General features: G+C 42.5%; 1 long non-coding RNA gene across 1 annotated transcript; it reads left to right on the forward strand.

Annotated features, from left to right (window-relative positions):
* The first annotated feature begins 44351 nt into the window (after positions 1-44351).
* LOC142826695 (uncharacterized) lies at positions 44352-98296 on the forward strand. Its single transcript, XR_012900898.2, has 3 exons — positions 44352-44476; positions 44652-44718; positions 97594-98296. It is a non-coding gene; the product is annotated as an uncharacterized LOC142826695 (long non-coding RNA).
* Positions 98297-144179: the final 45883 nt, after the last annotated feature.

Here is a 144179-nt window from a genome sequence, read left to right on the forward strand (position 1 = left end):
GTGATTTGAGTGCCTCTATTTGAAAGTGTCTCAAGCTGAGAATCCAAAAAGGGCTTGATTTTCAGAAAGTGTTGAGCATCCGCCTTTTGAAAGATAGGCCCATTTAAGATGGCTTATGTCCGACACCAAAAATTGAGAATTTTGGTCATTAATATCTTGTTAGATGTCTTTTTTAATCCTGTTCCTTGCCTTATTATAAGGACGCCTCTACAGGCCTTGCCAAGTCCAAATGCGGCAACTGCCCATGGCCTTTAAATTGTTGCCAGAACCCCTGGTGGCACTGAGGGCTGCTTGGGGGAGGGTATTTCCAGATCTGCTCCTTCCACCCAAAGCCCTGCACCTTCCAGGGGCACAGCCACCCCCTCCTTTGTCCCCCGGCCTTGCCTGGAGGCCCAGTGAGTCTGTCAGCCCCACTACACCTCTATGTTCTGTGTATAAATGTGATTAACTCTTTTCCATTGTATATGCTGCAGTCATGAGACTGAATATATCCTATAACCATGATGCTGAAGGTAGAGTGCACTTAAAGATAATTTAGATGTGGCCCCAAAACTAAATTAATACTTTGCCTCAGTTTTCAATAAGGATGATAATATTAAATATGGGTATGAGGGCAGGATGGCTGGTGGAAATGAGTATACAGGCAGTCCCCGGGTTACGTACAAGATAGGGACTGTAGGTTTGTTCTTAAGTTGAATCTGTATGTAAGTCGGAACTGGCGTCCAGATTCAGCCGCTGCTGAATCTGGACGCCAGTTCTGACTTACATACAGATTCAACTTAAGAACCCCAGGCATCCCCAAGTCAGCTGCTGCTGAAACTGATCAGCAGCTGATTCCAGGAATCAGACCAGGGGGACGGGGAGCAAAGCGGCAGAACACGCGGGCAGCGGACAGCCCAGACACATCTGGGCTGTCAGCTGACCGTGTGCTCCGCGGCTTGGCTCTGCTTTGCTCTGCTTTGCCCCCCCCCCCCGTCCCCTTGGTCTGCAGACCAGGGAGACGGGGGGGGGAAAGCAGAGCAAAGCAGAGCCAAGCCGCGGAGCACGTGTCCTGTCCGCTGCCCGCGTGTTCTGCCGCTTTGCTTCCTCTCCCTGGTCTGCTGGAGACCAGGGAGAGGAAGGGCCCCGTTCGTAACTGCGGATCCGACGTAAGTCAGATCCGCGTAACTCGGGGACTGCCTGTATGTAAATGAAAATTAACATATCTGAGTTGGAATGCATAAAGAACTTAATGTGCTCAGTTTGGGGGCACCCTATAATTTCCATCCCATAATGTGTGTAAGCAGGGTCTGAATGACTACTTGCAATGCAGCCAGCTGAAAGGGGAGAGCAGCTCTAGGTGTGGTTATGCTCATGCAAATTGTTTAGCCCTGCAAAATTAACTGTTGATATGTAAATACAGATCATGCTGGAATGGGGAAGGAATCTGGGGTGTGGTTATGTAAATCCAATTCAGCCAGGCCTGATGGATGATGATTTGTTGGAATGGAATGTAGTGTATTGTAACTAATTTGGCTGTTGTGGAGTCACAAACCATGCTACCCCTAAAAGTAGGAACTGTAAAATGACACCAGTGCTTGCAGGAGAGACACTGTCATTGTAAAGGGTCTCAGATGAACAAGCCTTCCCCCTTCCAGATTTGAGTGGAGTGAGTTGGGGGAGAGGAGAGGGAAAGGGCAGTGAGGTAGCTAGCTACATGCCTACCAGGCATGAGCTGTAAGGCTGGTTCAACCTATCTCCGTTCCCCCTGTTGTAAGGATAGACCTAAAGCAGACTCCATAAGGAGTCTTTTTGTTCTTCCAGTAGAAGATGGAATCTTTTGGACAATCTAGGTGGTGGCTAAGAGCTGAAATCACTAAAAGCTGAAGTTGCTAGTTTGGCCTGGAGCCAGACCCAACATGACCAGTAGGCTCAGCGGAGTGGCTGGCAAAAGCAGGGCGGCCAGCAGGGAGGCCAGCAGAAGCAAGTGGTCAGCGGGGCAGCTGGCAGGAGCAAGTGGGCCACAGGAGCAGTAAGGTGGTCTTACCTCTGACTCAATGAGTGGAGTCATCAGGGTGAGATGTCTGGGTCCGCACTGACTGGACTGATCTGTAAGTGGGGCATCTGAAGTAGGGTACAGAGAGAGTTTGGGCACATGAATGGGACTCTTACATTGTTGGACGAGTGAGCCTGAGAGGCAAAGGACATTGCTCAATCCATTTGAGCTGGGACAGTTACTCATGGGGCGTTATGAACTCTGGTTGTGGTATTTTCCCAAGCTAATGCTGTATGACTTCTCTCCCTCTTTCATTAAAAGTTTCTTTTCTATGCTCAGACTCTGTGCTTGCGAGTGGGGAAGCATTGCCTCTCATAGGCGCCCAGGGGTGTGTGAATTTCCCAGGCTACTGAGTAGGGACTCGAGCCGTTTCTATGTGAGATGAAAAGGAACCCCTAGATATTGAACCTGGCTCTGACTGCTGCCAGTGCTAATAATTGAAAGTGAAATAATTGGCATATGAGATTGCTCAGTTAGTGGGAAGGATTATTAATACATCTATCTATTTGGGGGCAGTACAGTATGAAGAAGAGTTAATGTCATACCTGTATTTAAGAAAAGGGGAAGAAGTGATCCAGACAATTTCAGACAAGTTAGTCTGACCTCAATAGAATGGAAGTCTTTATAATTTGTGAAGGAAAGAATAATTAAATTCACTTAAGTAAACAGAAAAGGGGATACAATATAGCATTGCTTTACCCAACAGTATAAAAATATATTGTTCCAGATTAACCTGACTTATGTGAACTCATTTTTCAGATAAGGAAAATGACGTATATCGAAATAGATTTCATTATAACATTTGACATGGTACTACATGAAACATTAATTAAATTAGAGAAGATGGGGAATAATATTGTAAGTTGGGTAAGGAACTGGACAAAGGGGAAAAGGGAGTCAGTTGTGCATATTGGTGAACAATCACACTGGAAAAAGATTACTAGTGGAATTCCTCAAGAAAAGACAAATCTTATTTAATGATTTGTGCACAAAAAGTAGGAGCATGTTAATGTAACTTGCTGATAACCCAAAGCTGTGAGCCCTTGACAATACAGAGTAGGATCAGAATATTATAGAGGAAGATCGGAAGGCTGGAATAATGGCAATGGGTATGAAATTCAACAGTACAAAGTACAAGGTCATGCACTTAAGATCTAATAAGATTTTCTTCTGTAAGCTTTAGGCTAGTAAGTTGGAACAAAAGAGGAGAAAAGAAATCTGGGTGCATTGGTTGATTGAAGTGTGACTATCTGACCCAAATGCATCATGTTGCAAAAAAGATCAATGCAGTCTCAGATGTATCAAGTGAGGCATTTCCAGCAGAGATGGGTATGTCTACACTATAGATTTTTTTCAGAAAAACTTATTTATTTTCATTCCACTGTCTAAGAGTTGCTAGATCCATTTTTCTTTCATGCAGTACAATAAAGCTGTTTGGAAGCTGAGAACATGCACATTAATTTCAAACACAAGTGAATCTGTCCAGCTTATTTATAAACCCCTCTGGAAGGAGACCCATAGAAAAATAGTAGCACAACTTCAGTGATAGTTCTATATAGTGATAGGCAAAATATGGTCAGGAAATGTTCATAGACATCTAGTTAAATTCTGTGTTCATGGACTTTCTTGTTCACTTTGAACTTTCATTCTAATGGAGTGTCTTTGCACAGTATTTTGGGGAATGGCTATTCTTTGCACAAATGCTCATTTCAGTAGTGGTGAAATTTATTCCTGTGAAGAGAATTAGTCCCAGCCTAGGAAAATTTACTATCTAACCATGAAAGCTCATGATACTAGAGGGTACGTTTACACTGCATGGCTATTTCGAAAAAGGCTATTCTGGAATAGTTATTCCAAAATAGCTTATTTCAAAATTGCATATCTACACTGTATGGCTACTCCTCTGAGACCATCTATCTTTTTTTTCTATGTTAGTACAGCATCTATTAAGCTACATCTACACAGCGAAGCTGTTTCGGGTTACCTCCAGTATCCCCAAATAGCTATTCTGCGTCTTAAAAGCTAGCCCCTTATATTGAAATATAATGGGCTCACTACTCCAACATCCTTGTAAGCCTCATTGCATGAAGGATAAGGGATGTTTTGGAATAGCACCTTACTTTGAAATTTGGCCCTGTGAAGACAGTGCCAAATTTCTAATAAGCTATTTTGAAATAACATTGAATAAGCTACACAACTGATACAGTGCAATTTGCATAGCTTATTTCAAGGTGAGCCAAGCTATGTAGACGTACCCTAAGAGTCCTGTCCTCTAGATGCCAATGTAATTAATAAATAAAAATTATAGTGTGTGTCTGTTAATAAGCCCCACGTAGGCCCATGTATTATATAAATCCCTTACTAACAATGTCTGTCTGCACAGAAGAAAATTTCATTCCATGCATTTATTTTGCTCCCATTAAAGTTAGTGTTATAGCTCCCAGGGCATGTCTACACTAAGAAATTATTTCAAAATAATGTACTTTGAAGTAAAAACTCCTGAAATAATTATTTTGAAATAAGATTACTCCCCCAGGAAAGCAGGAGCTGATGTTTTGAAATAACTAGCCCCTTATTTTGAAATATCAGGCTTGGTAGTATGAATGCTCTGCTTGTTGTTTCAAAATAAGGGGAGTTTTTTCAAAATGACTCCCTAAGTAGAGCAGGGCCCAGTGACTCCAGGACTGGTCACCATTTGACACCGGAAGTGCTTCTTCCCAATGTATAGATATCTAAGCAACCAATCTTGGAACAGAAGCAATGCTTTTGACTTAAGTGACCATTCATACACTACAATTAATGAATAATGAAGAGTGAAAAGTTATGCATTGGTGTTTGTATGTTACATGTCTCCCTCTGTGCGTCCTGAACAGAAGACATGAATGTGTCACAGCTCCCAACTACAGGGGTTGGCTCTTTTGCTCAAGCTGTAGCAGCTCACATTTTTTTAGCATTGAAGACCCCAGGTTCAATCTTCAGTGTATTGGCTGAGGATGATAACCAAACTACGGCCAAAGTGGATAGTTTGTAAATAGCCTATAGGTCAAAATATGTTTGCAGAAATAAAGTTTTCAATTTGTATTTTAAAATAATGAGCAAATCAAATGAATAAATTTGTAGACATTTGTCTGTTCACCCACATAATTCATGCAGAGAAAAAAAGGGCTCATTTTAGCAGATAAATGGTTTGCTTGGCATATTTTGCCAATCCATGTGCATATAGAATGGCTGGAAAAACTCACATGAATGAGTTAATAGTTTCCATGACCACTGTTCCATCCTGTCTATTTTCAGTGTAGGTTTAGCCTTTGAGTGCTGTTATCTTGAGTCACCACTTGGTTCCGGTCTGAACTAGCCCCTTGTGACATCAGAGGAGGCAGTCTGAAGGGTCTCTTGTGATTCTCCATATCATCTAGCACTCTGTCTGTAGCTTTGTTTTTACCCATTCAGAGATATCAGCTACATGTTTCCATCCATTACTGCCTCCACTTATTTTACTAACACTACCAAGTACTTCAACTTCTATATTGTGTATTCTTAAAGAAACAGAAGTGATTTCTCATTGGTAGTACTTTGCTATGTTATGACAATACAAACTTATTGGACTAGAACTGAACATATCAAATATAGTCATGGTCCTTTTGTAAGTTTTGTATTTGTTTGAAAGTACTAACAGGCAGTATTACACTGGGAAAGTCAGTGCTATTGCTAATGTTGTTGTAGTCTTTTGTCTAGGGGATCTTTGCATACTTTGGTGTTTTCCTGACTTTTTTGCAGTATATGTACTTAGTGGCTAGAGGTCAGTATTCCTGGATCCTGTGCCTAGCTCTTGCATATCTTGCTAGGTGACTTTGGGCAAGTGACTATGGCCAACACTTTCAAACTCTAATTCACTAGGTCAGTTTGCTGACTAATCCACTAGGTCAGGTTACCCACTGATTTTTGGTGCTGTAGATTTTAGAGGAACTTGACATCTCTGAAAATTGGAACCAATGTGCATGAGTTGGACATCCAAGTGGTCAGGATCCCTAAGGGTACTTTTGGAAAAGACAGGCCTTATCTTTTCTGTGCATCAGATTACTCACCTGTAACATGGATGCCGTCTTTACCAATCACCATCATGGGGGGCCTTCTTAGAATGAATTGTTTAATTAAATCTAAATCAATTCCCTGCCATTTCCAGGGCACTGAGACCTCAGTCTCACTTGTCTTTGTCAGAGACAAACAATAGTTCAGTCCACTGAACACTGTAATCATTCAGACTAATTCTGGTTGTAGGGCTCGGTGTGGGTATGTCTACACAGCAGGGCTAAAGTCGAATTAAGCTACGCAACTTCAGCGACATCAATTGTGTAGCTAAAGTTGAAATAGCTTAATTCAGCTTTTGGTGCTGTCTATGCATCAGGAAGTCAAAGAACACTCGTCCCTCAACTTTTATTATTCCTTGTGAAATGAGGGTTACCATTCCTTGTGAAATGAGGGTTACCATAAGTCGGAGGAAGAAGTCCTCCACTTTGACATTATTTTGCAATAAAGGCTTGTATTGTAGACGTGCTTTTTGTTGTTTCAGAATAATGCCAGTTATTCTGAAATAATGCTGCTTTGTAGGCATAGCCTGTGTGAATGATGTTGCCTTGGATCTACAGGAGAGCAGATGAGAGAATCCTGAGGTTCCCTTTGGCCTTAAACTCTGTGTCTTTACTAAGGAACCATGGAACGCTAAGGAAAGGTATTACCAGACAACATACAGTACAATATGTCTAGGGTCCTATCAAATTCTCAGTCCATTTTGGTCAACTTCAGTCATAGGATTTTTAAAATAATAAATTTCATGATTTCAGCTATTTCAGTGTTGTAACTGCAGGGATTCTGCCCCAAAAACAAGTTGTGGGAAGGTCACAAGGTTATTGTGGTATAGCTACGATTATTTCTGTGCTGCTGTTGCAGCAGTGCTGCCTTCAGAATTGAGTAGCTGGAAAGAGGCGGCTGCTGGCTAAGATTCTCTAAAAGCGGAGCCACCACCATATTTCATAGCTATGAAATTGGTATGGCCCTAAGTATATCAGTGCAGAGTACAGGGTTGCTATGAATGCATACAATCCAGAGAGCTCAGGGCCTAGCTTGAGGACGGAGGATACAAAGGAGTCATTTATGACTCTCTGAGCTTGGGGCTGGTTCTATGGTGATGCTTTCCCTAGTATAGTTTAGAGCAATCCGGCAATGATGCCCTAGAGTGTTTGTAACACCTGAGGAATGATTAATAGAGGGACACCCATGTTCCTGTCATGTCCCTTTGCCCCTGAAAAGTTATCCCTTGCATTAGGATTCAGAGGGGCATGATAAAGGAAGTAATTTAGCAACCCTTTGACATGAGAATTCTTCTCACACTAAGGAAACACTCCACTGGCCTGAAGAGCCTGTTAATTCTTCTTTGAGATAGGGAGACAAGTACAAGTTCCTAGGCCATTGAACTCTGTACTCTTCATCTTAGGTCAGCTTTTCCAGCAGGGGTGCAGTGAACATATTGCAGTCTTTCCCTCAAATTACAATGAGCAAATATTTCAATACTACACTGCCATGGAGAAAAACTAATGAATAAATTCTCAGAGGGGTAGCTGGGTTAGTCAGTAACTTTAAAAATGAGTAGTCCTGCGACATCTTAGAGGCTAACCAAAATATATAGCAGGAGTACTCAACACGCGGCCCATGAGTCACATGCAGTCTGCAACCCATTTGCTTGTGAACCATGATACGGTTTGAATTTGTGGGGCTCAACACACGGTCCACGGGTGGGAGCCAAAACAAAAAAGTAGTGAATGTAATGGTCTTCTTTTGATATGAATTTTAGTAGTTAAATTCCTGGACTGTCATTGCTCATTGAAAGTGCTGTCCTGGGGTGGAAATCAGGTAAATATTGCATTTTATTAATATCAGCAGAACTGACTTAAATGGGGCGTGCGTGTTGTGTAGTCTTGCCGTAATCTTTTTATTCATGCTCATCAGTGTCAACGAAGCTGTTTGAATGGATTTGCATATAGATTTGCATGTATATGCAACCACACTTAAGTTGTGGCCCTCAGCATGTGCTTTGAATATCATTGTGGCCCTTGGAGCTTCCAAAGTTGAGTAGCCCTAATATATAGGATCATGAGCTTTCATGGACAAAACCTGCTTCATCAGATGAATTGGAGTTATAGAGAAACTGTTCATTTTCTTTTGGAAGCAAATGTGTTAAATATCACAAGGGAATTTTGTGGGGAGGATAATCAATTGTTTTCTGTTTGTGTGGCTGTTTGATTTGATCTGGGATTAACTGACAGACTTTGAAAAGATTGTCATGGGTTGGATGTTCTATAGAGGATTTAAATAAATGGAACACATAAAATGTTTTTTCTTTATCTGTATGATTCACATTTGGCACATGGTGGTGTTTGATTCATAGCATGTACTCAGGATAAACAGATTCAAGAGACAGTCCAGTAAGCTCTTCCAGGATGTCCCCCCTCATATCCAGAGCTGTGGAATTCTGCGGAATGTTGAATAGCTCAACAGTCTCTTTGGAAAAGGGACCCACTTCTAATTGGGTTTGTGCTTGTGGGTTTATTTGTGAGGTGTGTGAATGACCAAATATCAAAACTAATGTTCAGAAATAGTATTGGGTCAATAGATACAGTAGAAGTTTGTCTGTGGGCTTGTTTCACTGGCCTTCGTATCAACTTTGCACCACTGCTGTGATGCAAAACAGCAATGCCTCGATGTCCCAGACAAGGCTCATTGAGCTGGGTATGGTACACACACATCATCACTATCCTAAAGTCAAAATAAGCAAGATAGACAAAAGATGGAAAGGGGACAGAGATTAAGGAGCTTGACCAAGGTCATAAGGAGGTAAATAACAAAACTGGGAGTAGAAAGTGAAGTTACTCACCTTGGTGCAGAAACTGTTGTTCTTTGAGATGTGTGTCCCCGTGGGTGCTCCACTATAGGTGCTGGGCTTGCCCCAGCACTGCAGGATGGAGATGTTAAAAGCTGTACCTGAACGGACTGCGCATGCGCGGCAGGGCGTCTCGCGGCGTTCACCATCTCCCACGCTGCACAATCCGGTCCCAACCAGTTCCTCTGACCTGCCTCAGGATCTGCAATAAAGAGAAACAGACTCCGAAGCATGGAGGCGAGTAGGTACTGGAGCACCCATGGGGGGGACACCTCTTGAAGAATGACAGTTACTGCAGTGAGGTGAGTAACTTTGCTTTCTTCGAGTGATGTCCCCATGGGTGCCCCACTGTAAGTGACTGAGTAGCAGTACCCACCTGTGGAAAAGAAGGTGGGATTCGGAGACTACTATCTATTAATGGAGGAAAGAACAGCAGATGCCACGGAAGTATCCGGAAGCCACCTGCAGTGAATAGCATAGTGTTTGGCAAATGTGTCCTGAGAAGCCCAAGTGGCTGCTCTACAAATATCAGAAAGAGGGATCCCCTTTAGAAAGGCAGTAGAGGTAGCTACTGCCCTCGTTGAGTGGGCCCTAGGGCACTGTGGAAGTGGCACATTTTGTGCAGTATAACTTTGGGTGATGCAGGAAACAATGTTGGAAATACATTGTGAAGATAAGGGCTCCCCTTTAGAATGTTCAGCAAGGGAGATTGTTAATCTGTCTGTTTTCTTAAGAGTTTTTGTGCATTCTATGTAAAAGGCTAGAACCCTACAAATGTCAAGTGTGTGCAAGAGTGCCTCACATGGTGATGCGTGAGGTTTCAGGAAGAAAGCAGGTAGCTCCACTGGTTCATTAAGGTGACATTCCAAAGACACCTTAAGGATGAATGCTGGGTGATGCCTGAGGATCTCTCTGTTGAAGATGGTATATGGAGGTACTGCCATAAGAGCTGAAATCTCACTCGCTCGTCGCGCAGAGGTGATGACTATGAGGGAGACCAATTTCATGAGAGTCTGAAGAGAAATCATAGCTAGAGGCTCAAAGGGTGGTGCTGTAAGAGCCCACAGGCCGGAGGGCAAGACTCAGTACCGAAAGTGATCTGTACCGACAATCATAGAAATTTCCTGTGGGCGGGATGAATTGTTATGTGAAAATAAGTGTCCTTGAGGTTGAGAGCAGCAAACCAATCACCCCACTCCAGAGTGGGGAGTATGGAGGCCAAGGTCACCATCTTGCAGCGTTGTTTGTGGAGGTATTTGTTTAGCTGTCAGAGGTCCAATATAGGTCTCCATCCACTAGTTTTCTTTTGAATCAGAAAGTAGCGGGAGTAGAACCCTCTCCTTTGGAATTGAGGAGGAACCTTTTCTATGGCACCAATATGAAGTAGGTAAGTAATCTCGGTGCGTAGTAAGTCCTCGTGAGATGGGTCCCTGAAAAGGGATGGAGATGGTGGGTTTGTGGGAGGTAGAGATAGGAATGGGATGGCATATCCTGACGGGGTTATTTCCAGAACCCATCTGTTGGTGGGAATGTTGAGCCATTGATGGCAGGAATGTTGAGCCACTGATGGCAGGAAGGCCTCAGCTGGTGGTGAAACATATGGAGGTTTGGTGGGGTTGTCTGCCTGCTCGCGACCAACACGTCAAATGTGCTGCTTGTTACCCGATTGACTTTGCGCATGGTTGGCTGGATTTCTACATCTCAGGTCTTTGACGTTGTGGTTGATGTGGTTGATCAAATTGTCATGGCAACTGCTGCCACTGCTGTCTGGTGTGAAAGTAATCATAACATCTTTGAAATGGAGTATAACGTCGTCTTCTGAATGGTGGGGTGTATATTCCTAGTGATCTAAGTGTTCCAGAGTCTGTACTGGAATGTAGCACAGACTCTGTCTGTTCACTGAATAATTTGTCTTTATCAAAGGGTAAGTCCTCTACTTCTGTTTGTAACTTTCTAGGAACTCCAGCTGACTGTAGGAAAGAGGCCCTTCTCATAACCACAGCAGTAGCAGTGGTTCGAGCTGCAGTGTCGGCAACCTTCATCGTCCTTTGTAGACTTGATCACGTAGATGCGTAACCCTCCTGGATGATGGATTTAAGGAGCAGCCTTTTGGACTCTGGCAGTGCTTCCATTAATGGAGTCAATTTAATATAATTGTCAAAATTATGGTTGGATAGGTGAGCAAGGTAATTCGCTATCCTTAGGAGTAGAGTCGAAGAAGTATAGACCTTTTTACCAAATCAAGTCTTCACCTCCTTGTCTGATGCATTAGTTTTATATTGAGGTGCCTTTACCCTTTGGTGGACTGCATCAACCACAAGGGAGTTGGGTTGTGGGTGAGAAAACAAGAACTCGGAGCCCTGGGGGGGGGGGGGGGAGACAAAGTATTTATCGACATGCTTGTTAGTTGGGAGGGCCGAAGCAGGTATCTGCCACAATTCATTGGCCATCTCTAATATCGCTTCATCCAGAGGTTTAGCTAGTTTTGTGCTCTGGGTTGTTTGTAAATTTAACAGGTGATTCTGTTTTTCTTTAATTTCTTGTAATTGTATTTGTTGTGATGCCGCAACTCTTTTAAAAAGGTTTTGAAATTGCCTCGCATCTGGTGGAGAAACATCCCCAGGTATAACAGCCTCATTGGGTGAGGAAGACTGATCCATTGGGGGATACCTCCAGTGGCGCTGCATCCTCCATATTCAATTGCATCTCTCCCTGGTCAGAAGGGAGGATGGGTGGGACGTGGATCTTGTTCTGAGAATGTAGGAGCTGAGAGTGCCTGAAGGATGAATATCTCGTTGTGGATCTCGGTGGGGATGTGGGCAAATAGTGGGAATGATGGTAACGAGGTAAGTAGTCCCTGAGAGGTCGATAATAGTCATAGAGGTCTCGATGATGGTATGAGGACCGTGATGGAGAGCACCTATAGGGGAGGTAGCTGGGATAATTATGTCTAGAATAGGATCTCAGAGAATGAAGTGATGGAGAATAAGATTGCGTCTCCATCACCTCTTCATAGACAGAGAAACGAGAGTCTCTTCTGGCTGCCCTTACAGGCGTTAGGCTACCATCATCATTCCTATCTGGTGCTGCATATCTCTGGGAAAGCCATGGAGATCTCCTTCAAGGTGGTGATGGTGGAGAGAGAGATGGAGCCGGTGAGAATGCTAAAGGGGGCGATGGCGGGGATGGGCTACGGAGATGGTGAGTCTTTGCCCGCGCTTTAGCTGATGCTGATGTCTCCAGCACCAAGGGGAGGGGGGCGAGATGTGTGGTAATAAGGCCAAGACAGTGCATCTCATGTCCGTTTTGCATCATGGCCGTGTGCCGATGGTGTCAGTCAGTGCCACGGAGGAGTTAGTGGCTCACTGTTCCATGCTGTAGACGGTGCCATGTGGTCTCACACTGGGGCTGGTTCCATGAGCTCCCGTGCTGATGTGTGGCTTGTTTGCTCCCATGCCTGAGTTGGGGCCGAGTCTAGCTCCAGTGCCGGAGGGGCTCTGGTCAGTGCCAACTGTCTGCGGTTCCATCGCTGCGGACGGTGCTGATGGCTGCGGCACCGAAACTGTCGGTGCCGCTGTTGTGGAAGCAGCAACTAAATGGCCCAATGTTCCACCCAATTCTGCCCTTTTGGGAATGTTAGAGGACGGTCCAGCACTGCTGGAGGAAGCGGCTGACTTCGCAGCCCTTGACATCTCAGGGCAAGCCTAGCTCAGGAGTGATCTGGCTGGAGATGGCTTGGACTTTGGGGGTGCCCAAGTTGGGAAGGAGGCACTCCTTTTGTGGCTGACTTGTGCTTGGCAGTGAGGATGATCCCTGGGGCTGAAGGGCCCTGTCAAATTAAATCATCCTCAGCTGCATTTCAGTCGCAGCAAGTCCTGGCCGTTAGCTTAGAGCAATGCACTCATTTCTGCAGCACATGGCTCTCTCCCAGGCAGCAGATACACGCCTCATGGCCGTCTTAGGCTGGCATGGCGTCGTGGCATAGGGAGCATTTTTTTGAAACCTGGGGACCAAGGCATTTTAGCAGAGAATGAAAAACTTTTCTTCGGGGTGTAGTGTGTTTTTGTTGTTTGTTAAACTATATATACAACAATGTGTAAGAGGAACAGAAACTTAGCCGTAGAAGAGTTCGAATGAGGTATTATGAAGGTGGTGTTTTTTGTTTTGTTCTCAAAAAACAAACAAACAAAACCAGGAACAGGTAAGTTGAAGAATTTAACAGTTTTGTGTCAGAGTGGATGACGAGGAGAGAAGATCTTGTCCACCTGCAGCCTGAGGCAGTTGAAGAGGAACTGGTTAGGACCAGACCGTGCAGCACAGGAGACTGCGAATGCTACGAGATGCCCTGTCACGCATGCGCTGTCCGGTTGGGTGCAGCTTTGAACATCTGTCTTGCAGTGCCAGGGCAAGCCCAGCACCTACAGTGGAGCACCCACAGGCACATCACTCGAACTCCTCTTCCTGAGTCTGAAGCTAGTGCTCTAGCTATTGGATCATGTTGCTTCTTTCTGGAAAGGATTCCAGCTTTGATTGTGACACTTTAGACTCATGGCTATGTTAGCGATAGCTCTTAAGTGGGATAATTTTGGGTTGGGGGATGGGGGCGGGGGAGAGTAGTAACTGCAGTTTATAGATTTCTCTTTATCAAAAGTTACCTCCCATTTTTACCAATGTACTTACTCTTGATAACTAGGCCTGTTGTGTTGAACATATTCCTTCCAAAAAGACTAATTTATTATCCCTCTCCTCTGGCCACAGGAGATATTCTGCTCCATATGGCAAGATTTCAACCTATTGTCTCAGCCAGCTACCTCTTTAGAGACTACTTGATTAAAGTGCCAGTTCCTAAGGAATTAGAAGAAATCTGCACTGACTTGGGCAATAATTCAAAAAAAAAAAGTTTTACTGTGTTTGTCTGCCACTTTTCTATTCGCCCATGACAATGATAAATCGAATGCAAATGGGCCATGGTTTGAAAAACAAATTGCACAATTGCTAGCAAGATGCATGGACTTTAGTTTTGCAGCAAGAGTCATGCCTTGAATACAGTGCCCTTTCTAGCTAATAAATGCCCAGGGCTCGACAAATAGTGTAATCTACTAGCCCGTGGCGAATAGATTACACCCCGGAAGAGCCGCCGCAGATCGTTCTGCGCATGCACATGCACAGAGCACAGAACCGCGCGGCTGGCCAGCAGGGCTCACCACCGCTCAGCAAGCCCTGCAAATGCTGTTATGTGCTGGTGATTCGGTGGGCTAAAAAGAATTGGCAGAAATAAGGGAAAAGAGAACAGGGCTTATGTTAACCCATTGGAAGTTCTTGCACTTATTATACTTGGTGCTTCATTACATCTCTAACATACAGAACAGTGAAGACTGATATTGCTGCCAATATAAATAACTAGCTAGGAATAGATGCAGAAAAAACAGCTGCTGTTCAAGATCTGGAAAAATCAGACCTATGTACTGTCTCAGAATCATTGGGCTATAAGGGATAGCAAGAGTCAACAGGTCTAACCCTCTGCCATGGTGTGGGATCTGTTGTCGGCAAAATATCTTTGCCTGCAGCATACAAATGCAAGGAGATCTTGTTTTCTTCTGTCCCAAATTTGACTCTTTGCTGGCTTTTTCTTACTGATGCTTAAGACCTTCCTGTTCTTGTCTTGGTCTCCTTGTCTATACTACTCTGTTCCTTTGTGCACTGATCTGTTGGCAGACAGCAGAATGAGACTGGTTGGAATGCTAGTTTCTGGGCTGGTCTGCTGAACAGCCCTGTAGAGATCAGCATTCTAGATTATTTTTTTTCACTCTCTTAGTAGCACACTGGTGTCAGCAGCATGGCAGGGGAGTGTGATGAAAGAAGGAATGCCATCCTGCACAGGTAACTCTATGCTACCGAACTGACAGCAAAAGAAACCAATAAAAGCCCTTTTCTGGTGTAATCCTTCTGCCAGATGGAATCAGCAGCAGCCAGGGCTGGGTTCAATATCTAGGGGTTCCCTTCCATCCATTCAACACAGAACAGGCTCAAGCCCCCACTTAGTAATGGAGGAAATGCACACACCTCCCCAGGGCACCTCTGAGAAGCAGTGCACCGCCATTCGCAAACAGAGTCTGAGTGTAGAACAGAAACTTTTAAGAAAAAGGAAGGTGGTAACTTGGCATTAATTTGGAAACACCACTAACTGGGTCATAAACCATGAATAAAAGTCCCACCTCAAGTAGGTTGGGCAGTGTCCTTTTCCTGTCAGATTCTTAAGTCCAGCAATCTAAATCTCCCTTGTCCTTCTCTGCACCCCATTCATTATTGCTATCCATAGTCAATGCAGACCTGGAGTTCAGAGGTGCACCAGCAGAATTTACCTTGCATCCTAGATGAGGGGAGATAAAGAGGCATCTTTTGTTCTGCTGGTCACACACCACCCATCAGTTCAGTGCTCTCTGCCAGCCACTAGTTACACCTCTCCAGTGTCTCCCTAGGCCATGCAGGAACCCACCCCACCACCTTATTGTCAGGCCACCCCTTATACCTCCTGTCATGGGGCTGCCTGGATTTTGGGTTGTCCTACCCCAACCACACCTGGGGGAAGGTAGGACTTGAACCCATCACCCTGTCCTCCCCAGGAAGGGGGGGGGGTCCCGTAAGCCACACAGGGCCCTGCCCCACCGCTTTGTCCTGATGGCTACTTGGTGCGCCACCATCCTGCTGGCTTCTCATCACATCTCCACTGCTGCCCTGTTGCCTGTCAGTTGCCATCCACCTCTTGGTTGAGACTTCTGCCCATCAGTCTCAAATGATTTTGGATCTCAGTGATTTCAACTCTTAGCAAGCAGGATAGAAGAAACACAGCTCTACTATAATTAATGTAAGAGATTCTCAACAATGCCTATTCAGCTCTGTTCTCTGAACAATAAAGGGACCAGGTCAATCTAGCCCAGGTAGGGGAGGGTATGTAGTCTCCTGATAGGAATAACCTTCTTTCAACCCTTCTTAATCTCATAGGCTATGTCTACACTGCGATATACTAATGTATAAGTTGCAATCTCAGTAGCATATTTCCTGCTGTTTCTTTTTGTGCAAGAGGTTTTTGCGCAAAAAGAAGCAGTGTGGACCCCCCCCCCCCCCCCCCCCCCCCCCCCCCCCACAAAATCCCCATTTTGTGCAAGATCCTTATGCCTGTCCTGGAGACATAGATGTTGTTGGACACAAATTAAGTTTATTACAATGAGCAAAACACCACCCCAACTGCTGAATATCTAACAAATCTAAGCAAAGCAAGGAACAAACTGCACCCCATCCAAAGTCTCTGTCCCTTTCTAGCTACCTGATGGGAAACATTCCTTTAGATCCATCTTATACTGTTTGTCCTGGGACTAATCACATCTTTTTTTGTTTTTGGTGATGGTAGGTTTTGTTTTTTTTTTGTAAATGTTTTTCCTCTATGAAGACTTCTGCAGAGCAAAACTTACAGGCCAACGTTTCTAAGCATGGCACATCATTGTGTAAACTAATAATATTTTCACTGAGGTTTTTGCTCGCAATCCCTTTGCACATCAATAGGAGATCTTGCACAAATAGAATCTGGCTGTCCACATACATTCTTATGTGGTTATACACAAACACTTGTTTCAAATGAGTACAGTAATTTATAGCACATATGAAATGAAATTGTGACCCCTTAAAAATCCAACCCATTGTTTCTATCATGCCTTTACAGTGACAGATACTTATTGGGTCCTAAAGTCTCTTCCAGTTTCTTTTCATTAGGTGGCAACACAGAATGGACAACTTTTTAAAAACTATTTCCCTATCTGATCTGGGAGCTGCCTACTTAAAACACTTCTTATTTTCCTTGGTTCATTCTGCAATCAAGCTATTGCCTCCATATTTAAAAGTAAGGCTCAACCATTGGAACTCCTTGATCCAAGTATCCTGGACTTGTTAGCTATTAAAAGATGCCACAAGACCCATTCATTTTGTTGGGGAGGATGGGAGCATAGTGGGTTGGAACCTTTGAAATACATTTTCAACTGTATACGTTTTTGTTGCTATGATGATTGAATTTGAAAAACTCGATTCCTCTTTTATTGTATGATTTATGATTAAAGTGACCAAAGACTGGAATTGTGTGTGTACATTCATCTATTTGAGAGAGAAAATTAATACCTCAAAAATCCTTTCTTGATATTTTTTTTTCTCTACACTTCCTCCTCACATTATTTGATGCTGTGATAGAGTTTGAACTGTATCTTTTGGCATCATTGTTCCCAGCAAAAGCCAGACAGGGGAAAAACCCCAAAACAGTAGAAAATTATTTTGAGTAACATGAGCGCCAGAATTTAAGAATCTTCAGCCATCCTAAAACTTTTACAAAATTTTTCCTTACTTTTTTTTTCTTTCCTGACATATGGATTTGGTCCCTTAGGTAAAATGCCTTTAAAACTATTTAATGCATTATTTCCACCAATAAAAATGGAAACATGTCACACACATGAAAAGGAAAATAGAAAAGAAAAACAAAGTGCTGTGGCAAAGGTTCCAAACTCTCTGATGATCCATGTTAGTGTCAATATGATTCCATGTGGTAATATTTTCAGTTTAATTTTTTTAAATAATCAAAGAAATTCAACATAAAACCTCCTGCATTAAAATAACATTATTAAAGTTGCAAAGGCAAACCCTCAAAAGTTCAGAGATGCCAAAATTAAGGTGGCACGTGAAACTGTATTTCAGCTCTTTGTACCTATGCATTATGATACAGTCTTTAATTATGTGATCATATACTATTTTTTCCATAGAACCCCTACTTCATTCAGTACCTTTTTCAAGTTTAAGAGTTGGTGTGACACAACTGCCACCACTACTTGGCACCTGATTGATAGGGATGCCAGGGACTTCACTAGAGCTAGGAACACTATCTTTAGATTAAGTTTAGTTTAAGTATGGTGGCAGAGGGAAGCTTCCATGGGATTATGTGTATGGTGTATGTACTGGAGATTGGCTTTAAACTCTAGAGCTGTTACAATTGTTCTTTTGAACCAACTACACACACACGCCCTATCCTAAAAACACACATGAATAAATGTAGCAAGAAAGAGCAGTGAGAGAGATAAAAAGCTGAAGCTCCCATTGATTTCAGTGGGATCAGACTTTCAGCCTTATGGTCTTATGCTTGTAGCTGGGGTTGCATAGCAATTTAATTCTTCAAGCTCTGATGTAAACAAAAAATAAATACCGGTAATTAAAAAAAAAAAAAGGCTGCACCATCTCTTTGTGCAGATTTATCTCCTTCACCTTCCTCTCCCATATGAACATGTTTCTCCCAGGCTCATCCAATCATTCCCTCTTACACAGCAACCCACAAAGCATTCACATCTTTAAGCACTTTGGCCAGTATTCCAGACTGCTATCTCCTAATCCTTAGTTACAAGCTTCTGTACACATACACACTTCATGAAACACAGCCGTACTCGAGATAAAAGTACTCTTAAAGCACTTCCTTTCCTGTTAGTGCTCTTTTGTGTGTGTGTGTGTGGGAGGGCGAGGGCGGGACAGGGCAGGGGAAGGATAGGACCCTTTCTAGTGACTGAATATTCCTTCTTAAATCCATCAGTTAGTGAAGGAAGTGGGGGTAGAGAGCTGTTATAGTATTTATCTTCTGCCAAAAATGATTCAAGACCGTGTGCATATGTTATCTTACTGTAACCACAGAAACAGTAGGCCCAGATACAGCCAGCTCACTTTCAGTTTCTGATAAGCCAGCACTCCTCCTCCCACACCCCATTTCCCCCACTTTGTGTGGTGACCATTGCATGATTGGTGAACGGCACATACTATCTGTACGTCTGTAAATGCTGATATATATATATATATATATATATATATATATATATATATATATATGATGGCTATTTTACACACATTTTAGAAAAGAATTTCACATAAATTTTGATCTGCTCTGGTATTTGCTTAAATTGTGAGATCTTTGATGCAAGGTATTGTCATCTTTTGTGTCTGTCAGCTCTGAAGACAATGCAGACATTAATAAATGATGAGACACGGAGTAAGTTTGCCTCTCGTATTCACGGTGCATCTAAGGCTGTGTCTAGACGACATGCCTCCGTCGACGGAGGCATGTAGATTAGACAGATAGGCAAAGGGAAATGAAGCGGCAATTTAAATAATCGCGGCTTCATTTAAATTTACATGGCTGCCACACTGAGCTGACAAACAGCTGATCAGCTATTTGTCAGCTCAGCGCGCTAGTCTAGACGCTCCCCTGCCGACATCAAAGCCCTTTGTCGGCAGCCCCGTTATTACTCGTTGGATGAGGTTTACTCGGGTTGTCCACAAAGGGCTTTGATGTCGGCAGGGGAGCGTCCAGACTAGCGCGCTGAGCCGACAAACAGCTGCTCAGCTGTTTGTTGGCTCAGCGCGGCAGCCATGTAAATTTAAATGAAGCCGCGATTATTTAAATCGCCGCTTCATTTCCCTTTTTCGAATACACAAATCTACATGCCTCCGTCGACGGAGGCATGTAGTTTAGACATACCCTAAGTGACTGGTTCAAATGCTTGTTTACTAATCACTGGAGCTGGTCTTACTGTAGGAAATTGGAAGGGAAATTATTCTGATTTTTTTTTTCATTGTGAATTTTCGATAAATGTGATCAAATATAGAAACTTTTGAACAGCTCTTGTAATAATTTTTTTTAAGCCATTTTGTCTCAGATTGTAGGGACTTCCCAACATGGAGTGATATCTTTTAGAATACAGCACATGCTGTGATAGTAAGACATGGCATGTTTATCTTAAGCACAGATTGTTACACTTAACTTTGAATTTCCTTTCTTTTGCTTGTTTGTTACACACACACACACACACACACACACACACACACACACACACACACACACACACACACACAAAGCTCTGCTCTGCTCTGCTCTTTAATATCCCCTCCTTATGAAAGACATATGCATAAGCCACATCATGATTCTTGAATGCATCTGGATACATCCTAAATGCTACTCCAGGAACTAAATTGTAATTCATGGGAATAACTATTGACTTTACATTATTGTAAATATACTTTGCATAGACAATGACAGTTCCACACTTTGCATGATATTCTCTAGTGCCTCCTAACTAAAGGTAATCACTTGTAAGCTTTAAAAACACAAATCTGTATGTGTTGTCTGTAATGCTATAAAATCTGGCAAAATAAGAACTAACATAACTGTAAACTTATGCGCAAAAAGCATGTTTTTATTTGAATTCAAAACTTCATAGAATATAAAACACTACCTTGTCTCAGTTTTGAGAGATACATACAAGGGTTGTGTTACGGGTGAATGTGTGTATGTTGCCTACACTGTAAGCTCTGTTCTGTATTTGTACAATATCTGGCATGGTTCATAGATTTGAAGGTCAGAAGTTACCATTATGATCATCTAGTCTGACCACCTGTGAAGCAAAGGCCATAGACCTTCTCCAGTATAATTACTTTGGGGACCTAGCCCATAATGTGGACTAGGGGCTCCTAAACACTATTGAAACATAAATAATAATCTCTGCTTTAGGTCCAGTGCTGTGCCTCCTAAGAATGTGTTTCTCTAACTTTTTTGAATGATGATGCTGTGGGGAGCATATGTGTACTGCATATAAAACTGGGAAAAAAAAGGGTGTAAGAGTACTCACAGATATCAGTGAGATGACTGTTCCTGCTTCTTCCCGCAGTCTGTATATCTTTAGGGTGGTTATGGTCAAAAGTGAAATAGGGGTGGGGACGTGCCCCATACAGATCGCTGCCTTCCGTTTTTCCCTGCGTCAAGAAGTGTTGTGGCTCCTTGGCAAGCTGCTGCTCGCTTGGGGTACAGCTACACTAGTTCGTTAGTTCGAGCTAGCTAGGGTAATGAGGGCAAGCGGAGTTGCAAATGAAGCCGAGATTTAAATATCCCGGGCTTCATTTGCATGTTCCCGGGCGCCACCATTTTTAAATCCCCCTTTGTCCAAACTCCATGCCCACGGCTACACGCTGCATGGACTGGGTAGTTCGAATTAGAGATCCTAATTCGAACTACCGTTACTCCTCACTCCATGGGCTTCATTTGCATCTCTGCTTGCCCTCATTACCCTACCTAGCTAGAATTAACGAGCTAGTGTAGACATACCCTTGTGGAGCAAATGGCTATGAGGCAACTCCTTTGGATGACAAGGGAAGAGCTCTCTTCTGCAGTGATGCTGCAATTTTTGGTTGTGCCCCCTAGCCCTAGTTTGACAACCTCTGGTGCTCCTTTCCCGAGCCTGTGGAGGGCACAGAAGCATGTTTGGGGGAGTAAGTGATGATGGCAGACAGCTCAGCACAGCACTGCATGCTGGGGCAGGGAGAGGAAGGATCAGCCCCCAACTCATCTCAGAAGCTACGCAGCAGATGTGTGGACCAGGGATGTTAATTTCAGGTAATTGATTAATCAAATAGTCGATGAAAATTAATCGACTGTTTGATTAGTCGATAAGGCGCATCTGCCTTTGAAGTGTTGCTACATTTCAAAGGGGAAAGTGCTGCGGGGAGCACGGGGACAGCGGGGCAGTACTCCACGCTGACCCTGGGCTCCATGCGGTGCTGCCACTTTGAAACACCACGGGGAGCCCAGCACCAGGCTGCAGGTGGAGTTTCAAAGTGGCAGTGCTATGTGGAGCTCAGGGTCTGGCCCCAGGCTCCACACAGCACTGCCGCTTTGAAGTGCCCCTCCTCTTCTCCCTACTCTTGCTGCCTCTTTTTGATAGAGGCAGCAAGCGAAGGGAAGGGGAGGGGAGGAAGTGACTAGTTGACTAACCTATTAATTAGTCATTCACATTCACATTCCTAATTTGCGGACATCCTGTGCAGTCTCTAAGGACTCCCTGTGGTCCATGGACCCCAGTTTGAGAACCACTGTTCTAAGAAATGAAGCATACAAGGGGTCTCACTTTTGTTACAGAACTGCTGCAAGGCCCTTTGCTAAAATGAAGTGATCCTGGGGGCGGCTGTGACTCATGGACGTGTCTTCACAGATGCTTCTCAGCTGAATCGCTGTAGTACTGAGTACTACGATTATTTTCTTCCACCTCTGATAAGCCTCCTTCTGGCAGGCTGTGCTAATAGGCCCTGCTGTAGGAGGTTATCATGAGGACAGACTGCATAGAACTGCCTATATCAGCTCTGTTCCTACAATGCAGACATTTTCCATCAGTTCTTTGGAGATCATTTATTGCCCTCATATGGCACCGGAGTGTATACTTAGCCCACAGAGGGTTCCAGAATTAAATCCTCACTTTATTAGTGCCTAAAAATTGGGGAGACCCTGCCCTTATCTACCATGTCCAGGGTTGAATACCAAAGCCAGAAAGAACAGGACTGACATAAAACTTTAAATTCCCCCACGGAAGAGGACATCCATAGAGGGAATGAATCAGGGTTTCCATAATTCCAGATTTGCCCAGAATCTAGGAGAATTATGAATCCCACCTCTCAGTTTCTATTTGTTTCCCACTCAGATCTGGCCTCTTACAATGGCATCTTTGTACTCATACAGATCTCTATTCATCAGTATGAGTAAAGGGTTCACTACCCAAAGCTTAATGAGTAAAATTGACCATGGAAATGGTTATGGTGCCAATTTGTTTTCCCTGCATTCTGAGACAGAAGAACTTTGAAATGTTTTCATGGCATTTGTTATAATTACAGTCTTTGGGAAACTTCTTCCTACATGCAGGATCTCCATTTACTGTTAACTTTATTACAAAAATAAGTATATTTGCTGTGAGAAGCATTTTCTCTCCCCCCTTCTTTGATAGAGATCATAGAATCCTAGAATAATAGAGATGGAAGAGATCTCAGCAGGTCATGAAGTCCAGCTCCCTGCCCAAGGCAGGACCAATCCCAACTAAGTCAACCCAGCCAGAGCTTTGTCAAGCTGAGACTTAAAAACCTCTGGGGATGGAGATTCTACCACCTCCCTAAATAACCCATTCCAGTACTTCACCACTCTCAGGGTATGTCTACACTACAGAATTAGTTCGAACTAACTTAGTTCGTATTAGTTAATTCGAACTAAGTTAGTTCGAACTAACGGACGTTAGTTCGAATTAACTTTCATAGGTGCTACACTAGTGCTCCGCTAGTTCGAATTTAAATCGAACTAGCGGAGGGCTTAGTTCGAACTAGGTAAACCTCATTTTACGAGGGCTAACGCCTAGTTCGAACTAGCTAGTTCGAACTGTGTGTCCGGGGTGCCCCGCTTGCAAACCAGTCCTGGCTTGGAGTGCCCGGAGTGCCCACACTGGGCACATCACACCACTCGGCCATCAGACCGGCTGCACTTGCCGCAGGCTGCCATCTGGGGCGAGGGAGCAATTGGGGGGCTGCAGGAGAGCTTCCACCCCCAGAAGCCCGCAGAGCCAGCCCAGTCCTCCCCATCGGGGGCTCGTACCCCATTCCTCCCTCACCTCCTTCCACTTACCCTTCCCTAGCCCCCCTTCCTATTGATGTACAAAATAAAGATAACGTTTCTTCCAAAATTGACTCTGTCTTTATTGAACAAAACTGGGGGAGACTAGGAAAAGGAGGTGGGAGAGGGGAAGAGAAAGGCTGGAAGAGGGGAGGGCAACTAACATGATCAGGGGTTGGGAACAGGTCCCAGATGAAGAAAGGCTACAGAGACTGGGACTGTTCAGCTTAGAAAAGAGGAGACGGAGAGGGGACAGGATAGAGGTCTCTAAAAGCAGGGGTTGGGTGGAGAGGTGCATTCAGAAAAGTTCTACATGAGTTCCCATAAAGAAGGACTAGAGGACACCAAAGGAAAGGAATGGGTAGCAGGCTTGAAACTAGTAAGAGAAAGTTGTTCTTGTTGACAAAGCAAATAGTTAACCTGTGGAACTCCTTGCTGCAGGAGGCTGTGAAGGCTAGAACTGGAACAGAGTTTAAAGGGAAGTGAGATCAAGTCATGGAGGTTGGGTCCATGGAGTAGTCTTAGCCAGAGGGTAGGAGTGGTGTCCCTGGCCAAAGTTTGTGGAAGGCTGGAGAGGGATGGCACGAGACAAATGTCTTGGTCACTGTCTTCGGTCCATCCCCTCCAGGGTCCCTAGTGTTGGCCGCTGTCGGTAGACAGGCTACTGGGCTAGATGGACCTTTGGTCTGACCCAGTACGGCCATTGTAAGCTCAGGGCTCAGGGTCGGAGGGTCTCAGTGGACCCCCTTGATTTTCATGCACACCTGCTCCTGGGTGGCCAGGCTGGCAGCTTTCCTGCCCTAGCCGGCCACTTTCCTGTGCCTAGTGCGGAGATCGTGGACGAGGTCCACGATGTCTGCACTAGCCCAGGAAGGTGCCCGCCTCTTGCGGTCCCGGGCAAGCTCCCGGGAGCCGCCAGCCTGGTCCCGGGAAGAGGGGGAGGGCTGGGAGACATCGGGTGGGTGGCTCTGTGCCGTTCCAGGTGCAGGGTCTGCTGGCTGGGTGCTGGCAGGCTTGCACCTGGCACGGGCATCGTAGCCAGCCCGTGCCTCTTTAAGGGGTCCGGGACTGGGAGGGGGGCAATAGAGTTTCCCTGGTGTTGGCCAGAGTGGTCACCAGGGAAACCTGGGGAGGGCTAGCCTCCCACTAGTTCGAATTAAGGGGCTACACACCCCTTAATTCGAACTAGCTAGTTCGAACTAGGCTTAATCCTCATAAAATGAGGTTTTCCTAGTTCGAACTAAACGCTCCGCTAGTTCGATTTAAATTCGAACTAGCGGAGCGCTAGTGTAGCGCCTATGAATGTTAGTTCGAACTAACGTCCGTTAGTTCGAACTAACATTGTAGTGTAGACATACCCTCATAGTGAAATAGTTTTTCCTAATATCCAACCTAGACCTCCCCCACTATATCTTGAGACCATTGCTTCTTGTTCTGCCATCCGTCACTACTGTGAACAGCCTTTCTCCATCCTCTTTGGAACCTCCCTTTAGGAAGTTGAAGGCTGCTATCAAATCCCCCCTCACTTTTCCCTTCTGCAGACTAAAGAAACCCAAATCCCTCAGCCTCTCCTCATAGGTCATGTGCTCCAGCCCCCTAATCATTTTGGTCGCCCTCCGCTGGACCCTCTCCTATGCATCCACATCCTTTCTATAGTGGAGGGCCCAGAACTGGATACAATACTCCAGATGTGGCCTCACCAGAGATGAATAAAGGGTAATAATCACTTCTCTAGATCTGCTGGCAATGCTCCTCGTAATGCAACCTAATATGCCATTTGCCTTTCTGGCTACAAGGGCACACTGTTGACTCATATCCACCTTCTCATCCACTGTAATCCCCAGGTCCTTTTCTGCAGAACTGCTACTTAGCCAGTTGGTCCTCAGCCTGTAACAATGCTTGGGATTCTTCCATCCCAAGTACCGAACTCTACACTTGTCTTTGTTGAACCTCATCAGATTTCTTGTGGCCCAATTCTCTAATCTATCTAGGTCACTCTGGACCCTATCCCTGCCCTCCAGCGTATCTACCTCTCCCCCAGCTTAGTGTCATCTGCAAACTTGCTGAGAATGCAATCCATCCCCTCATCCAGATCATTAATAAGGATGTTGATTAATAAAGAAGTGCCTAGAATGGCACTTCTCTTCCTCTCACTGCTTTTCTTTCTTGTCCCACTTCTGTTAACAGGAAAAATAAATATTCAATATATTATTTTACAGGTCATGCTGCTATTATGCCATTAAACCAGAGAGAATGGGTTAGTATTTATGGACCTATTTGATTCCAACCAACTATGAGATGCAGCAGAAGGAAATACATACTAGATCTCTCTGAACCCTCTCCCCAAAAGGAATTCCCTTGATTTCCAGGCACTCCCCATGTAATGCTATGTGTTAGTAGCTAGCAGGATAAGACAACTGAAATGCCATAGAATATAACCATACTAAGAATAATGAGACTGGAAAACTCGTTCTGTAATACTATTATAACATCATTGGTAGATCTGCTAGTCAAATTGCACTTTGCCCTGTGGTGTAAAATCTCTGTGAGCCGCAAAGGTTTTTCACCACAGTGGCATTGGGGGCACTGTGATTGATAATGTTTGGTGACATTAACATCCATGTGGCTAATGAATCTTCTGGATCAGCTCAGGATTTTATGGCTACCACAATGGTTAGAGGGCTATCCTAGGTCGACTGACCTAACTCTTCATCTAATGCTTACGTTGATACCGGAAGTGAAGCAGTTAGAAATGTAGTCTGTCATGAACCAATCATTACTTTATATCATTTGATGGTGGAATGCAACTAATCTGTCAGGCTACATTTACACTATAAAGAAAAGTTGGGAAAAGATACACAAATTGTAGTTCCTGTCTACACAGGGCCAAATGTTGGAATCCCCCCCCCTTTTTTTTGGGAACATCCCTTCTTCCTCATAGAATGAGGTTTACAGGGATGCCAAAAAAAGCATCCACTTTTTCCAATTTTTTTTTTTTTTTGGAAAAGCAGACACATTATTTGGACGCAACAGAGATCTGCAGTGTAGACATAGCTTCAATGAGGTACCATTCTGACAATCCACCTTTAAGGGAATATGAAACCAGAGCATTTTGGAAAACCCCGAGAGGTGGTTTTGTCCCTCTCATATGACAGAATTCTCTTTCTTGGTGGAACTTACAATCTTTCAGTCTTAACTCTTGATGGGATGACCACTATGTGTCCTCTTGTCTGGATTTGACCTCATAACTCAATTTAGTTTACTGGTCACCTGTGATGAACGTGGAGGAAAGATGTTTTTAATCCTGTGTTTATACAGCACCTGACACAATGGGGTCCTGGTCCATGAATTGAGCTTTTAGGTGCTACCATGATACAAATCAATAATTGGCAAAGAAGATAAGAATGCTAGCTGGTGGCAGAAGTCTCTTGCTGAATCTAAGTAGGTGCACCAGCAATTTTTTTAAAAATTCCAAATTTGTGGCTGTGCAAGAGACAAAGAAAAAGCTCCACTTCCACCAAGTCTTACTCAATAGATGTTTCCAAGATGTGGACAGTTTGGCTATTTCATGCAGCCTTTATTTGGTGTCTGATTCAAGTTCTTCCCCATGCCAAGAAATTTCTCCTCAGCCCCCATTATCCTTCCAGACCTAAACCTTTCTGCTGAAAATAAAAATTCCTTAAGAACTCACAATGTGTCTGGAATCCAGAGGCACAAGTTGAGAATATTTTGGTGCTTCTGGCAGTTAGCAACAATCCAACATTTTTTCCTGGTTACTGGGTACTGAATCATTTCTGTAAGAGAAAGTGTAAGAGCCTGTGCCAAGTATGTTCGGAAGGAAAGTTAGAGGGAATCTTGGCTGAACTTCAGCAGAAAAATATTTTGACATAACATGGAATGAAACAGGCAGTTTAAATTAATCAGTATGCATAAAACTGGACTAACTAAAAGCTATGACTCGTTTAAAGGTAATGACATGCACTATAATGACTTTCACTCATTTGTGTTTAATCGTCCAATTGGAAATCTCTTCTACATCTTTATACATTTTTCACTAAGAACACAAAGGCTGCTAATGTTTAAAGCAGGTTTTGCCTCTTGTGTGAAGGGGACAACATTACAAAACTGGAGAAAGATATACATATATCTGCCTAACCATTGTCTGAATAAAAAATATTTAACAATGAGAGCAGCCCATCATTATATATTGGATATTTAGAATATAATTCCTCATATAATAGAATGTACAGTAGTGACAACAATATGAAACATCTATGCCAAGCTCCATATTTTGTGAAAATTGATTCTATTAAAGCAGTAGGGGGAACCTTTTTGGGTCGGGGGCCTCTGACCCACAGAAAAATCAGTGGGGGGCTGCACAAGTGAGAAGCAAAAAAAACCAAATACTAACCCTCATTGACGTGGCCCCCAACTGAGAAAGAGAAGGGCACTCCCCACATTCCCCTTGCACACCAGAGTCTAGGGGGGCTTAGGCTAGTAGTGGATTGCCAGTGCAGGCTCTCCAATGCTGAGGGGGAGCCCTGAGCCTTGGGGGCCAGATCCAGGCAAGGTTCCCCACCCCTGCGTTAAAGGCACATTGAAATCTCTTCAGCAGAAACTATCCATGGCCAGCATTGCCGTCCAAATCATTGGCAATTACAGAACTTGAATCTGTAGAAGTCTTGTCTGACCTGTTGTGCAGAAAGCCCCTCCTGATGTGGAAGTTCTTACATTTCTAGGAGCAAGGGAAGAAATATGCTTGTCACAAATAGCTCTCCTGAGTTGGCCTCCCAAATTTATATCCAGTTGATCAACATTCATTTCCCTGAGGATAAATCTCTCTGTTCCTGCATGTGGGGGCATCCAGGCGTCTTCCAGGGCAGGGTTAAAATCAAGAAAACCAAGCCAAAATTTATTGATATCCTTTTAAAAACAGTGGTGTTCCTGAATCCAAATGATCTGTGATTAAGCTGCGCAGGGTTACTATCTGGCCAGTTTAGTAACCATACCTCAGAGGCTGTGGAAGGAGTTGTCTAACGATGCTACCTTTGATTTAGCCTAAAGCTGATGGGCCATGCGGGCTGTTCCGGAGTTGGGTGAAAAAAATCAGCAGCAGGCTTCCCACATTGCTTCTCTCCAATCCATGTAAGTGCAGCTGCTGAAATCCTCTTCCTAAGTAATCGTTCTGACCACAGCATTCCCTTTCATCTTTTCAGTAGCTTTCCTGGCTCCATTGCTGCAATTTCAGGCAACTTGCCCTTGTTTTACATAACTTTACATCTATCTATCTATCTATCTGTCTATCTGTCTCAGGTCTTACGTCATTTGTCATACACATACCCCCTCACCCCCAAGCTTCCCACCCAGCTAGTAATGACAGCCAAATTCTCTTACCTCTTCTCATTTGCTCCCCTATAACTATCTCCAGATCATTTTTTCTGTGCCATACCTTATTCATAGAAAATACTCTCATGCTTGCTCTCCAGGCTCCTTCCCCAACCCTCTGCACATTCAGATCCTCATTTTAGATGCTGTCCTCACAAAATGTCCTCCAGAAGTGATTTGAGTAAGACATTTTTAAGGCACATATTCTATGTACAGCGTTTTATCGCAATCTACAACAGACCAGTCAAACTTGTCCGGTCATGCTGTGAAGATATCTTTGCTGAGTAACCATGTGATCCTATTCCCATGCCTTTTTCTTTCTCTCTTCCTTCCTCATCTCGTTATTTCGTTTGTCCTTTCATTGTGTTCTGTGATGGCTCTATGTGTCAGGGGTCATGTGCAATTTTTCTGCGCTGTGGGGTACCTGGAACAGCATTGGGCACCTTGAGGTCATAACAAATAAAAATAATTGGTGGCGATAAGTCTGTTATTCAGGAAGAGAGAAGTCAAATTTATGGCAAGAAAGGCCTTTCTATTTCCTTCACTAGAAAACATCACACAGGACAATAACAAGAGGACTCCAGGTTCCAGAGCTGTCCATTTGACTGCTTCTGAGAATGCTACATTCACTTTAAAAAACCTCCACTCAACCACAGAAACTAGTTATTTAATCTGGAATTAGCCTCGTTAAGCCAGGAATTCCTATTTATTGTGTGGTTATTTCTTTGTAGAATCAAATTCTTGTTCTCGCTAATGGTGGTTGAGGTTCATAGAGTCACAGCTATTATAAGCTTCATATTACTGCAGGGTTGACCTATCAAAAAAACTGATAAGCATTATAGCACATTTCAGTGGATGAAAATCCACTGCACAACATCATGTCTTTTTTACCCTAATTGTTTCAAACCATTTGGACAGCCCACTTAAAGGATCTCATTATAGTGACGACAACATTGTCTGAGGGGTTGCCAGCTAAACATTCTTTGGCCTCCATCTTGATGACTATTGCCAAGGTGAGATTACAAAAGAGCAGACGGTCTATAGCCTACTTATGCTGATTGTACTATAATGAGGTGCAAATATATACTGGGTAGACAACGGTTATCACAGGGCTGATGTGTTTAAGATTTTGCATCAGTCTCCCAGCATATGAAATCAACCTGACTTCCTGTGTTGTTCTTCAAGTATCTTCCACCATTTATTGTAAGTGCTGTAGTTCTCTGTGATAGTTACAACCAACTGCTGATGCATTGCTTCCTGTTCATTTTCTATAGGTTTTTAAATTTTTTTGCCTCTACAGGCACAATCACACAACTGCAACTTTTTCTTTCCCCTTATTTTTCTCTACCTGGCTTAGGTAATTACATGGCTTCCATTACTGGGTGTCTGCAAACACTGACTTTATTTATCCTCCCATCTCTTCTGTAAATGGGAAAGTGCTGTTATTTCAATTTTAAAGATGAGGAAATGAGGCACGGAGAGTAAAAGGAGCTGTTTATTAAAGGTATTTAGGTACCTAAAGATGTACATAGGCCGTGGTGTGGTAATTGGGCCAACGGATTTACCCTAATCATGAGCTCAGCTGTAAAAGTATGTGAAAATTCACAGGATGTCACAATCTCCTGTCATTACAAATGTGGATGGGAAAAGGTATGAAATGGACAAAGACTGGCTCAGTATAAACAAAACACTCAAGGACCATGTTAAAGTCATCATGCCTGGTAAAGAGGAACATGTGGGTCCACAAATTAATGAACCAAAACGGGTGTGTTGGATATTAAGCCTTATTGGTGGACAAAATAATGAGGGTATGGACTATTATACCAAGCACTCCATTTTTGGTTCCTTAAGGAAGGAAATTTGAAGGATAAAAATGAGCTGCTATCATGACTTTCGCCATCATGGCTGTGACTCCCACTGTCTCCGGGGGCCCTGGGTCTTTGTCCTATTCTAGAGAAATGTTCTGGTCAGTCTTCACCAGAGAGAGAGAGATCCAGTTGACATCATCATCTTCACTGGCTCCAGATAAATCCATAATACTACCTGGAACAAAATAGGATTGGACTTTAACATCAAGTTCAACCCATCTCAATTAACTTCTTTTTTCCCAAAAGGACCATTATAATCTTTGATACAATCTAACAGACTGTCAGTTTTTTCCTTCTCCAAATCCTTCCATTTTAGGAAGGGGAACAAGGGCTGTTGTAAAAATGAAAGTCCTACTTAATACTTTTTACTTCAGATGCTATACCTGTTTTTCCTTCTTTTCTTTATCTTTAATAAAAGGTTGAAAGGATTGCTAATGGTGCACTTGCCCTGGCCCTAAGCAGGCTTAAGTCTCTGTATAACAAAACCCAAATATTGTTTAGCACTTTTTCATGTTGGACAGTGATTGGATTATGTTAACACCTTTGGTCCATTTCTTTCAGCTAAATTAATACAAGCGCAGCTGGTGGGATCTTCAAAGGCACCTGGACTCCTAGCTCCCAAATGAAGCAACCATCTTCTCTGCAGCTGTACTATAGATGATGCAATTGCAATTAATGCATAGGACTTTCCATCTTCGGTATAGGTTAGACAGAATAGTTATTTAATTATAACAGCAACTCTTTGAAGCAGATACTGAAAGAGATTGGCCCTGCTCCCCTTGTGCACCAGCCAGAAGATCTGGGATTTTTGACATTGACTTCAATGGGGCCAGGATTACATCCTAGATGTGCAGTAAAGGACCAGGATGCAGAAACCTAAGGAGTGGTGTGCACACACATTCTCCCAGCATCAGTCTGAGGGTGATCATGCCACCCTCACAGGCTCTGTCTGCGCTCGGAGCTAGGGGGTGTAATTCCCAGCTCCAGGAGATAGCACACTAAAGACAGTAGTGAGTCTGCAGTCATGTGGGAAATGCTGGAGGCAACATGGGTGAGCCATACCAAGTATGTAACTTGAGTGGGTCACTGCAGACAACATGGCTCTGGGAAGAAGGATAAAGGATTTTGAGGAGCAAGTTGTTTTCTTGCTCATTCTCCTTGTTGAAGAAAAAGGCCCATTAAATTGTGGAGGAATTGTGGTTGCAGACCTTTGCTTCTCATTTTTGGGTTACCAAATTTAGGCACTTAGCATCTGTTTTGTAGCAGTGCTGAAAACCTATAGTCAGATTAAAGCTATTGAACAACAAGTGTTCCTGATATCTGAAATTCAAGTAATATAGCACTCAAGTTGGACATTCAGAATTATTGCAAGTTTTGAGAGTTTTGGCTCAGTGTCTTCTCTGATTGAGTATACACTGGTGTCTCACTCTCTCTGAGGTCATGTCTACACTACGCAGAAGATTGACGCTGCCACAATTGATCTTCTTCTAGGGTTGGATTCAGCGGGTCTAGTGAAGGCCAGCTAATTTGAACTGAGAGGGCTCTTCTATTGATGACGGGTAGTTCTGGATTGGTTCCTGAGTTAGAGTTATTATGGTGCGGTGTATAGTTGCTGGGACTATACACTGCACCATAATAACTCTAACTCAGGAACCAATCCATGCAAAAAACCTCGGTGCCAACTCTGCCCACCTATATACACCAGCAACACCATCACAGGACCTAACCAGATCAGCCATACCATCACTGGTTCATTTTCCTGCTCATCTACTAACGTAATATATATCATCATGTGCCAACAATGCCCCTCTGCTATATTCATCGGCCAAACTGGACAGTCCCTGCGTAAAAGAATAAATGGACACAAATCAGATATTAGGAATGGCAATATACAAAAACCTGTAGGGGAACACTTCAGTCTCCCTGGACACACAATTGCAGATCTAAAGGTAGCCATCCTGCAGCAAAAAAACTTCAGGACCAGACTTCAAAGAGAAACTGCTGAGCTACAGTTCATCTTCAAGTTTGACACAATCAACTCAGGATTAAACAAAGACAGTGAATGGCTAGCTAATTACAAAAGCAGCTTCTCCTCTCTTGGTATTCACATCTTCAGATCAGCTACTAGAAATGGGCCTCATCCTCCCTGATTGGATCCACCTCGTAATCTCTAGCCTGATCCTGGCCTGCATATTTATACCTTCCTTTGGAAATTTCCACTACATGCATCTGTCAAAGTGGGTCTTTGCCCACGAAAGCTTATGCTCCAACACTTCGGCTAGTCTATAAGGTGCCACAGAACTTCTCACCGCTTTTGCAGATTCAGACTAACACAGCTACCCCTCTGATACTTGACACATTTACATGGTATTTGCAGTGACTTTGTAAGACACTCATGAAAGGCACACGTTTATGAAAAACATGTCACTTGCAATCACTGTTATACTTGAAAGGCCAATGAAAATTTCCTTAAAGTAGTTCTGGAGAAAATATTTTTGCAGAAATTAAGTGAATATTGGGAACGTACAATATTTGGACTTAAATCTATGTCAGATCTCCAATTTTGGCATCTACTTTATAGCTTCAAAGAGGGGAAAAATCAAATAATTTATCTCCTTATAGTTCTGTGTTGGCTCATTAGCCTGACAAAAATATTTTTTCACTTAGAATCTATTTAGAATCCTGACACATGATTCTGTTTTCGGCACTTCCCACACACACGTTCTAAAGAACAAAACAACATTGGGCAGTGTGGGAACAAACTGAGAGGCAGGAATGTCATTTTAGCAGTTTGGAAAACTGAGTTCCAGAGATTTGCGCCAAGTTAGGCAGCCAGTCCGTGAAAGGACGAAGATAAAACACAGGTTTATGAAGTCCTAGGTTAGTGATCTATCCAGATGAATTTTCTATGGGAAATTAAATTGAAAAGGGTAACCTTGGACAAGTCTCTTCACCTCTGTGTGGGCTCAGTTTCTGTATCTCTAAAGGAGAATAATGATACAAACTCCTTTGTAAAGTGTTTTGAAGTCAACAAGCGAAAAATACCATAGTAGAGTGAGGTGGCATTGAGTGCTGAGCTGGCATTGAGTGCTGAGCTATTGTGCATTTGAGAAATGCTCTAACTACAGTAGTCAAGCTCTAGTTCAAGTGCTTAGGAGTGTGACAATTAGTGCTTGAGATGTGAAGTATTTAAAAAGGAGGACTATGATCAATTGTCAGGGATTAATCATTCTCTATGTCCATTGAAAGTAGGACAAGAAGTAATGGATTTAATCTAAAGCAAAGATTCGATATTAAGATAAACTTTCTACCTGGAACAGGCTTCCAAGGGAGGTTATGGAATCCCCCAAACTGAAGGTTTTAAGAACAGGCTGGGCAAACATTAGGCAAACTGTGGTTATTCAATACTGCCTCACCACAGGGGACTTGATTACAGGGCCTCTCAAAGGCTCTTTGAGCCCTACACTTCTATGAGTCTAAATAATTACTGTAAATTACACTTTACCCTTTTATGACTATCAAATTCTCCTACATGCTTTTCATGAGTAGGTCTCAAAGTGCTTTAGAAAGGAGGTCAGTATCCTCTGCATTTTACAGATGGAGAAACTGAGGCACAAGGAATTAACATAGCCTGTCTAAACTCATCCAGCAAACAAATGGCAGAGTTTTAAATAGAACACAGGTCTTCTTACTCCCATATCAGTGCCTTATGAACTGGGAAACAGAGCGAGAGACATACAGGTAGGCAGAGAGACAGATCTTCTTGCTTACTACCTTGAGCTATGAATAGATAATGGTTATCTTTAGTTCCAGATCCAGACTTGCTAAGCAGGATGGGCCAGGTTATGGGTATATCTATATTACAGAAAAGATCAAAGCTGCCACTGTTGATCTTCCTGGATTCGACTTAGTGGGTCTAGTAAAGACACGCTAATTCAAACTGAGAGGGGTAGTGTGATCAGTGCTGGTAGTCCTGCTTCCACGAGGAGTAAGGGAAGTCGAAAGGAGAACACTCTGCCTTCAACTTCCTGCAGTGTGGACAGTGCCAAAAGTCGAGTTAAGGTACTTCAACTTCAGCTACTCAATTAACATAGCTGAAGTTGCATATCTTAATTCGACCTTATCCCGTGGTGTAGAAATACCCTTGGATACCTTTATTTACAATAAGTCAAATCTTTTCTACAAAAAGTTCTATTCACTGCAGTGAAGTTTCTCTTGAATTAAAGGGGTAATGTAGAGGATAATGGGTACAGTAACGTGCAGCTCAGAATCAAGGTAAAATATCACATATCAGGAAACAATTGGAACAGAAAAGCCTGACTCTGGTGTCTCATCACTTACACCCTATTACTACAAGTGTAGTTTTTTAAACTATCTAATATATTTATTGGCTAACTAAACAAATAGAGTAATTCTCTTTGTGAGAGAGTAATGCAAATATTATGTATTTGAGATGCTCTATGGGAAAATAGTACTTAGGAGCAACAGAACAATTTTCATCTTTCCAGTGCTTTCCAGGCATTGGTTATGGAATCTGCATTAGCTTCTCTTGTTTTAAGGGAGTAATTTATGAACAAAGATTAAGAGCTGTGAATATGCTACATTTTGCAGAATGGCTACCAAAGCAGCTTTGATAATTGTTTATAAGTATTGAAAGAATATAACTACAAAGATGGGAAATAGTTACTTAGGATGCTATTTGCAGTACGTACGCCTAGAAATAAAGGGATTAAATGGAACAAAGGAAAACTGAACCTCCATGAAAGGAAACATTCTTTACAGTAGGTTCAATCAGAGTGTAGAATAATCATCTGAAGGACTACACTGTTTGAGTCACTGACAATGAGATTGAAGAAAGCAGAACAGACTTTAATTTGGAGAGGGATGATTTAAAGACTTTTTTCCATCTGTGATTTCTGTGACTATATAGTTATTATCAATGATTAATCATCTTTCTCAGAAGTATCTACATATATGGTCTGATTGTACAAGTAATATACAATCAGACTTCTAGAACATACTTTAATGTGCTTAATTTGGAGAGAGGGCACCTTATTAAAGCCTTAATCTCATCTAACATGGGATCTTCATTGTTCCAGATAGGAATGTAAAAATATCCAGTATATGTATGAAGTGCGTTTTTTATTTTCCTTGCTGCTGGTTAATCTGCAAATTCATCAGTTCTTTCCCTAGAATTGAAAAGAGAAAGTCTAATTGTAGATAGAGTACTAACATAGGAACAAGTTACATGGAGGGCTGGCTGACAAATTTATATCAAAGCTGGATAATTTGACAGAAATCTTTTTTTGTGTGTGTGTGTTCATCAAAATTCTTCATGGATGAAACCCCCATTTTTAGTTAAAGGAACGGGGAAGGATAAAAGGAAGGATATTTACTACAGCAATAGGAAAGCTAAATACATATTATAAAGCTAAAACATTTGGTACAAAGACTAATGGTTGAAGAGTGTTCTGTAATACAGTAAAGTTGGGTGTTCAAGGATGAAACCAGTAAACCAAATCAAATATAATACACATTTTGTGCAACATGCTTTCCCCTTCCTCTTTTGTTTGTGTCATCTGTTTAGATTAGAAGTAATTTAGGGCAGTGATCTAACCTATTACATGAACGTAAAGCACCATGGACACTTTAAATAATAAGCTACATACAAAACAATTATGCAAGAAGAACATTATTAAGATTGTAAAGTAATAAAATTTCCTCCATTCATCATAATTTTTTATATATTTTGTCTATGACTAATCAAGAGAGTCTTTAATTATAGAACCACATACTATTTCGTCCCCACGCCACACATGGGATCTCAGCTGTTCCATACTACACCCTTTGCATAAGGCCTGTGATGGAGTGTACATACCCCACACAGGGCAACAGGGGGTTAAGAAATTATTTGGGGTTCAGCCAGCATTGCTCCCCTCCCCCACAACTGCAGAAAATGCTCCATCTGCTGGAGGAATTAAAAGACATGGAAACAGCTAATTAGGGTTGTGGCGCTGGAGGTGAACTAACCTACAGAGGGAAACCTAGCATTCTGATGCAGCTGCCCAAAGGAGCCCTCCCTGGAGAAAGGGAGGACCCATCGCTGGGACAATCTGAGAGGGAAGTATCCTGTGGAACTTGGATGTTAACCTCCCTTGCTTATTGTCGTTTGGGATTCCACAGCAGGGGAAAGCTTTGGGTTAAGCTGGATGAGAGAAAGAAACCCAAGGAAGGCAGTAATAAACAGAATTAGTTGCCAGACTGCAGGTGGGCCAAAGAGCCATGGGTCAGAGCCTGGTGGAGAGGGAGGGCCCAGGCTCTTCTCCCCACATCTCCCTTGGCAGTCAGGAGTTGCAGCTGTGACCACAAGACCATGCTCCCCAAGAAAGAACTGTTACAGGCCTGTATAAACTCTCAGTAACAGATGAGCTCATGGCAGTTGGATACTTCTAGCTATGTCTGCTCTTTTCTGGTCAGTGGTTCCAGGGACAGACCTAGGAATCAAAGGCTATATCTACACTACTAGGTTATTTTGAAATAAATTATGATTTTGAAATAGCATGTCCACTCTACAGGGAAGCCTCAAAATTAGTCCAGGCAGGCTCCCTTAATGTGGATGCTCTATCTCGACTTAGAGCCCCAGAAAGCATTGGGGAGTAATTAATTTGAATCACTCTGGGGAGTAGTTATTGCAAAATAACAGCAGCTGAGCACCCACACTAACCCTATTTCAAAATAGCAGTTTCAAAAAAGACATTATTCCTCGTAGAATGAGGGGTTATTATTTTGCAATAATAAGCATATTATTGCAAAATAATTTTGAAATGATTTTAGAATAATGGGCTTGCTGTGTGGACGCTCACCTCTATAACTCTATAGTGTAGACATGCTCAGAGTTATTTGTGTGCTCACATAGTAGCACAGAGCTCCCTCAGTTCTGTTTAGACCATACAATCTGATAATAGGGGTTGCCATTGCTTTAATCTGTTTAATGTAATTAGCTATTTTTTAAAAAACAAAACCAAAACCAGAAGAAATGAATTAACATGGCTTGTATTTAATCTCTAATTATTTGCTCTGGAAAATGTGTGATCAGAGTTTCATAAAAAAAAAGCAAACCTATTAGTCATAGGTTTACACCAAATAAAGGCCTAATCAAAAACGCATTGAAATCAGTTTTCATTTTCCATTTACTTCAAAGGAATTAGGATCATGTTCTCAATACATGTACCTTATTATAAAATGATAGGATCTTATTTTCAAATCAGGCTTCCTGGGCGGGCGGGGAGGGATTTTGCACCCACATTGGAGAACAAGATCAAATTTAGTGGAGTTGTAGGTCCACATGCAAAAAATGGAGAGCAGTTTTGAAAAGCAGAGTAATTGTAGCTGTATTTTTTATATTAAAGTCAACTAAAGAGTGAGCTTTCCAAATTTTCTTCTCTTTCATCTGAGCCATTTTGCCTTCCCAGAGAGGTTGAGCAAATTGCAGATTGCAGTAAGAAAATGATATAAAAACCTGGGTTATATTCTTAAGTGGTGTAAAATAACTTCTGTTGACTTCACTGGTGCTAGACCCATTAACAGAAGCTGAAGATCTGGCCCAGTGTTTCCAATTTTTCTTCTGCTTTGAAACCACATGCGCTCCCAAAGGTGTTTGGTGGAATATCTAGACAACTTACCACTCATTAAAACAAATGTAACGACTGTAAATAGTATCTTCATTTTGTCACATTACCACTTTTCATAGGAGCAGTTAGTAAAAAAAAAAAAAGTTTTCTGATTTTCTTTTTTCTTGACTATAACATCTCATCAGTTTATGGTCATGTCGGTTTCAACCACAAGGATATCTCATCATGCTCACCGGGCTGCAATTCTATGATGAATTCTGATGAAAGCAGCTTCTCAGAGGGATTGAATGTATCCTGCAACTATTTATTGATCCACGGTGATGAGACATTTTTCTGGCTAGACAGAAGAATCTGTGTTTTTGCTTGTGTCTTTCAGCTCAGGAGGGAAGAATTTCAGAACATACTGCTTGCTGCTTTAAAAGCAATGTTGGAGCAGAGATCTGAATTTGGAAGATTATATAATCAGGATTTAAAACTTCTGATGGGTTAATGGGGATTCTCTCATATCTTTAGCTAAGTAATAAAAGTGCTTGTAAAGCTCACTTTAGAAGCACTTTTCTCTCTTTATTCCATGGTTTCTTTAAAGTTTTTCTTTCCTTGGAAGACCATTCATTCAGTCTGGGATGAAGTTAACCACCTGATATCTGGAGTTGCAGTTTCACAACATTCCTTGTTTGTTTGATCCAGATGCAATAGTGTTTAGTGCAATTGTGGGACTTCTTAATACCAAAAGGCTAGAATCCTATTTAGAGATTTTTCTTAGCAAAAGCATCTAGATTTTTTGTAAGCACGGCAATGTTAAGTCACTTTTTGTTAAATAAAACTATATTCAGTACATTATGAGCATTCCTTTATGGGTAAACCTTTGAGGGCAGCCTATATTGATTATGATCCAATTACTATGAAAGGCCGTTTACATATGTAATTTTGAAAGGCTTTCTAAAGTCAGTAGAGAGAAGATTTGGCTTGTAGTACATATTGCACTTCAAAAGTATATTGGTGCTGTGGGGCCAAGGCAAGTTCCCTGACTGCTCTGGCTCTGTGCTGGTCCCAGAAGTGGCTGGCATGTCCATTCCCTATGCGGAGGGCTGAGTAGCATTGCACAGTGCACTCTGCCTATGCCTGTGCTTGCAGGCCCCACATCCATGGTTCCTATTGGTCACAGTTCCCGTAAAATGGCAGAGTCTGCACTGGGGGCAGGGGCAGTGCATGGCGGTTCCCTGGTCGCCCCTGCACCTAAGACCACAGGGAAAGGCTCAGAGTTTCCAGCCCTCGGCACAAAGATTTGACATAGGCTGGATAAAAGGAAGCTTCAGGCCAGATCCAGCCCATGAGCCACAGATTCTCCATCCTGATATCTAGGGTTTCAAAATCTCGGGACAGTGTTGACCTCAATACACAATTTGCACTGTCTTTGCGGCCCATGGAAGAAGAAGAATCCATTCCCGGGATATTCAATGGTAAAGGAGTTAAATTAAAAACAAAATTAAAGGGGGCTCACACCCATTTCACAGCAAATTTCCTGACTCTGTTGTTTTGACTTTATTAAATCAAAACTTAAACAAGTTTCATCCAAGAGAGGCTAAGGCAGCGGTGGCAACTTTGTTTAATCTTTAAATGACTCTAGGAACTTCCCAATCTTCTACCTCAAAGTTTGTTTTTTTTAGTGAAGTGTTTGGACTTCTGACCATTAAAATCATTTTAGATTGGAGTCAGGGATAAGATGCTGGACAGCTCATCAAGTGATTCATTCCAAAAATAATGCCTGTCTCTGTGATGAGTATAATAAAGCCTCTGTGTGCAATTATGAGACATATAATATGTTTTCCATGACTTCTCGCTTTAGCTGTGTATTATCATAACCTCTGTTAGCCTGTTACAGCAACCAAGCCCTGAAACCTTGAAACCAAGGCTACAACTTATTGTTTAAGAGTAGATTAAGAGGCGGCATTGGTGTCCTAGCATCCTGTCTCAAATGAGACCACATCTTTTCATCGCAACAGAAAAAACACTGCTTTTGTGAGGAAGAAAATAAGGCATTGTTTTTTGTTCCAGTTCAATGATGTTTTATGCCAAAAAGAAGAGAAAACACCTAACTTTGACCACGGATAGTGAAATATAGAAGCAGAATTTAAATTTGTCCATACATAGACTGAGAAGGCTCAAAGTGGTAGCTGTGTTAATCTTTAAAAACGAGTAGCCCTCTGGCACTTTAGAGACTAACAAAAATATATATGGAATCATGAGCTTTCATGGGTAAAACGCACTTCATCAGATGAGTTAGAGTGGAAATAACAGAAACCAAGATATACATAACAGTAAAAGAAGTACCTGTCAGTTGTGGGACCCATGTTTATGCAGCTAATTAAGTGGTTTACATGTGTCCCATTCAAAGCTTTTGATGTGAAAATGTGGATGTTAAAGGCAGGAGAAACTGGCAGGAGAAAAGGTTATACAGGCAGTCCCCGGGTTACGTACAAGATAGGGACTGTAGGTTTGTTCTTAAGTTGAATCTGTATGTAAGTTGGAACTGGCATCCAGATTCAGCCGCTGCTGAAACTGATCAGTTTCAACAGCGGCTGAATCTGGACACCAGTTCCGACTTACATACAGATTCAACTTGAGAACCCCAGGCGTTCCCAAGTCAGCTGCTGCTGAAACTGATCAGCAGCTGATTCCAGGAAGCCCGGGGCAGAGCAACTCTGCCTCGGGCTTCCTGTAGTCAGCCGCTGGTCAGTTTCAGCAGCAGCTGACTTGGGGACGCCTGGGGCAGAGCAGCTCGGGTGCTGCTGGGTTGGTCCAGTAGCGCGGCCGCTCCTCGGCGCTACTGGACTAACCCAGCAGCACCCCAGCTGCTCTGCCCCAGGTGTCCTGATTCAGCCGCTGCTGAAACTGATCAGCAGCAGCTGAATCAGGACTCCTGGGGCAGAGCAGCTGGGGTGCTGCCGGGTTGGTCCAGTAGCGCCAAGGAGCGGTGCTGTGGGACCAACCGGCAGCGCCCCACCTGCTCTACCACAGGCCCCGGGCTTTGGTCCATGTCTCCCTGGTCTGCTGGGGGGGGGGGGCACTAGCTGCGTCCCCTCTCCCCAGCAGACCAGGGAGCCGCGGAGCAAAGCGGCGGAGGACCCAGGCCGGACCGCGGCGCTTCCAGATCAGACTACGGAGACGGGGAGTAGCTTTTCTCGCCCTGGAGGAGGCGGGCGGCGGGACCAGGCGTCCCGCCGCTCCAGTCTTCCGGAGCGAGAAAATCCCCGTTCGTAACTGCGGATCCGACATAAGTCGGATCCGCGTAACTCGGGGACTGCCTGTACATAGAGAACAAGCCAGGTTAAAAATAAAGGCCACGACTGTGAAAAGCGACTAGTGACTTTTGAATACCTCATTTTATGGGTGCCCAAGTTGAATAACCTTTAAAGTGGTCTGATTTTCAGAAAATGCTGGGCATCTACCTTCTCAAAATCATACTTAAAGGTCTCTCAGAATGGGCACCTGAAAACGGAGGGATCCAGCGTCACTAGTCCCTTTTGAAGGTCTTCCTGTTCTCCCAGAAAGATAATGACAGAGGTATAGAACCTCACAGCAGGCTGTCCTTATCTCTGGAGCATCAGGAGTCCTCTTTCCCACTTACAGAGACAGGGATGGCATCAAGGTTTCCCTTACTAGTGTGAGGTGCATTTATTTTGTGTGAGGAACACAAGCTCACTCATCTCTTCCTGCCATAAACAGAGTACTGTGTAGGGTAGTGTTGACGGGGGAGAGGGGGCAACAGTAGTAGAGTTTGGAGTTATCATCAAAAGATCTACCCAACGTCACAATCAGATTGCTCTCCCTATCCCTCAGGGCATGACATCACAGCTTCTTCTGGAGTGTGCCACCTTCTGGAGTGTCTGGAGTGTGAAGCTGACCCATAGCAGATCAGGTACGATACACATTAAAACATTCTCATCAGCTTCTATTTATTGTTACCACTGATATCTCCCATTTTAAGTTTCAGGGGAAATTCTGTTTATTATTATTTTTATTATAGCATCTGAGAGGGTCAGTCACTGGCCCGGATCCCATTTTCTTTGGTGCTGGACAAGCAAAAAATGAAAGGACAATTCCTTCCACATGGGTCTAACAATCTAAGTATAAGGTAAGAGTCAGCAGATGACCACACACACATTTGAGGGGAAGGGAAGTGAGCAGATACAAGGAAACAATGAGACAATAGTGGTGATAGATGGCAGTCACAGCATACCAAGAGCCTATGTTCATGGTTTTTGTAGACAAAGGAAAGTTTTGAGGAGGGAACTGAAGGTGGCTAATGAGGTAGTTTTGTACATGTTTTATGAAGAACATTTCCCAAGCACAAAGGGCAGCATGGGAAGAAAGCATGAAGGTGCTTGTTTGAAAACTTTACAAATGCATGATTGAGACTGAATCATGAGCTGATCAGGACAAGTATTAACAGCTTGACAGTGAATGAGAGAAACTTTGGTAAATGCAAATGCCATTGCATTGTAATTATTCACAAATGCTGAGTATCATAAATGGATTTTTTTCTTTGGTTGCATGTTTCCAACATGTTTTTTCATCAAATGTTTCATTCATTATGAATTATTTTCATTGGGCCTAATCCGACTTTCTTTTACTCACTCCCTCGGGCCAAACTTTATCACAGTCAATGGACCAAATCCTGATCCAATGGAGTTCATTGGGAGTTTTCCATTAATTTTACTGAGATACTATCAGGGCAGGGTGAAGGCTTTTAAACATTGTTTTACAGTTATGTTATTAGGCTTCTCTGTTGCTAGGATCACAGCTGCTGCTGCATTCTTTTATCAACATTGGTGCCTCCAGCAGTCAATTCACAAAAGCCTATTGAAATACAAGTATAGTTCATAGCTTCCACATAACGAGAATTGCATTTCACTTTCTGAACTTTCAAATGCTGAGCTGAACAAGATGGGTGGAATTTGTCATTACTCTATTATGAAAACAGAATGGAAACTGTCTGACATTTTCTGACACCTGGTTCTTAACTGCTTACAAAGACTAGATATTGTCGTCCAGATTATGGCTGCCATCAGGAAGCTTAGAAGGGCCACGCAAGTAATCCTTCCCTTGAGGGAGGTCACAGTGCAAAATGGGTCTGACTCTCATTAAAACTAAAGAATTTCATGAAATAGTTTTTAGCTACATTAGTAAATTGTTACATGAACTCTCTGTGATTGAGTCCAACTTTCCTCTTGTTTCTCCTTCGTCATCTTCCTGTCCATCTTCCATAGGTTGTACTAGTTCTTATGTTATGAAGAATGTTTTTATTGGGAAGTTGTGTGAAGTAACTTGGCAAATACTTCTATGACCGAGGAGAGACACTTTACCTCCATGCATAAGAAACTCTTGTAAGATGCCAATCTCCTTCCCCCTCAAAAAAAAAACCCCCAGCTTTCTGACCAAACAAGTATTTTTTTTAATGAGCTTCATTATTCTTAATTTGGCCATCCACTTATGAGTTACCCCAGGGTGTAAATAAACACTGCAAGAATTCACAGTAGCCATATTATGCAACATGTACGAGAATATGTACAGAGTTTATAGCCAACTGGAATAATTTTCATTTCACCAACTGCTGATTCTTTGCAACTGAAAATGAGCTTTGGCCAGGTCAATGCTATTATAAGAGGGGAAGGCAACAGAGAAAATGTACCAGTGAAAATTCAAACTTTCTTCCAGCCAAGGTGTTACTATTTCATACATAATAACACTATCCTATGATTAAATTAAGCTGAGAATTTGAAACTCTTAATTTCAATTAAAAATATTCTAACAAAAGGCCTGGAAGATGGATAGATTTAGGGGATTCCCAATGCAATAAGGAGGCATTTACTTGTGGTTACTCTTTCAAATCCAGCCCAGACTGAGTGGCTGAAAGTCCTTATTAATCTAAAATCTACTGGGAGGTTTATGGGAAATGGGCACCCGATCTCAGCCCAATTATTTGCTTGTTAGCAGTGTCCAGCCTGGGAAGCTGGAGGCGGCTGCCCATCTGTTGCAGTAGCTGGAGGACAACGGAAAAATGAATGGGACACAAAGAATGGAACAAATACCTCGTTTTTTCCATGGTGATCCCTCTGTACCAACTTCCAGGTATGACCGTGAGGCATGTGGAAAAGTTTGAAATCACTGTCTATAGTGTAAAGACTAAGAGGGAGACACCCTGGCTGCTCCAGGGTTACCACTACAAGACCTTTCTCCACTCCGGGCTAGTCAAATCTCACAAGTTTTTCGTGAACTTCAGTGATAATTCTCCTTCCTCTTTCAGAGCTGTCCAGAAATTTTAAAAAGCAACAAAGCGCTCTACTGTTCCACTGTTTATGGTGACCTGAAAAGTAAGTTCAGGTATTTACAATAACGTTAATCACTCAGCGGCTGGTGAAGATCAGGTACGCCCACACGCAATCACCTCCCAATGTAACAATATGCCGTTTTCTCATTTCTGCTCACTGGAGAAAGCTTTCACCTCTAAGAAGCCCATGGGATGGGAGGAGTGAGCCTTCTGGGATGATATTACTACTCCATAAATATTGTACAAGATTAGTTAAAGTCAGCTCCAGTTTATGCAATCACCATCATGTCACCAAGCATGTAAATCCAACACTGTCTGTTTCTCTAAACAATATGGAAGGAAAGAGAGCTCAGTCCTTTCTCTGAAACTGTATACCTATGAGAATGCAGGCCACAGACCTAGCCCTTAACAGCTTTGCCCCTTAAGGCTGAGATATAGTCACACAGTCTGGGGTCAGTGCTAGAGAAATTATGAGTCTGACAGGTTTATTGCTGGTTATGGATTGTACAAACAGTTCTGAAAGATTATCACTTTGTGTTGAGGGTTTGATTCCTCTATCAGAGAGAAAACAGTTTAAGGTTAAAATAAAGTATCCAGTTAATAGTATCGTCACTATGGCAGAAATAATACTGTACACTAGGTCTGAAAAAGCATCCGTACTGAGGGTGGATGGTCAGAAACAGAAGGACAGGCAGAGCTTAGATTATTTGGACTGAAGGAACAAAGCCACTGATGGCAGTGGGAGAAAGGGAAAATATATAAGAACATTAGGGAAAGAGGGGGGTTTAAGAATGGGTCTCATGCTACAAGTATGGAAGTGACTAGGCAAATATTTTGTGGGATCGTTCATAGATTACTTAGTATTTATGATTAGAGGGGATCATTAGATTATCCAGTATGATCTCTTGCATAACACATTTCTCCCAGATACCCCTATATTGATCCCAATGAGGTTAAGTGTACCAAGGTATTTCAGTCCTCAGGAGTCTAAAGTATTCTGTGATACAAACAAAGAATATAAGAGACCAAAGTGTCACCAATTTACTTATGTTCTGTCTGATCTATTCAGTTAGCATTGGACAACACAAAGCCTCCCTCATTGCCACAATACGATACAGTTGTTAAATCAGGGGCAGGTATGAGAATTTGAGTGGTGACACTGCTTCTACTGGCAAAAAAGGTGTTATACTAGCAGGGAGGTATAATGGAGGTTACACTAGGGCTTCTGGATGTACAGAAAGTCACATCCATAAATAGAACAATGCGGCTTGTGATGTTATATCAGCAAAAATTTCCCATGTAGATATGGGCTTTAGTGAAAAGTTCATTCATAGGGTGAACATCTGGCTCAATAGCAAAATGCCCATGAACTCCTTTCGATTTTGAGCTCTAAAGCATACATCTACACGGGAATGAAAGACCCACAGTTTGAAATAACTAAATTCAAAATAAAAACTCCTGAAATAATAATTTTGAAATAAACTTATTCTCCAAGGAAAGCAAGAGTACAAATTTTGAAATAACCAGCCTGTTATTTCGAAATAACAGGATTGGCAATGTGGCTGCACCGTTTATTATTTCAAAATAAGGGGGGTTAGTTCGAAATAATTCTTTAGTGTAGACTTGGGCCCAGGCTCACAGGGCTTGGCTGCAGGGCTAAAAATGGCTGTGTAGACATTCAGGTTCAGGCTGGAGCCTGAGCTCTTAGACCTTGCCCCTCACAGGTCCCCAAGCTCAGACTTCAGCCTTGGCTAGAAAATCGACAGGACAATTTTCAGCCCCCTGAGCCTGGGTGAACACGCCTGGATCAACTAGTTGGGGTGCCTGTAGACCTAACCTAAGTGATACAATTTTTGCTTCTTGGCACAAGCCATTTTGGAATTCTTGAAAATATAATAATGTAATATATTGTTAAGGGTTCCATTCATAGCAATGTATTGTCTTTCTTTAAAATTAAATACTTGTGAAAAAACTGAATATACATAAAATAATGTAGGCTAGACATGAAAAATTAGGTCACCTAGGTTATTTATCTGTTCCGTACAGTATCCTACTCCAATTTCAATTAGATTTCACAAGGCCACTGAAGTTCATTTAGATTCCATACTGTACATGATTCTTCTTCATGAAGAGCCCACTGCTTATATTCTGCATCTGAGTCACAAGGATAACAAGGAAGTTGAGTCATTTGCATATATAGAGTGCACCTGGAACAGAGTTATAGATAAAATGTAGCTATAGGTATGAGAGAGCTAATTTTCAGCATGTAAAGTAGTTAAAATTTGCAGCAGCTGTAAAAATGTGCAAAATTTTATTTGCCATTACTATTCTGATTGTTGAGATGTTGCTGTCTGATAAGAACTGTATTTAGTACATAAATCTTGGGGAATTTAAAATTGTGTTTTGTAACTTATTGTCATATAGCATTATGACTGAAGAGGTACTGATTTCATTTCAATGGCATTAGGGCCTACTTCTTTAGCACCAGTTGCTATTCCAGCTATATTTTGATTGAAATATTCCTCTCAAATAACTGTCAGCAACAGAAATCTTTCTGAAATTAAATAGTTGAATGTTTTTGATCAGATTGGTAACACTTCAGTGGAACAGCATCAGGCCCTAAATACATTGTTTAGGATCAGACACTTGGAACTCATAGAATTCTTTTATTTAGATTTGGACATAGCAACATGAAGACAGAAGCAATAGTTGTCTTCACGTAAACTCTATAGACAGTAAATGATGGACATTTTATATCCATACAGATTTTTATAGTGATAGATGCTAAAGAACATAAAAAAACTGGGTCATTAGAACCTGTAGTGAGATTTCATGCAATTGTATTGTTTCAAATTGTAAATTTTATTTTGCATCTGAAACAATGACACACGCAGAGTCTCAGACTTTAAGTGGTACCAGAACTGTTTGCTTGGAGAAACTCGGATGTCTTGTCGCCAGCATTATCTATGGGAGATCTTTTAAAACAGTATCTTTGGCCTTTTGACTTTTAAAAAAAGGAAAAGGGTTTCTGAGGTTTTTTTATGTAATACAGCATATCAAAGATTATGAAAAACTAAGCCAAATTCTTACTTTAAAAATGAATAATTTTGCAACATTTTGGAATTTTTTTCTTTACCTTGAAGATGCCTGCTGCCAGGGACCAAATCGGTATTTGAGCATAATGTGAGCCATAGTTTGTAAATCCTGAAACAGATTGCCTGATTTGAAGTGGCTATTTCATTGTCACATGTATTGTTTAATTATTATTTTTATTCTTAAACTAAATACGTCTAATAAATCTGAGTTAATGCACATAAACAATGAACAGACTTAAACCCCCTATTCTGTCCATGTTGTACTCCTGGGGGAATGCTGCACAATGCAGATTCTGCAGAAGGTAATATGCATGCACAATTTTCTGTTTGCTGAGATATAGGCTGCAAAGCTGCTGACTGCCACTTGGGACTACTGGACCTAGTAGAGCCCACCCTGCAAATAGAAGACGAGGCATGTGTGTGAGAGACAGAGACAAGGTGTGTGTGTCTGTGTGTGTGTGTGGCTGCGTCTAGACTGGCAAGATTTTCCACAAATGCTTTTAATGGAAATCCATTAAAAGCATTTGTGGAAAAGAGTGTCTAGATTGGCACGGATGCTTTTGCACAAAAGCACTTTTTGCGGAAAAGCGTCCGTGCCAATCTAGATGCGGTTTTGCGCAAGAAAGCCCCGATCGCCATTTTCGTCATCGGGGCTTTTTTGCGCAAAACGGTTCTCAGCTGTCTACACTGGCCCTCTTGCACAAAAGCATTTGCGCAAGAGGGCTTTTTCCTGAATGGGAGAGTCATTGTATTTGCGGAAGAACACTGACTATCTTACATTAGATCGTCAGTGTTCTTGCACAAATTCAAAGTGGCCAGTGTAGACAGCTGGCAAGTTTTTCCGCAAAAGCAATTGCTTTTGCGGAAAAACTTGCCAGTCTAGATGCAGCCAGTATGTATGTGTGTAACTGAAGGGTTCCCATGCAGGAGAATTGGAGCAACCTTGGGACCCAGCATCAGGCTGTTTCTTCCTTTGGATCCCTTACAATTGCCAACTCTGACTGAAGCTATTCTGGGAAATTTTTCCCCAACATGATGTAATGTCAATTTCTTAAAACATCCTATTAAAATCTCCAGGATTAATTTCAAGTGTCATGAGGAAATCAAAGCTGATTCCAGGAGACTCCAGGCCAAAGCTGGAGGATTGGCAACACTAGGATCCTGAGACTCTGGGGGGTAGACTGTGTGAGAGTTTGGTTGGGGGTCGGCCATGTAGATGTTGCAGGGCATGGCTGGGCTGTGGGTGTAGAGGGTCTGAGTGTCTGGGTTAGGGGGTTGGCCCCACACCTAGTCTGGGCAGATGGCACGGCTGGGTTCTGAGTGGGAGGAGGTGTCTGACCACTTCCTCAGCTGGGCTGTAAGGGAGCAGAAAACAGGAACTGGGGTATTGTAGGGAATTCTTTAATTTTATTCCAGGGGAATTTTTTTGTGTGCGCCTGTATCATTATAGACATACTTGCTGATGAGTATTTTGAAATAAATTAGCAAAATAATCGAAACAGGTCCGATTGTATAATGTTCTTTTGAGAAAATAACATTTTCAGAAATTTGCAAAATTTTAAAATATTATGAGCAGCATTTTTTATTTTTTGTCACAGAAGTCCTCCTGGAGTAATATCAGGCCTGATTTGCTCCTTACACCTCATGTAGTCTTTGAGTAAGAGTCAATGAAGTTAAATGTTAGCCCAAGTTCCAGTGGATCAGTTTATGATGCTCTTTAGGAGCTATCATTGTAAATCAGTGGGGATATAAAATTTCCATTATTTACAGTTGATAGATTTTACATGAAGACAGCTCTAGCTTTTGTCTTCATGTTGTGATATCCAATGCAGTCAATGAAGTAGTGAAGACCAGGACTTTACAGGGTTCAAAAAATAACTAGATAAACTCATTCCTCAATCATCTCCTGTGTTTTAGGGAACACTGCAGAAAGTGTACACGAAGCCTTATTTGAACCATACTGTTATAACTGCATATACAAAATCACTTTCTCCAATCTCCATATAAAATACAAGCTTTGTTATGTGGCATTCATGGGGTATGGGGGTTTCCAATTAATCAGATGTGCTGGTTATTTTAACTTTACACTGATGGTTCATGAATTTTTCACTGTACGCTAGCCATAGTTGTAGGATGGGTTAGATAATATCCGATAATGGTATTATATGTAGAAGCACAACACGAACAAACTTTACTGCTGCACATTTACAAACTTGACTTCTGCAAGCACCAGAAAATGTTGAAAAATTATGCCAGATGGCAATTGGAATTTTTCTGGTTAATTGAAGGATGTATTGCCATCTATGACAGATGCTAGTTAACTGAGTTTTCTTGATATTAAAGTGCCGGATTATACAGCTTGTACTGTAACTCAAAATGAGTTTAGAATTACAGTAGAGGAATGTCAGAAAAAAAATCTCATTTTCCTTTAACTTTCAACCCATTTTTTTTAAAAATTAAACTTTTTTATAAAGTTCTGAAAGAATTAGATACATATTTTGTACGTTCTGTTTTTAAAATACCAGAATTTTAAGCACCAAAATACTTTAAGAAAGGTTATTTCTATAACTTTTTTTGTCAACAATGAAAAAGAATATTTACCAGTTTTATAAGCTAAAACAGTTGAGATAGTTTCAATCAGACTTAGATACATTTAGATAGCCAAACCCACACTCAGAAACTTTTAGCTTCACTTATCGCTAGCTCAGTAAAAACCAATATAAACCTGTTATTGACTTTGCTAGTGTAATAAATCAAGTAATGTGACATAACAGAGTAAATGTTTTATTTTTTGTTCATAGTTTCTGTAGCTACATGTCTAAGCTAAAATGAGCAGTAAGTTGTATACAATACTAGATTCATCCCTAGCTATAATTGAAGTTCTTTGTTTTTTTTCTGTTTAAGAAAAGTTACAGCGGTCAGATCTTTCTGTGGCCTCAAAGTTTAAAGAGAATTTTTCTATACAATGAGAATATAATGAGGAGAAGAGAACAGGGATTAAGGAGGATAAAATTCAAACACTGATGTGGCCAGCACAGATATTGCACAGATTTAAAATGTCCTTGGAGATGAATGAAATTGTATGGAAAACGTATGTGAAATTACAATTTTCTTTTCCCAAGGAAGTAACAGACGTTTTTAATTTTTTTCCAACCCCTGATGATTAAAAAGAAAAGTTTTTTTAAAAAGTGAATGAATTTCAGCTAGATGTACATTGTATCCAGTGTTGTTTAGGACTATGAAAAAACACTCCAGACTCTGATATGTGAGTCATATATCCAACATTTTGTCTCCACACTAATTTTTGTAGTTGCTATAGGAGTTTCTCTTCAAGATGTTTGTATCCTTCATCAACCTGAATGCCAAGGTTGATACACATTTGAATGAGAAACACCATTTGGTATAAATTAAAGATACTTGTATATCAAAATTATTCTATTAGCAAATTTTTCATTACTATTGGTGCAAAGTCACATGAGCACACAGTGGGTATCAGAAATAAGTATTGTGAGAAACAATTCTCTCATTTTTCAAGAACATTTACTCGTGTGTTTACTTCCTTTCAGCATGTTTTAGTCTTCACTGTGGGCTTGTCTTGACTTGAAAAATACTATGACGGGTCAGGACACCTTCCCTTCACGTGCCTAGATCCCACTGAGCCTTCTTTTCTTGACAGCCTGGGCACCTTGTAACTCTATCTTGCTATGCCCAGCTGTTCAGCCTCTGCTTAAGTACAGATACAGGGACAGGGCAGGGAAACACCCCTAAGGCAGCTCAGTGTAGGTACGTCTACACAGCAGCGGTATTTCAGAATAACTGATGTTATTCCGAAATAACAAAGAGCGCATCTACACTGCAAGCCATTATTTCCCCAGTTCATTCTTAGTTTTTTCCAGCAGACATTTTGGGTAGGGTAAGTAGAGAGCACTGATGGCCTGATTATGTCACTTCCCAACCTTCAATAGACATTTAGTAGTACTGTAGCACCTTAGGGTATGTCTACACTAGGAAATCATTTCAAAATAATAACTCCCCAAATACTATTTCGAAATAGCATGTCCACACTACAGGGAAGCCTAGAAATTAGTCAGAGGCAGGCTCCCATAGCACAGTCTATACAGCAGCGTTTAAATTAAAATAATCTATGCAAATTGAGCCATGTCAATTGCATAGATTATTTCAAAATAGGGATTGTCTACACAGCACTAATTTCAAAATAGAGCACTCTTCCTCTGACTTTTCTTACTCCTCATACAATAAGGGTTACAGAAGTTGGAGTAAGAAGTCCTCCAGCTTGAAAGTATTTCAACATTATTTCAAAATAGTCTGTGTCTACACAGCAGGCAGTTAAGTTATTTCAAAATATCACTTGTTATTTTGAGATAATGTTGCTGTGTAGACATACCCATAGCATGAGGACATGCTACCTCAATTTTGGAACCCCAGAAAGCACGGGAGAGTAATTACTTTGAATTACTCTGGGGAATAATTATTTCAAAATAGCAGCAGTGCAGCATCCACACTACCGCTATTTTGAAATAACCAGGGCTCGACAATTATAGCCCGGCACGGCGCCACAGCGCGATCAGCACATGCGCAGTGTGGTCTGCGCATGCGCAGTGTGCTGAACCGTGTGGCTGGCAAGTGGGGCTTGCTGCGTCTTGGCGAGCCCTGGAAATAACTATTTTGAAATAAGCATTATTCCTTGTGGAAAGCAGGAGTTCTTATTTCAAAATAACCAGCCTTTTATCATATATATAGTAGCCCAGTGTCTGTGAGTCTGTAACACTGAAATGCTGGCTGTTCCCTCTGGGGGGCGCTGTTGCCTGAAATGCTAGCTGTTCCCTCTGGGCGGCCTGTGCTGCATGGGGAGTGTGGGGCCCAAAAGGCTGCTTGCGCCACTTGGTCTCCTGCGGTGGCCCAGCGGAGCAGTGCAGAAGTCAGCTGAGTGCCACGGCAGAAGGGGAAGGGGGGGTGGGGCGGTGACGTACATGCCCAGGAGATGGGGCCTGGCCATGTACATCACCGCTTTGCCCCCTTTCGCCTCCTGCCGTGGAGCTCAGCTGATTTCTGCGCTGTTCAGCCGGATCGCCACAGGGAAGCCCGAACGGCTGCTTGCTGCCTCGTGGTGGCCCGGCTGAGAGGTGCAGAAGTCAGCCGAGTGCCACGGCAGGAGGCGAAGGGGGGGCAGGGCGGTGACGTGCGGCATGACAGCGGCTCCAGGCCCTGCCCCCTGGCCGTGAACGTTACTGCCCCCCTTCGCCTCCCACCATGGTGCTCTGCTGACTTCTGCACCTCTCAGCCAGGCCGCTGCATGGGAGCAAGTGGTGCAAGCGATCGTTTGGACTCCGTGGTCCCCCGAGTGAGAGGCAGGAGGGGGAAGAGAAGAGAAAGAGAGAGATGGAGAGAGAAGAAGGAGGTGGAGGAAAGCTGAGAGAGAGAGAGGAGGAGGGGGAGGAGAGGGGAAGAGAGACCGGAGGCTCAGGAGAGAAAACCAATGTGGAGGACAGACCTGAATATCCCGTCTTATGATGGACTAATTGGCTAGTTTTGAAATAATGGGCTTGGTATTGTGGATGCTCCGTGTGTTATTTTGAAATAAGGAGAGTTATTTTGAAATAACTTCCTAGTGTAGACCAGGACACAGAGACTAACAAAAATATTGTAAATATATTATCATGAGCTCTCATGGGCAAAACCCACATAGGTTTTGCAAAAGGCAGGAATCTTTTGTGTTCAATCTAAGCTTTCCGTTTGCTCTTGTGAAAAGAATACCACATCCAAGATGGATCCCAGCATTAGGCGACATGGTCACATGTCTCCGCAAGGCCCCTGTCTCCATATTTCATAGGCTGACCCACATGTCGGCAGGCAGGTTAAGCTCCATTTTCTTTTGCTAATCGGCCATCACAGCCCTGAAGTGTAAACAGTAGGAGGGTCACAAAGGAGTGAGTATACAATCACAGATACACAGGTCAATATTCCTAATGTGATCTTTGCAGTTAGCATAAGTCGTGTGCCATACCAGGTATTGGTTTACGAGTGAAGTATATTGTGGTCAGAGTTTCCCCATAGTTAGCTGACACAATAATGAATATAACTTGTCTTGTCTATACCAACTGCAATGTTCTGAACAACAATTATGTTAGTTAAAACAACTCAGGGCTGTGGTCTAGCTCGCTGCAATATTCTAATTAAGACAAGCCTTTACCTGTGAGACTGAACATATCCCTAAATCATTGAAATTAGACAATTCTTACCCTATTAGATAATTTCCTTCATTCTCATGCCTAATCAAGATTTTAATCTAGAATATATACATAAAATCTTTGTGCAATCTAATTTCATATGACTGAAGCCATCCATCACTTCCCTCTGAACTATTTCTCATAGACTGCATAGCAAAATCTTCTGACATTTTCCTTTGTTCAGTCTCATGCCATTACTTTCACCTATACCATCCGCAGCAGTGCCTTTCATACCTTGATATTAAATCCTTCAAACACTGTCCTTGAACAGTCTCACACGCTGTGTCTAGACTACGGAGGTTTTCCAGCATATTGGAGGTATCTTGGAAAAACTCTGCTGTGTCCAGGGAACACCTCTGCTCTTCCGACATTTTTTGTGGAAGAGCAGATGCGCTCCATTGGAAGGCCTGTTTTCCTCATGCCACGAGGAAGAAGGGCTCTTCCGAAAGAGGAGGTTTTTCCGAAATTTAGCCCAGCGTAGATGGACCAAATTTCAGAAAAGCCTCTTATGACAAAACTATAGGAAAAAGGTACGCAAATTGTGCTCCACAATTTGCGTACCTTTTTCCAATAAAAAGTGGCAGTGTAGACATAGCCACAGTCTTCTGGGTTGTCAGTTAATCAAGCATAAGTCCCAACATCACTTTTGTTTCTCTTTTCTGACTTCCAGTTCATTAGTCTATTTCTAGTCTTGAAAAGCCCCTGGGTGAGTACAATATTCCAGTTTCTTTCCACAGTGTTTTGTGATGAGATGCCTCTGTGTCAAAAGCCACACATCACAAGGGTTGCTTTGGCTATGAAATTACACTGTATGTTCCTATCCCCCTTAGTGCACACTATCCTCCCTACTGCTATTTTTTGTGTCTGTGTTTCAGATTAGTTGTCACCAGATGGAGTAGCATGCATTTATTCGGGTGAAATTCATTTTGTTTTCTTTATTGATACTTTTAGTAGAGCTGCCTTGAACTGTTTTATTGGTTTCACTGGCAATTTTTACAGGAAAGTTTCACAGCTCCAGGATTGGGAGGAAGAGTGTAGACATGGGTCCACACAAACCAGAATAACTTGCTGGTTAGGATATACTCACCTAAGGCACTCACGTAGGCTTTGTCTGCATTTGTAAGTTTAAAGTGCAGCTGTGTCAGCACTTTAATGGGGCAGTGTGGTCATGCAGCAATGCTTGGAGAGAGCTCTCCCAGTTCCTTTGGTAAACGACCTGCACCAGGCAAGCAGCTAACAGTGCTGAGAGCACAGTTTGCAGTACTGGGAGCCTGTTTACACTGGCACTTGACAAAATTCTAACTTGAGACATTTGGTGTTGGGAGGCATTTTTTCACACCCACGAGAAAGTTACAGTGCAGTGAAGTGACAGTGTATACAAGCCCTTCGATGGAGCAGGAATTAGGACCTGGTTCTCCCTGATGAGTGCCTTAAGGCTAGGATGAGGTCTTACTTGGCTTTGCTTTTGTGAATTTTTTTTTAAAGATCTCAGTTTTGTTCTACATGAGAACAAAAACAAATTTTGAAAACTCAGTTTTTTTCATAAAACAGAACTGTTGGTTTCCAGCCAGCCATGATTGCTAATCTCCGTTGGTTCCTTTATTATTTCTCTGCCTGCATTGGTGTTTGCAAATTTTTAACATCTGTAAACAAAACCAATGTACTACAATTCCTCTATACTGTTATTAAAAATGGTAAATGAAACTGGCCTAACATTAATTCAGGCAGAGAATTTTGAAACTCAGTTTAAATATATTAGGGGTTTTGGGTATGATTAATTCTTTATAAACATTGAGGACCATATACGGCATTGTTTCAGTGCTTGTGTAAGACAATATGCAGACAATATAGTTACCAATGGTGTAAAGCAGAATAGAATTTGGGCCAAATTTGTTAGGTTTCACTTATCCTATAGGCTTATTCTCTGGGCCCTTATTCTGTGATGTTCTAGGTACCTTTCAATAATTGCGTTGGAACTGGACAGTTGTACACTATGGCCTGATTTTTTAAAGTCATTTAGATGCCTGAAAATACAGAAAGGGACCTCACAATATTTACAAATATCTAACTGTAATTGATTTAAATGAGAGGTAGGTACCTACACATATTTGAAAAGCAAGGTGCTTTACTTGTGATGAAAACTTACGGAGATTTTTCTGAGATTTCCTTTTTTTTGCAAAAAATGCAGATAAAGCAACATACAAACATTTAATAAATTAGTGTTAGTTTTATTGAATTGTTAATTCTGGAGAAAAAATAAACAACAAATCCAAATATTAAAAATAAAGTCAAAATGATTAATTTTGGCATTCTCAGGTACAATGTTTCAATTTCAGTTCAAAATGACTTAGAGTACGTCTACACTGCATCTACACTGGCCCCTTCTTTGGAAGAGGCATGCTAATTTAGAACTTTGGAATAGGGAAATCCGCGGGGGATTTAAATATCCCCCACGGGATTTAAATAAACATGGCCGCCGCTTTTTTCCGGCTTGGGGAAAAGCCGGAAAAGAGCGTCCAGACTGGCGCGATCCTCCGGAATAAAGCCCTATTCCGGAGGATCTCTTATTCCTACTTGAAAGTAGGAATCTCTTACTTGAAAGTAGGAATAAGAGATCCTCCGGAATAGGGCTTTATTCTGGAGGATCGCGCCAGTCTGGACGCTCTTTTCCGGCTTTTCCCCAAGCCGGAAAAAAAGCGGCGGCCATGTTTATTTAAATCCCGCGGGAGATATTTAAATCCCCCGCGGATTTCCCTATTCTGACTTGCCTGCTTTGCATTCCTCTTCCAGAGAAGGGGTCAGTCTAGACGTAGCCCCCGGCTATTTCGGGATATTGGAGGTATCCCAAAATAGCTACCCTGTGTTTACACAAGCCTCCCATTATTTAAAACTATTTTACGAAATTACAAGCACACTATTCACCATCCCGTTTAACCTCGTTGCACAAGGGATAAGGAATGGCTCGAAATAGTGTGTTATTTCAAAATTTGGCTCTGTGTAGATGTGCCAAATTTCAAAATAGATTTGAAATAAGATACGCAATTTGCGTAGCGCTAATTGCATATCTTACTTTGAGATTAGTTTCAAAGGGCATGTCTACATTGCACACTTATTTCAGAATAAGCCATTCCAGAAGAAAAACTCCGAAACAGCTTATTTAGAAATAGCGCGTCTCCACAGCAAATGATGAGGCTCAAGCTTAAAGGAACCCCTCTGTACAGTTGTGTCTCAGGTTCTTCACCTTTGCATACCTCATTGACGGATAGCAAAGCCTTTTCTCTGCTTGCTGTCGTTGCCCTTGCAGACACCACAGAACTCCAGCCATGGAGCTGGAGCAACACCCTAGCATTCGAGGACTCTTGTAGGTTGTGCTGCACCTCCTGCAGGTCTTTCTGTGGGTCGCCTTCCATGCCCTGCAGGAACAGAACCCCCGCTTATAGTGGGGCAATTCCTCATTTCTCTAGGGATACTGCTCATGCAGCATGACCCTACCTGCCCACCCTTGCACACCATGCACTGCTGCTTCTGGCATCTGGACACCAGTTCCGACTGGTAGGACCGGATTGTTATGGAGTGGTGAGGTGACCAGCAATGGCTCTAGAAATTCTGCATGCAGGAGGACACCTTTCAGGAGCTGCATGAGTGGCTCGCTCCTGCCCTCAAGTGACAGGACACACACATGAGACCTGCCATCCCCCTCCAGAAGTGTGTCACCATCGCCATTTGGAAGCTTGCCATGCTCCATCGGGCGTGGGAAAGTCGACTGTCAGGGCCATGCTGATGCAGGTATAACTCTTACTATTGTCCCAGGAGGGTGGAGAAGCACTGAAATAGGGCTCCCTAGGGAAGTGGGGTGGTGGTAGTGGAAGCCCCCTTCCTGGGAGGTTTTTCAGTCCCGGCTTCACAAAGCCCTGACAGGAATGGGGTCATCAAGGGGTTTCTCCTGGTGTGTGGAGGGGGGATGGTGGGCTTATGGACCTCTTGAGGGCCCTGGCACTGCTGTGATTCTCTGTTTGTTTGTCTCCTCCCACAGGTGGTGCGGGTCATCAACACTGTCCTGCTGTTCAGGATCATCAACTTGGGTGACCTGGACCCTATCATTGCCGGCTTTGCCACCATTGGCTTCCCCAACTGCGGGGGGGAGGGGAGATTATTGACAGCACCCACATATCCCCATCCAGGCCCCCATCCACTGGGCAGCCGAATTCATTAACTGCATGTGGTACTTTTCAATGGTCTTGCAGGCCATCATGGACCATCGTGGGCAGTTCACAGACATCTGTAGCGGGTGGCTGGGGAAGGTGCATGATGCCCACATCTTCCGCAACTCCAGCCTCTACCAGTAGCTGCACACCAGCACTTTTCCCCCGACTTCACCAGCAGGGTGAGGGATGTGGACATGCCAGTCTATATTGTGGGGGATGCTCTCCTGGCTAATGAAGCAGTACAGTGGACACCTGGACCAAAGCAAGGGACGCTTCAATACCAGGCTCAGCAGGACCCTCATTGTGGTAGAAAGCACCTTCAGGTGTTTGAAGGGGAGGTTTCGCTGCCTCCTCAGCTGGATGTCAGGGAGCAGAACATCTCCCAAGCGGTGGCTGTGTGTTGTGTCCTTGCAGGGGGGAGATATTTCTCCCAGGGTGGAGGACAGAGACTGAACAGGTTGGCAGGGCTTCTGAGCAGCCATGCACAGCTGCCATCTGGCAAGCCCATCAGAGGGCTGTGAACATCCTGGAGGTGTTGAGGGACAGTTTCACATGAGGACCCCAGTGACACTCTCCCCTGGGCCTTCCCACAAGTGTCCTGTGCATTGCCCTTCCTTGCCTTTCCTCTCACTCTTTTCCTCTCCCTTCCCCTGCTCCCTTACAGAGACAATAAATCTCACTGGGTTTTTTTTGCAAAAAATAAACTCTTTGTTTTTATTTGGGGTCAATGGTAACTGGGGAGGGGCTGGGGAAAGAGCCTTGGAGGGGGAATGAGGGACTTAGAAGAGGAGAGAGGGGAGATGAGAACCTTGGACAGGGAAGGAAGGATTTGGGAGGGGGAAGAGGGTAGAGGAGAGGCTCAGGACTAGAGCTGGGAATGGTGCCTGGCTCTGGTGGTCCCACGGCCTTATGTACGGGGCCCTCAGCAGCCATGAGACGGGGGGCTTAGAGGGAGAAGCAGGAGTTGCAGAAGCTGGGGAAGGAGCAGCAGAAGGAGCCGCAGCGGACGTGGGCACCACAGTGGCAATCACTGCCTATAGAGCAGAGCAGATGTGCCATCCCTGCTCCCTCATCTCCTGCCCGGTCTCGTGGAACAGCTGCAGGTCCTCCTCCGTTCTGAAGTCCGTGTGCAATAGCACAAGGATCTTCTGTAGCTCATGAACCCACATGCACAGGCTGCTGTGTGATCCCCAGGCTGAGAGAGGCCATATTATGCCTCAGCCCCTCACCACCTGCCACCTTCACCCATGTGTGTGTGTGTGTAGGGAATGAAATGGAACTCACCTGATAGGCCTTCCCCAACTTCTGATGATGCCTGGAAGACATCCAGGGCCTGGGGTACTGGCTTCAGGGACTGACCCACCCCCCAGGATGTGGTGGAGCTGGGCATAATATGGGCAGGCCTGTGGTACCACCCCAGAGCAGGAGCTGCACTCCCTGGTCCTGGCATAGGGCTGCCTCATTTTTTCAGGAGTATGGGTTCTTTCAAAAAAGGGCATTTTTTTTTTCAAAAGAACCCCATCTAGACTGCGGGTTCCTTTTAGAAAAACCCTTTTTCGAAAAAGTGCTCTCGCACGATTATGCAAATGAAGCATGAGATTTGTAAATCTGCACTTCATTTGAATTTTCTATCGGCTTCATTTACATTCCTCTTTCAAAAGAGAAATGTAGATTAGACGTGCCCTTTTATATGTAACATTTCTTCCATTATTTAATAAGGACTGAAGTTAGATTGACCAGGAGTTATATGCCAGGATTTGCTCTTATTCTCCTCCTTATTTTTTGCTCAGTCCTAGTGTGGGGATGATAATTGCAAACTGTTGGCTTTTTCACCACCAGCTGGGTTCTGATTTGATGTTTTCTGGCCTACCAGATGGAAATAGCAAGGACATTTATTTTTAGGGCTTTATTGATTGATAAAAATTAAATATATGTAAGTGATCAGATTTGTTTCCCAACCTGTTCTCAAACATAGTTCAGAAATTTGAACAGTTCAAGTTCACCCCTTTTCTTGGGTTTTGATTTGATAACACAGAACAGAACAATAAGATAAAGTTGTTCTCCAAGCTTGGCGGTTTCTAGGTTTTCTCCCACTGGACTGTTCAGACTACATCCTTGATCCTCTGATTATATCTTTAGATTTCAGACTCACTGGATCAGCAGAATCCACTTAATATTCCCCAGCAGAATAAAAACGTCTAACAATGAAGTGTTTCAGGCAAATACTGCAAGCCCGTTGCTCATATTTAAAATACATAAACGTTACCTGTATTGGACAGGAAGAATATCATCTTTATCATCTGAGATTACATGGTCATTTGAACATTTTATAGTGAGTACTCAATGTTTAAAAAAACTATTTTATTTTTCTCTATTGAAATTCTAATGTGATGAAAGGAAGACACCCCTTCACATGATACCTCACAAACAAGGAGTGCTAACACAAGCAAACATTTACACACTGAACATGTTTAATTCAATACATGCAAAAAAAGTATTCCGCGAGTTGTAGAAAAAGTAGGAAGAACTGGGTTGTTGGGCATGGAGATTAGCAGAGGGAGACTTGTTGAGGGGGGCCCTGAGAAGTCACCTTTCAAATATTTTGGTCGGATCATCTTTACGATGAAAAAACAAAGTGAAGAACTTCCAAGAGGCTATAGCTACTTAAGAGTATAAGAGAACATTTATGTTTGTAATACTCATGTAACTCTGATAGCATTGCCAGACCATCGATAATTTCAGTTTATTTAGCCTGACCACATTTGTGAGCTCCAGAAGGGCATTAGTCCATTAAACATCGCTCAGCTTATCTGAGAGAAACAGAAAAAGAGAGGATAATTTTCTTGTGTGTTCATGGTGGCTCTCAACAGCTACCCATTATTATAATTATCTAAGTTTGTTAGTTGATTGTTATCTCCCCATTAACAATTAAAATCCATATTGTATTTAAGTAAAGTCTAATGGTGGCCTCTAACGATATAAATTGGATTTTAAAGCATTCCAACACGTACCTTTAAATTGCTCCAGGAGAGACACGCTGAACACTCTTGGCAGCAGTGCGGGCAGTCTATGGGAGACATGATGTTCTCTGGACAGTGATGAGGGATTCCTACCCACAGCCTCACCCCTGCTGGCCGAGGCTCTGCCTCATCCAGGGTTGCAGAGAAGGGCTCCTCTTCCTTGTCCAGGAGCCCGGCAAGGCTGTTGGCCCTCCATAGTCCACACATCTGCTCTGCCCATTCCCTACTCACTGTACGTGAAAGGGGAGTGCAGCCCCAACTTCTTCACTTCTGCCACAGTAGAGTAAGGGTATCACAATTGGACCCTGAATATTTTCTGTTTTATTTATTCACATTTTTAAATAGCCAATCTGGGGTCCTGTTTTTGGTTTCCCCATGGCCCCCAGATACTTGTTTAATCTTGCTGATGGCTTGTGAGCACTCCACATTTGAAAAAAAAACATTATTTTGTTTTAACATGATCATAACAGGCTGCTTTCCCCAAGCTTCCTCAGCTGTAATAATAATTGGGAATGATTAAGAATACTACAGTGACAGCCTCAAAAAATGAACACCACAGCGTCTAAATGTTGTAGCTGCTGATTCTTCATCCTTTGTGATTTGACGTTCCACCTCCCACTCTGGGCCAGTTCCTTTCGATAAATGAAAGCAACGCTTAGGCAGTGATTTATGCCAATTGCAGGATGAACGTGACAATGCAGGACTGCATGTAAAAGTGACTTCCAAACAATCTTACACATGATAGACTGCCAATTTGAGAGTGAAAAACGGTCAGTTTTCAGGCCCCTAAAACCACAGAGATGTGAAATTCAGGGTGTTTCTTTAAAGGTATTATATAGTTCACAAATAGGGTGTGTCTAGATTGGCATGATTTTGCGCAAAATCTTGCCACCTGTCTACACTGGCCGCGAGTATTTGCGCAAGAACACTGACTTTGTAATGTACAAAATCAGTGGTTCTTGAGCAAATACTCCAATGCTCCCGCTCAGGGATAAGCCCTCTTGCACATGTATTCTTGCGCAAGAGAGCCAGTGTAGACAGCCACGTTAATTTCTTGCGCAAGAAAGCCCGATGGCTAAAATGGCCATTGAAGTTTTCTTGCACAAGAGAGTGTCAACACTGGCATGGATGCTTTTGCGAAAAGCAAACCTTTTGCGCAAAGGCACATGCCAGTATAGATGCTCTCTTGCACAAATACCTTTAATGGAAAAAATACCGTTAAAAGTATTTACCAAAATCATGCCAGTCTAGATGCAGCCATAATATATTTTACGGGCCTGTTATTGAGGAATGGTCTGGGGAGGAATGGGTTAAAGCGCCTTTCAGCTTGTGGATATGCATTCAAATCTAGCCCAGGGTTGGAGGTGACTTAAAGTGTTTCCCAACTGACAGCTATTCATTGACCTACAGCATGTCAGTTATGTTGGTGGTCTTGGTCCAGTGGCTAATGAGCAAATGTTCATGTCACACACATACAAACACTCTCTGCACATCCCCATTGGAAATGGTCCTAACAGGTATCCTTACTGACAACCTAAGCGAAGGGATACTGGGAATTATTTGGCAACTCTCAGGAGTAAAGAGTGACTGTGAAAATAAGGAATAAAAATGAACATAGCTGGGAACTGGACAATGTTATTTCATTCGAATGTCAGCCATCCAGGTTTGTCTCGTTAGACTCTGATTTCACCCTAAAGATCATCTAATTGTTTATTAAATGACCTTGGTGTTCCTGCCCCTGTAACCCTGTCTGGCAGGCCACTGCACACATTTATTATTCTGAATGAAAATGTGCTTTCCAACATCTGTTCTGTGTTTGTTTTCCTTTAATTTCCTCTAACTCCCTCTCCATCCCTGATCTCTCATCTGTGCTGGTCTGAACAGAGTAATATGGGCTGATGTTAATACAAGACTGTTTATCTTGGCTTTACCCCTGCTATGGTGCAAGATTCTCACCTCTCTGTGCCCAGCCAGCAAAGTGGACAAATGGAAAGGGGGAGGGACCAGTCTATGCATCTGCCGCCTCACTGCCCCTTTTGGGGGAAATGCACCCCAAAGCAACAGCTTAATACCCTGCACAGAGTCATGACTCTGTTATCCCTAGTGTGGGCATGGGGAGGGTAGTGTTGGCAGAGGCTTCTTTTTCCCACACCAACCCTGCACACCAGTGTAAGGGTCTAGGGCAATCCAGGTCATATTGTCCGGTGTGTGTAATCCCAAACAGGGATCCCGAAGCACACTTCCTGGTTTGGATCACCTATTGAGTGGAGTAACGCACCGGCGAGATCATGCTAACGAAGCATGGGATATTTAAATCCCCGCTTCATTAGAAATTTTGGTCGTCTATATTTGCATCCCTAGCTCGAACTAGGGAGCTAGTGTAGATGTACCCTATGAAATCCACTGAGAATTTTGCTATTGCCAATCTACTTTTCATGGAAGATTCTCAGCTATCATGGGGATAGGTGACAAAAACCATCTCTGTCTCCCCCTCCTCACAAGAAAGATAGGGTTCCTATTTACAACAGCTAAGGACATTTTGCACCTGAAGATTCTCCAGTGCTCCTTTCCCCAGTGTCTGGATGGCAGCTTTATTTTGAATGGCCTCCTGCATGATAAGCTATAGCCACTTTAAACTCTAAACATTATAAATTGTTCATGTCTGGTTCTGAGTGCTGACACTTTTTAAAGCTATACTTTGGTATCCTTTTCTATTCATGCTCCCAGTATTAGGTAGACGCCAGTAATGTGGGTTAACTGAATCATATTAGTATTTTATTACTCGTTAAAAACCCCATGCAACTAGTCTCTTATTAGAAAATCCGTGAACTGCTACTTAGCTACTGTTACAACTTAGGTTGGTTGCTTTGAATACATGAAATTAAATTGATGGCTTCCTTTGTCTTTTCTTTTTTCAAGTTTACTTGTTGGGGACAATCCTGAGTTCAGATTGCAGGTGTGCATTGCTGAGTCCCTTGTTAACCTAGAAATGGTGCCTGTGCATGCATGCATTGTAGACGTTTTATAAGATATGAACTGATGCACCACACTGAGTTTATATATTATATTATTTTATGGTTCTGTGACCATAATTGAAGGTACAGTGGACTTGTTGAAATACGTAGCCCCACCAAAATTTTCTGAACATATGTTTTAGGCTCTCACTATACACTAGCTTTGAAAAGAGTCAATTTTCAGCATCATAAAGACACTTCAAGTCTACTGTTTCTCAAAGGTCCCTTTCAAATCCTTGAATGTTCATTTACTTTTTTCAATGTTAAATTTTATTTGCCACATGGCAGCTCAGTCATAGAGCAAAGCCAACTCCATTTCTTGCTCCCTAATTTCATTAATCAGTTAATATAACCCACATACAGTTTCCAATCTGTCTCAGTCACTTATATAGATTAAAAACAGCCAAAGTACAAGCAAAGGACCATTGTGGGGAGAATTCCCCACATCTGGGTGGCTTGTCTTGCAAGAAATTGCTTTTTACCTTGTTTTTTTGTAGTCATTGCATTCTCCATTTGCATGTCTATAGATTCTTAGATATTTAAAGCCAGAAGGGATTCATCTGACCTCCTCTATAATATAAGCCACATCATTTCTCCCAGTTACTCCTGACTTGAACCCAATATATTGAGCTGGTCTATTCCAGTTTTTTTCCCTCTTACCAGAAAAGTCTTATGAGGTTATTATACATTAATCTCAGTAGGATTCCCATAAAATGCCTACACAAAGCTCCACAGTTTTCAGGCCTTTTTATTGTCATAAAATTTGAAACTTACAAGTATCAGAACATATATGTAAATATGAGCACTTAACTTCTGTGAGTTTTCTTTTCAAAGCCCCGTGCTAACATTAATTAATTGATCCTCATATCTCACAATGTGTGTGAGCATGTAGGATCAATGTATTTCTGTTTTTGCATGTGGTTGATGATATCTCCATTTTTATAGATGGAGAAGAAAAGTTTAAGGAGTAATACCCACATCCTCATAAGTATTTATGCACCTCTCTCTCACTGATTCCAATGGGAGGCCTAAATTTCTGTGATCTGGACCTAAATTTTCAAGCTTGGGTGCCAAAAACTGATGCATAAAATGCCTGATTTTCCTAGTTTGCCATATAACATTCTTTTAATATTAAACCCAATCTACATAATAAGATTCCAATATCATAACTCGGTCTATATCTCACTCTGAAACATAGGCTGTCCATTGAGTCAATGTGAAGTAAGGAGGACTTTTTGGGTATAGAGTATAACCCTCATCACAGTGATTCATATTTTGTTAATCAATTTTTAAAATCTCAGCCATTTTGACTTTACAAATTACTCTTGTGTGTACAGCCAAAGTAAGGAATATATGTATGCCATGCCAAGAGTCCTAGACAATTGCAGTAACAAAGGTAACTCAACCAGTCATTTTCTTACTCTACAGCTAATTTGCATGCAACAATTTCATTGGTTGTATGATGACCATACAAAACGGTGATCACTCAGTGGTTACTTGGCTACACTGTCACACCCATACAATAACATGGACCTTCAGCCAATAGGCTGCATCTAGACTGGCAAGTTTTTCTGCAAAAGCAGATGCTTTTGCGGAAAAACTTGCCAGCTGTCTACACTGGCCGCTTGAATTTGCACAAGAACACTGATGATCTAATGTAAGATTGTCAGTGTTCTTGTGCAAATACTATGCTGCTCCCATTCGGGAAAAAGCCCTCTTGGCAAATGTATTTGTGCAAGAGGGCCAGTGTAGACAGCTAAAAACTGTTTTGCGCAAAAAAGCCCCTATGGCGAAAATGGCGATCTGGGCTTTCTTGCACAAAACCGCGTCTAGATTGGCATGGACGCTTTTCCGCAAAAAGTGCCAATCTAGATGCTCTTTTCTGCAAATGCTTTTAATAGAAAAACTTTTCCGTTAAAAGCATTTGCGGAAAATCATGCCAGTCTAGATGCAGCCAATAGTGTTTCATTTAATACACCAAAGGGGTGTTATTGGCCTGACTTCTCTTCTACCAGAATAAATTAGGACAACTCTATTAGAATTAGCATAATCACATTGGTATAAAACTAGTGTGGAAAACATTAGAATCAGATCTTCAAAAATTGAAAGTGAAACCATGACTCCATTAAAGCCAATGGGAAAACTCCAATTGATTTCAATGGCACCCGGATTTCATCCTAAAAGAATGCTGATTTGTATTTGCTCAGTTCCAAAATATTTAGAAGCTTTTTTCCAAAGATTTTAGTTTATAAAGTGCTGAGGGTATAATAGATGATATTTTAATTTGGGTTAGGGATCTCAAAGAACACAGTAAAGGATTTAGGGAATTTTTACAGAACAGCATGAGAAAACAACTCATTCCAGCAAAAGTGAGAAAAGAAACACTTGCTATAATATATAAGACTCAGTTGCATGTAACAACATGTAAACAAAAGGCAAGTGAGTTTTTGTTTCCAGCCTGGGGTGAGTACTCAGGTATTAGACATAAATCAGTGTGATATGTATGATCCCTCCTCAAAAGCAAACAAAAGAATCAATATGAGTTTGTGAATTCCCACGCAGATCATGGCAAAAGATAAAAAGGGGGGATTTTAATTTGATGAAGAAACCTACAGGTATTTACTGGTTAGTGCTGTCACTTAATGGAAACTTCAAACCCAACAAAAACAAGCAATGAAAAGATGGTTATCTTTATTACATTAATTCATAGTATGTAAGGAATAGAATACAAGAGGTTCTGGTTGCTGAAAATTGACCCTAGAATTTTAATAAATTGCTTAGATCTACCAGTTTGAGTCCAGATACCTTACTTGCAGGTTAGCAAGATATTTTGAGAAACCTATTTATACAGTGAAAAACTCACATGAAGTCCTTGGAACAGAAACAGTCTTTTTCTCTTTGTACAGTATCTGCCTAACACAATTTTGTTTAGACTCTACTGTAGTACATACAATTATAATGGAATAATTATTATCATATATAGATTTGTTGGACATTAGAGATGCACCTATCAGGAGGCAGCCATCCATCCAAGTAGACTTTGCTTCCCACAAAACATGAGTGAGGTGGGAATTAAAGTTCTTAAAACTCTGAAGGTCTCTGGGAATTGCAGGACTGGGGATGTCCATAGACACAGGAACTGCTCATATGGACATGGACACTTGAAAGCCATTTGAATCTCTCCTAAATTCCTGCCCAAATGCTCATCTTACAGGGACACTGTTCTCAACACTTTTCAGCACCTCTGAGAGAACAACATCTGTTTCAAACCCTAAATCCAAGGGTATGAGAACATCACAGATGGAAGGGTAATTTCCAGCTCAAGTAGAACCACACATGCTAACTTTGATCAAGCTAGAGCACTTCAATTGGCAGTGTAGTTAAGGCGGTATGGACAATGGCCTGGGCTAGTCACCTGGGTACATATCTCAAGTCTCAGACAGGGTTGTATTTGGACAATTAGATTGTGCCATCACCTGCACCATTGTGGCTAATCTGATATTTTTAGAGTGCTAGCTTGATCCAAGCCACTGTGTGCACATCTACTTGAACTGAACTTGCACCTCTGACTGTAGTGCAGACATAGCCAAAGGGTTCTCTTTTAATTACATCATCCATTTTAAAAAGCTACCTTGCTGTGTAATGCAGTACTAATTAAGGTTGACTGGCTGTTCTGAAAAATTACACCCTTTTTACGTTTAACAACCAGTGTTCCAGAAATCAGTAATCGGAGCCTCATCAGAACAAAACTGATGAGATCACTTCATTACCAGCCTCATTTATTCCACCTCTTTCATGGTCAGAAATTCACCATGAGCTGTTTATTAATAGATGTCCCCAGAAGCAGGTGAAATAAAATAACTTAGCAGTGACGAGACTTACACATTCTATTACTGGAGATTACGAAGTGAGAATGTCATACAGGGATATTGCCACTTTGACATCTCTAAATCAGATGTGATCAGAGAGGAAGAATGGTGCAGGGATTAATAAATTTAGGTTCAAATCCCACAGGCTTCCTGTATGGCCACTTAATCTCTGTATCCAGTCCCCCCATCTGTAAAATGGGAAGAACAGCATTGCCCTACCTCACTAGGATTTTAGGGAGTGTAATCCTTCTGCCAGGTGGAATCATCAACCACCAGGGCTGGGTCCAATATTGAGGGGTTCCTTTCCATTGATCCAACACAGAACCAGCTCAAGCCTCCACCCAGTAACCTGAGAAAGTTGCATACTATCCCGAAGCACCTCTGAGAAGTGGTACTTCCCCACTCACAGAGTTATTAAAACTTTTTTTTCTACACTAAAAAAGGAGGAAAGTAACTGAGCATTAATTTGGGAAAACACCACAAACAGGATTCATAAACATAAACATGAACATAAACATAAACATGAATAAAAGACCCACCCCAACTAGGTCCTCTCCACTCAGGTTCCTAAGTCCAGCACCCCAAAAGTTCCCTTCACATGCCCAATCCTTCTCTGAACCCCACTCACAGTTGCTGTCATTGGTCAGTGTAGACCCAGAGCTCAGAGGTGCAGCTGGCTGAGTTCACCTCCCATCCTGGGTGGAGAGGGGGAGTAAAGACGCACCTTATTCATTCAAGTGTTCAGACCCTTGTACTGTGCTTCTGTCTGACAGCCGCACTGCTGACCATTCGCTGGCCACTTCCACCAGGCAGCTGATAACTGCTCCCACCGCACCCTGCCAACCACTGGCTCACTACTCTCACCATTCCTCTCCACCAGCCATCCAATTGGCCAGTCATCATGCTTCTTTGCCATCACCCTGCTGGCCACTAGTTACACTTCTTCATCTCACAAGTCACTCATACTTTAGCTGACTGTCAGTCACCATCTGCTGCCACCTGCCTATCAGCTGTGACGGCTACACATCAGTCTCACTACACGAAAAATGGATGCTGCCGTGGTCAATCTTCTGGCATTTGATTTAGGGGGTTTAGTGATGAATCGCTAAATCAAACTCAAAGGTGCCCCTCTCGGTGCCAGTACTCCTGCTCCTCACGAGCAGGATTGTGCGGAAACACAATCAGGGCCAGCCCACAACATTTTGGCACCTGAGGCAGGGAGCTCAAATGACACCCCCATGCCCCCTCACTTGGGCAAAAAATTGGAAAGGTCTCAATTCTGCCTTCTTCCTGTTCTACTTCTCTCGTGGTATTGCTCTGCTACCTACATATGCACCAGAAGTAGACAATTTTCTACACTCTGGGTCCTAGTGGTGCGCCGCTCCCCCTCTCCCCACCCCAGTCTGGTACCTGATGCGGCTGCCTCAGTTCGCCTCATGGTAAGGCCAGCCCTGACCACAATGTAAGATACGTTGACTCCGGCTATGAAATTAATATACCTGGAGTTACATATCTTAATTTGACCTTCTGCTGTAGTATAGACTAGGCCTTAGTGATGTCCAGCTCTGGGCAGAAACACAGTCTTGCCACAAGTTGGTGCAAATCTCAGTGATTTCCAAGGCAGGGCACAAACACAGTTCCACCACTACCGATTTCAGTTCCTACTGAGCAACTTAAAATAACAAAACAAACTCCTAATGAAGCCTATTTAGCTCTATTCTTTGAACAGTGGGGAGAAACAGGTTGAACTAGTCTTACAGATGACTCTTGCTGTGGGTGTGCAAACTGATAACAAACTGGGAGACTTGTCCACTACCCCTACAGGCCTCTGACGTTTGAGCCCTTGTCTCATGGAGGTTCCTTTAACTGAGAGTGACTCCCTGATTTTGCACAGGTTAGGCATAGTCCTGCTTTTCTGTATTCCCACTATAATTACAACATTAGTAACCATGTTTCATTAGCCCTGTATTCTGAGGTGCTCAGATACCCCAGCTGTGATAGTAAGTAGATGAAATACTCTGATGAAGAGTTGAAATTATATAAAAGTAAGGCAAAGAATTGTTGCACTTGGAAGATTTCTTTGATTTTGAGGGTTCTACTGGTTTGAGAAAGATCTCCTGTACCTAAAATGAGGAGAACCATATTGCTTCTCAGTAAAATGCAGTCTGCCCCAAGATACTTCCAGCTAACACAGGTTAAGGAACACTAGTTTCTATAGCCAATGGCACACCAAAAAGTGATGTGGCTAGTATCACACACAATCACCTTTGATGTCCTTAGCTCAGGTACCCATTTTGTGGCCAGGTGAACTGAAGGCAGATTTACAGCATAAGATTAAGTGAGACTTGAATACAACGCACAACCTGTGGAACTCCTTGCTGAGGATGTTGTGAAATGCAGGACTTTAACAGGGTTCAGAAAACCTAGATAAATTCATGGAGGATAGGCCCGTCAATGGCTATGAGCAAGGTTGTGCAGGAACGGTGTCCTTAGCCTCTGTTTGTCAGAAGCTGGGAATGGGTGACAGAGAATGGATCCCTTGATGATTGCCTCTTCTGTTCATTCCCTCTGGGGAACCAGGCATCAGCCACTATCAAAGCACATTATACTGGGCTAGATGGGCTTTTGGTCTGACCCAGTATGGCCATTCTTATATTCCTGTATTGAACGCATAACTTACGGGATTGCAGGTAAGCACCTTAACCACTTGGTCACTACACCTCAGTAATCCCATCATCTTGATATAAAAAATGTACAGGAGAAACATTTTCTGCTAAATAAATTCATGTTGTTTTTAACTGAAGAACTGAATACCAAATACTGTGCAGTGTTTGGCCAGTGCAGAGAACATTAGATGATACTCCCATATATCTGATGTTTTACTGCAGCAGGATGTTAATAATGAAAACCAAAACCAAGAGTTAGCCAGCTTCAAAGACTCACAAAACATATGAACCAGATACCACTTCCCCTACTCCATTTTACTGATAAAACTAGTTAATATCATATCATGAGCTATGATCTACTTAGTTCTCTACAGAATTTGAAAAGTAATTTCAGGCAGGGATCCAGGCAGCCATAGAGCTGAATAGCCAAGGAACAGAGCAGCTGGAAGCTGGAGAGCTGGCTGGTTTCAAGCTCAGGAGAACCAGGCAGCCTGCTGTCAGTGTGTCCGACAGCTGGTAGGGTGGATGGCCACCTGATTCTATGGAAAAATTTGACAGAACTAACACATTCCCATGGAATATTTCAGTTCCATCAAATCTTCGCTTCTGAACAGAAAACTTCCACCAGAAAAATTCCATGCTGATCAACTCCTAAGTCATGTAGGTGCTTTGGAAAATGTTACCCTTTGTCCCTTTGAGTGATTACAATGAAACTCCTCTCTCACCCTTATTTGTAATGGTCCTAGAAGCCTTTGCAATCTATATAGTGTAATATAAAACTAATTTTAGACTAAAAATGGGCTGCTTGGTTTCTGATTTGAGCTACTGTGAGGCTAAAACTTCATGTGAAAACTCAAACAGTCAGAGTTGTTTTTGAAAAGGATCAAAATAATGTAATGCTCTTGGTTAGATTAATTCCTTAGGGTCTTCAGTAAATCAAGTAAAAGGTCTTTCAGCCAATTATTAAGAGGCTGCTCTTTGAAGGTATTGCTATAGTGCCTATAAATCTGCAAATACATTTATTGGAAAGTCAAATACCACTTTAATCGGCTATCAAGTAAAATCAATTCTGAATCCAGAAGAGCAACCTCACATTCCCAAAAGGATTTCTTCTGTCTCATCTTTATCTTTTCTATCTCTTAGAGGGGGAAAAAAATCAAGGTTGTTCTTATTCCCAGAATATATTTTATCCAATATGTCCAAGATTTCTCATTTGTGTGTCAAATCAGCAAAGCTAGGGAGGATAATGAGATACAGGATAGTTAGAAACCCGACTTCTCCACCAGGCCTGAGATATGCTTGGCACAGAAATAAAGATGAAGTTATTCCCTGGAAGAGAAAATGGCTGCCTTTATAGCTACTGTGACGTTTCACCAGCCAACATCAGTTCCCAACTTGGTGTTAGAATGTGCCTGCTTGTCATTGGGCTTGATTCTGCTGTCAGCAACACCAATGTAAATTAGAAATAGCCAATAAAGTCAAGTGAGTTATCTGGGTGTAAAATTGGTGTGAGTTCACATTAAAGCTCCTTAGACTGTGGAAGAGATATAACTGGGGAAAAGAGTGGTGGTGCATGGAATTTTTCCAATAATGGGCACAATTTATGGTCTACAGGTTTTTTAAAAAGCCACCCATCTTTATTTCCTTAGATATTCATAGACTTCAATGCCAGAAAGGATAATGGGGAGGATCTGGTCTGACCTCCTGTGTAACACAGGCCATAAAGTTTCACCATGTGATTCCTGTATCATGCCCATAACCATGAGCAGTGGGTACAAGAGGCAAAGGGAGGCAGCGACTTCCTTGGGTCTTAGCACTCAACCTCTCCCCTCTTCTTATCTCTACTCTGAGCCAGCAGGCTCCCATAGCAGGCTATTTGCAGCCTGGGTGAGAGTCTCTCCTCTCCCCCACGCCCCTGTAGTGGATCTATCATCTTAAATGTGAAAAGCCTTCCAGCTTGCCAGACCTATTAGCAGAACACTGAACCCATCAAAGAGCTATTAAGTGGTAATACAGCCATTTAACGAGCATGTGCCAACCCCGCAATATGTACTGTCAGTTTCTGAATGTACTGTATGCTAGTATAACCTTCCCACCCCTCAACATCTGGCAGGGAGGGATGGGGAGGAGGGGGAACAGAGCATGAATCACCAGATCCATGGCACTCTGAAAGCTCTGGGCGGGTGGAGAAAGGAGGTAAGTAGGTAAGTGTGGCGCTCCAGTGCCCCAGTATGTGAGAGGCATGCGGGAAGGGGGCAGAGAGGAGGCGCATGGGCTGCAAGTAGAACCCCAAAGGACCATGGGCTGCAGATTACCAGCCACTGGCAATCATTCTTCCCAATGAGAAGAAAGAGGGCCACTGATGAAGCCCAATAGTCTTGGTTGCCCATTGCTGCTTTTGGCTATCAGCCAGTTCCTGGGGTCTGTACTCCAGCAGACACCTTGCTGTATAGGTTGGCCCTGTATGATCTAGCGCAAACAGGAATTATTTCAGGAAAGTTCTATGGTCTTGGTTAGATAGGAGGTCAGATCAGAAGGATCACAAAATGTTCCTTTCGGCTTCACACTCTACGAATCTAGGCCATGAAGAAGTAATGAAACAGCCAACATTTTTGGAGACTAACCAATTGGTCATATTGTAATTCAAATATCCTTGGCAACCAACTATTTTCTCTGCAAATAGAGAGATGTTCTCTGGTCATTTGTTTCCATGTTCTCATCTCTACTTGGAAAATGTCTAGAGTGCTTTTAAGGACTTGATCTGGAAAGGTGCAGAGAACCTGCAGTTCTTACTGATGTCAGGGAGAGGCAAATGACAGCTCTCAAAATCAGACCCAGATCCTAAATCCTTGTCCTTTTTAATACTCTCACCAAAACATTGTATTAATTCCGCTCATAAGACTTTGTGCTCCAGGTCAAACTTGATCCTAGAAGTGGGAATCTCCATGTCTAAATCTTTAATCCGTACTTAGCTTTTGGCATTTAATTGTTCCACCCCGGAGTCAAGACACATATGGTAAGTGTCAGCCACTGCACTTCCTTTATGACTCACATACAATGTCTGGGGCTTGTCACAAATAAACTTTCTGCAGAAGATTAATGTTAAATAAAGGCAGATTTTACTGATAACTGGTAGCAGTGTTCTGAGTCATTTTAGATAGTCTCACTGCTCATGGTATCCATTAGGCTTTAGCTGCTAGTGGTGTTTCCATACTGGTCCCTGATATCCTCCTTAGAGTAGGAACTTTTTCCCAGCATGACTTTCTGGAAGCTGGTCCTTTAAATATAGCAGAGAGGTAGCAGCCACCATTTTAAAACTGACTGAGGCTCACTCTCCCTCCATCTTTTCCAGCTGGTAGGTACTCTTTAACTCCTGTTACATTGTCTTTTTTTATTCCTGGAGAGATTGCACATTTCATAATCATATGCTTGCCCTGCATTTGATGCTATGTGAGATACAAAGGAAAGGACTGATATCCCTACCCTGTGGTCTTTGTGCTCAAGTACAGGGATGAATCAGACCCAAAAGGACTACTTCTCTCCCTCTGTGTAACTATGTAGAAGTTTTGTTATTTATTTCAATGAACTATTGAAGTGGATATAAAAAAAGGTATAATTCTTGCCTTACACAGTTTATAATCTAATGGCCCAACTGCTCTGTGAATACAACTTTGATTTTGTAGCCAGTTTGTGACACTCCCCTCTGTCCTGGTTACAATAGTACAGTTGAGTTGTAGGAAGCTCAGTAGTATTGTTTTGCAAGATAGTCAATTGCCAGCCAAGCTTGTGTGTCCACACCCATCATGTTGCCTAATTATGTTTGTAGCTGTCCAGTATGGGAAGATCTGCCTCAGCAGAGGAGAGAAGGCCAAATGGCACATGTGCACAATAGGAATGGTAGTACAATGGAATGTCCTACTACAAAATGAACTGGAAGGAAGGCGAAGCTGGAATGTTTATGGGGGTCTATTTATGCTGAAAATAAATTTAATGAACACTTTACAAGAAGATAAGTCTGGAAATTTTGCAAAAACAAAAGATGCCCTAGTTACTGACAGTCTGGTTGTATGTGGATGCAAGCCATGGTTAAGTCAAGTATGCAACTAAGAGTTTGTATGCTTGATTAAAAGTCATAATGAAAGCCGGGCCCATAGGACAGAGTATATACTGGGAGACTCAGAGGTACTTGAATTTTGCATAGATTCAAATTCCATGCTTCCTTTTGAGACTTTTCTTCTAGGTTACTTGGGTTTAGATTCTGCCCTCCTCACTTGAATGACTATTTTGTTCCTCAAGCAATCGCACTGAAAACAGTGGGACAACACTCAGAATCAAGTACTACTCAGTAGATGAGTGGTAGAATTAGGCCTTCAGTTTTTCTTTTCTTCTCTTGCAGTTTTATTTGGTGGTGCTGTAATGAACTTTAGGTGAGAGACATAGCACTGTTTAAAGCCGGGCGTGTTGCAGACAACATCTTCTCCATTTACCAGTATTACAGAACTGTAAGATCCCCTGATAATCCAATCTTGAAATTCACACCAGCTGTCCTATTAAATAAGAACAAGAGAAACCTACTATTTTATGGCATTTTATCATTCCTCCCTTCAAGATTAACACAATCTCAACTGCCCTTAATTGTTTCAGAGGATTTGCAACACACACTTTCCTCTCACAGCTCACTCTCCACAGTAAACAGCTGATCCTCCTCTTAATTGGATATAGTTTCAGATAATTAAATTAATATTTTATTGAGAAGCTTGTTTAGTCTTTGTAGATAAGTATGTTACAAAACATATCTGACAGCACTGAGTAATGGCCAGATGAAAAATATAAACACAGTACAGTAAACATAACACACACAAGTAATGATACTTTTTTCATGAATTCAATACCGATGCCTTCATGAGAAGAAATGAAAAATGCCTGGCATTGTTTTTATTTAGTTAAACTTGATTACTTTGGAATCCTGGTGTAATATGTTGTGTTTTTGTTTTCATCGCAATCAAACAGTTTGCTGAAAAAAGGATTTTTTTTGTTTCCCAGTTGTTCACTCTGAGGACAAACAAAACTAGTACAAAGCAGAGGGACTTTTGGTAATAAGGAGTCATATAGTAGGATCTACTACTGTAAACAAAATGAAACTCACCCATTCTGTTGGTATCTTGCCTTTCAATTTTATTTTCAATTAAAATAAGTAAACTGTATAGCTAACATCCTGGTTTACTTTCTAATTAGCAACTGATTTCCCCCCCCTTTTTTCCCCCCACAAAGGAAAATAGTCAACCTTTACAACTAGTGCAGCTGGTTTGCCCAGTCCCCCTCAGATATGTCTTAAAGGGGAAATACCCCCAACCCTGAAAGATATTGCTGCACAAAATAATCTCATCACCTCATTCTCTCTCACATGTAGCATTGTAAATCAGGAATAACTCCCCTGCCTTCAGCATTTATACTGATATTAAAGTCCCGGGCTGTGGTAAGCAAATAGGAAATCTGGCTCTCAGAACATAGGAATATGAAAATTAGATACTCGGAGGCTGCGTCTAGATTGGCAAGTTTTTCTTCAAAAGCATCTGCTTTTGCGGAAAAACTTGCTAGCTGTCTATACTGGCCGCTTGAATTTCCGCAAGTACACTGATGATCTCATGTAAGATTGTCAGTGTTCTTGCAGAAATGCTATGCTGCTCCTGTTTGGGCAAAAGCCTTCTTGCGCAAATGCTTTTGTGTAAGAGGACCAGTGTAGACAACGCAGTATTGTTTTGCGCAAAAAAGCCCCGATCGCGAAAAGGCTTTCTTGCGCAAAACCGCATCTAGATTGGCAGGGATGCTTTTCCACAAAAAGTGCTTTTGCAGAAAAGCGTCCATGCTAATCTAGATTCTCTTTTCTGCAAATGCTTTAACGGAAAAACTTTTCCGTTAAAAGCATTTGCGGAAAATCATGCCAGTCTAGATGTAGCCAGAGGGTCTGGTGTAAGTAGAATTCTGCAGAATTTATGCTGTTGCAAATGAGATCAGATCAGAATCTAACTCACAGTGAGCTATTTATATTTCAGACCTGGCATAGTTGGTACACCTTTCTTAGCTATTCTAATAATGGGCGCACATGCGCGTGCACACACACACACTTTTCACCTTCCTCCAAGTGAGAAGCCAAAACACAAAACTAAAACAAAGCCTCCCTGCTCACCTGCTCCCAGTGTGGGAAGCAAATACATACGTACATACATACATAAAAGAAAATCCACCCACACTCCCTTTCACATTTACTTCTGCACAAGCAGCATGCTCTAGCCCCATGGGGCAGTGGGGAGGAGGTGTTACCTAGGCTCTGGGCTTCTGGCCTGAGGCACGGAAACTTGTTGTGGGCTGGATCAAATTAAGTTGGGGGCTGGATCTGGCCTGAGGGGTGAAGTTTCCCCACCCTTGCCCTAAACAAAAAAATAAACCAACCAGCCATACTTTTAAAAAGGATCCTATAGTGATTTGTAAGAAAAACCTCAGACAAAGTTGGAAGACACAACTATGGCTCTACTTTTGAAAGGCATTGAGCTCTCTCATCTCCCTCAGAGAAAACAAATCCATCAACTAGGATGAAAGCTCTAAATCTTATTTTTCTGACAACGCCCTCATTTCTACTCTATCCCATCTGTGGTTCAGAGGAAAAGGGGATCTTCACACATCCACTGCCAGAGAGTCTTCCTACGAGGTCCCTAGGATTTTAGCAACCAGCTGTGTTAGCCCTTTGGCTCCAACTCCGAGGAATTCCTTAATAGAGCTAAAGTACGAAGGGGCTGAGTCATTGGAGGCAGATTAGTGCACCCAACAATGCAGTCAGTGAGAGGTGACCAGCGAGGGGCCAAGGACAGTTTCCTACCCAGTTCAAGATAACCACAGAAGTTATCCTCCTTGTCTATTCTAAGAGGGAGGAGGTGGAAAGGAAAGGAAAGGAAAGGAAAGGAAAGGAAAGGAAAGGAAAGGAAGCACAAAGCAATGGACTGAAATGGAAGGATTATAGAGCAAAGAGTAGAACAGGAGATAAGAAGATTGTGGTGGGGCCCAGGATTTTTTAATATCCACGATTCATGATACAATCACAAGAGTTGGCAACACTGTTTTACTGGCATGAATAAGTATAACCATGTGTGTGTTTGCAGAAGTATTTGGGTCTTAGCCTTCAATATCAAACAGCATGGATAGGTATCATAAGAAAAACACCATCAAAGGAATAAATCCCAGTACATTTACTGTCTGACATTGGACTAATGATTCTTTATGCATCTATATAAGTGGATGAATATATATTTGCATATATACATCTATTTATACCTCTTTAGATTTATAGACATCTGTTATGCATCTACAACTAATAGCTTCTAGATATTGAAATGCCCATAAAACACACATACTGTACCTAAATATTTATCACATATACTTAGCCTGCATCTTTCTTTCTGTTCAATAACTCTGAGCATTTCCTCATAGCTCCAGTTAGTTGGGTGTTGTGCATATTAGAGCCAAATGCAGGGACTGGTTGAAACAAGGTAAAAATATTTAAAGCAATATTCTGCTTCTAAAAGAAGACAATGATTGAAGAATTTCTAAACAAAGATTGGTGTGGGTGTGTATTTAAGGAGTAGCTTTCTACTTACTAGGATGATTCTACACGTGAATGTTGTGTTACAATTTTGCTTATATTCAGTCTGTGAGGTGCATTGCAGAGTCCAGTGCAATATGCTCCAGAGGGCACTGTGGCGGGGGTGGGGAGAGTGTGTGATCCAGTCACTGTGGAAAACTGGCTGCCCGGTCCCGCCCTTTCTGCCCGAGACCCTGCCTCTAACGGGAGCACGAAGCTGCATCCCCCCACCTTGTGCAGGGGCTCGGTGAGTCTGTCAGCTTGCATAGCCAACCCCCTTCTGAAACATATCATATGGGAGTTGCCTAAGATGGCAAAATATCCAGTGCGGAGTATGCTCACTAAGGATACATCCAAACTACACACTTCCTTTGGCAACAAGTGGAGAACCTACATGAGCAGGATGTGGGTATGTACCATACGGGGGGGGGGGGGGGGGGAAGGGGGGCACAATCTAAAGCAGAGGACATGTGACCTCATATGTCTCCTTTGCCCAAATGACCACTCTACCCTGTGCCCAGCCCAGGGCTGCTGCACTCTTCCAGCCCCACAAGAGTTACCTGTGAGGTGCATGGGGCTCTGTTCTTCTCCCACTGCACCTTCTGCCTCTGGCACATTCAGCCACTCTTCCTCACAGCTGGGCCCACAGGGCGAGCTATGTGTACCTACTTCTCATGTGGCTGTGAGGAAAATGACCTTATGCCAAAAACTCAAATATTTTTAGTTCACAGTTGACTAAATCTTGCAATCTTTACGCAGACTGCCAATAACTTCAGCAGGCTTTTTTCCCATATAAAGACTCCTACCTTTTCCCTGATGTAAACTTACATCCTTTCGCTTTGGAGCGGGAGGGAGGAGAAACAAAACAAAACAAAAAAGCAAAACAAAACATGTAAATTATCTGAAAGTTACCAAAAGCCATAAAGGTGCCATAACTTAAGGAAATTAACAAGCACAGTCCTGAATGCATCGTATATTTTCTGGGGATTGTTCCATAATCTTTTATTACTTGGACTGTTAATATGAAGCATGAGAATTGTTCCTTATAAATTTGTCTCATTGTGCTGCTTATTTGGCCATCTGAACTAACCATCTTCCTTGGATCATCATAATCACCAGCAGCTAGCAACCAATTGTGACATTAGAAACAGAACTGTTATTTCAGACTGAAAATAAACAGAAGCAAACATATTTATTTCAGTGAAGTTATAAAATGCACACTGTCCAAGATGTCTTTGGATACTTATATGTTTGTATTATATCATGTGTGCTGATTACATCCTTTTTTAAAGGGAAAAGGGCATTTCCCAAGACAAAACAATTGAGCATGGTCACCCCCAGCCCTGTTTGGAGTAGGTTCCATTGTCATCTAAGGATGCAGAGGATGGATGTAGAGACACCAGGTCACCCTCCATCTTAGAAAATGGGTTTCTGTACTTTGGGGTCAGACCAGAGAGAGGAATCTTGCACCACAGGGCAGCTTCTGGCTTCAGTATTATGTAAAATACTGGAATAAAAGTAATACCATTGTTATATATGAGTTCTTGTTGCCATGACTCCCATCTCATGCTAGCTAGGCTACCCTTGAGTATACTTTTTTTTTTCACTTTTCGTGCATGATACTACTTCCCGAAGCAGCTGTACCAGACTTCTTGTGGCAAGAGTATAAATAATGACTTGTTTTCAGGAAAAGAGACATGAAACAAAGGCAAAAATATAAGCACAAACTTGAAACCAATCAACAAAACAAGGAGTCCTATAGACTTTGTGACAAAGAATAAATAAATAAAATGACAACATGGGAGAATTCAGCTTCCAAGTTTCCTAGCTAGCCTATGGCTGTATTAGCCTTTTAGTTTAGACAATGTGGTCCTTTGTGTTCCCTTTCCCACGCAAGAGAAGCTGTACCACTAGACACAAAAGAACGGATCCATCTCTTATTGAAAACAATGGAAGCAGTACTCTAACCCAGGCAGTCATTCCCCATTTTGCATGTGTGCAATTGCTCCTTCCTAAGTGGAGTCCTTTGCCTTTGTCCCTTTTGAATTTCATCCTATTTACTTCAAATCATTTCTCTAGTTTGTCCAGATCATTTTCAATTTTGATCCCGTCATACAAAGCACTTGCAAGCCCTCCCAGCTTGGTATTGGCTGCAAACTTTATCAATTTACTCTCTATGCCTCTACCTAAACTATTGAACAAGACCAGATCCGAGACTGATCCCTATGGGACCCTACTCAATATGCCCTTCCAGTTTGACTGTGAACCATCAAAGTAACAAAACTTGTAGATGGTATCATGAGGTTTTGTGAAGAAGTGGGTTGTGACTATGAAAGCTCATGATACCATCTACATCAGTGTTTCTTAAACTGTGTTCTGTGGCAAAAAATCCTTGGTGTTCCTCTTAAAAAAATTGTTTGGTGTTTCTCGGTCTTAAAAAGTTTAAGAAACGCTGATCTACATGTTTTGTTAGTCTCTAAGAGTATGTTTAGACTACATGGCTCCATCGACGGAGCCATGTAGTTTAGACGTACCCTAAGGTGCTACCAAACTGTTTGTTGTAAAGCTTGTGAATCATAAATTATTATTCCCTGGGAATAATTTTCCAACCACCTTATAGTAATTCCATCGAGGTTATACTTCCTTAGTTTGTTTTTGAGGAGGACCTGTGAGACGGTATTAAAAACCTTATTAAAATTTTCCTCCCTATACATGAGGCTTTTCTCCCTATCCATGAGGCTTGTTATACTGTCAATGGAAGCTAGTAGGTTGTTGGATATTATTCAATTAATTCTTGACAAACCTATACCGACTGTTACTTATCACTGTGATGGGGTCCCCAGTGTGCGACCTGGACTGTGGGGTGGCTGAGTCCTCTGTGCCACCAACCTGGGGCATCTTTCCCACTATGTGATGCTGTGTCAAACTACAGGCAGACACTGCACTTCCATGGATATCCATAGGCAAGGAAACACCCAACTGAGTTACATGAATGATCTCCCAGCCACTTGTAAACCATCAATAGGGAGGCTTCAATCAACTTCCTCTAGCTCTTCAGCCTTGCACCCCAGAATTGTATCATCTTGCACTTGTCCAAAGCCTGGCCAGAGTGAGCTCATTAGCCAGCCCACCTTTCCTCAATGTGTGAAGGATGCACACTACAGGTTGGACCTCCCTGGTCCAGCACTCTTGGGACCTGACTGGTCCTTGAGTATTCCAAAATGTATTTCCTCGGGCTTTCATTTTCACTTGTATTCACTACTAAACTTTCTGGTGAAAACTGAAACAAAAAAATTGTTTAGCACTTCTGCCATTTCCACATTTTCAATTGTGGTTTTCACTCCCTCATTGAGTAACAGCCCTATCCTGTACTTGGTCGTTTTCTTGCTTCTAATATATTTGTTATCCCTCATATCTCTAGCTAGTTTAATCTCATTTTGTGCCTTGACCTTTGTACTTTTGCTCCTACATACACTTGTGGTGTTTGCTTATATTCACCCTTTGTAAAATGACCTAACTTCTACTTTTTGTGGGACTCCTTTTCTGAGTTTCAGATCATTGAAGATCTCCTGATTAAGCCATTGCTTAGACTCATGAATTCTATCCATTCATGATAACTTTTATCCAAGCTGCTATGCACTTTCAAATTCTCAACCAGTTACTCCCTATTTGTCAAAATCAAATCAAGCATAGCCTCTCCCCTAATAGTTTTGTCCACCTTCTGAAATTAAAAAATATGTATGTTTCCAGTACACTCCAGGAACTTTTTGGATAATCTGTGCCCTACTGTGCTATTTTCCCAACAGACATCTGGGTAGCTGAAATCCTCAATCATTGCCAAGTCCTGTATTTTGGAAGATTTTGTCATTTTTTAAAAAAAAGCCATATCCATTTCTTCTTCCTAGGTAGGTGGTCTGTAGTAAAATGTTACCATAATATCCTTGTTTGCCCTTTTTATCATTAGTCAGAAACTTTCTACTAATCTGCCTCCTATTTCCATTTCAACATCAGTCCAAGTGTACACATCTTTGATATACCTGGCAACACCACCTCCCCTTTTTCCCTGCCTATCCTTCTGGAGTAAGTTGTATACTTCTATACCAATATACAAGTCATGTTTATTATTCCCACCAAATCTTTGGTGTCAGTAGTCATAGTTGTATTTATACACCAGCATTTCTAGTTCTTCCTGCTTATTTCCCATACTTTTCACATTAGTATGTAGACATTTAAAATGCTGATTTGATTTCCCCCTATGTCCCCTCTTGTTTCTCCCCTATCCCTACTATAATGGCCCATGCTTTCCCCAGATTCTGATCCTGATCTCCAAATTTTTATTTGCATGTAGTTTAAAAAGCCTCTGACCAGGTCTACACTGGCAAAGAAAATCATTGTAAGATGTGCAATTCCAACTACAACAATTGCATAGATGGAGTTGATGTACCTTATATCAATTTTCTGGGGTGGGCTCGCAGAAAGGTTGATGGGAGAAAGTCTCCCATTAACTTCCCTTACTCCTCACAACTGAGGGAAGTACCGGGGGTGTCCTCCGCATTCAATTTACCGAGTCTTTACTAGACCCACAAAATCAAGCCCTAGAAGATCGATCACCAGACTGTTGATCCTCCTGTAAGTACAGACAAGTCTTCCCCGTTGTTCTGTTAGGAACTCAAACCTATGTAACCACTATAGCACTTGCTTTGTAAGCAGCAGTAAGATTTGTGTTTATTAAAGTAATTTCATGGTCAGCATTTGTTTCAGCAATTCTGAAAGGATCTTTTCATTTCATCCATCATCTGCTTGGAATCAAGTCAAGTTGCTTTAAATCTTTCTAGTTTTGTTGACAGTTTATGTAAGTACTAGCTCTGTTATGAAATATAAACTTAACATTCATCACTCATCAGATACAGTTTCATTTTCATCCAGGCAGCTTTCTCTGGCTTTCTCTTCATTGCACTTTACTTCATTCTCCTGCATGCACATGTCCTTCTTTTACACTATAGGCCAGAGTTAGGACACTCACCTGAACTGTGGGAGACCTGAGCACTTGACATCAGGTGCCACACAGCTTTGGTGAGTATCCCAATCAAGGTCTCTCATTCCCACCTGCTCAAGTTGTGGGGGTCAGAGGCATGCTGATAAGAGAGCTGTGTAAAGCAGATCATTTATCTTGCTTGCTCTGTGATAGTAACTCCCTCTGTCAAGTTGCAAATACATTATTGTTGCAATTATGAATCTGCTTAGAGGGCAAATCTGAAGTAAACTTTGTGCCATTCATTTATTTTTTTCTTAAATGAAGCTATTACTGAAATTTGCCAGAGTCAAGTATTCTGAAATGCTTGCACACAATGCTAAACATTAATAAACTGGAATTATGATATGTAGTATGAGTGGTGTGTAGGAAAGGCCAGGTAAGGCTAGGCTTCCCCAAACAGCCCTGCATGACCCTGCTTATGCTTTGAACCCAGACTCCCTCTTGTTTACTAGTGCTCTGTGGCTCTTCTCCTCTGGTACGGGCCCTGGGATGGTAGTTGGAGCTCACCTGTGGCCAGGGACTCCAGGTGGCAGGAGCAAGTGCTTGTCCAGCATCCGTGGGGTTCCGGGATTGGGGCCTGCACTACCCAGTGCTCTATGCTGGAGGTTCTCGGGTAGCCCAGGGCTGGGGTGGGGATGTGCAGGCTGGTGGCCATAGGGGTGGTTCTGGTGGGGGTAGTTGGTAGAAGGGGCGGGCCAGGCCACTTATAGTTAGCATAATAGTTAGCATTTATCGAATATTCTATTTGAAGTATTGTTGTAGCTCTGTTGGTCCCAGAACAGACAAGCTGAGGCAATATCTTTTACTGACCATCTTCAACCGATGCAAAACTTACAGACATATCTTCACTGAGATGATGATCAAGTCTCCTACAACACATCTTTCAAGATTCATAGTCCCACACGTGCTTACCCCAACATGGGGCATACCTCATCCAATGCATCAAATGCTGCAAAAACAACAACGTGGACAAAATCAGTTGATATGCTCTCAACTGAACTCACAGAATAATAGTAAAAACCAAAAACGCCATATTACAAAGTGATGACGATAGATCTGATCTGTCGATATTTGGCCTCAAAGGGAACTTGCATAACACCTTCAAAAGATGAGCCTAGCGCTAAGATTCATTTCTGTATTTGGCTATGCCTAGACTAGAAATACTTTGGGGGCACAGCTGTAGCACTGCACTGTATCCTTGTAGCACTTTAACAGAAACACTGTCTAAACCAGGGTGTGGCAAAATTTGTCCCTGGAGCTGGATCTAGCCCATGGACCACCCTGCCAGGACCCTCAGGCACACAGCTGCCGTCGTTTAAAACACAGTCAATGTGACTCTGTTCTGCGAGAAGGGGGAGGCTTTGTGTGATCTCCCCACCCACAGCCCAATCCTCAGCTCTTATTAGCTGTAAACAACTGGTGAATTGGAACTGACCCCAGCCAGTCTCTCATCTCCTATTGGTTGGAAACAATCAGCCAATAGGAGCTGAGAGATTGGTCTGGGGGATGGAGGCAGTGTAAGCCTCTGCCCCTCCCGGAGCCTAGAGCCACATGGAGGGAGCAGCCTGCAATTTCAAGAGGTCTGGGGCTGTAGCAAGCAAGGAGCCCAGCCTGCCTTGGGAGTGCTGCAGGACTCCTGGCCAGGAGACACTTAGGTAAGCGCCTCCCAGACCGAGCCTGCCTTTGGCACTACAACTCCTCCTGCACCCCAACTCCCTCCCCCAGATCGCCATCCAAACCCTTTGCACCATGTGCCCCAGGTTACAACTCCCTCCCAGACTATACCCCTCCCCCAGGCCAGAAACCTTTCATGCATCCAAATACCCTCCCAGACCCTGCACCCCATTTGCCTGCCCTCAGTTACACCCAAGCCCTCTGCAGTCTACACCCCCTTTTTCCCTTCTCCCAGGTCATAATGCTAGCTCTCTGTAAAAGCCAAGTCAACACATTCTCTGCAGTGATGATGATTAAAAATCAGAGTATTAACGCTATTTAATAAAACTCAGTTCAAGCATATAAACGTTAAACACAGTTTATGATCAGGTTATTATCTGTGTTAAAACAATGTGCTGACCAGTATTCCCTCTAATTTTTTACATCTGTGTGTGGAATAAATCTTGTATGTGCACTGAGGTATGTGCAGATGTGCACCACCAATAGAAACACATGCTGTCAGTTGAGGGCACTCAGCTAATTAGCTGGGCGGTTTTTGAATCTCTCTTGGGTGGCCAAGTGCTCAGCTTATAGGGAACACTGGTGCTGACTCTCGTGAGAAAATTCTTATGGGAAACACAATCATGGGTCATACAGTAGAAGATCACCCAAGAAAAGCATAATGTCTGTCAAGAAACTTGACAGCAATTCATGGACAGAGTAGCTGAAGACACCCACATTTATATAAAAGGCATGTCTCCTATGAATTGGGGCATGTCAAATAAAATGTTGCAAAAGTAACAAACCTGTAAGGAAGCCTTATTGTGAATATTTTCCTGCAAAGGAATATTCTTCTAAATAATTGATGCACACTTTAATACAATTATCCATAGGCAGTAAGCTCTATGCATTAAAATTACAACAGTGGGACAGTATAGAAAAGCTATGTCTACACTACAGAGTTTTTTCAGAAAAATTGCCATTTTCCCAAAAGCACTTATGTCCACACTGCAATCATGTTCTTTCGAAAAAATTGAAAGAACAGAGTGTTTTTTTCCAACATTGGAAAATCTCTTTCTACGAGGAAAATGCCTTTTTCTGAAAGAGCTCTTTCGCGAAAAGGCGTGTGTGGACAGAGAAGAGGGAGTTCTTTTGAAAGAAGAGAAAAAACCACAGGTGCCCTGGTGGCCACTCTGTCCATAGTAATCACAGCTTAAATGCAAGATAAAGTCCATTAAGTGTGGACGCTATCTTTCAAAAAAGCAGATCACTTTTTCGATGTACTTCGGTAGTATAGGCGTTCTCTTTCAGAAGAAGTATTTTCAGAAGATCTCTTCCGGAAAAGGTTCTTCCAAAAAAAGGCCTGTAGTCTAGACGTAGCCAAAGTAATAGAATTATACAACAAAGCCACTTTTTCTGTATTAATATGCTGTAATGTCCAACTGTACAGTGTGCATGGAGCTCACATGTGAATCATGCTGCACAGTTTATATAGGGTGCACTGACTACAGTTTACAACTGGTGATCCCTGCTCTGTGCCAAGTCTTCCTAGTTCCCAAGACCTGAGGGTTCGAAACCTCTCATCTATCTTAATCACAAGCAAATTAGGGTATGCCTACATGCGCTAGTTCGCGCTAGGGTGGTAATGTAGTCAACCAGAGTTGCAAATGAAGCCCGGGATTTGAACCAGAGTTGGCCAATAGGAATGTAGGTAGGAATTTCAACCTGGGACAAAGGAATTTTTGTTTTTCCCTGGGCAGTTCCCTCCAGCTACTGAAGGAGATAGACATGTCCCTCTCTCCAAGAAACAATTCTTCACTCTTCTGTAAGTAGGGTAAAGTTTAGCTAAATCTGTTTGATGGTGTTGTTTTATGGTTTGGGAAATGGGATCTGATGTCTGTGTACTCTTAAAAATATTTTGGCTTCCCTTTGTAACTAAGTTCTAGACCCATGGTGGAATTTCTCCATGAGTATTACTTTTCCATCTAGTCATTATGCTTGCAACAGGAACATTGTGGTGATAATAAAAGTTCTTTCTCTTTCCTTTTTATTAACCTGGTATTGGTTAATGATTGTGTCCTGGTTTGTACTTTAGGGGTGAGATTTCCAAGTGATCTCTCCCCTGATTTTTGTATCAATACTTCGGTGGTGGCAGCAGAGTTTTTATCCCCAAAATCTAGGTTAAGATTTTGGGGGGAAGTTTTATATCAAAGCCTGGTAGACAAAGTTTTGGGATACTTTTGCTGGCCCCCACTTCTGCATTTTTCGTGCCAGAGAGGGGAAGGAGCCATGACATGGTGGCACAGGTGGGGTTATTTTGAAAACCCAGGATTTTTAAAAGTACACAGACATCAGACCCCATTTCCCAAACCATAAAACAATAAAACCGAAGGGATTTATCTAAACTTTACCCCACTTACAGATGAATGAAGAATTGTTTCTTGGAGAGAGAGACATGTCTGTCTCCTTCGGTAGCTGGAGGGAACTGACCACGGAAAAAGAAGAGGGAAAAACAAAAATTCCTTTGTCCCAGTTTGAAATTCCTACTTGCATTCCTATTGGCCAACTCTACCTGAGTTAGGTATAGTTAACCTCTTAGTTCCCAGGATGCTGGCCATTTCTCATGATCATGACAACATCTCTCAGGGGGTATGTCTACACTACCCCGCTAGTTCGAACTAGCAGGGTAATGTATGCATACCGAACGTGCAAATGAAGCCCGGGATTTGAATTTCCCGGGCTTCATTTGCATAAGCGGGGAGCCGCCATTTTTAAATCCCCGCTGCTTCGAACCCCGTGCAGCGCGGCTACATGGGGCTCGAACTAGGTAGTTCGGACTAGGGTGCCTATTCCGAACTACCGGTACACCTCATTTCACGAGGAGTAACGGTAGTTCGGAATAGGAACCTAGTCTGAACTACCTAGTTCGAGCCCCGTGTAGCCGCGCTGCACGGGGTTCGAAGCAGCGGGGATTTAAAAATGGCGGCTCCCCGCTTATGCAAATGAAGCCCGGGAAATTCAAATCCCGGGCTTCATTTGCAAGTGCGGTATGCCTACATTACCCTCCTAATTCGAACTAGGAGGGTAGTGTAGACATACCCGGGGTTAGAAAGGCAAAGGCCTGGGGTCTCGGGAGATGTTAGGGGTGACAGCCATGATGTGAAGCTCAATTCAGTAGCTGATTGGTGCTGCAGCTTTCTGTTCTTCCTCCCCCTCTGTACTTTCTGGACTCACCAATTTTGGTTCCTTAATTTCCAGTTCTACAGCTTCTTTTACTAAGCATGATTTGAACATAGTCCTTGAATTATATTAGCATGGACTAACTTTGTTAGCATTTGTTAAGAGATTATTCTAACATTTGATGAATGTTCATATACTTCTTAGAATAGAGCTTACAATTAGAGTAAATCTGTAGGCCCAAATAACCCACTGCAATAGGGAGACAGCAATTAGGATGGTGTCTTGTGATATCTCTTAGTCCCAAACTTCTTCCCAGGATGCTCCTGAGACCACACAACAGCTCATTGCCCCTTGCTCCGGGCTCCTGGCAAAGCCACAAATGAGCCCACAATGCATACATAGTTCTGGCTTGGAGCACTGTGTAAGAGAATGGAAATGCCACTGGGAAGACAACTAGACAAAATAAAATTGACTCCTCATAAGGCAATGATCAATTTCCTCAAGAAATATTCAGAACATGACTTAGTGCCAAGGCTTAGTTAGTCCAAGGTTCTCATGACCTCATTTTGGGTGTCCATTCTAACACTTTCCTAAACAATTAACTTTAGGAAAAACAAATATGGGCATAGACACATTCAAATCATTGTCTTTATATATTGCTAGCTAGGGAGTCTGCTGTGAAAACAGATGTTTGTATGTTTTGTTAATATCATTTTTCAAACAGACTTACTAGCCCAGACGTTTCCACAAATTTGCTAGCTACCTGGGAGGCTGTGAAAAGTGATATTAACTAACATACAAATACCACTTTTCACAGCAGACTTGCTAATCAATCTGCTGTGTAGCCTGCACTATTAGGCTATGTCTGCACAGCAGCATGATTTTGGAATAACTGGCATTATTCTGAAATAACACAGTCTACATCTACACGCAAGCAGTTATTTCAACATAATGTCGAGCTGGAGGACTCCTTACTCTGACTCCTGTAACCCTCATTGTACGAGGAGTAAGGGAAGTTGGGAGAAGAGGGCTCTTTATCAAAATAAGTGCTGTATAGATCGCTTATTTCAGCTTTTGGCGCTATTTCGACTTCAGCCACGCAATTAGCGTAGCTCAAGTTGTGTAGCTTATTTTAAGTTTAGTCCATGCCCTTAGATGCCGGGAGCTGAACTCGGACACAAAGTAAGAACTGGATGGAGGAAGTGAGGGAGGCAGCATAGGGCCATTGGTGGTGGTGAGCCCCACTGCCCTGGGATGGTGGATCATTGTGCCCCACATTTCTCCAGTGGTAGCACAAGATGCTGACCCTTACTGGACGCCCTAACAACCAGCACCAAAGCAGCACATCCAGGAACAACATGGAGGGGAGAGGCCACTGCTTTGTCTCCTCACTCCATCCCAGAAGCTCTTTTGGTCACAAGAAAAGCCACTGTTGGCCACATTTGAGAAACATTGATTTAGTCTACCTAGTGTACTTTCTCTAGCCTATGTATATGAAGGAAGCAGGACTGTCAAGGAACTCTAGCTAAAACCCAAGAAGTGTGAAAGAAGATCACATCCACAAACACTATTTGAATTAAAAGCCAATTTGAAGCCAGCACACCTTACCCAGACATTCTTTGGGAACCAGGCGCACAGACAAAGCAGGAGACAACAGAATGGCCATACAGCTGAGAAAACTGCTCTCTTTGGGTGAACGTTTACTACACAGAATAGACCAAATACTTGTGTACATATTTTAGAATGCTGTGTCTTGTTTAGAATGTAGTGGTTAGCAGCAAGTCTTTGCCAGTAGCCACATTGTATGGCCAAGTACAGAAGTGAAACAATGTAATTAAAGCTGGTCAGGAATTTTTTGATGCCACATTTTTTTTTTAAGGTTGAGAAATGCTGATTATTTGAATTTGAAATATTTCCGATCAAACACTTTTTATGTCAAGGATGAAATTTCTCACCAAAATGAGAGTGAGATCCTAGAATTGCTAATAGCCCACTGGTGCACAATTGATGTGGGAAACCTCTGTCCCAGCTCTGGTCAGCCAGATTCACATCAGGAACATACATTTGGTTTCGCATCCCAATATGTGCTCTAGCCACTGGGCTATTGGTTATTTTGGGTGCCCTCTCTCTCTTTTGTTGTTGTTGTTTGTTGTTGTGGTTCCACATTGGCACAAAAAACAAATTCTAAAATCTTGAAGCTTTTCGCAACTTGAAAGTCTTGTTTTCTGGGAAGTCAAACTTTAATTAGTTCATGGTAAGGTAAACAATCACTTCTGTGTTAAAGAATGCAGGGCAAATAGCTTCAGTTTGATTTGCATGTAACTGCAAAAATCATGCATGGCTATTCACTTGAAGGGGGAGGAGAAAATTTTGAAGCACAGGCTCCTTGGAATAACAAGAACCAATGTAAAGGTTTGTATTTTCCTAAGAAGTGGTACAGATAATCTATAAGCAGTTGAAGAGGGGTGGGGAAGCGGGGAAAAGAAGAAGAGACATCCTTTATTGGCCTGAAGATGTCCATTAACATCTGTATGAAATCACAAATTGGTGAAAAACTTCCAGGGCTTTGTAATAATTTTTTGAATACCATGAATGTTTAGTATTTGTATTGAGAGAGTTCCCAAACAGGATGAGGACTGTGCTGTAAAGGGTTAAATTTAAGTGACACCTTTAAACTTGCTACTCTCCTGCAGGACACACTACATCATCACACTCATAGGGCCAGGTTGATTCTTATACTTGGGCAGGTACCACCATAGGAAAGTGGCAAGAATCTTTTCTATTTAGGAACAGCCAGGACTTGCTGTGGCCCATAGCGCAAGCTAAGGTGGCCCATGTTTCAGTGACCCCTACAGCTTGTACTGGGACACAGACTTGCATAGGTCAGCTCTTTTCATTAGAGTAAGCGGCACCAAAATTTGTCAGGGCTGTAGGAAAGATCTTTACTGAGCAGTCAGTGTCATGTACAAAGAGCCTTGTGGGCCTGGCAATAGCATGGCCCCAGCTTCTGTAACTCAGACCCAGATATCACGCTGAACTAGGTCCTTCCTGAAACCTGATACTTTCTCCATTTCTACTCATACTACAAATCCTGGAGGGTAACCCCTCCTTCTTCTGGTCTGTACCAGAATGTTCCCTGCATAATCAATGTTGTTTAGTACCAGATACATCAGAGGAAGTAGCAAGAAACCTGAAGTAGAGTTATGGGGTAACCTGTCTCTAAAGAGTTTCCTCCCAGTCTCTGTTAGAGATTAGCTTAGTCCCTGACACATTCCTTCCATAGCCCCTTTTTCTGTTTTAAATCAATCCTTAACTTTGGATGTTCTCATAATCCATATAATGTTCAATACTTTCTTTTCAAACTTGCTGAATTTTGTATTTCTTGTGGCAGTGAGTTCCACAAGCTAAGTATAGAGAAAGTTGTTCTTACTGTATTTACGCCTCTTCACAGAAGGGAAAGGAGGAAGAGTGCTCAATCAAACCAGTCTTTTACTCTATATCTAAGGGTATGTCTACACTACCACCCTAGTTCGAACCAGGGTGGTAATGTAGGCAACCGGAATTGCAAATGAAGTCCGGGATTTGAATTTCCCAGGCTTCATTTGCATCTCGCCGGGCGCCGCCATTTTTAAATGTCCATTAGTTCGGACTCCGTGCCACGCGGCTACACGTGAAACGAGGAGTAACGGTAGTTCGGAATAGGAAGCCTAGTCCGAACTACCTAGTCCGTGCCGCGTGTAGCCGCACGGCACGGAGTCCGCACTAGCGGACATTTAAAAATGGCAGCGCCCGGCGAGATGCAAATGAAGCCCGGGAAATTCAAATCCCAGGGCTTCATTTGCAACTCCGGTTGCCTACGTTACCACCCTAGTTCGAACTAGGGTGGTAGTGTAGACATACCCAAAGATAGTTCCATCTCTGCTGCCGATTTTTTTTTTAATTTAAAGTGTGTACTTTTTATTTTGTAGCAGTCACATAATGTGCCTTCTAAAATATCAGTAGGGCAGTAAACAAAACCAGAGGAGTCTGAAAAAATACTGTCCAGTTGCATTCGTTTTTGTTTTTAAAAAGCTAAAAATATTTAAAATTCTGTCTGCACTGGATGCCGATAAGTAGCCTCATACCGTCAACACCTCATTCTGTGCCAGCTTCCTGTTCGCTTGTTTGTTATTATTTGGTTTCCTGTTACATGCAGTGCGTCGGGGGGGAGGGGGAGATTTGTTTTTACATGATCAATTTACAGCTTTGTTTTTAGTTCCATGAAATATTGATGTTGGATGCATTAGAAATCCTTATCCTTGAAGGAAGTCTGTTATGTTTCCATTGGTGGTTAGTCACATCTTTGTCTCCGCTGGATGGAAAAATTTCCTATCACTTTGACTTTAAAATTACTGAGATCTATTTGTTCTTCCATAGAGCAGCTGGAGGCTTCACCTTCCCAAGTGCAGTATTTTCACTAATGTCAAGTCATGATCACTGCAACTGAATAAGAATTGTGGATAGCCTATTATTTAGAAAGGGTTGGAAAATGAATCTAGTTTTCATGAATGAGCAAAAGAGGAGGTTTTTCAATTTTGTCACAATTTTTAAGTTTTCTTCAAAAAACTCAGCAGCCAAATATTGGGTTATTTTTGGTCTTCAGCAACTAAAATAAAACTTTTTTAGTCTTCTGAAACTGAAAACCAATAATTTTCAAGTAGAAAGTAACAGTTTTCAATATTGTAATGTACACTTGAAAATATTAGAAAAACAAAGTTTCCTGAAAAAACCTAATAGCAAATGGCTATCTTACTCATTAGTTATAATTATTCATTGTTATGGTGGCACCTGCTGAGGTTGGACCACCCTTATGCTAGGCACTGTATGTACATTATATGAAAGCCTGAAATCTTACAGGCTAAATAGAGAAGACTGATTAATCATGGGACAGAAAAATAATTTGCTCAAGGTCATACAGCAGAGCCAGGTCTCTTAAGTTCCAGTCTTGTGACCTTTCCATTAGGACATGCAGCTTCTCATGTGGCACTGTGGCTACCTGTGAAAGTTAGCCACAGTCAATAAGTAGCACTCATCAGATAAGCCCTCATCTCTAACACCATCACAGTGGATTTTGATCTAGAAATATGAAACTGTTTATTTCCAGCAATGCTGACTGAAGTTGCCCCCAAACCAACTGGTTCCAACACAGGCTATGTAAGTTACCCACAGCAAGAGGGGTGAAGGACACACAATAGATAGGGTACAAATGGATGGGATAAGGACCAAGCAAGGGGGTGACTTGCTTTGAATGTCTTAGTGCTTTTAGTCAGTTTGCATTAGATTCTTCATAGCTTTAGTGTTGGTTTATTGTTATTTAATTATGCTTTAAAAAGTCACAGCCTGTCGAGCAGATGTGTTACTGGCTGCAAGATTGCAGAATAACTGCTGAGTGCCCATCTTACTCTCCAGTTGTTACATAAGAGGAAAGCCAAACAAATGCCTCACAGACGTGTTGGCTTCGAGTGTTAAAAAAAATAACAAAATTATGGGTATTTTTTTTGGTGTGATTTCTTAGAAGGCAAGTCACCATGCTGTAAAATAAGCAGATCTGTTACTGATATTTATGAACAAAGATGCTGACAGACTCTCAAGCTAGCATGTTGGTTGCCATTCTTTTTACAAAGACTATTGAAGGTTGCTGTACATGTTTGTTGCTATGTATGAAGAAAACAAATAGCAGCCAAGTTGTTTGCTTGCACAGTAATATGCAATACAGCAAAACCTGTGTTATCCGGCATGCTCGGGGATTAGGGCGTTCTGGTTATCTAAAAATTCTGGTTCTGAGGGTCCCATCAACCTAGGAAAAACCAATGGACAATAATAGTAAAACTCAAGTTTTTAATATTGGTAGTTTTGTAGTGTGAGGCAGTTGGGCTCACATTTCTATTTGTAGTTAAAGATGATTAGTATGTCTTAAATAAAATATTGTTAAGCCAATCATGGTAAACCAAGCCAGGCCTGTGTGCCTGAAGATGTGACAATAATGTGGCTGGGGCAATGCCAGTTAACAAAGTTTTCTGGTTAACAGACTGCCGGATAACAAAAGTTTCACTCTGAAAGGAAAGTAGGGCTGTTGATGGCTGTGATTGCAAGGATACGTTTTTTTGAGTGGACACATCTTTCAGGCTGTTATATAATCACCATACCATGATCCTTTTTGGAGCAGTTTCAGACTTAATGTGAAGACAATTGGGTTAATTTAAACTACAGCAATCCCCAGATTTTCAGTCAGTGCCCATTTTCATCCTGAGCATATGTTTTTTTCCCCCCTAGATTGCAGAACAAAAAGGAAAAAAATAATTTTTTTTTGAATGGTAACAGATTTCCATTGTAGATTTCCATTTTCCATAGAAATTGTAGTTCTCTATTTCCCTCCCTGGTCCATGAGTGAATAAGTGTCTATTTTAAATGTCTGTCTTCCTTAAATGAAATATAGCTTGATTCTGATCATTCACTTTCAGCAGCTATACTCAGTTGTAACTGCATTGACTTCATATTGGCTACAGGTCAAGTTCCACACTGACCTGAATGGAATTATTCTGAATTTTCACCAGTGAAGAGCTTGAACTTCGAAAGACCAGAAGAGTCAAAAATCCCTAAAGTTGCATAGATAGATGGTGTTTGTTGTGCATTCTGATCTGATATTAAAATAAAATACTTCACAACCATCCCATTAATAGTCAAGGTACTTTAAAGTGATTAAAATATCATTTTCAGGTACTTTAAATAGCACTGTTTAGTGTGCATTGACAAGACTTTGCTAGAATACTCACAGCTGAAAAACATCTTGACAGTTTTAGCAGATTTCTGTAAAGATAAAATCAGGGTGTCCACTGTCAGAAGTAAAATGGAAGCCATACTGGTGCTATATTCAGGCCCTGCCCTGCAATCCTTACCCTGACGACTATTCTACTGACAGCACACTCATCATGTGAGTGAAGGCAACAGGACAGGAGGTAACGTGGCAAACAAACAAACAAAAAAAAAACTGGGAACAAATGTGCTGCATATGAAGGCTTATTGTGCAACAAAAGTTTCCATATAGTTCTAATATTTACAGAAAGTTCTGAAACATCCTTTGCCTTTCTTCTGGTATTCAGGGAGCTGGCAGGAGAGCACAGTATAACCAACCAATGAGTCATCAATATATTGCAATAGGCATTGTTTAGGCATTTTAACTACCTGTCTTTTAAAATGCAATTCCTAGCTGTTCCATAATGAAGGAATAGCTTCAACATCAAGACCATTCTGTAGAAGCCCTTTCCCCACTTGTGGGATTGATGTTCTTGGCATGAAAGGACAACCTGGTAAATGTAAATGATATGTGAGAAATTCTGTTGGCAGGCTGACCCGCTGCGACCACAATGATGATATATTGTGAAATCCAAATGAAAAGCTCATTAAATGAGGGGAAAGCTTTGCTTAAACGCTAGGCAGCATCTAGGAAACCACACACCAATTGGAGGGAGAAGAGAATGTTCTATTGATTCCTTGAAACGATTCAGCCTGTTGCTTGCGTGGGCACTCAGGGCATTTTTGTCATAGTATCTTCTGTCGTCTTCATTTCAATTATGCTAAAAAATGTCCTGATTGTTATTTTACAAGGGCAAAGATTAACACATGGAGAAAAATTCTGGGAGAAAGAGAAGGGTTCAGGGAGCCCCCTCTCTATCTTTATTTAGTGCCTCTCTACACTAGAAACTATATAGGTAAAGTTAAATAAGCACTCCTCCTTATGGTAGAAACAGTTATAGTAGATTAAATATGTTTATGCCAGTATAAATTATTCCTGTGTAAGGCCATGTCTACACTAGGAAACTATTTCAAATTAATTAAATTCAACTTAACTCCTGATTTTACAAAATTGAAATAGCGTGTCCCCACTATGAGGAAGCCTCAAAATTAGTCTCAGGCAGGCTCCATTAATGTGGATATGTTTCCTCGACTTAGAACCCCAGGAAGCACTGGGGAGTAATTAGTTCAATTTTTTTTTCTTTTCTTAAAACCCATCTATCTTCTAAAGCTCTATTTCTCCAATCCTCTCCCTCAATATCCATGGGGAATCTCCCCCAATTAGGTAACCTTAAAGTCTAATTAACAATACCTCTATGTGGCATCTGTTTAACTCATAACACATAACAATACCCTTGCTGCTAAAAGTAAGAAAAAATTATGCTAGTTGTATTTCTCAGTTTGCTTGGCAATACACACTCTGCCGTGACTGAAGGCTTGAATGACTTGTGGTACATGTTCTTTTTCTTTATCCTCCTGCACCATCAGCCACATAGCACATCTACCAGCTTCCACCACTTGTTTTCGTTTTATGCTGGTTTATTCAGGCTTCTTAATGTCATGTTGATGGATTTGGCTTCTTTCTCTATTTGGGTTATCAGCAGTGTTTCCCATAAGTTGTGTGCTTGTGCAGATGCTCAGGATACATTCAAATGCTGCCCAGCTGATTAGTATAGCGCCCACAGCTAGGTTTTGTACATGCCTTAGCACACACAAAACATTATTTTACACATGAATGGGAAGATTAGGGCACGTCTACACAGCAGGGCTAAAGCTGAAATAAGCTATGCAACTTGAGCTATGTCAACTGCATAGCTTAAGTCAAAAATAGCTTATTTCAGTTTTTGGCCCTGTCTACACAGCCGGGATATGTCTACACTACCACCCTAGTTCGAACTAGGCTTTCTAATTCGAACTACCGTTACTCCTCGTGGAAAGCCTAATTCGAACTACCTACTCCATGCCGCGTGTAGCCACGGGCACAGAGTCCGAACTACCAGGGATTTAAAAATGGCGGCGCCCGGCAAGATGCAAATGAAGCCCGGGATATTTAAATCCCGGGCTTCATTTGCAACTTTGATTGACTACATTAACCACCCTAGTTTGTAGACATACCCCAGGAAGTCCGAGAAAGGGAAGTCTCACTCCTCATAAAATAAGGGTTATAGCAGTTGCAGGAAGGAGCTTGATATTATTTTGACATTATGTCAAAATAACTGCTTATAGTATAGACACGGACTATATTATTTTGGAATAATGTCAATTATTAACACTGCTGTGTAGATGTACCCTTAGAGAAAATATTGGTTACCAGACCCATGAACACCCTTACGTCTATTATTCAGAGCTATGCACATGGGAACATTCCTCCATCTACCACCAAGGGGACATGCTTGGTAGCGTCTAATGTTATGTGGAAGCACCAAAAAGAGAAGACTAATATTGTGGTAATTCTCTGTCTTAATTCAGGATGGGTCCAAACACCTCAGAACTTTGGGGAATTTTCGCTCTGGATCCAAACTTAACATCTCAAACCCATCTCTGTAAAGCAGCAAGAGGAAAACAAACAACATCTGTGAGACTAGGGCAAAGACTCCATTGGATTTTTAATGGGGAGCTGTCTGAGTGAAAACTGAGTGTAGATATCAAGATCTGACCTTATATGAATTCTAGTATTGCTGTGACCAATCTTGTCCTGGGAATAGAAACAAAGAAGTAGGAAGAGTAATTTTGAATTTAAACCAGCTATACTTAAAGTGTACACTATTGTATCTTATTGTTGCTCTGGGTAAAAATGGACTAATTATTAAGTTTATATCTATCAAGTAGAAACAGATGTGAAGAAAATAAAAGGATCTAGTTGGATAAAGTTGAGAGAAAATTCCTGTTGATCATTAAAACATAACTACAATTTTTTTTCTTAAATGATCAGCCACCCCACGTATTGGTGATTTGGAAAGAGGAGTTTTGATGGCAGTATGGAAAATTCCCTATTTCACAGCAATGCTAGAATTCATATAAGGTCCATATTTTAAGGGACTCTTTGGGGGCTATAATGTGTTTAACAAGCCACACTGGACTACCATTTAACATGCATGTGAAATTTAGTGGTTGAACTACTGGAAAGTTTTGAGGTGTGAACTGAAAAGCAATGTCTACACTACTAGGTTATTTAGAAATAAGTTATTTCAAAATAATAACTCCTGAAATAATTATTTCAAAATCAGCTTATTCCTCTTCAGAAGCAGAAGTTATTATTTTGAAATAACAAGCCTATTATTTTGAAATACAGTAGATTTCTGATAATCCGGCACCTTTGGGACCTAGGTGGTACTGGATTATCAGATATGCCGGAGTATCAGGAGGTGCTGCATACTCCCAACCCAATCCCTGTCACGTTACTGAACTTTAGGGAAGCAGCCAGATCACTGCAGCACTCATGGGGAGAGGGGGCAATTGGCCCCAAAAGTGGCACAAAGGGGGCCATGTGAGGTGTCAAATAGAAGCTTGCTTTCTTCTGATTCCATATATGCTATTAATGTAATTGTATAATGTCTGTGTGTGAAGTTATAAGCATGTACTTTGTGTGGATACCAAATGTTTCTCTATATGTGGTTGAACTATGGGCAAAGCACCTCAGCCTATGGACATGCTAATGAGCAAAGGTCTGGAACAATAGCCCTCTATAGGCCAAGGACACACCTCAAGAATGGTGACTCATACCTAGGGGCTACCAGCAGGGAACACAGGGATAGGCCACGGGCCAGGTGACCTGCTGCAGCCAAGAAGAGACCAGGAAGGAAGTATAAATATGCCATGTGGCTGACTCCATCTTGGTCTTCAGATCTGCTTCTGACCCCAGATGTGGCCTCGCAGGGAATCACGAGCCAGAAAGAACTGGGGACCCATCCTGACATAGGATGTGCAACAAGGACTTTAAAGCCAGCGGCTATAACATCTCTGCTAGAGCCTGCATCGAGAACTGGAAGATTTGATGCATGTAATGTATGATTCTTTTAACAGCCTTACTCTCATGCTTTTCTTTCTTGTAGTAATAAACCTTTAGATTGTAGATTCTAAAGGACTGGCTCAGCGTGGTTTGGGGTAAGATCCAGAGAGTAAATTGGCCTGGGATCTGTGGCTGGTTTCTTGGAACCAGACAGAAGTTGTTCGGGGTAGGTGGGATTGGGTTCTAAGACCCCCCCACCTGTGTATGAGGCCCGGGGCCATCTGGGGCATGGATATTGCTGAGGTGTCAGAGGGGTTTTGCTCGTGAGGCTTCAGGCAAGCAGCTGAAGTGCTATGTGGGACTGGTTTGTGGCCTATTTGGGAAGGTCTCCAGTCTGGGGGCTAGAGAGAGTCCCGAATTTGAAGAATTTGCCCTGAGCAGATGCCCGCAGCTGTGCCCAGACCCGGCCTGGTCCATCACAATCCCCTTCCCCCTCCACCTTATGCTCGGGTCCCAGAGCCACCGGTACAGCCATGCGTCTCCCTCCAGGTACTGGGGCACGTGCGCTGAGCAGCCGGCTTTCCAATGAGCTGGCTGGAATGTTGTGCACAACCCAATCCCCCTCTCCTTCTCCTACCTCTCCCCTGGAGCCAAACACCTCCCCTCCCTGCTGTAACCTGATCCCACTGCCCCTGCAACCTTATGCTCAGGTCCTGGAGCAGCTGCACGTCTCCCTCCAGGCGCTGGGGCACGTGCACTGAGCGGCCGGCTTTTCAAAGAGCTGGCTGGGATGCTGTGCGTAACCCAGTCCCCCAGCCCTCCCCTCCCCTTTCCTTCTCCAGAGAGAACCAAATACCTCCCCTCCCTGCTGTAACCCACGTGAGAGCGGCTGACCTGAGCGGTTCCGGGTTCCGTCCCGGTTCCGTCCCGGTTCTGTCAGAAGCACTTGCAATTTTGATGCCGGACTATTGGGAGTGCTGGACAATTGGGTGCTGGACTATTGGAGTTTTACTGTAATAGGCTTGGTAATGTGGACACTCGCTTTGTTATTTTGAAATTAGGGGAGTTATTTTGAAATAACCCCCCAGTGTAGACATGCCCAAAGTAGTTAGCGGAGATACTAATAGTCTTTTGTTGTCTTGGATAGAACTGCAAAGATTGAAGTTCAGCATATACTGAAACACAGTTCTCTTCCTCTCTTTGAACAGCTGTATACAAATCATAGACAGAAAATAATATTCAATACTTTGCTCCTTTTCAGAAAGTTAGATTGTTCTAACTTTGTTTTTATTAGAGTTGTTGAAGAAATATTTGGGAGAAGATGATGACAATGGAGGAGACCTTCCTACTGTCATGAAAGTACAATGGAAGAACATTACATTGATCTTATAGAAATGTCTGACAATATTTCCCGTTAATATTTCCAATAATGCAGGTTTCAGAGGCTGCTATTTCCACAAATAACATTATACCACCATAAACGCTGAATCATTGGCACTGTGCTTTTATTACACAGCCCTAGTGCCTGCTATTTCAAAACTGTTCTCATGTTTCCATTACATATGGCTAAAGTCATATTTTTTAAAAGTGCAGACAGCTAACAGAAAAATATGCAAAAAGGAGAAAAATAAAATGAAATGGTGGTTGTTTTTCATCCATGATTGCATTGAGGTTTGAAAGTAAAGGAGTGTTTTGAGGAAAAATCTTGATGTTGATTTGAAATAGTAGTGAACACATTGCTATCTTTACATCTCATAGAATCATAGAGCTGGAAGAGACCTCAGGAGGTCAAGTCCAGCCCCGTACCCAGGCAGGATCTCCTCTGCCCCTGTCCTCCAACTTGGCTGAAAAGAGACCCAAGGTTGAGTAAACAGAAAATAAGCTCTCTTAAAAATTGTTTAAAAAACAATAGTTGGATCTAAGCAGGGTCAAGAACTCTGGTTTGAACTTGGGTACATTGTTGCTCAATTTTTCTTCCATTGGTTGGCTCGCTATCCTTTGTAACAGATAAGGAAAGGACATGAGCTCCTGAAAAAGATGAATCAGATTCTGATAGTATCATTAGGGTGCATATGTTTGAAGATAATTGCTATCTGCAAATGTACTTCTAACACTCACTGAACTATCAATAAGATGATCTGAATGAAGTACTAGCTGATGTGCCACCCTGATGTGCCACTCTGACGCACATTCCTTCCCATAAGTATGGCCTTCAAAAGAGGCACTTACACAATAAAGTTCCAAATTCTAATTTCCCCCCACCTCAGAAAGTCTTTGTGTAACCTACATACTTACAGGATGTGTGGTTCACTGTCCCATATAGTGGCTCTTAGACCACAAAGGGTACATCTATACTGCACAGAATAATTATTATGAAATAGCACGTGTACAGTGCAGAGAAACCTCACAATTAGTCCGAGGCAGGCTTCCCTAATGTAGACATGCTATCTTGATTTAGAGCCACAGGAAGCAATAGCTTAGAATGGCCCTGGTGAGGGGCTATTTTGAAATAGCAACAGTGGAGCATCTACACACGCCTTATTTCAAAATAGCTATCTCAGAATAGGTGTTATTCCTTGTAGAATGAGGTTTACAGATTTCGGAATAAGCCATCCGTTATTTAAAAATTATTTTGAAATAACGGAATGGCTGTGTAGACGCTCACATTATTTTGAAATAACGCTAGTTCTCAAAATAACGGTGCAGTGTAGATGCACCCTTACAGCGAGAGAATGAATTTCCTCTACAACCAAAGAAGAGCTCTAGCTGGTGGAGACTCATGCATGAAGATCCAGAAGTCCCACGTTCAGTTCCAACTATCAGCATTACAAGTGGAGGCCTGTTCAAGTGGGTCTCTGAGGCTAGGGATGCACTTCCTCAGCTAGGGGAAGCATGTAACCCACACACCCACTGGGTGTATTTCACTGTTCCATGTCACTTAGACCCCTTACAGAGAGAGAGAGAATGAGTTTCCCCTGCAGCCATAGCTGAGAGGCTTTTAGCTCAAGCAATAGAGGCTCATGTATGAAGGTCTAGGAGACACAGATTTGGTTCTGCCTGTTGCTGTTACATTTTCAGGTTTAAATATCATTGTACTCACCCTCTTTGCTGCTTTTTAGATAGGAAAAATCCCTGTGGAAATTTAACTATTCCTCCAATGCTTGTGAAAGGGAAAGGTGCAGACATTACTCACCAACACTGCTCATTACCTGGGGAGATATTCGATAGGAGTTAGGCATCTTATTGCTCTTTGCTTTGGAAACTCCTCTCCCCTCCCAATGAGTTTTCAGAGACAAAAGAATGGAGCCACAGACATGCAATTCTTTCTAACCATGGCTGGAACCACAGTCATGTTCACACCATCCATTGGTCTGAGGATTCTTTTAGCTCTGTCAAAGGCTCTGCATGGCCCTTTTTTAGCTCTGTCATTTGCCAGGAAAAGATCATTGATCAGAGTGATCCAAGCAATTTCAGTGCCACCCCAAGTCCCCAAACCAGAAAGAGTTCAAGGAAACCTGACGACTCCCATTTTTGGAAAATTGCTTCACTGCAACCATGGTGGTGATCTGAAAAGAAGGCTTAAGACTGGTGATGGAGTCTACATCAAGAAGTTATTTGAGTCGTGTTCTATATGCACTAGTAACATGTGTTAATGTGGTGACCTGAGTAGTTACTCTTGTAACCCCCAAGGAGATTGCTTGGATTCCCGGGGCTTTGTCTGCTGGCAGCTCAGGGAGAGGCACTCTGAGTTTGCCTTGGCTCCCCCTCCCTACCAGGGCCAGAGTCTGCCCGGCAACCCACAGGGAGTGAGATGCCCCTCCCAGGGGGAAGGAGAGACCATTGTTGAGGGGAGTCTGGAGCCAGCCAGGAAAAGGGGAGGACTGAGTGTGTGGGAGCTAGTAAGCCCCAGGCCTGCATGCAGGGTTCCCCCTGAGAGCTAGCCTCTAGGGACCTGAAGGCAGGATCCCTCAGCTGGGTTTATGTCTCCACTGTTGATTCCCAGTTGTGGAGTTTGCTGGGAGGCTTCCCCAGCCAGGCGGAGTTGGCTCTCCAGCTCCCTGGGTGAGAGAGTCACTGCATGGTCAGCTGGGCTCTAGCAGCAAGTTCAGGGCTGCTGCCTGCGGTGTGGGTCTGAATGCTGGGCTGGGAGGCTGTAGTTTTGAATTTTGGTGCAGTTGTGTGGTCTGCATCTTGAGCCCTGCACCCCTTCGCGGTGAGGGGAAATTCTGGGACCGAAGCAGCCTGGTTCCTGCTTGAAGAGGACCCCTGTGAGAAGAGAGCAGCCCCTTTGCAGAGACTGAGTCATCTCTCAACCTGAGGCTCATTCATGGAGTGTGTGAGTGCACCAATTTTTAGTTAGTAAGTCAGGGAATTTGTTTGGGGATTTTATTACCTGCAGCATATTAAACTGTGGAGGGATTTACCATCTTCTCCCATTTGTGAGTCCTTTGGGCTGTACTGGACCTAGTCAGCCCCACTGCTAAACCACCGCAGAGAAGGATTGTGTGGTCAACAGTCATCAAGGGCCCCAACAAAGTACGCGTACCAACGGGACACTAACCTCACAGTTGCTGGGCACCGGTGACCCTAAAAATAGTGTTACCCTGTTCTGTTATAATTGTCTCCTGTTTAATATCATTGTGTTTATTATAGTGTATGTGTTTGTGTTATTTTCTGGGAGTCTCCAACTATCTTACAAATACGTGGGGATTATCCTGGGCTAGAATTTTCCTCCCAAGCTGCCCTGGTGACCCTGCTAGGAAGGAGTGAGGGGGGTGGAGGCACCGCCAAGTACATCAATCAGAAAGAATAAAATTGAGTAGGTGGCGGGATCCAGAAGAACCCAGACCTATCCATCCGAACCTGAAAGGAGATTGGCTTTAAAAGAAGGTAACCAGGTGGAGAGGGGGCGCTACATTGGAGGCACCGCTGGGATCCCGTCTTTTAAACTCATACCTTATATACACTCCTGCTGTCTTCCTGGGATATTAAGTAAATTCCCAGTATGGATTATCAGAAGAGGCTTATAGCTTGGTGTGAGCTGGAGGGAGCTGACCCTGAACGCCACTTTATGCTCACTAATGTACCCACTGAGTGGGAAATTAGACAAATTGAAGATGAGATTGCTAATGTCAGAGAATGGGGAACCTGTGTGGTTCGGAGTCAGATGAAAGCACAAGGGGAAGCTACTTTATCTCTTCTTGTAGAGAGCAAGATTATACTGTCTACTGTAGTGACTCCCCATGTAATTCTGCCAGATGGAGAGAAGGACGGATGGAAGGTGACCATTCAAACACAATCACATTTTCCCTCCCCATCTGCCCCACCATCTGAAACTAATGGTTTTCAGTCCAAATTGGGGAACTTCCTTATGCAGGAAGGGAAGACCATGACTGAATTAAGGACTCTTTTGGGAAGTAGTCCTGTGCCTCCTTCCAGTTCTACAGACCAAATAATTTTTGCTATGGGAAAAGCAATAGGGGAGTCCATAAAGACAGCATATGAATCAGGCCCTTACAGAAAACTGAAGTTCTTTTCAGGCATTAAACCTGTGCCTGTAGGGGAAGATGACTATGACACTTGGAGGCATCAACTAAATCAGGTGATGCAGGAATGGCAATGTAGTGAGGCTGAAAAGAGGAAACGTGTGGCAGAAAGCCTGCGAGGACCTGCAGGGAATGTAATCTGTGCATTAAAAGCCAGCAAGCCTGCTGCCACTGTTGATGACTATCTCTCGGCGATGGAGGATGCCTTTGGGAGCCTAGAGACTGGGGAAGACCTCTACTTTCAATTTCGATCCTGTTACCAACATTCAGGTGAAAAACTATCTTCCTATCTTCACAGATTGGAACCATCCCTTCAACTGTGCATCCGCCGTAAAGGCACTGAAAGGAGCAAGGAACACCGAGTACGACTAGAACAGGTCATACGAGGTGCTATTTATGATGATTTTCTAATTATGAAATTGAAACTTGCAGACCGATTGGACAGTCCTCCAGAATTCCACCAACTGCTGCGAGAAGTCCGGGAGGAGGAGGAAAAGAGAACGGTTAGAGAGAGGAATAAGATCTCAGTGAGCCAGACCGTTGGTCCTCAGAAACTGAAGGATGACCTTTGTCTGCCTACCACTGAGGACCTCCATCAACAGCTCAAAACCCTGACAGCACAGCTCACTGAATTTATGACGAGTAAGATGCCTCAGGGGTCACCTAGCGATATTCTTCCACCAATTTTGACAGAAAGGAAGTACCCTCCTTTTCACCCAGGGAGAAGGGACCCCAACAGAGAACCTGTAAAGAAAACCTTGGTGACCCTCCCAAGGAACAAGAGATTCTGCTACCGATGTGGCGAGGATGGGCACATTTCCACCCAGTGTGACAACCCAAGGAATGAAGAGAAGGTAGCGCAACGAAAAATGGAGCATACTGGGAGCCATTACAGTCAGAGCTCCACTAAGTTGTGTTATGAACAGCCTTCCTGGAGCCCATTCCCAGAAGGATTGATAGGCCCAGCAGCGGTAGTTAATGTGATGGTAGAAGGGATTCCCTGTAGGGCCCTGCTGGACAGTGGATCTCAGGTCACCATCATTACTAGAGAATTCCATCGGAAATTCCTCCCTCAAGTGAAGATCCATCCTCTAGAAGGATTGGCAATATGGGGCCTTAGCAATGCTAGTTACCCATACGATGGATATGTACTAGTGACTTTACGTTTTCCTGCAGAACTGGCTGGATGTCTCCAGGATTGTGATACTCTGGCTTTGATTTGTCCTGAGACACAAAATTCTGATGGCATTCCCATATTGATTGGAACCAACAGCAACATGTTCCAATCTTTGGCCACACTTTGTGGTCGTTTGGGCCAGAAGACCCCAGATGTGGTTCGCCCTCCATGGAGAGAACTGACCCTGGGCTCATCCACAATGCCTTCTGACCATGATAGCTCTGACGATGAATCTCTAGGGAAAGTAGTAAGAGTATCCAAAGCTGTTTTGTCCATACCCCCACATGGTGAGATTGACTTGAGGGGAAAACTTGAGAAGCACAGTAGCAGCCTTCCTCATACAGTAATGATGGAGTCCTCTGATGGAGATAACCTCCCTAGTGGTCTGATGGTTCTGAGAGGTTTATTGTCCTTACCACAGCTGGAAGAAGCTGGCATTATGGTCAGAATACGAAATGAAACCAACCATCCCATAGCCATCAGGAGAGGAATGGTATTGGCACGATTGTATAGAGTAGAGAGTGTTATGAGCCCTGCAGCTGCAGCCAGAAAGCCCTGTAAGGCATTGGATCCTGATCTTTTTAATTTTGGTGATTCTCCTGTATCTCCCAGTTGGAAAGACCGGTTAAAAAAGCAGTTAAGCGAGAGACCTAATGTGTTCTCCACTGAAGAATGGGATGTGGGGTGTGCCCTTAACGTGGAACACACCATTCGTTTGGCAGATGACAGGCCTTTCAGGGAGAGGTCCCGAAGACTGGCACCTGCAGACATTGAGGATGTGAGAAAGCATATCCAAGAACTATTGGAAGCAGGAATAATTTCTGAATCCCGTAGCCCCTATGCATCCCCCATTGTGGTGGTGCGGAAGAAAAATGGGACTGTGCGCATGTGTGTGGACTATCGCACACTGAATAAAAGGACCATCCCAGATCAATACACTGTACCTAGGGTAGATGATGCCTTAGCTTGCCTAGCAGGAAGCAGATGGTTCTCTGTCTTAGATTTACGAAGTGGCTACTACCAGATCCCGATGAGCTCTGAAGACAAAGAGAAAACAGCTTTCATTTGTCCCTTGGGATTCTACCAGTTTGAGAGGATGCCCCAAGGTATCTCGGGAGCTCCTGCTACATTCCAGCGTTTGATGGAGAAGACAGTGGGGGATATGAATTTGTTAGAAGTGCTGGTGTATTTGGATGACTTAATTGTTTTTGGGAAAACTCTGGAAGAGCATGAAGCTCGACTAATGAAAGTGTTAGACCGCCTGGACGCTAGTGGGTTGAAACTGTCACTTGATAAATGTCAATTTTGTCAGACCCGAGTAAAATATGTAGGCCATATTGTGTCAGCAGAAGGTGTGGCGACTGATCCCGAGAAGATTGAGGCATTAACCACCTGGCCTGTACCCAAAGACCTGAAAGCTTTACAATCTTTCCTAGGCTTCTGTGGATATTACCGCCGATTTGTAAAAAATTACTCCTCCATTGTGAGACCGCTCACCAATTTGACAAGGGGATACCCCCCAACGTGGAAGAGATCACCCCAACATAAGCTTGCAAGTCCTAATGAGAGGTATTTCAAGGTGAATGAACCATTTGGAGACCGTTGGACTGAGGAATGCAACAGCGCTTTCCATGCCCTTATTGAGAAACTCACCACTGCACCAGTGTTAACCTTTGCAGACCCTACCAAGCCCTATGAACTACACGTAGATGCCAGTCTTGATGGATTAGGAGCAGTTCTCTATCAGAATTATGAGAATAAATGGAAACCTGTGGCGTTTGTCAGTCGAGGGTTGACTGCCTCTGAAAGACACTATCCCGTGCACAAACTTGAGTTTTTAGCTCTCAAATGGGCTGTTGTGGACAAACTTCATGATTATCTATACGGAGCGACCTTTGTAGTAAAAACAGATAATAACCCACTTACTTATGTGCAGACCACGGCTAAACTAGATGCTACTGGTCAGCGATGGATGGCTGCCTTGGCTGCTTATGACTTTAAGCTGCAGTACCGTTCGGGTCAAACCAATGCAGACGCAGATGCATTGTCCCGTCGCCCTCATAACCCACTCGAGGAAGAGTCTGAGTGGATGGAGATACCATCTCCTGCTATTCGTGCCACCTGCAAGGCTGTAATAGGAAAAGTGCAGTCCCCTTATGTAAATGAGGAAAGATATGCTGACACACTGGGGTTGTCTGAGAAGGCTATACCTACCATTTATGCAAACCTCGTTGGGCTAAAGACTTTTGAATTGCCCCAGTTAACTCCGACTGAATTGAGAAGAGCTCAGTGGAAAGATTCAAATATTGGACCTGTGCTGGAAGCTGTAGAAAAGGGTGAAAAACCCATCTCTAAGGCTAACTTTTCCCCCGGCACAATTCTTCTCTTAAAAGAGTGGGATCGTTTAGTGATTAACAAAGGTTTGTTATTCCGGACCACCCAGACTGTAAGGGGCCATGTGCGGAAACAACTGGTCTTACCCCAAGAATACCAGGAGATGGTGTTGAAGTCTTTGCACGATGATCATGGTCACTTGGGGGTAGATAAGACTTTGGAACTGGTCAGAGATCGGTTTTATTGGCCCAAAATGACAGCATCTGTGGAAGACCACTGCAAATGGTGCTCTCGGTGTGTTAAGCGGAAGACTCTGCCAAAAAAGGCAGCGACTATGGTGAACATCGCTACAGATGCACCCATGCAATTGGTGTGCATTGACTTTTTGTCATTGGAGCCTGATAGAAAGAACCACTCCAGTATACTTGTAGTTACTGACCATTTTACAAGGTATTCCCAAGCATATCCCACAAAAGACCAAAAAGCCAGTACAGTGGCCAAAATTTTATGGGACAAATTCTTTGTACATTATGGTTTCCCGGCCCGAATCCATTCTGACCAGGGAAGAGATTTTGAAAGCAGACTAATTCGTGAACTTACAAAAACCCTGGGAATAAGGAAGTCCAGAACCACTCCTTACCATCCCCAGGGAGATCCACAACCGGAGAGATTCAACCGGACTTTGCTAAACATGTTGGGAACACTACATCCATCCCAAAAGACCAGATGGAGTGAGCATGTCAGTTACCTTGTGCATGCTTATAACTGCACTAAAAATGAGTCCACTGGGTTTTCGCCTTATTATTTAATGTTTGGCAGAGAAGCCAGGCTACCAATTGACTTATGTTTTGGGATATCCTCTGATGAAGCTAGCGAAACAACTTATCTCCAGTACATTCAGAGTCTCAGGCGTGACTTGCGGGAAGCTTACAGACTGGCCTCCCAAGCAGCCACAAAAAGCAACCTTGCTAACAAGCAGAGATATGATAGTCGGGTCCGTGAACAGGATCTGCAGGTAGGAGACAGAGTCTTAATCCGAAATCTAGGTCTCACTGGAAAACATAAATTAGCTGACCGGTGGAATGCAGACACCTACATAGTGGTTGATAAGCTACCAGACTTGCCTGTATATCGCCTTAGGATGGAAAATGGAAAAAATGTTTGTAAGACTATTCACCGAAACCATCTCTTGCCAGTGGGGCAGTTAATAGGTGAAGAGAAAAATAGTGAATGTGGTTCCTCCCGGCGACCCATTACTCGTTCAAGACTAAGGAAGAAAGTTCCTGCAGAAAGAACCCTTACTGCACAACTTGAATCTGCTGAGGAGGCAGACAGTGAGTCTTTAAACTCCTCTGGAGAAAATGATCCTCATTCACAGAGTAGCAGTGAAGAGGAATTCTTCCCCTATTATCCAATACCTCCTATGCTTCATGAACAGCTATGTGAGGTAGAAACTGTTAGAGAGGGAGAATCTGAGCCTCCTCTAGCTCAAATACTTAACCCTGAAGCTGCACCCTTTGTACCCCCTCAGTCAACAATACAGCATGAAGAGGCAAGTGGTTTACCAGCTAGGATGGTTCCACCTGTAGAGGATGTGGGAGAAGCCATGCAACCTGCAGAGAGGGAAATCATTGATTGTCCTGCAGTCATTACTGCTGAGAACCCTGAGAATGAAGAAGCTCCTGTACTTCGACGTTCAGAACGAGAGCGAAAACCTGTACAGAAACTCACCTATGATGTCCCAGGGTCCTCCACCTCTGTCCCTCTGCATTTAGTAAATAGATGGGTGCGGGTGGCCTATTATTGTTTGTGTCTGATAGTTAACAATGGAGTCTCCAAGGTTAAGTCATTTATTTAAATATAGTAAGAATGTTATTAATGTAAATTGAATAACAATTTAATGTTTAAATTAATATTGTATGTGGACACAGCAATACTTACTTATTGGCTAATGATATTTATTGTCAACTAAACAATGTATACTATTACCTGATGGAAAGGACCTTGCATGTTTGTGTTGTGGTTAAATGACCCTTGCCGAGGACGGCAAGAACTTTCGCACAGGGAGAGTGTAACCCCCAAGGAGATTGCTTGGATTCCCGGGGCTTTGTCTGCTGGCAGCTCAGGGAGAGGCACTCTGAGTTTGCCTTGGCTCCCCCTCCCTACCAGGGCCAGAGTCTGCCCGGCAACCCACAGGGAGTGAGATGCCCCTCCCAGGGGGAAGGAGAGACCATTGTTGAGGGGAGTCTGGAGCCAGCCAGGAAAAGGGGAGGACTGAGTGTGTGGGAGCTAGTAAGCCCCAGGCCTGCATGCAGGGTTCCCCCTGAGAGCTAGCCTCTAGGGACCTGAAGGCAGGATCCCTCAGCTGGGTTTATGTCTCCACTGTTGATTCCCAGTTGTGGAGTTTGCTGGGAGGCTTCCCCAGCCAGGCGGAGTTGGCTCTCCAGCTCCCTGGGTGAGAGAGTCACTGCATGGTCAGCTGGGCTCTAGCAGCAAGTTCAGGGCTGCTGCCTGCGGTGTGGGTCTGAATGCTGGGCTGGGAGGCTGTAGTTTTGAATTTTGGTGCAGTTGTGTGGTCTGCATCTTGAGCCCTGCACCCCTTCGCGGTGAGGGGAAATTCTGGGACCGAAGCAGCCTGGTTCCTGCTTGAAGAGGACCCCTGTGAGAAGAGAGCAGCCCCTTTGCAGAGACTGAGTCATCTCTCAACCTGAGGCTCATTCATGGAGTGTGTGAGTGCACCAATTTTTAGTTAGTAAGTCAGGGAATTTGTTTGGGGATTTTATTACCTGCAGCATATTAAACTGTGGAGGGATTTACCATCTTCTCCCATTTGTGAGTCCTTTGGGCTGTACTGGACCTAGTCAGCCCCACTGCTAAACCACCGCAGAGAAGGATTGTGTGGTCAACAGTCATCAAGGGCCCCAACAAAGTACGCGTACCAACGGGACACTAACCTCACAGTTGCTGGGCACCGGTGACCCTAAAAATAGTGTTACCCTGTTCTGTTATAATTGTCTCCTGTTTAATATCATTGTGTTTATTATAGTGTATGTGTTTGTGTTATTTTCTGGGAGTCTCCAACTATCTTACAAATACGTGGGGATTATCCTGGGCTAGAATTTTCCTCCCAAGCTGCCCTGGTGACCCTGCTAGGAAGGAGTGAGGGGGGTGGAGGCACCGCCAAGTACATCAATCAGAAAGAATAAAATTGAGTAGGTGGCGGGATCCAGAAGAACCCAGACCTATCCATCCGAACCTGAAAGGAGATTGGCTTTAAAAGAAGGTAACCAGGTGGAGAGGGGGCGCTACACTCTATTGTAGATCTAATAATTGTTCTAATGAGATTTTGTGACGACTCAGTGGAGTTAGGGACCTGTAGTTACTGATCAATGTTTTCAGTCACTTATAACGTTGCCAAATTCTTATCATTTGGGCTGAAAATTTCTATGTCAGATGCCTGGTTCAGGCTACATCTAGACTACAGCTTTTTTCAGAAGAAACTTTTTTTGGAAGAGATCTTCCGAAAAAACTTCTTCTGAAAGAGAGCATCCACACTGCAAAAGTGCGTCGAAAAAGCGATCTGCTTTTTTGAAAGAAAGCATCTAGACTGAATGGATGCTCTCTAGCATGTAAGCTGTGATTCCCATGGACAGAAGGCCACCAGGGCGCCTATGCTTTTTCCTCTTTCTTCTTCCGAAAGAAATCCTTCTTCCCCGGCCACACTTCCCTTTTTTCAAAGAGCTCTTTCGCAAAAAGGCTTCTTCCTCATAGAATGAGGGTTACCAATGCTGGAAAAACCCCTCTGTTCTTTTGATTTTTCTTGTGGGAGAACGCAATTGTAGTGTGGACGTTGCTCAAGTTTTCTGGAAAAATGGTCATTTTTCCGACAAAACTCTGTAGTGTAGACATAACCTCAGATTGAATCTTTATAAAAAATTTGAGCCAAAATGGTTCTGCTGTTTCTGAGACCAAAACTAGGGACAAATATTATGTTATGCCAATGTTCAAATATTCTGGTAACCTTTTGTTTAAGAAATGTGAATGCTCCCAAGGCTTTTGAGCAGGGACTTGTAATTTGGCAGAGGCATTTTGTTAGGAATGCTGATTTTGCCATCCCCATGGAAAATAAGTCCAATTTTGGTTGACCCACAAGCCTTTGAAAGATCTCCCAAGAAACCACCGATCTGTCAGCTTACCTTTTGTGCCAGGAAAGATAAAGGTGCAAATAATTAAGGAATCCATCTTCAAACATCTGGAAGATAATAAGGTGATAGGTAACAGCCAGCATGGATTTGTAAAGAACAAATCATGTCAAACCAATTTGATAGCTTTCTTTGATAGGATAAGAAATCTTGTGGATCAGGGGAGAGCCGTAGATATGGTATACCTAGACTTTAGTAAAGCATGACCTTCTTATCAATAAATTATGGAAATACAAAACATTTACCCAAGGATTTTAATAAAATGTAGATATTGATATCAATATTAAAAAATAAAGATGAAAATCCTCATTTTTCAGATGATTACCAGCTGAAAGCAGGACAATGTTACCCTTCCTTTAGTAGAAAGGAGCTGAATCAGATGAACTTGCATCTATTTTTCCTCCTCTGAAGAATGTGCCTTTGGCCACATTTGAAGCCAAAATACCTGCCCAGATGGAACATTGAGCTGTTGTGGTAATGTAATACAGCTACTACCACTAAGGGTCAACTCAGGGTAATATATATGTCACCTTGTGCGTCCAAAATGAAAGGAGAACTGAACTGTGTTGTTTTCAGAACCTCAGTTCACTGTTTCTGCTCAGGCTTGTATTTGTCCAGTTCTACTACAATTTCTGAATTTTTTTTCACTCTTCCTCTCCTATGCTTGGGGCTGTTTAAATCAGGGGTCTCAAATTTCTGGTCTGCAGGCCAACTCTGGCCAGAGCGATTGTACAACCCCCTTGGTAGAACCAGCAGGTCAGGGAGGGTTTTGGAACCATCCCCCAAGCACCACCCCCTTCCCACCACTGCCCCTCCCTTCTTTCCCACGACACCCTACTCTTGAGCAGGGCAGCCTTGGAGTTCCCCAGGGGGCCTAGCAATGCAGCAGTGTTCAGATTGCCCCGCCCTCCCAGAAACAGAAGGCACTGGGGTGAAGCGGAGCGAGGATACCTGCTGAATAAGCTCCACTTCCTCGCAGCTCCTGCCACAAGTGATCCCCAAAGCTGGGGGTTGGAAAGCCATGGGGGGTGGGGGAGGACAGGGTAGGGAGGTGGCAGGAACAGGTGGAGCTTCAGGGATGGTTCCAACACATCCTACTCCCCCCTCTTCTCACCCCCCCCCCCCATTCCTGGGCCAGATTGAACAATCACTCCAACAGGGAATGGCTCAAGGGGAGGGAGTCTGAGATCCCTGGTTTAAACAGAGGTCTCTTTATCTAGCATTGTTTAAGTGCTACAGGGATTCCTGAGAGCTACTGCAACTATTTCAAGAGGCTGTGAAAACCAAGCTATAAAAATAAGACAATATGGTTTGTGGTGCAGCAGGGCTAAGCAAACATCCACTTAGGCTAGACCATCGTTATTGTCTTTGCTTGTCATTGAAAGAACTTCAGTATACAGAACAGGAATCCCAAGTTACGTTCCTGAACCCCGCCCCCCCCCCCCCAAATATGAAATCAAGTGGGCTTGCTGCCCAAAAGAGATAGGAAAAGCGGATTTCTTAGGATAAACTGAAGCAAAACAAAATCGGTTCCATCTGGTGCAATTATAAACTTGGTGTCTATAAACAAAAACATGTTCTGTGTTTATATATTGTCATATAAAAACTCCCATGGAGCTATTGCTTATGGCAGACCCAGCGCGAGCACCATTTCCCCTCTTTTAAGTAAACCTTCAACATAAAAGAACATTTGACAGGGGAGAAGCTACATGTGTTTATGGCTGAGGTGTGTGCCTCTGGCAGGGCCACTGACAGGGGTGGGGAGGGAAGGCAAAGGAGGCAGTGGACTCAATGCCTAGTGATTAAAAGGCCCTGGGCTGCTCCTGTGGCAGCAGCAGTAGCTGCAGCTGGAGCCGTAGGCCCTTTACAGCACCTCAAGAGCAGCAGGCAGCATTGAAGGCTAGTTGGGGGAAACTAAACCCTAGGCCCACCCCTTCCAGGGGGCCTGGAACCAAGCCCTCTGCCCCCACCTTGCCTAGGGCTCAGTGAAGTCTGTCACCAGCCCTGGACCCTGGACAGGAGTGCTGTGGGCTGGCATGCTCAGTGTAGGGTGTTAAGACTATTCCATCGATCTTCCCTGCCACTGGCAATAATTCCCTCCTGCCTATGCAGGCTTCCAAGGGAGATGCAACCACTTCTCTTTGGCAGTCATAAGGATGACCAAATTCATGCCTGCACAGCCCAGCAGTGATGTTCCCTTCTATTCCCTCCCAGTGCACTGAGCAGTGATCTAGGTCCATTGTAGCTTGGGGAATTTCCCCAGAGTAGTGAAAATCCTTTGAGAGGATGAGTCCCTTGGCCTTGCTTGGGAGAAATTTCATATCACTTCTGTAAAATGAAGGAATTTAATCCACTATTCTCCAAATTATGTTCCATATTCCTCTGGTTCAAAGGTACCATATGTAAGGGGACTGTTACCCCTTACTAAAACTCTGTGGGAGTTTTTTGGTTTACCAGCTTCAGAAGGGGAAGGGTTCATGAGACTGACAGACCCCAGAGACAATGGAAAGCAGTCAACACTCCAGCTCAGCCTGACTGACAGGTTGTAAGTGGGGATTGTTCTGGCTCTGTCTCTGAACAAACAAGCTGTGTGCAGAAGAGGTCCTGCAAAGACAGAGAGCTGAGAGAGGAGTACAAGAAGAAGTCCTGCAGCGACAGAACCAGACACAGACAGGCCAAGCAGTGCAGTCCCTGTGTTGAGCAGCAGACTGGCTGTGCTCAGAAAGCCAAAAGTAACAGAGAAGCAACACAAGGAGCTGGAACTGGTCAAGCAGCACAGCCTGTAGCTGGATGTGGTGAGCTACTGGGACCTGCAAAGTGTGGGGAAAGGCTCTGGACTGGGAGAGGGGTCTGGCCACTTAGAGACTGAGGCTGTGTGGTCACTGCCAGTGCAAGCGTGTCCAGCCTGCAGCCCCTTGCAGCACATCCAGGGCTTCTAAGGAAGAGACTGTGAACTGTCCTTACACTCTGCAGACTGCTGTGTTGATGTCCCTGTGCTACAGAGCAGGGCTGTGTGTTCTCATTTAACCATTCTCATTGTTTCTTATTCTATTCTCTTTAATCAGTTGATGTTTAATAAATTGTATTTGCTTTGAACCTTATGAAGTGATCACTGGGCCAAGAAGGCCTGCAGTGTAAAGAGAGCACCTCGGAGTGGGGACACCCTAACTCCTGCCCCTAGTGACTACAAGGTCAGGGATTAAGCCCCAGGAAACCTGGGCCCAGCCTTGTTGGGGTTTCAAGGGCTCTGCTACTCAGGAGAGTGGAGGGGGAGCCCTCAGGATCAGGGAGCCGTGGGGTAAAGGAAGTGGGAGCGGGGACTCAGATCCTTTCGCTGGTTCATTTCACCGGGGTGTATAGAAGCCAGGAAAGTTCCCCACAAGAGCGGGACCATTCCCCCGCTTACACATAGGACTACAGCTGTGTGATGATTGGGCCACAGTTGAGAACCACTGACCTAGAGTGTTCAAGGATCTGACATACTCTATTGACCCTCCTCATCTGAATTCACAGTAAAATAGAACATAAAGAACTAGAGAGAAAGCCTAGAGATGCACTGGTGTCTTTAATGTAATCATCAGTCAGTACCCAAAGAACAGAAAATGGAAATAATCTGTTTTTCTTCTTTAACCAAGAGAGGATTTTATAAGCTGTCCACTAAAGGAGAGGAAAAGAAAACAAATATTTAAAGTTAAACCACATACTATTGTTTTGGGGGTTTTTTAAACTAAAAACAAATATAAAATACTTTCTTGGTTGACTGTGACAGGACAGCTGTGCCACTGGGTTTAGACCAGAAAGTGCTTCCAACTGTACTGTTGCAGGCAGGCCTCCAAGCACCAATAAAAGGAAAGATTTCCAATTCTGAATGGGCATTTTCAACAGAGGGAGAGATATTGCTTGCGGCTTTTTTCTTTATTTTGCTTTCATTTTAATCACCCAGAAAATCAGATAGCTTTAGGAGCATACCTGCAACCCCACAGACTGTGCCATGAGTTACCAAGCTGTATCAAAAATTCAATATTCTCCTGCAAGTGGCCACATGTATTGGAGTGACTTGCTCAGAGAGTCAGCTGAGCTTTCAGAGTCCCAGTGAACCCTCTTTGGCATCTGTTATTAGTTACTCATCCAACAAGAAGCAAAGGTATCTGGCAGCAGAGCTGGGGAGGAAGGGATGAGTAATTGAATCAGGGCTAAGAGAAATTGAAAAATACAAGCAAATTGAAAACATGAACAGTGAACACAGTTATTACTTGTATATGCCATGTAATCACGGAGACAGAGAACAAGAATAATAGTTCATCTTGAGAAGGTGGAGTAAAAGTGAGGAATGCACACTGAGGTTTCAGACCAGGACATGTTAGGGGAATGGTTATAATACCATGGTTGGATTACAGCCTTATGGCAATGGATAGAGGCCAAACTGTAATACTAATAGTACTGTTAAGCTTTGCAAAAGGAGAGCTGAGCAAATACTTGGTTTTTTGTTTAGCCACCAAAACTAATAATCATAATATCCTTCCATACATTTTACAGAGTTTGTCTGTTTGATCAAGAACCCATCCTAAACGGTAAGAACTAAGGCAAACAAATTCGATATACAGTTTCCTCTTATCATAACTTAAAGCAACATGCAGTTTTGATTGTGCCAGGAAAAAGGGATGTGCATTGAATGGGATTGCTTTTCATAAAACCAAACAGAAAAGAAATGGAATTACCAAATCAAGTACGGACCTCAAAACTGACATAACAGAATGAATGCTGAAAGAGTCTGAACCAAGATAAGACAGAAAAATAAGATGAACCTGGAATAGGATAAAACAGAGAAATTCGGAGTAGTGCTCTGTTTTGGTACAGCTACTTAAGGTTTGAAAATTAGATTAAAATGTTATTGGAAACCAAATTGACTATATTCCCTATTTTGTTAAAATTTAATGAATGATAAGATTTTATAGGGATGAAGAAAAAATCCTTTTGATGGAATTCCCATTAAAAAATTACTAAAAGAATTAAACTGAAAAATACTAAATTCTTTTTTTAAGAAATCCAAAATAAAAATTAACTTCATAAAAATAACATTGCATTTAAATAAACTATGTACATTTTCCTTTTATTTTCTAAAACAATGCTGTATAAATCTGCTAGTTAAAAATATTAAAAATATTTGTTTTGAACTGAAACTGAAATTTTTTCTCATTTCTCATTGAATTTGATTCAATGACTTTTTAAATAATTGTATTATATTCTTGGTTGTATGGAATCTGTTGCTGAAATGCTTCTGTTCCAGATGACAGAAGACAGCTAATATAATGCTTATTTTTTTAAAAATAGGGACACAGAGAAGACCCTGACAATTTTAGGCTGCAGTCCTGTGCAAATCGTTAGATTTGCAAATTGTTAAATTGTTAGATTATGAAATTACATTTCAGTCCTGTGCAAATTGTTAGAAACTGTAGTAAAGAACAGAATTATCAGACAGACAGATAAACATACTTTGTTGGGAAAGAGTCATTATGACTTTTGTAAAGGGAAGTTATGTCTCATAAAGGAATTTTAATAGAGGGTATCAACAAGGACAATCTGGTTGATATAGTACACTTGAACTTTCAGAAATACCTTTGACAAGGTTCCTCACCAAAAAGTTTTAAAGAAACGAAATAGTCATGGAATAATAGGGAAGATCCTCTCATGGGTCAGAAACTGTTTAAAAGATAGAGAACACAGAGTAGGAATAGACGGTTAGATTTCACAATGTGGAGAGGAAATCAGTAGTGTCTCCCTAGGAGTTGTACTGAAATCTGTTCTGTTCAACATATTCTTTAATTATGTAGAAAAGGGAGTGAACACTGAAGTGGCAAAGATTACAGATGATACACAATTATTCAAGTTAGTTAAGTCCAAAGTTGCCTGCAAAAAGTTCCCCCATTCCCATTGAACAGGGTCTAGGGAACCTTGATGTTCAGAAAATAGACATTTTATTTGTTTTCACTGATCACACTGAGGATGCTCAAATACCATACTGGCTCACGAATGACAAAGAATCCATCAAAACAGCTATGACCTTCTGGGACAATGAAGCAAACAGAATTTGCCAGATAGTAAGTAATGGATATATTAACTGGTCAGTTCTGACATGAACTTCTACCAGATTTTATTCAACCCATTTTATTTTAAAATTGGCTGATTTAAAGAACAACAAAAGTATAGAAAACATATTTATAGGTCTTAATTTTTTTTACTCACTAGAAAGCTTGGGAACAAACCCACACCTGAATTGCAAATAAGCCAACTGTTCCATTTGCACTGCTATTGCACATGCAAAACATCATGCTACAGCATGTTATTTTCCTAGAAATATAGCAGTAACAATCTTTTTTTTTTTTTTTGATAAAGCACCAAGCAAGCAGGGGAGCAATTTAGGTGAACAAATGACTTCCATCTGTTTTGAAGGAAGCATGAAAAGAGCTTCATTATTCAATTATAAATGTACATGAAGCAGCTCCAATTTTTTGTTCCATGACAACGGGTGTGTCATCCAAGTATTGCATATACTATACATATTTTGAGTGGCATGCATATTACAGAAGTAAAGTGCTGTCTTGGGGTGTTTAACGAAGCTTGCAAGATGTATATTCCTTTGGGTGGCCTATTTAAATGTGCAGTAACATAAACTTCCCTCAATTTTGCAACATACCATTTCATTGAGAAAATATTTTCTACTGCTTCTTATGTTTTGCATTTAATAACATATGTATTTGGATACTAGAGTACTGTCATGCAAATACTTCTGTAGAGCTCTCCTGTAACTTCATAGAATCATAGAATCATAGGACTGGAAGGGACCTCAAGAGGTCATCGAGTCCAGCCCCCCGCCCTCAAGGCAGGACCAAGCTCTGTCTCCACCATCCCTGATAGATGTCTATCTAACCTGTTCTTAAATATCTCCAGAGAGGGAGATTCCACCACCTCCCTTGGCAATTTATTCCAATATTTGACCACCCTGACAGTTAGGAATTTTTTCCTAATGTCCAATCTAAACCTCCCTTGCTGCACTTTAAGCCCATTACTCCTTGTCCTGTCCTCAGAAACCAAGAGGAACAAATTTTCTCCTTCCTCCTTGTGACACCCTTTTAGATATTTGAAAACTGCTATCATGTCCCCCCTTTATCTTCTTTTTTCCAAACTAAACAAGCCCAGTTCATGAACCCTGGCTTCATAGGTCATGTTCTCTAGACCTTTAATCATTCTTGTCGCTCTTCTCTGTACCCTTTCCAATTTCTCCACATCTTTCTTGAAATGTGGCGCCCAGAACTGGACACAGTACTCCAGCTGAGGCCTAACTAGTGCAGAGTAGAGCGGCAGAATGACTTCACGAGTTTTGCTTACAACACACCTGTTGATACAACCTAGAATCATATTTGCTTTTTTTGCAGCAGCATCACACTGTTGACTCATATTCAACTTGTGGTCCACTATGACCCCTAGATCCCTTTCCGCCATGCTCCTTCCTAGACAGTCGCTTCCCATCTTGTATGTATGGAACTGATTGTTCCTTCCTAAGTGGAGCACTTTGCATTTCTCTATATTAAACTTCATCCTGTTTACCTCTGACCATTTCTCTAACTTGCTAAGGTCATTTTGAATTATGTCCCTATCCTCCAAAGAAGTCGCAACCCCACCCAGTTTGGTATCATCCGCAAACTTAATAAGCGTACTCTCTATCCCAATATCTACATCATTGATGAAGATATTGAACAGTACGGGTCCCAAAACAGACCCTTGTGGAACTCCACTTGTTATCCCTTTCCAGCAGGATTTAGCACCGTTAACAACAACTCTCTGACTACGGTTATCCAGCCAATTATGCACCCACCTTATCGTGGCCCTATCTAAGTTATATTTGCCTAGTTTATCAATAAGAATATCATGCGAGACCGTATCAAATGCCTTACTAAAGTCTAGGTAGATGACATCCACCGCTTCTCCCTTATCCACAAGGCTCGTTATCCTATCAAAGAAAGCTATCAGATTAGTTTGGCATGACTTGTTCTTCACAAACCTATGCTGGCTATTCCCTATCACTTTATTACCTTCCAAGTGTTTGCATATGATTTCCTTAATTACCTGCTCCATTATCTTCCCTGGGACAGACGTTAAACTGACCGGTCTGTAGTTTCCTGGGTTGTTCTTATTCCCCTTTTTATAGATGGGCACAATATTTGCCCTTTTCCAGTCTTCTGGAATCTCCCCTGTCTTCCATGATTTTTCAAAAATCATAGCTAAAGGCTCAGATACCTCCTCTATCAGCTCCTTGAGTATCCTGGGATGCTTTTCATCAGGACCTGGTGACTTGCTGACATCTAACTTTCCTAAGTGATTTTTAACTTGTTCTTTGTGTACCCTATCTTCTAAACTTACCCTCTCTCTGCTTGTATTCACTACGTTAGGCACACCTCCAGACTTCTCGGTGAAGACCGAAACAAAGAAGTCATTGAGCATCTCCATCATTTCCAAGTTTCCTGTTACTACTTCTCCCTCCTCACTGAGCAGTGAGCCTACCCTGTCCTTGGTCTTCCTCTTGCTTTTAATGTATTTATAAAAGGTCTTCTTGTTTCTCTTTATGCCTGTAGCTAGTTTGATCTCATTTTGTGCCTTTGCCTTTCTAATCTTGCCCCTGCATTCCCGTGTTGCTTGCCTATATTCATCCTTTGTTAGTTGTCTACTTTCCATTTTTTATAGGAATCCTTTTTTATTTTGAGATCATGCAAGATCTCCTTGTTAAGCCAGCTGGTCTTTTGCCGTATTTTCTATCTTTCCTACACAGCGGAATTGTTTGCTTTTGGGCCCTTAACAACGTCCCTTTGAAATACTTCCAACTCTCCTCAGTTGTTTTTCCCTTCAGTCTTGCTTCCCATGGGACCTTACCTACAAGTTCTCTGAGCTTATCAAAATCTGCCTTCCTGAAATCCATTACCTCAATTGTGCTGGTCTCCCTTCTACCTTTCCTTAAGATCATGAACTCTATTATTTCATGATCACTGTCCCCCATACTGTCTTCCACTTTCAAGTTCTCAACTAGTTCCTCCCTATTTGTTAAAATCAAATCCAGAACAGCTTCTCCTCTGGTAGCTTTTTCAACCTTCTGAAACAGAAAGTTGTCTCCAATGCAGTCCAGAAACTTATTGGATAGCCTGTGCCCCGCTGTGTTAGTTTCCCAGCTTATGTCTGGATAGTTGAAGTCCCCCATCACCACCAAATCTTGGGCTTTGGATAGTTTTGTTAATTGTTTAAAAAAGGCCTCATCCACCTCTTCCACCTGGCTAGGTGGCCTGTAGTAGACTCCTAGCATAACATCACCCTCATTTTTTACCCCTTTTAGCTTAACCCAGAGACTCTCTACACAGCTATCTCCTACGTTCATCTCCACTTCAGTCTAAGTGTGTACATTTTTAATATACAAGGCAACCCCTCCTCCCTTTTTTCCCTGTCTGTCCTTCCTGAGCAAGCCGTACCCTTCCATACCAACATTCCATTCGTGCGTCCCATCCCACCAGGTTTCTGTAATACCAATGATATCATAGTTGTATTTATTTGTTAGGAATTCCAGTTCTTCCTGCTTATTACCCATACTTCTCACATTTGTATATAGGCATCTAAGATACTGATTTGATCTTGCCTCCCTGTTGTGCCCTGACTCTCCTTTCTCCTTGCCATTATAGGCCGTAGTCCCCCCCCCCCCATTTCCAACCCATCTCCCAGTCCCGCACATTCAGCACTTACCTGTGGGCTTTGCTCACCTGTCCCCGTCAAACCTAGTTTAAAGCCCTCCTCACAAGGTTAGCCAGTCTGTGTCCAAACAAGGCCTTCCCTCTCCTGGAAAGGTGAACTCCATCTCTGCCAAGCAGTCCTTCCTGGAAGAGCACCCCATGGTCAAGGAAGCCGAAGCCCTCCTGGCGATACCATCCTCGCAGCCAGGCATTCACCTCCAGGATGCACCTCTCTCTGACCAGGCCCCTACCTTTGACAGGAAGGATCGAAGAAAATACCACCTGTGCCCCAAACTCCCTCACCTGTACTCCCAAAGCCCTGTAGTCACGCTTGATCCGCTCAGTGTCACACCTGGCAGTATCATTTGTGCCTACATGGATGAGTAGCATGGGGTAGTAGTCAGAGGGCCGGATAATCCTCGACAATGCTTCCGTAACATCTCGGATACGGGCCCCTGGCAGACAGCATACCTCTCGAGATGAACTGTCAGGGCGACAGATGGGCGCCTCCGTTCCCCTCAGAAGAGAGTCTCCAACCACCACTACCCTACGTTTCTTCCTCGCAGTGGTGGCAGGAGACTGCTCAACCTTGGTGGTGGAAGGCCTGGTCTCCTCCACTGTGGAGGGTGACTCCTTGTCTCCTGCAGAAAGTATAGTGTAACGGTTATGTAACAACACAGTGGGAGGGTTAGGAGCAGGGGTGGAACACTGCCTGCTGCCAGAAGTAACCAGCTGCCAGTGCTCACACTGCACCACCTCCTCCTCCATAAATGGCGGGTCAGCAGTCCCACATCCTAGGACAGTGACCTCAGTGGACTCCACAGGAATACTGTCCAGAGATTCCTTATGGCCTCGAATGCTCCTCAGCCTGGCAACCTCCTCCTGTAGCTCTCCCACCTGCTGCCTGAGAGATTCCACCAGCAGGCACCTTTCACAATGGTTGTCTCCCCCAGCCTGGATATCAGTCAGTGGGAATTGCAAGCCACAAATACTGCAACACCACACCAGGACCTGGGTAGAGGCATCCATGCTCAGGTTCTCTGTCTGGATACAAGCACAGGTGGAGGAGACAGGAGAAGTACTGGCACAAGTGCTTCGGGTCTTCATCACCATCAATCACTCCCTCTGCTCAACTCCCTCTTCAACTCCCCTGTCTGCAGTCCCCTGTCCACTTCGCTCCCCTGGTCACACTGCTCTGGCTTTTTAAAGCCTGTTTGCCTACGTCAGTCCTGCCCCCTTCTGAGTCGCACAGGGGAAGGCTGAGCCTGAGGCTAATCAGAGGCAGTGCTTAGTCCACTGCCCTTATTTAAATAAAACCATTTTCTCTCCCTTGTTTATGTATCAATACACTTTGAAGTTATAGGATGACTTTCATCAAAGATCTCAAAGTAATTTGCAAAATTGGGTAAATGTTATTAAAACAGGGATATTGAGCCTAAGGCCAAAAATTCTCAAAGGGGCCTACTAATTGGGATTAATCAAAATTCTAGTTTTGAATGCCCAACATGATGCCATGATTTTCAGAGTGCCTGAGCAAAGGACTCTATTCAGCATCACTAGAAAAGTTAAGACCCTGTGGTATTGTGAATATCTGATTCAGTGTGAGTATCTAGTACGTCTAACCAATATTTTTTAAAATGTCCATTAATTTTTTAGTGCCCTTTATAAGTTTCCTAATGCTACACACTAAGTCAGTGGCAAATGGGACTAGCATACAAGTCCTGGACCTAAATCTGGGACCCTGATACAAGAAAGTACTTTAAGAGTTAAGTACACACTTGATTTCTGTCTTAAATAGGGACAAACTTCAGCTGGTGCTTACGTGCTTTCCTGAATCTTAGGGTACATCTAGACTGCAGAGCTTTTCCGGGATACTGGAGGTATCCTGGAAAAGCTCTACCATGTCCAAGGAATGCATCTGCTTTTCTGAAAACAATGTCGGAAAAGCGGACGCGTTTTGTCAGCATCCCTGTAAACCTCATTTTACGAGGAAGAAGGGATGTTCCAAAAGATTTTTTTCCCAAAATTTGGCCCTGTGTAGGTGCCTACTGCCTACATGCGTCTTTCGGCAGTAAATCGGAAAAGTAAAATACAACTGCAGATTGTGTTTCTTTTTCCAGATTATCTTTGTAGGCTAGACATAGCCTCAGTGAATATGCTGCTTTAACTCCCAGACACTGTTGCATTCTTTATGTGAGCCACACACATTGTGCCCAATTGCCTCCTACTATTTGAAAGGTATCTTAAGAAATTTGCCAAAAACTTCCTTTTCTCCTGCCCATACCCTTCATCTCTTCTACGCACTCTCAGTTTATGCTTCAAAGTACTCCTTAAAACTGACTTTTCCCCCAAAGACCCCTTATCCTCACCTTCCTAAGAACAATGATGTGGACTGTCACTTGTGTGTTGTATTTGAGATTTTGGGAGTCTTCAAGAAAGTCTCAGAGGGGTAGCCAAGTTAGTCTGTAACAGGAAAAACTTAAAAAAACAATGAATAGTCTAGTAGCACCTTAAAGACTGACAAAACATGTAGATAGTATCATGAGTTTTTGTGGGCACTGAAGAAGTGGGCTGTGCCCATGAAAGTTCATGATACCATCTACATGTTTCGTTAGTCCTTAAAGTGCTACTAGACTATTAGTTGTTTACGTTTTTTCAAGAAAATATGTTATAGTGATAGCTCAGTACGTGTTAATATCAACAGTGTAATCTTTTTTTATGAGATTACAAGTTTGGCTGATAAAGACAACAGTACTGATGTAATACAGTTAGATATCGGCAAGGCATTTGACTTAGCACTGCATGACATTTTAATTAAAACACTAGAATGATATGAAATGAACATGGTCCCCATTAAATGGATTTCAAACTGGCAAGACTCAGTGTAATTGTAAATGGGGAATTATCATGGAGCAGGTATGTTTCCAGTGAGGTCCTGCAGTAAAGGATTGTTGGCTATTTAACCTTTTTAGTAATGACCTGAAAAAGCACAAAATGGTCACTGACAAAGTTTTCAGGTAAAACAAAAACTGGGGGAGTGGTTAATAATAATGAAGAGTACAGGTCACTGAATGGTTTGCATCACTTGGTACAATATGCATCACAAGTATACAATACGTATTTTAATAAGACTAAATGTATACATGTAGGAACACAATGTAGGCCATACTTGCAGGTAACCAGTGACCCTGAGAAAAACTGGAGGTCATGGTGGATAATTGGCTGAACATGAGCTTGTAGTATTGTGCTGTGGCAGAAGAGGTATTGTGACCCTGAGGTGTATAAACAGAAGACCCTGAAGTAGGAGTAGAGCAATCAGTTTACCTCTGTATTTGGCACTGAGAAATGGCTGCTGAAATACTGTGTCTAGTTCTGGTGCCTACAGAAAGATGTTGAGAAACAGACAAGGGTTCAAAGAAGAGCCATGAAAATGATTAAAGAAATAAAAAAAAGTCTTACAGTGATAGCCTCAAAGAGCTCCATGTTTAGCTTAACTACGCAAATTGAGCTACATCAAATGCATAGCTTATTTCAAGTTTTGATGCTGTCTACACAACACTTATTTTGAAAATTGGGTATGTCTACAGTGCATGGCTATTTTGGGATTCCGGAGGTTTCCCGAAATAGTTACCCCATGTCTACACAAGCCACCTATTATTTCAAAATATTTTTTTAAATAACGGGCTCACTATTTTGCTATCCCGGTAAACCTTGTTGCACGAGGGTTAAGGGATGGCTCAAAATAGGGCATTATTTTGAAATTTGGAACTATGTAAACATGCCGAATTTCAAAATAAGCTATTTTGAAATAGATTTGAAATAAAATATGCAATTTGCAAAGTGCAAATTGCATATCTTATTTCGAGTTTAGGGGTGCTGTCTAGATGCACCCAAATAGAACACTCTTCCTCAGACTTCCCTTATTTCTCATCAAATGAGGGTTACAGGAGTTGGAGTAAGAAGTCCTCCAGCTTGACAGTATTTTGACATTATGTTGAAATAACTGCCGGCTGTGTAGACGCGGACTATGTTATTTTGAAATAATGCTAGTTGTTTTGAAATAATGTTGCTATGAAGATGTAGCCTAAGAAACCTAATGCTCAGAGCCTCAGTCTCATCCTATCCCTTTTGCAGATGTCTTGGGTTTGCAAGTCTTGGGTTAAGGGACTCTTTAATTGTGAGGTAGACATTTGGGTTCAGGCTAGAGCCTGGGATCTGGGATACCACGGGGTGGGAGGGACCCAGAACTTGGGTTCCAGCTTGAGCCTGCATGTCTATAACACAATCAAACTGCCCCTTAGCCTGAGCCCCATGCAGAGCCTTCCCATCCACAAGACAGCTATGTCTACACTACAGAGAAGATTAAAGCTGTTGCTGTCGATCTTCCAGGGTTTGAATGAGAGGGTGTAGTGGAGACATGCTAATTCGAACTGAGAGGGATGCTCACGTCGATGCCAGTGGTCCTGTTTCCACAAGGAGTAAAGGAAGTCAAAGGGAGAATGTTCTCCCTTCGACTTCCTGCAGTATGGACAGTGCCAAAAGTCAAGTTAAGGTACTTTGACTTCAGCTATGCAATTAACATAGCTGAAGTTGTGCATCTTAATTCGATCTTGTCCCATAGTGTAGACATACCATTAGGAGCGGTTGCCCAAGACCGGTTGCGACTGCCTCAGTCATACTATGGATGGGACCCATGGGGCCCAGGACGGCCCAGGGGATTACTTGGGGGGTTGGCAAGGGGTAACATTAGGGGGCAGTCCCCCCAATCACCACTGGGCAGGAGCCAGAGTGACCCAGCAGTCTGCTCCACTCTGTCCTACCCCACCGCCCTCTCCCAGGGTGTTGCGCTCCACTTCACCACAGCAGCAGGAAGCAAAGGGACCCAGGACACTCCACCATGGTGAAGTGGAGCACAGTGGGCTAGGAGGAGGCCAGGTTGGGAGCAGGATGGGCAGGTTGACAGGTCACTCCAGCTCCCATTGCTGCAATGAGGGCAGGAGAGGGGGTTGAGGGGGCAGGAAGTAGCAGAGTGGGGGCAGAACAGGGCTTGGGGAAGGCATGGACTCATAGACTCATAGACTTTAAGGTCAGAAGGGACCATTATGATCATCTAGTCTGACCCCCTGCACAGTGCAGGCCACAAAATCTCACCCACCCCTCCTAGAATAATCCTCTCACCTATATCTCAGATATTGAAGCCTTCAAATACTTTGAAGACCCCAAGATGCAGAGAATCCTCCAGCTGTGATCTGTACCCCATGCTACAGAGGAAGGCGAAAAACCTCCAGGGTCTCTGCCAATCTACCCTGGAGGAAAATTCCTTCCCGACTCCAAATATGGTGATCAGCTAAACCCTGAGCATGTGGGCAAGACTCATCAGCCAGACACCCAGAAAGTTCTCTATAGTAACTCCTATCATCCCTCCATTGACCTATTTCCCACTGATAATGAATGGTCAATTAGTTACCAAGATCATGTTATCTCATCAAACCATCCCCTTCATAAACTCATCTAGTTTAATCTTGAAACCAGATAGATCTTTTCCTCCACTACTTCCCTTGGAAGACCGTTCCAGAACCTCGCTCCTCTAATGGTTAGAAATCTTCGTCTAATCTCAAGTCTAAACTTCCTACTAGCCAGCTTATATCCATTTGTTCTTGTGTCCACATTGGTATTAAACTTAAATAATTCCTCTCCCTCCCTGGTATTTATTCCTCTAATATATTTAAAAAGTGCAATCATGTCTCCCCTCAGCCTTCTTTTGGTTAAAGTAAACAAGCCAAGCTCCTTGAGTCTCCTTTCATAAGACAGGTTTTCCATTCCTCGGATCATCCTAGTGGGCCTTCTTTGTACCTGTTCCAGTTTGAATTCATCCTTCTTAAACATGAGAGACCAGAACTGCACACAGTATTCCAAATGAGGTCTCACCAATGCCTTGTATAATGGCACTAACATCTCCTTATCCCTACTGGAAATACCTCGCCTAGTACATCCCAAGATCATATTAGCCTTTTTCATGGCCATGTCACAATGGTGGCTCATAGTCATTCTATAATCAACCAGGACTCCGAGGTCCTTCTCCTCCTCCTCCGTTACTTCCAACTGATGTGTCCCCAGCTTATAACTAAAATTCTTGTTATTAATCCCTAAATGCATAACCTTACACTTCTCATTATTAAATTTCATCCTATTGCTATCACTCCAATTTACAAGATCATCCAGATCTTCCTGTATGATATCCTGATCCTTTTCTGAATTGGCAATAGCTCCCAACTTTGTGTCATCCGCAAATTTTATTAGGACACTTCCACTTTTGGTGCCAAGATCAGCAATAAAAAGATTAAATAAAATTGGCCCCAAAACTGATCCCTGAGGAACTCCGCTATTAACCTTCCTCCAACCTGACAGTTCACCTTTCAATATGACCCGCTGTAGTCTCCCCTTTAACCAGTTGCTTATCCACCTCTCAACTTTCATATTAATCCCTATCTTTTCCAATTTAACCAATAATTCCCCATGTGGTACTGTATCAAATGCCTTACTAAAGTCGAGGTAGATTAGATCCACTGCATTTCCTTTATCTAAAAAATCTGTTACTTTCTCAAAAAAGGAGATCAGGTTGGTTTGGCACGATCTACCTTTTGTAAAACCATGTTGTAATTTGTCCCAATTGCCATTAGCCTCAATGTCTCTAACTACTTTCTCCTTCAAAATTTTTTCCAGGATCTTACATACTACAGATGTCAAACTAACAGGCCTATAGTTACCCGGGTCGCTTTTTTTCCCTTTCTTAAAAATCGGAACTATATTAGCAATTCTCCAGTCAAATGGAGGCTGGGGTGGGATCTATGGCAGGAGGGTTGCCTGGGGCCCTGTACTCTCTTAGGGACATCCCCGGCCCCGGCTCCGGCCCCAGCCCCGGCCCCATAAGCTTGAGTCGGCTGACAAGGACCATCTGCGGGTAGTTAGTTACAGTGTTGATATACTCTAAAAGCCCTGTTTCCAGCTGAGGGAGAATTCTGCCTGTGCAGGCACAATGGGAGACACATCTAAGGCTGTGTTCTCAGGTCACCCTTGAAATCTCTGTCATAAGAGCATGTGACAGTGGTGGGACTGGAGGCAGAAGGGCCATACTGGGACAGGGACCGCATCACTGGGGAGTTTCTAGGCAATATGCCACAGCTCACAAAGTAGCCTCAGGAGCCTGTCTTAATTTAGACAAGCCCTCAGGGGTGCCTAAATTAAAGCTCCTGGAGCAGACCAAGGCTTAGCGCCACTTTCACCTTCTGTTCTCTGTAACTTTTAGTTCTGTGCTGTGACACTTGGCGTATATCTGTATTGCACCTGAAGCATGCTCCTCACCACTAGTATAAAGACATGTGCTAACCATAGCAACAGTGGCTTGGGCTTATTACCTGAATACAAGCCCACCCCACCCCTGGATACATATTTGCATGACTGGCCTGAGCCACTGTCTGTGCTGCCATGGCCACACTGTTGTTTTTAGCATGGTAATAGGAAGGATATGTCCACCCATGGCAGGAATGATGGCTCTAGCCTCTGTTTGTCAGAATTTGGGAATGGGCAAAAGGGGAAGGATCACTTGATGACCGTGTGTTCTATTCATTCCCTCTGGGGCACCTGGCATTGGCCACCATCAGACCAGATACTGGGCTAGATGGATCTTTGATCTGACCCAGTATGGCCACTCTTATATTCAAAGTCATTGGAGATGGGCTATGCATTGGATCTCATATATTAAACCTTTATGCCCTACAGGTAACTCATCTAAAACTGGTAAGTAATAGGAGCTATAACTATGTAATGAACAATTTAAACACATGAGGCTATTTGTGACATATAATGTATATAAAAATAAATCTGTATCCACAAACCCCACATTTGAGAATGCAAATTAAATTGTCAGGTGCACAACATTGAATGATTTTTCACAAATGCTCATTATACATGGGATCAGGTGCATTTGCAAATTTCTGCATGCTTTTAACTACCTACCTCTTAAGTTTGTCTTGAGTTAGCTCGTTATCTAATTCTAACAGGGAACTCCGCTACCTTTGCCAGTGATGTCATCATATGACCTAAACTTTAGATATTCTGGTTCACTCATCTCAGATTGGAGTATCATTCTGCTATGAACAAATGAACAATTTACAGGCTCTTTTCCAGTTTTTGAAAAAGATTCTTTAAGTGATTACAGATGCTCTTAGTAACAGATGTTCAAATTCATATTCTCAAGATCTTGTACTGTAAAATATCACCTGGGACATATGTCCAAAAACCTGTATTACCAGCCCTTTGTATCTTCCCAATGCAGTCATGTTCTTAGTTAATGCCAAAAAAAAAAAAAAAAAAAAAATGGAATCAGTTTCCTTTCCTTTTCCCATCATCCTAGTAACTGTCATTTTCCTTGATTACAGCATTGCTTATTCTGTTGGATACTCAACATGTCCCAAAGAATATTTTGTTGTGCGGTACAGCAGAAATACCCTTTTTTTCCAACAATTTGCTAGGGTTTCTATCTCTATGCCACAAAAATTCCTGCAATGTCTTACTGGAATGAAATTTGATACTTATTTATCAGTAAAGCATTCACATTACAGGGCCCAGAATATCTGTTTGGGTTCCAGTGGGCTGACTTTTATTGGCTGTGGGTTCCCACAGGGGAATTAAACTTAAAATAAACATACAACCACCAAGAACTACATTTTTAATAGAGCCAAACTGAATTTGAACCTCATGTTTTGAATTCTGTTCTAAATAAAGAAGCTACCACTTATTAGAAGGTCCTAAATTTGGCAAATTGAGTTGTCCTATCACTGCTCTCCTCTTGAGATTAATTTAATCTGTTTAAAATATTTCCTTCCAAGATATAGCAAACATTGTCATAGTAAATAGCATCAGCTAATTCCTTTTTATCCTGTTACAGCTACTGGCCACTGTCTGATTATTGCTAGCCTGGTTTATATTAGTACCAGTGTGAGAGATGAATATGAAAGTTTAAATGGCTCTGTTTTATGATTTCTGTTTCATTCCCATGTATCCAACCTGGCAAGAATCTCTGTATGTTGGCTTACTCTTGTCTAAGGCTCTTAATTTGGATAGCAAAATGGCTTTATATATTTATTATTAGCTAGGTCTTAGGAATATTCATATAGGGTACATCTAGACTGTGTTGCTTTTTCGAGATACTGGAAGTATCCCAAAATAGCAATGCCACATCTTTAAAAGTGTCCCTATCTCCCAAAATAGCAGGCATATGTTTCTGGCGTCCCTGTAACCTTCATTCCATGAGGGTTAAGGGATTTGTTGGAATAGCACCTTATTTTGACTTAGACTCGGAATAAACTACAGGAGGTCCTCGCTTTGCGATGGCCCAATTTATGACCCCCACCCATTTATGACCTTTTCCGTAAGTGCAGAAGGGGCCGAAATCCCACAACTTATGTCCTTGGCCCCGCATTTACGACGGCATACGACGCCTGTTGTAAATGTGGATCCGAGTTATGACGCCTCCGACTTGTGACGCTATCTCCAGAATAGATCACGTCACAAGTCGGGGGCAGGCTATACGCAATTTGCATAGTGCAAATTGCGTAGCTTATTTCAACAGAAGGCTGCCATCCAGACACACCTATACTCTGATGTCTAAAGGAAGGAGGTGTCTGATCACTTTGACTGTTATAATATACACGGTGCTACAGTGCTGCATCCAACAATGTCTTTAAACATTTAATAAAACATGATTTCACTGTTTTCAGACTACTCATAGCTTCACTCATACCTTAATATCCTTTGGTACAACAAGATATTCTACACTATCCTTTTGAATACTGATATTCTACACTATCCTTTTGAATACTGAATTCGATCTCATTGGGGTCTAGACAGTTTGAAAAAAAATAGCCAAATGTTATCTATGAGCATCATCATCTTCTCAATAGAGGTGTACTAGAAAAGTCCTAAATGTCCCTTTTTTCTCATTGCCAGCTGACAAATTCCACTCAACCACAGTTGCTGTTTTATTGACCTGAATTCATACTTCCTGGTCCCACGCCCTCTGAAGCCAATGGAAGTTGAACTGGGCACTTAGGGAGAGATCATTAAAGGTATTTAGGCCTCTAAGTCCTATTTTTAGGCACGACTGTGATCCACAGAACTGTCTGGCTGCTGCCAAACCCTGTAGATTCTCCTCTGAGCATGCGCATTGCAGCCTCACTGTTGCCTGTGCACCTAGTGCCTTGGGGTACATGTACGCTACAGAGGAAGTTAGAAGTTGCCACTGTTGATCTTCCGGGGTTCAAATTAGTGTTCTAGTTAAGACAATTAATTCCATGTGAGAGGGGCACTCCGGTCTATGCTGGTAGTCCTGCTTTCACGAGGAGTGTGGGAAGTTGAAGGGAGAGTGTTCTTCCTTTGACTTCCTGCTGTGTAGATAGTGTCAAAAGCCGAGTTAAGCTACTTCGACTTCCAATTCATGAATTGCTAACAGAGATAGATGTTTCTGTGCAGCCTGGACTTAGGTACTTATCTCTGATGTGTAGGTACATACAGGTAATAAACTGATGTTTAGTCTCCCTAGGCAGCCAGCTCACCCCCCTCTCTCGCAGTGCCTCCCATCCACCATTGCCCCCACCATGATAATTCCCCCCCTCCTACCACCTTCCGTAATCAGCTGTTCCACAGCATGCAGAAGATGTGGGCGCAGGAGGGAGAAGGAGAGAGAGGACTAGGGACGGGGAGCGCTCAGTGGAGGGGGTGGAACTGGGTGGGAAGAGGCAGGGTGGTGGTGAAGTGGGAGTGGAGCTAGATCTGGGGCAGAGTAGGGGTTTGAACACCCCTGGGAACCGAGGAAGCCAATACTTGCAAGACTTATCCCAGCCTCCCCCTTCACATCAGTGCTGCTTTTGGCTAGTTTAGGTGTTTTCCCCATCTAGAGTGCTGTCTGTGGATTTTAGTTTTCATAGAATCATACAACACTAGAACTGGAAGGGTCCTTGAGAGGTCATCGAGTCCAGTCTCCTGCCCTCATGTCAGGACCCAGTACTGTCTACTATCCTAGATAGATGTATATCTAACCTGCTCTGAAATATCTCCAGAGATGAAGATTCCCCAACCTCTCTAGGCAACTTATTCCAGTGTTTAACCACCCTGACAGTTAGGAAGTTTTTCCTAATGTGCAGTCTAAACCTCCCTTGCTTCAGTTTAAGCCCATTGCTTCTTGTCCTATCCTCAGAGGCCAAGGAGAACAATTTTTCTCCCTCCTCCTTGTGACACCCTTTTAGATACCTGAAAACCACTATCATGTCCTCTCTCAGCCTTCTCTCTTCCAGACTAACAAGGTGTCTATCTTTCCCCATTCTTTGTGTAAAGGATCGTAGGCTCTTTACTCAGGCATTGTAGATCACAATATTGTTTCTGTGATTTTCTATGTGTCCAAAAATAGAATCCATGACACACATCTTTGCAACACCTAAGTCCCCTTGAGAATTTCACCTTTAATCGCTATACTAATAATGTCTTTCCATTTCCTAATGTCAGTTTAGGTCCTGTAATCCTGCCAGCTGTTGATCATTCTATATTTCCCCTGTCTTACAAGAGGCATTTAACGCTTCACAGGATAGTGTATTTAACTAGTACTCCACTGAATTATTTTTTAGCTTAAGTAGCTGCACTCCATGCTTTTGAGGCTGGAGGTCACAGAAGCATATCCTGCTGGGGACCTGTAGCTGGTTGTTTTGTTAGGCCTTTATATTTTCACACATGAGGTAGGCTACTTTTTGTATGAATCGTTGATGAACATGTGTGAGTAACATCTGTCAGAGCTTCTCCAGCTTCTTCACCAAACATAAGATCTGTTCTAGTTCCACAGATTGGAGCTCCATTTATTTTCAGTCATTGTACCTATCTGCTCTTCCTCCTCTCATTAAACCTGCCTTTCCTCAAGCACAGCGTTCAAGGTTAAATAAAAAAACCCCTATTTCTATTATTTCATTGCAAATATTCAGCATTTCCGCTACATTATGGGTTATGTAGACTTTTCTGGACTAGCCGGGGAATCTAACCACCATTTATAACATTGCTTCTATGGGAAAATGTGTTCCAAGTTCCAAACAACTGTCTTACCATCACATTTTTGGAACACAACCCGTTTGTAAGTCCCCAGCTTACTGTACTGTGAGATCAAAAGAGCCAGAATGGAGCTCTTAAGCAGTCTCAGATAATGTAATATTTATTTGAATGGCAACTTGCCACCTGTCCTAGGTTTGAAATTTATGATTCACTTTTAAAAATGTGAATGGATTCTATTATATCATACACATCAGGAAAAGATCCTATCACAGGGTGGTCTTGCCCTAGGCCTGGGTCCAGTTCTTCCCTGTTCCATATTCTGGCTCCTTATGGAAAGTGTCTCAGAAGTCAAGACTCTAAAGGAGTCAGATGACAGACAGAGGATCAGGTGATCACAGAGCTACAAAATCACTGATGGTATGAATAGAACATATGTGAGTGGTGGTTCTTAGGGTCCTAGAAAAGTGGTGTGGAAAGCTATGCAAAGACAGGGAAAGTACCCAGGAAAGGCATGCTGATTGGGCTAGAAAACCAGATAGGAAGAATTAAAATGACCAATGAGCCTCTGGAGCAAAGGAAAGTGAAGCCAGCGTGACAAAGTGAAGGTTTATATCTTGATGGGCTGTGTGTCCTGGGACAACTGAAATAATGAAAAATAGGATGTATGGTTAGGTTTTTAAGGAGCTCAGGCTAGGACTTTTGAGCAGGATGGAATTTCTCTAAAGTCAGTGGAGAGAAGAACTTCACTGAGAATGGGGAGAAATCTTTTGGTTTTATTGGATTCTTGCCTTTTCGTTCAAAGGGCACACTTTTGGAATGGTCTGAAGGCTAAATCATGCAAGGATTCAACCAATTGGAGGGAGACTGCAAGAGGAAATTGGGACTTGACTGTAACTTTGCTGCAGAAATTGGAAAGCGGACTCTTTTGCACTCCTTCCTCCTCCCTCCTCCAACTTAAAGGAATATATATAGGCATTTTCAGATTGGCAAGACTTCATTGCACAGAGATAATATTCTAAAATTCACGCTATGAAAATCTTGTCTGACTCAGACTGTCGGAATCCCATTAGCAAACAAAGCTTTATTGTGTAGCTGATGACAATGACGCCCATACTTTAAGGTAACTGGTTCAACATGATTTATTGAAGGTTTATATTGACAAGGCGACAGATGCCAAGATTATCCACAAAAGAAAGTGAAATAACAGACATTTATCATTTGGATTGGTCTTGCAGTCTATGTTTTTTGACCTTAAGTGTCCACTGATCAATGAGATCTTTCAAAACAAAGCGAGAGAGAGTAGTAATAAATATAGTTAGTCTGAGGATTTTGCTCATAAATTAAAATTAAAATCAACTTTATCATAGTGAATTAAGTTCATAGTGTTTATTGGAACCCTCTTTTATGTTCTTTGTAAGACTGCATTGGCAAAGGCTATTCTCCTTTGACATACTTCTTGTTCCTTTACATATCATTTCATCAACTATATGCATCAAATATGATTCCAATTCCTTTTGTCCCTTGTTTGTTGGACCATTGAACCTGGGTAAGTGAAGGCACATGGCCAACCATATGGTAACAATAACATCAGCACTACAGGGGAAGAAGATCAAGAGTCATATGTACATAAGGTAATATGGAGTGCATTTGTACAATTCTGAAGAATATCAATATTCTGTTTTCTTCTATGGTATATATGCTCTCTGGGTTGACAGAATGAGGTCAGAGCCAAGATGAATTACATTAAAAGTACTCGTCAAAAAGAGCTTTTCTCTTTTATCTGCTCCGAATTTTGATCTTGCATATAACTCTACAGAGATTACTGTAAATTGGGCACTGCTTGTGTTTGCCTAGAAAATGTGTAGTTTTCTTCTCAGTAAAACCACAGAAGTCAAACAGTGGTATAAAAGTGTGTTCAGAAGGTAGATGAACTAGAAATTGGGACATCAGCTAGGGATGGAAATTCTGTTCTGCTTTATATTTCAGACAATCTCTCATTGACTTCAGAATACTCTGTTTCATGAATAATCTATTGTTTCAATTAGGATAATTGAGATTGTAGCGTTAAGGAAAACAGTATCCTATGTCAGCCTGATCAGAATTTTTGTTGAAAATTTTCAGCCAAATAAAAAGAAATTTGTGAATAGTCGTGCAAAAATGTCTTACTATCATTTAATCCATCTTTAGTTCTATTGAGTTAGAATGAAACATCCAAATAATACCACTTTTCAGACCTACTTGTGCCTGAGTCCTGGGTGGATTTATATTTACTTGTTTTAGCGCTGCCTAGAGTGAATGTAGTTTATCACAATTCAGTTATGTCAACTGGGGAATTGGAGTGATGCCCAAAAGTTGCATGCAGAGGTGATCCTACCAGAATTGGATAGAAACTCTTGTCAAAATCATGCTGTATTAGAAGTGAAGCAACTGTATGGCAAAGGAGGAGATGCTTCCTTTGAAATCATATGGGATTCAATGATGGAAAAAATTATTTTCCCCAAGGCTATGTCTAGACTGCAAGCCTCTTTCAAAAGAGGCTTTTTCGAAAGTATCTTTCGAAAAAGCCTCTTTCGAAAAAGAGCGTCTAGACTGCAAGCAGTACTTTCGAAAAAGCAAGCCGCTTTTTCGAAAGAAAGCAGCGAGTGAGTATGGATGCTCTCTTTCTAAAAAGCCCTGTTGGCATTTAAGAACGCCTTTTTTCGAAAGAGTACTTTCGAAAAAAGGCGTCCTTCCTTGTGAAATGAGGTTTATCGCCGTCAAAAGAAAAGCCACGTTCTTTTGATTTAATTTCGAAAGAACACGGCTGCAGTCTAGACGCAAGTGAAGTTTTTTCGAAAAAAGGCTACTTTTTTCGAAAAAAACCCTGAGTCTGGGCACAGCCCAAATGTGTCTCTGTCAATAAGAAAAAGGCCCATACTAAAACTAGGGACAATTTTCAAACCTGGGCACTTTATTAAACTCCTAAATATAAATCTCTCTATATAATTAGGCTCCTAAATTCATATACATATAATTAGAAACATATTTAGGACCCTCAATGTCACTTGGTTGATATTTTTTAAAATGTCAAACCTTGACCAAATAAAATGAAATAAAATAAAATGATCAAGTTTTTGACCAAAGCTATTAATGAGGGATTTAGAGGCATAATTTCAGGTACCCAAAAGTAGCAGAATGTTCCTGCTACACTGGAATTGCTATAGACAACTCCTGAGATTACCATAGAAAACCAAGTACATGTGAGGAAAGAAAAATATGGTGGTCTTGAGTTTTAATTACAAAAACATTTTATTAAGATCCTACTTTAACTACAATAACTGGTGGCATTACCAGTTATGTCCTAGAACTCTTTCCGCCCATTATTAGCTGTTCAAAGGGTATCTCATGTGATAGAGCTACTAGGGATTTTAGTGGGAAATTTTCCTCTAGAAGAGAACAATACAAATGATTAAGAGTCTGGGAGGTGAACTCTGCAGATGCACCTCTGAACTCTGGGTCTATAAATGACCAAGGACAGCAACTGTGAGTGGGAAACAGAGAAGGATCTGGCACATGAAAGGGATTTTTGGGTTGCTGGACCAAAGAACCTGAGGGCGAAAGGGTGCTGCCCATCCTACTTGTGTGTGTGCCTTTTGCTCATGGATTATTTTTATGAACCCTTTCTCTGGTGTTTTCCCAAATTAAAGCTGAGTTACTTCCTTCCTTTTATTAAATGTTTATTTTCTACGCTCTTAGACTATGTCTAGACTGCAGGCTTCTTTTGGAAAAAGCTTTTCTGGAAGAGATCTTCCAAAAAAATGTATTCCAAAAGATAGCGTCTACATAGCAAAAGCGCATAGAAAAAGCGATCTGCTTTTTTGAAAGATAGCGTCCACATTGAATGGTCGCTATCTCGCATTTAAGCTGTGATTACTGTGGGTGGAGTGGCCATGAGGGCACCTATGCTTTTTCCTCTTTCCTCTTCTTCTGAAAGAACTCCCTCTTCTCCATCCACACATGCCTTTTTCCAAAAAAGCTCTTTTGGAAAAAGGCTTCTTCCTCGTAGAAAGAGGTTTACCAATGTTGGAAAAACCCTTCTGTTCTTTCAATTTTTTTCAAAAGAACGCAATTGCAGTGTGGACGTAAGTGAAGTTTTTTTTGAAAAATGGACGTTTTTCTGAAAAAACTCTGCAGTGTAACATACCCGGATTCTGTACTTGCGAGTGGAGAAGCATTGCCTCTCAGTGGCACCGAAAGCCAGTGTGCAATTTTCCCAGGTTACTGGGTGGAGGTCAAACTGGTTCTGTGTTGTATTGATAGAAAGTATTCCTAGATATTAAACCTGGCCCTGGCTGCTGCGGATTACACCTGGCATAAAGTTTACAATGGTAAACTTTTTAGTCTCGCACTATGTGTTTGTATAGAAATTAGACCATTCTCCGTTCCATAACATTGCTATTTATTAAGCTTGTTTCAGTTTGTTTTCTTAAATGTTCAGGAGTATTGTAAGGAATTTAGTATCAAATCATCATGCCTAATCTGTGACTATATCTTCTGTTATATCTAACACCATCTGTAGCTATTCTAACAGTATGTATTGCATTCCATCTGGCACTGCACATTCCCACCCACATACTAGTAACATACAAATAAATCTTGTGTGGAATTGGGAGTCCCACCTCATGTGTGTTTTAAATGTTCAAAAATACATTCAAGCCAGCTGGGAAGGACATTTTTAGAGGAAGAGGACTGAGAATTTTTGGCAATAAGCCAGAATGTGTCTTATTCCTTTCAACTTGCACTCATCTTATTGGATGTTTTTGTACAAATATATTAAGCTTAACTTTAATATTTACCTTGTAATTCCCATTTGATTTAAGAGAAATTCCATCTGTCCTGCTCCTTGTCTTCATTTTTGCAGCAGATTGCTATGAAGAGTGAAGAAGGGCCAGGGCAGCTTGCAATATGACCAGGTCGACTTCTCTAGATTTTGACAGATTAGCTTTATTAAATAGTTGTAAGCATCATGTCAGTCATCTGTTGGCTCCCTTTGGAGATGTAGTTGTATGCTTCTGACAGAGACTTTTGTTAGAGCCATGGAGATTAACATTAAATTCCATTTGCCTCTGTAGCTGCCTCAGCCTCTTCACAGAGGCAAGAAGGTTGATTGGTGGAACCAAGTCACCCCATAGTCATGCTCCATCCTGTCTATTGGCTGGTCTCTGCTCTGCAGTGACCTAGAAGAAGCCTCCATAGTGAACAGCGAAAGCAAGGCAACTGGTGTGTATATACAGAACAATGTCCCGAACTTGATCTCAACTAAACCCAGCTATGTGGCACTTCTCTAGTAAAGCCTACTCTCACAGTCGGACAACACATTGGATTGTGTCCAAGCTCTTCTGCGTTGCTAATTTCCAAAGCCTTCTGTAAGAATGTGCTATAAATCTGAAATGCTAGCCAGTCCACTTATGCTTGTTTTTTTTCTTTTTCTTTTTGGCACTGTAGTGGTGCCTCAAAACAGCATAATGTTTTCCCAGAACAAATTCAGTACATCTGACACTTCCTGACGTGTTCCACTTATCACAGGCAAACATACTGGTAGAGGAATTGCAGTATAATTTGTGCCCAGTTTGATATTCTAAAGAGTCGAGACAGGGCCAGCTTCTGACTGGATGTAAAATACCATAACACCCCTGGCTTAAATGCAGTGACACTGATTTTCAAAAGCTGGGGGGCTGGGCCCAGGACTTTTCAGCATGGAGTTCAGAGGTGGGAAAGATCTAGTAGGTCATTTAGTTTATTTCCCTGACAGTGAAAAATTATTTCCTGTTGAAAACCATGTGCTTGTCTACATGAACGCTTAATTCATGGCAAGCTAGGGTATAAAGCTACCCCTCACTAGCCTGCTGCACACTAGGGACATGTGTACATAGCAGTGTTATTTTGGAATAACTGACATTATTTTGAAGTAACAAAATGCACGCCTACACAGCAAGCCATTATTTTGAGATGATGTCGAGTTGGAGGACGTCTTACTCTGACTCCTGTAACCCTCATTTCATGAGGAGTAAGGGAATTCAGAGGAAGAGTGTCCTTCCTTGGACTTCCTGCTGTGAAGACAGCACCAACAGCCAAATTAAGCTATTTCAACTTCAGCTACGCAATTGACGTAGATGAAGTCGCGGAGCTTAGTTTGGTTTTTGCCCTGCTGTGTAGACTTGCCCGAGGTGTCCAGGTGGACCCTATCACCCAGGGCTGAGGACAGACTTTGTAGGACACCAAGTTGCAGAAGGGCTGGGGCCTTGGGCAGAAGGGGCAGAGCTGGAGCTAGCATCCCTCAGCCAGCCCTTCAGTGCTTCCAGGCATGCACTTCCAGAGCTCCAGCCGCTATTTAAAAATTCAGGACTCCAGTTGCTGCTGCTGCTGCTACTGCTGTTGCCTTTTTAAATCACCAGGCTTTGGGGCAGCTGCCCCCTTTGCCTCCCTGCACTCCTTGTTGGGGGCCCCACTGTCACTGCACATTAAACGTTCTGCAAAGTGCTTTGATCTACCCTATTTTGAAATGGACATAGATTAAAGTGCACGAGGGAACTTTGAGTGCATAGCTGCAGATCCACACAGATACCTTGTGCGTGGTAGGCTAACATAGGATACACTTACACCACAGCTGGCCAGAAACCAAGGCTTCATTTATACTTGGCACCGGGTGTGATTCCCATGCTTACATTGTAATGAAAGAGCTGCGAGAACTCAAGCAATTAGGTGCTGGGGCCTCGGCGATCATTTTTATTTTACAAGCCCTAGCACCAAGTAATCAGTGGGGGATTCCTAGCTCAGGTAGACGTACTAGCATTAGCTATACTTGAGCTGCTATGCTAAAAATACTACTCTAGCTGCGGTGGCATGGGCAGCAGCAACACACTGAAGCTGTGCTGAGTACAGCCCCCTCCTGGAAGCCGTGGGTAAGAACTTGGCAGGGCTATGCCATTCTGCTGCTCACTACTATGTTTAGCTCTAGCTCAATGAGAGCTAGCCAAAATATGTCTCTCTGAACTGAGACTCATATCCCCAACTCCAAATACCCTGAGTGCTTGTGTAGTGAAGCTCTGGGTAGCATTCAGACCAATCTTGGTTCAAACATTCCAGCCCCCATGGTGATCCTACTCTTTCTCTTAGGAACTTATTCCTTGCCCTAGTACATCTGACTGTCGTGCAGTTATTGCCGATGCTCTGTTTGAATTTTACCTTTAATTCAATCCCATTGGTCCTGTACTATGCTAGGTGTTTTCTCATGCTTTATAGTTTTTACCCTTCAAATATCTGGAGGCTGTTATGTCACAGCTTATGTGATCCAGTGATGCTGCACCTATTTAACCCTTTTAGTCTTTCCCTCAGAAGTCAGTTCCCTTCAGCCCTGGAATCATTTTTAAAGGAACTTCTCTGAATTGCCTCCATCTGACTCTTTCAGCTGTCCAGAACTGAATGCACTGTTCCAGTTGCAGTTGAGCATAGCCACATGGGAACTTGCCTCCTTCCTCCTACATAATACTGGTGTGGAGGTATCAAGTGTAGAACTTCTCCTTGATAACAGCCAATGGTGCCATTTCTATCCCTTCCATAACTGACAGCCACAGAGACACTTCCTAAAATTAAATTAAACTAGAACTGCATCAAATCCTATTCATGGGAATATCCTTACTTGGGTAACTGTCCTGCCCCCACGTCAGGAAGTCAATCTGGCAAGGATCCTACATCACTGTGCTGTTGTCTCATATCATGGTGGTGTGAGCAGCAATCTTTTGGCTAGACATGACTAGTGTATTTGAACACCCACAGCGTACAACTTTTTAAAACTACATTGGGTGTGGAAGACAATTTCTCTTCCAAGAGAGACAGCCAGGAGTGCTTCAACAACAAAGACTTACACTTAGAATGAAATTTACCCCAGAAATATTTAACATGGCCTGGATTTCCACTGTAGCACTACAGAAACATAGTTCATATTCCTGTTCTTTGCTGTGTTGAACATGCTACGCATCTGACAGCAGGGCTGTTAGACAGCAGGGCTGCTTTCTGATTGTCTCCTGTGCCAACTGTACTGGTCTTCATGACAGACTTGATTCCTCAAACAGTCACTCTCATGTGTAATCCTTACTCATGCAAGCAATAATGTATGGGCTGCCAGACTGGGCCTGCAGATGGCAGTATTGTCACCCTTAAACATTCAAAGGTCAGGAGTCAGGCTTAAAATCGGAGAGTCAAAAAGAGAGTTCTATTTGTCTTCAGGATTTCGAGTCCTAGAGTTCTTCAAGATGCCAAGCACTTCTTGGCAAGTATTAGGGCTGGAACCTTTTTTAAATGGAAGCTGAGATTCTCATTATCCCAGGACTCGAGGAGTTGAGGCTTTAACAAGGAAAAGTAACGAGATTTGTGATAAAATCACAAGAGCTATGAATGCTTTCGGACAAGGCCTTTGCAAAATTAGAAATCATCTACTGAAGTCAGTGTAAGATCAGAATCTTTGTCTTAGTCTTATGAAGCATAAATGATATCTGAGATGCTATTGTAATCATGATTAACTGCATGAAGACCTGTGATGTGAAACAGACAGAAATGCACCTAGACCAGTGGTTCTGAAATTTTTTGGGCTCCGGAGCCCTTTACATGGGTAAAAATTTATGCGGAGCCCCAGCGGTCCACTGATTGTATGTGTTGTATTTATGCGGAGCCCCTGTGGTCCACTCATTGTATGTGTTGTACCTATCGATGTTTCCAATTTGTCAATCTCACAGAGACCCTGGAGATGTCTCGTGGAGACCTGGGGCTCCGTGGAGCACAGTTTGAGAAACACTGACCTAGACTGATTTTTGGTATAGCAGTGACCTAGGAAATCCAGTCAAAAATTGTGTATGTGTACTTCTGCATGTATAACCCTAAAGAAGAAAGCAAAAGTCATAGAAATATACAGGAAAATTATCTTCTGGAAATATATACCATGGAGTGGTATACTCGATAGATGTCTTGAATACCAGAAGTAGTAAAGATCATAAATAAATCATATTCTCAGGGCTATGAGGAAATCATTTAAATTCATTGTAAATAAAGTGGGGCCGACAAATAATTTTTAAAAAGAAACCAAACAGCCTAGAATTGCAGGAAACAGTCTTCTATATATCGTGCAATCTGAACTGCATCAAGTGAGCTCAGCTTTGTACATTTAATCTCAAATTGCTGCCATTTCTACTACATTGATTTGGCTACAGGCAGCCTCAGAAAATAAATATAAAATTGCTTGTAAACCCATTACTAGCCAGATGGCTGAAAAGGATCATGAATGCAAGGAAGAATAATGACCTGTTGTGGAATCCAAGCAATAAATGTGGAAGCTCTCAACGGACACTCCAACATGTACATGCTGGGGCTAGGGAAGGGAAGGGAGCATTACAAGGTAAAGAGAGAGCCTTTATCAATGTTAGAACAACTACTAAATGGATATCTACAGCATTTTTAAGGGAAAGTAAAATACAGCTATATGACAACAGCTAGCTCTTTGCTTTATACTTATCTTAGTTTATATGCACTATACTGCTTCTCTGTCTGGATAGCTTTACACATGTGCCTAGTGGTGAAAAAATGTTCAAGGGCACAAGGACTCTCAAATCCTGTGCTCTCAGGCTATTTGTATGCAAAATTCAATTTTGGCTATTTGTTTTAAATGTAATTGGTTCAATGCTAATTTTGTCTCCACCATGGCCCTGATCCTAGAAACACTTATACCCACACTTAACTTTTCCCTGTGCCAATTTTAGGGCTGTTGAGCCACATGGGACTATTCACATGGGACTGTTTGTAGGGCCAAGGCCATAGTTTAATTTTTCTCATGAGGCAATGTGGGCGAATGCACGGCGCAAAGAGTGGAGATCCATGAATTCCTACATTCTTAAACTAGGATCTTCTAAAGACTCATTGTGTGGCCTTCGGTCTCCATTCCTCTGCACATAAAATGGAGTT

The sequence above is a fragment of the Pelodiscus sinensis genome, chromosome 2 (genome assembly GCF_052426305.1).
Source record: "Pelodiscus sinensis isolate ZL-2025 chromosome 2, ASM5242630v1, whole genome shotgun sequence".
Lineage (NCBI taxonomy): Eukaryota > Metazoa > Chordata > Testudines > Trionychidae > Pelodiscus > Pelodiscus sinensis.